Below are 144179 nucleotides of genomic sequence, written 5' to 3' on the forward strand. Positions count from 1 at the left end.
TGATAGATTTTATACATCACAATTAGGGCACACTACTGTACGGCAGACTTAATGGTATTGTTTTTACGGGCATATATTTTTAGGCACTTATAACAAATTAATTCTTCTTCAACAGAGCTGTATAATTATGGAACCAAGTACTTCCTGACGTTAAGCCTGCGGTAAATTACTGATATAAGAAGTGGATTTGTCGACCGCGTGACCTGCGTTGCGTCATGAACTCGTCCTAGACTGATAAAGAAGTGGGTGTGCTAAGCTCAGTAATTGGTGGAATGGTCTGGAATGGTGGGCGGTGGGGCTGAGGCAGAAAATTCTACTCTGTGAAAATGGGTGTCGTAGCTGATTGGTTTGAGTTTAGGGCAAGTTTACTTCAAAATATCCCCAAGACGCCTTGGGGAGGTTAAAAAAAAAAAAAACGGGCGCAGGGAACAAAGAATGGAGTGAGATGAGCTGGATTGTGGTGGGGATAGGGAGGGGCCCCTTTCAAAAAGGGATAGGGAGGGGCCCCTTTGAAAATGGGCACTGTGGGGATAATGGTTGGATTGCTGTTTCAAAGTGTTTTCCATCAGCAACAACAAAAATACGAACAACATAAGCTTGTATTGCTCTCATTAACCTGGCGACGCAGTCAGGTATCACACTGACAGGTATCTGTCGTCAGAACCATAACTTAATAAATTCATGGATCAGTAATGCAAAATTCTTACCCAAATTACCTGTGGAAGTATCGTTATAATAAACTGACTAGGTATTTGCCTTGACTCAGTAAATCCCATCCTGATCAAGAATACTACAACCATAGCGCAGTATTGCAGGGGTGCTTTGCTTGACAGGTTTTTCTATTCTTGAACTTATTTTCAAGTCATTCCTTCTCAAACATTTCCATAATGAGTTTTCTATAAGTTGTGGTTCTTTTTTCGGACTGTAGGTGGAGGCGTTTTTTCTGCGGCCACCCTTTGCGGGATTAGGGCGTCGGGCTATAGATAGATGGATAGATAGGTGGAGGGATAGATGGATGGGTGTGGAAGCCGTCCTGATCTATCACCTATTATTCTTGAACTTAATACACTCAGACTCACATGACTCACTCTGAGCTGAATAAAATCGTCTGGCTTTAGCTTCTGTATTGTACTAGAGTTGTGCCGACGACGAATTGGTTAAGCTATTCCAGTGTCACATCTTATCCTGGAACAAACAGCTTGGCGTGGAGCATTAGCAGTGTCGTGTTGTGCGTCACCTGACACTCTTTTGTTTACCTGCTCCTTCATTCACTTTCTCTTCCGCCTCTCAGACACTTGACAGCGCTCATTTTTCCATTCACTTTGTCTCTTCTTCATCCATTTTCGTTCTTTCTTCACTGTCTCATCTTTTGCCTCCTGCACCACATTTTCCTTCTCCTCCTCCTCCTCCTCCTCCTCCTCCAACACTTACTTCTTCCTTTCCGTCTTTCACTCCACATTTCCTTTATGCCTCCTGGTTTTTCCTTCACTTGCATTGATTTTCCCTCCTTCCCTTTCTTCACTCGTGTCTTCGCTTCCTCCCTTCCTTAGCTTCTTGTTTGCCATCTTTATTTCTTTCTTCCCTCTCTTCAGTCCTTCCTTTACTTCATCCCTTCCTTCATCGCCTCCCACGCCTTTGCCGTCTCTCCTTCCCGTCCTTCTTCCTTCATAGGTTTTTCCACATTTACTTCCCCGTCTTCCTTCCTTCACTCCCTCTCTATCTGCCTTTAACACATAATTTTCACCTGTTCTTCTCTTCCGTCACTTGTTATTGTGCTCATTACCCGTTCTCGCCCCGGAGGGGCTCGGGGACGGGCATTGTTTTCACTCGGTTTGTCTGTCTGTCTGTTAACAACTTTATTCGAAAACTACGGGTGCGGTTTTGACCAAAATCACAGGGATGATGGGCTGTGATCTTCTGATCACCTGATAAAATTTTGGGCAAAAAAAAAAAAAAAAAAAAAAAAAAATCTCTATAACTCCTTTCAAATTCGTCATGTCTACATGAAACCAAAACCTAAAGGTGTATCATTCAAATCTGCATCCTATAATATGCCGCATTACATCAGGGGGGTCATCCTCCAGCTAGCGGTAGAGGTGTCAGGGGTCGGGCCTAAAATTTCAGATGGGCATAAAATCGTCAATTTTCACCCGATTTACTCCAAATTTGGTATGTGACATCTTTGACTAGATATCCTGTTGTGTTTATACGTCGGCACTAAAATGACTGGCGGGGAGGGGTTTGCTGTCCCTTGGCACCGATTCTTGTTTCTGTCTTTATTTTCCTTTATTCATTCCATCCTTCAGCCGTTTCCTTTACTTAGTAACCTTACTTTCCTTCCTTCACTTTCATTTTTTCACTGCCTTCTTCACTCTTTCATTTACTTGCAGCTGTATTCTTTTGCCTTCCCTCGCTTTTTCCTTTCTTTTTCCATATGTCGTTCCATCCTTCCTTCCTTCTTTCCTCCCTTCTCTGCTTGCTTGCTTGCTTCTTTCTCTCCTTCCATCCTTCCTTCTCATCCACTTCCCTGGTCCTTCAGCTCTCCTTCGCTTCCTTCAGTGGCAGCGTTGAGGTGAGTCTATGTAGAGATCATTCAATTAAGTCTCCCTTTGTCCACCCTCCTTCTCTCCCTCCCTTCATCCCTTATCTCCCTCCTCTCCTTCTCCCTCTCCGCTCCTCCATCTTCTCTCTCTCTCTCTCTCTCTCTCTCTCTCTCTCAGATACTTTTACTCTTCTCCCCATCTGTGTTTCCTGTGACTTTTCCTCAATTACCTCCACTCTGATTCCTCCTTACCTCCCTCCCTCCCTCATTATTCTCCTTCCCATCCTCGTATACTTTCCCATTCCCTCCCTCCCATATTTCCCACCTCCTTCCCTCCCTCCCCTCATTTCCCTCCGCATTCCCTCTCTTCCTTCCACAATTCCTTTTGCCTTCCTTCCCTCGTTCCTTCATGTGCCTTCCTCTTGCTTCTTTTCCTTCCTTCAATTTCTATCAATTTTCCTAACTATCTTTCTCCCCTCTCCCCCCTCCCTTTATGTTTTTGCACGCCTTCTCTTCTTTCCCATTCCTCCATTCCCTCCCTTCTCCTCCGCCTCCCTAAATCCCTTCCTTCTATCCGTCCATCTTTCTTCCCTTTCCTGCACTCCATCTTGCCTCCCTTCCTTCTTGCCCTTCTCTTTCCTGCACTCCATCTTCCCTCCCTTCCTTCTTTTCCTTCTTTTTCCTGCACTCCATCTTCCCTCCCTTCCTTCTTTCCCTTCCCTTTCCATCCCCTTCTTCCCTCCCATTCCTTCACTCCCACCTCTCTAATTCCTCGTAATTCACGCCACCATCGCCCTTAAATCCCAGAGGGGAAGAGGGAGGGAAGGAAGGAAGGAAAAAAGGAAGGAGGGAGGGAATGGAAGGGCAGAAGGGAGAGGGAGAGAGCTAGTGAGTTAATGAGGGAGCAGGGACGGGAAGGGAAGAGTGAGTGAGTGAGAGAATGAGGTAGAGAGACGAAATGGAAGAGGGTTAATAGAAGAGAGAGAGGGGGGGAGGGGGTATGAAATAGAGTTAATGGAGAGTGGAGGAGCGAGTGAGCAAGTAAGGGAATGAGGTAGAGGGGCGGAGTGAAATGGAATTAATAATTCGTAGTTCCCTCAATAAATAGACCTCACAGACCATGGCACCTTTTTGTTATATCTAGACGATTTTGTTCATATTAGGAGAAGCTTAATTTAGAAGGTTTTAAAAGCCTTCATTAATTCATTTACTACGAGGGAACTCAGCTGAAGAAAAAAAGGAATAAATAAATAAGCATATAAAGAAATAATTAATGATGTGGTGTTGATAAGAAAGATATAAGAAAATGTCGTCGTACTGAAGAGGTTAATGGAAAACGAACTTCTTCCCAGTGTTAGGCAAGCTTAGTCTTTGAGGGTCATGTTGGGCTAGTCTGTGGGGTTAGGTTAGTAGTTCAGGATCAGGATACATTTATCTTGTACCGTGAGATTAGGTTAACGTAGTAGTGTTAGATTAGGTTAGTCTTTCCGGGTTAGGTCAGGTAAGTTTTTCTGGAGATGCGGTGGCTTGATCGGTAGTGTACTCGTCTTGTGATGCCCTGAGTCTAGGGTGTGAACCCAGTCCACGCTGACATCTAAAATTGGTGCTGGTGTATGCCCTTACATGTGCTTGCCAGTGTTTGCATCCTGTTGGTTCAACCGATGGCATGTACAGACTCGTATGCGCACAATATTATTACTCTTATAGTCATTACAACACTTCAGCTTTCACATGCATCACTCGCCTTACAGACGTCCCTTCCCCATACTTACCTCGCAAGCATAAGGAAGGATTGCTTCTGGATAGCACTCTCCCTCTAAGGAAAAGGTCCAGTCCTGCAGTGGATTTAATTTGAAACATAAACATAAATTAGTTCATCATTTAGGACAGTGGTTCCTTTTTTTTTTTTTTTTTTTTTTTTCGTGCTGTGGCCCCCTACGGATTAAAAAAAAAAAAAAATCCTCCCACCCCCAACTAACGGTAGCCAGTGTGGCCGTCATGTACTGTACATCCTCATTTGAAGTAGCAGACGAAGCAGCAGCATCTGAATAAATATGTTCGGTGTGAGATCATACCAACTCGAGTGATTAGAAAAATAGATGCGATACAAAAGAACTATCAGAAAGTGAACTGAAAACTTAGTGATACGGTTGACATTGTATTTTTTCTACCGAGTGTGGTATCAGTGGCTGAGACACAGGAGATGTCGTCCATGCGGAACCGATTATACGTTTTCAGTATGATGTCTAACAAGTCACAAAAAATACAGAGAAAGATAGACAAGACTAAAATTTACACCCAGACAGTCAGTTTGCTGATACTAGGGTAGTCCCAGTCCTGCCCCGAAGTCCGTCGAGCTCGTCCTTACCAAAGTGTTTATGGCAAATGAGTTGCCTCTGCGTTTGAGGAATTGAGCTTTCATTGCCACTAGGAATGTTCTGCACAAAGTGGTTGACAGAAAAGAAAGTTCCTCACAAATACTACCTGTGGAAAACGATAAAATTCGATCGCCAGCGGTTTCATATACCTAAGATTACCCAATGGCCCCCTTGAGAGTGCACCATGGCCTCCCAGGGAACCATGACCCTCAGTTTGGGAACCACTATTTTAGGGTTGGGTCAAACGAGCTTTTTACTGTTAGGTTAGGTTAATATATTAGGGTTAGGTTGTTAGGCCAGACGGTTAGGGTTACGTTAGTGGGTAAGTTAGTCTCCTAGGGTTAAGTTAGGTTAGTTTGTTAGGGTCACGTTAGGTAGGTTGGGTTGCCAGACTGTGATGTTAGGTCAGTAGGTTAAGTTAGTCTCCTAGGGTTAAGTTAGGTTAGTTTGTTAGGGTCAAGTTAGGTTATCAGCCGGTTAGGGTTAGGTTAGTAGGTTAAGTTATTCTCCCGGGGTTAGATTAGGTTAGTTTGTTATGGTCAAGTTAAGTAGGTTAGGTTGTCAGACTGTTAGGGTTAGGTTAGGTCGGTTAAATTAGAGATGTTAGTTTTAAAAAAAAAAAAAAAAAAAAAAAAAAAAAAAAAAAAAGGGGTGATCATTCTGGAAGAAAATGTGTTGAAATGAGTGGCAGTAGGGAAATACGCGCACCGTCCACACCATCCGGCTGTCAGCAGTGCAGGGAAATGGAGACAAGTGGCAGTAGCACCTCACACCAGTAATATACCGGAGGATTATGAAAGCGATTGAGGAAGTATTGAGTAATAGTAAAGCTTAAATGACTGACCCCGCTTCTTTATTTTGGTTACTTTTGTCAGACGTTAATATAGTAATATGACTGGAATTAATTTTTGCAACAACCAGACGATTAAAATCAGATTAAAAGAGTGACCTTCGTAGTGGAGGGGTTAATATCTTTGATAGTCTAAGCAAAAACAGTTCCATGGGTGAGAATCGCTTGCTTAGAACAAATACTTTTGTTGAGGTAATAACGTAGCTGTGATATACCAGTTGATGACTGGTGGTGGTTAGTGCTGCCACGGTGGTTCACTCGTCACGTGGTGCACTGCACGATTTGTGCTGCCATCAGTCTGGGTTTAATTACACCTGTGATGGCCATTTAAAAAGATTACCAGTAGTATATCAATTCATTATGTTAACATTCTGTAAGTGTGACACACAGGATACAGACTGTGTCTTACATCACCACTGACATCCCTTCCTCATTAATACCTAGCCAGCATGAGGAAACGTAAATTCTGGTCTGGCTGTGACTCACGCTTCTGGGAGGTCTGGCTCTGCAATAGACGTACATACAGACTGCTACTGATACAGATACACAGTTACTGTAGTGTGTTTACTGTATCTGTGGTGGCTCTCTTTCCACTTCATTGTCGATGCTTCGTCCGTTTATCTATGAGTAATTGGTAAATAAATACTTATCTTTGTTCAAATGAAACCTGTGGCCTGTAAGCTTGTGTTCATTGCCTCAGATGGAGGGTAATGGCACCACAGTAATTAAACATCCTGTATCTTTGTTGTTAAAACCTTTTAGAGTTTGACGTATCCAGTAACATTTCATGCGAGCTTTGGTTTCGACAAGAACAAGTCGCGTTGTCCCAGTCTTTACCCATAAACATTGTTACACAGAGGCATTAATTAACTTAGTTGCCCTTTGCTATATTGCTTCCAAATTAGTTCAATAACATCCCGCCGTAACCCTTAACCCCACAAACACATTCTTTGCATTTTACTGCGGCTAACGTCAAACGATTTACAGTGTTCAGAGAAACCCAGGGCACCATAAGCTATCACGATTAACGCTTAGGCCAAGAATAAAGTGCCTCGCATTTGATGCCAGTTTAAGACATATCATTTTATTCAGCTCACATAGATTCACTTCCGTCACATGTTTAAATGGATATTCCAGAACTGTTAGTGCGTCATCATATTACAAGGTGAGGCTGGATAAGAGTTGTAAAGCAGTATTAGGCTATGATGTCCTTGGTATTAAATGTGCGGATTCCTTTTATGACTCCTTGCATCAGTCTGTTTATATATTTGGTTACCTAACTGGACGGTTGTGGAAAATTTTACTCATTCAAGCCTGTGACGTGTTTTTAGATGTGGGAGCATCTCTGGGAGCGGCCCTTTTCGTGTGTCACTAACATAGTTCGTAAAAGATAAAATTTACAAAGCCCTTTATTAATATCCTGAAGCTCCCACATCTTCCTAGTAATTTCTTCTGCCTATATTTTATTCTTGCCGCCACCAGACGATATTACCAACTTATACACACCTCTAGTACTGAAGGGCTTAACTAAGGCTTTAATGCAGCTCCTTCACTTCAGTATAGATTCCAGATTCAAATAAAATTACATGATGGCATCAATAATAGACTATAATACGTCATGGGAGTGCAGTAGTGAACTTAATGAATAATATTACCTTTGAAGAAAGAGAGAGAGAGAGAGGGGGGGGGCTACTGATCAACTTGTCATGCTGGAACCGGAAGTGACGTGGCCGCCATCTTTAATTCCCGACACACTGGCCGATTGTCTTTTGTTTCACGTCCGAGTAAACCTTGGGGGGGGGGGTAATCCTGTTGGCCGAGGGGGTGGGGGATTTAGAGGATTAGGGAAGGAGGGGGAGAAGGGGGGAGTGGTAGATATAAGGGAGGGAGATGGAAAGGGAGGAAGGGGGAGAGGAAAGATGATAAAATAGAAGGGGAAGACAAGAGGAGATGGAAGAGGGAGAAAGGGTGAAGTAAGTGTAGGGAGAGGTTGAAGAAGAGATAAAGGGAAGAGGAGAAAAAGAGGGAAAGAGAAGACGAGGAAACATAGGTAGAAAGAGGGGGAGGAGGAAGAAGATAAGCAAGGGAGAAGGTAGATTAAGGGAGAGGGAAGAGAATAGGAGGTATAACGGGCAGATGAAGGAGGTCAGGAGGAGGGTAAGGATAGTGGAGAGAGAAGGGAAGGACAGGGAGGAGGGGAAAAAAAAAAGTGGGTAAGGGGAGAGTAGGTTAAAGAATAGGTGAGTGAAGGATAGAGAGGAGGGGAGGGGAAGAGGAAGGAGGATAGGGAAAGGGAGAGGGGAAGGGGAGGGATGGATAGAGAAAGAGGGAGGGGAAGGACAGAGAGTAGGGGAGGGGAAAGGGAGAGAAGGATAGAGGAAGAGGGAGGGGAAGGATAGATAAAAATATAAGGAATAGTAGGGAGCTGGGAAGGGAAGGTGGAGGGAAATATTTAGTGTAAGGAAAGGGAGAAGTTGGAGGGAGGGAAAAGTAGACAGGAACGGAGGAGAGAGCGATGGGGATTAGTGGAAGAAAAGGTGGTTTGGGGAGACAGCTGCGGGAGGGACGGACGATGCCAACATGTGGTGAGGAGGGGAAGAAGAATTTAGGAAGACATTAGAAGTAAAGTCTAACAGTATTCTAAATTTAATTTTTTATTGTGATTATATTCCACAGGCTCCAGTGAGGTAGTCCATCCTTAATAGAAAAGCAGATATTGTCAGTGATAAGGAACATCCTGCAGAAGTAAAATGCCAAAAGAATATGTTATAGGAGTGGAGAAAAAAGTATTACTAAAATGAATTTCCTCTTATTAAATCTTTAATTATTTTAAGCAGTTATCTACAGTTCAGGTAAGCCTTTTTTTTGTGGGCTCCAAAAAAAAAAAATAAGTATCACTGTAACTGAGAACGATCAATCCAGCACACGTGGACACCTCTTTGTTTCATAAACTGAAACATACATGACTTAAAAATTTTCGTCTGCACTGAAGCATTAGTCATCTGATAAAAAACGGGTTGAAAGTCGGGAGTCAGACTTGCATATATATGAATCCATGATTAAAATAACTGTTGACATCTGGAGGCCCATTTGTATGCTGTGCTATACGATAACAAAAGAATTGTCTTGTTGTGTCTAGGTTTATTCTGTAACCCATTAATTTCAGTCTATGACTTCTCGTGAAAAGCACCCATGCTAAAAAAAAGAAAATAGTGTTAAGGGTTAAAACCCACCACATTACTCAGTCTTTTGAGGATCTTCAGGCATTCGATTAACTTTTACAAATATCGTCATTGTAACCCAGTTTCCCACCTAAAAGATGAGGTGAGTTGGGACTGAGATGCACAGAGAGGGAAAGTATAAAAGAAGAATCGTCATACAATATACCCAGTGAAACGGACCACACGGTCATCATTCATGCCTTGGAAGGAATCCAGGCTTTACCTCACAAGCAAAATAGTTTGTACATTTTTTTACATTTATTTATAGATGTGTATCGCATATAACTGTAACACAAAAATTCCGTCGTCTGCCAAGTTAAATATGGCCTGCAAAACCCTTACTCTGTGCTTCTCCGAACATGCTTCATCTACTCTTTTCCCACCATGTCAGTTCCTTAGCTTCTTCAGCTTCTGTAGCCTGCTTTCCATACACATCCTATCCATCCACCCACATTCTTCATGGCCTGCCGCGCCTCTTCTTCCTTTCAGTCTCATTCCGGCGGCGTGATCCTTGATGCTGTTCTACCATCCATACTTCGTTGCCTTAATCAGTTAGTCAAACTCACTCATATGTACTCTGCTCATCATCATATCTATATCCAGTCTCCATCGCCATTCGATCTAAGTATATTCTTTTCTATCTTTCTTGAATCTCTGTTTCTCATCCTTTCCAGTCTACAAGTCCCACATACATTTCTGTGTTCCCATTTCCATTGCTACCCATATCTTTCACGTTCATAACATATACTAGCAGTAATTCGTCTCTTTGATGACTCACTGTTCTCTGGATTATTTGCCAGATAGAATTACTTCATAGAAGCATGATATTTTTCTTTCGTTAAAACTGACAGACATATTACTCAGTTGATCACCATAGGAGTGTCTAGGTAATATACATAAAAAGATACCGGTAATCAAAAGAGATTGATCATTTTAGTACTTGAAAAATTTAGCTTTTTTATACGAGAGGTGTATGAATTGAGTTTATATATATATATATATATATATATATATATATATATATATATATATATATATATATATATATGTGTGTGTGTGTGTGTGTGTGTGTGTGTGTGTGTGTGTGTTTATAAAATATAAAAACAGTTTGGATGGCCAGTGCCCTTCTCCGACCTGCTACCACATTGATGATATCGCTAATCAAACATTGATCCCAAAGCTGAATGTCATACTCCAGGTGAGGTTTAGTCTATTATGTAACGGTATCATAATAACTCAATTTTTATAATTATGTGATATTTGATAGGCGTGAAGTTTGTGGGGGAAGATTTGATGTGAAGGGATATTTATAAAGGGAGATGAAGCGGGAGGGGGGAATTAAGGAGAGGAAGAAGAGGGATTGATAAGAAACACAACCGAGTGGACATGAAACGAGAGAGAGAGAGAGAGAGAGAGAGAGAGAGAGAGAGATTTACCCTCTCAACACGGCTTTTTTTTTTTTTAAGTTTATTCTTGCTGTCGCCAAACGATTATATGGTTTGGAGAGCACCGTATTAGTGAAGGGGTTAATGAGAGTATATCAGGTCAATAAATCCCTCCTGAGCTGAAGAAAACCGTCTGGAAGTAGCAAGGGTGAACTTAATACGTTATTGGAGTGAAGGGGTTGAGGTGGAAGGAGAGAAGGTGAGAATAGAGAGGGAGTAAGGAAGAGGAAAGGAGGATGGAGAGTATTTGTGGTAAGGAAGGGAAAAGCAAAGGAGGATGGAGAGTATTTGTGGTAAGGAAGAGGAGTGGAGAAGGAAGGGAAGAAGCGTGGAGGAGAGATGGAAACTTGAGTGGTGGGGGAGGGGTAGTATGGGGAGAAGATGGGGGCGAGGGGGAGAAGAAATTGCAGAGGGAAAGAATACTAAGTTGGGGAGGGAGGAGGGGGTTGGAGGGAAGATAGGGGAAGGAGGGAGAGGAGAGGAGTGGGAGAGGGAGAGGGAAGAATTGTGGAGGGAGGGGAAGACTTAGTGGAGGAGAGGGAGAGAAGATGGATGAAGTGAAGGAGAAGGGAGGAAGGATGGAGCGAGAGGTGAACATAATTAACTGTCCAGGTGACTATAAGAAACAGGTGAAGTCTTAATTAAGGCGCCCGGGACCTGACCCCTCTATCACACACATTCTCTCTCTCTCTCTCTCTCTCTCTCTCTCAGCCGGTCGTGTGTGAGGCTGTGGGTGGTTCACAAGGGTCAGGAAATCGGCCTAATTACCAGGATTTCCGCCTCTGCTGCTCCGGCCTTTAATTACGGCGAGAAAAATACCGGCTGACTCCATTTACATAAGACTCTTGTTGTTGTTGTTGGATTCTGTTATTGGTGCTGTTGAAGCGGATTTTTTTTTTTTTTTTTTTTTTTTATTATTTTAATGGCGTTGATCTTTTGTGTTCTGTGTTGTGTTGTGTGTTTTTGATGCTGATGTTTTTGCTAATGATGTGTTTGCTTAGTTTGTTCTATATAATTGTTTCTTAATGTATGTTTTTTATGTCACTCACCACAAGGCAGAACCTGCCCCCACTGATTCCTGGAAAAAGGACACAACGCAAGTCCAGAGACACAAGTCCCGGGTAGAATTCAACGCCCCATTACCCCTGTTGGATGAGAGTATGTTGGTTGCCGGTGACTACCTGCCTTTGTTGATGATAAATTTGCATGATTGCGAGGGTTGATTGAATTGGCGCAGATGAGAGGAGGTTTGAGACCTCAACTCCCAGCAGCGCTCGACGCCAATAACCCCTGGCAACCCCGGCCATCAGACAGGCACATACAGAGGCTTGGAACACAGCCAGACAGAACTAATCATTGTATAACAAAAATTGTGTCTACCGGTCATCTTACATTGAGAGTTGTGTCAACTAATGTTCACGGTGCCACTCCACTTAGCCATCCCATTAGGCCAGAACACCACTATGCGCCTGTGTCCCCTCAGGCTACATCACAGCCACTACCCCCATCCCTTCGACCAGCCACTTGCCCACTACCCCTATCCCTTCGGCAGCCACACGCCCACTACCCTTTCCCATTTGGACTAATTAGTGCCAATTGTGCCACTACACACGCTGTACCCCTCGGGCCATGTTATGCTCATCATCTCTTCAGGCCACCAAGACACCCACCACTTCATCAGGCAAGCCCAGCCACCAGTCGGAACACCTGCACTCTGTAATAGGGGTCATTATCATGGTCTCTAGTGAAGGAGTGTGGCATCGACCACAACACCATGTTGTACGTTAGTCCAAATACAGAGGTGGAGGAACTGCACCTTAAGGAAGGGCCCGTCACTGAGTTTTTCACTGCAAAGCTATTCTTGTAGTATTAATTGTGTTCTTAAGTTGCTTATATTATTTTTTGCTTTCTTGATGATACTAATGTTTAATTGCGTTACATCATGTTTATGTATATTTGATGTACATATGAACTTTGTGTTGTCAGTTATGTGGATTGTGTTTTGATGTGTACCGGCTACTTGAGTTGATGTTGCTGATGTTGAAACTGTATTTGTAGCTTAACGTATGTTAAGATTTATTAGGAATCTGAAATGGATCTTTATATTGATATCCAATGGGTAGAGATTTATTTTTATTTATTTATACAGGTATATACTTAATTGTGTATTTTACTGTTTTTTTTTTTCTTTTAGGTTTGACAAAGTGATTGTTGATGAAATCAGTTAGATTTTGAAATTACATGAATTAATGTAAAAAAGTATGTATATTGTGACCCTTCATGAATGTTAATAATACTGCTGTGGACACTGTTGTTGTAATTCATATTGCTGTGTGACGTGTTAGGTGTGCCAATACCCGAGCCTGTTAATTAAGAGTGGAATATTGTGACTAATAATCATCACTGAATTTATAGAAAGCTTGGTGTTTATTTTGGTGTATATTAGTTTATGTGTTTGATGAGTATGTATGCATATTTCTTGTGTATTTAATGACTATGTTGATGTATTGATGTGAATATTGATAACGAATATGTTGAGGTTATGCTTGTTTTATGTATTATGTTTACTTTGATAGTAATGTTTACCCATGTGTTTATACACTTTTTGTTATTATATTATTGATGTGTATATTGATTTTGTGTATGTGTGTGTGTGTGTGTGTGTGTGTGTGTGTGTGTGTGTGTGTTCTGATGCCTTTATTGAGTATTCTGATAAAATGGTTGATGTTTATGTCGATGTGGATAGCATTACCGATGTGCTTACTGAATATTTGTTAGTAATGTATATACTGATGTGGACAGCTAAATCGATGTGTTTATTGAGCCATTGTACTGATGTTAATGATGTTTATATTAGCGTATCAGGTATTTGTGGTGCCTGTGCCTGGGGCTGTTAATTAATAATGGGATATTTTGACTAATAATGATGACTGGATTTAGTGAAGCTCATTAGCCCTCCAGCCCATGACCTGTGATTGGCGGGGTGATCTGCCTCGCTGTCTGTCGTAATGTCTGTCTGTTTGTTTATTCCAGTGTTTATTTGCCTGTTACATTGTCTTTTTGTGTCTGTTTCAGTGTTTATATTTGTGTGTATGTTTGTATGTGTACAGTATGTATGTTTGTTGTGTGTGTGTGTGTGTGTGTGTGTGTGTGTGTGTGTGTGTGTGTGTGTGTGGGGGGGGGTACACGTACACTGTAATTAGCACCATTTGTCTCTTTCTATGGTTAATCTCTTTGCCTAATTGGTAACTCAGTCACTGTGTCGGGTTTTTGCCTTATAATCTCATCCCTTCCTTTGCTCTGTCTGTGTGTCTGTCTGTGTGTGTGTGTGTGTGTGTCTGTCTGTCTGTCTGTCTGTCTCTCTCTCTCTCTCTCTCTCTCTCTCTCTCTCTCTCTCTCTCTCTCTCTCTCTCTCTCTCTCTCTCTCCCTCTCTCTCTCTCATCACCACCTTTCCCACATTATCCATATTTCCTTTATCTTCACAACTCCTCCCCCTCTTTCACGAGCATCTCTTTTCCTTCCTTTCTTCCCTCTTCCCACACTCTCCTCAACCTCTCCCTCCTATTCCATCTTCCCACCTCTCGAGTCCCCGCCCCCCTTTTTTCTCCCCTATGTTCCCTCTTCCTCGTCTTTCCCTCCTTCGTCTTCTTCGCCCTTGTTTGCCACATTTTCCTCCCACTCCTTCTTTCCTCTTCTTCCTCTCCTCGTTCCTTACTCTTCTCTCCCTCTTCTCCCTCTTCTTTCTTATCCCCCCCCCCGTCTCTCTCATTTTAGTTGTCATTTCTTTCAGTGCTTCCATCATCCCATTATTCTCCTTCTCCCTCTCTTCCTCTTTCCCTCTCCTCTCCGCCTCTTTCTTCTCCTTTCCCCAATGTCACTATCTTTCCCTCCCTTTCCCCCCTCCCTCCCCCCTGGATTACAACCCGTACCCCCCTCTTCGTTATTAACTCCGGTCAAACACTGGCGACAATTCTCCCTCCCTCCCTCCCTCCTTCCCTCCATTTTTTCCTCCTTTTTTTCCCCCAGTCTTTTTTCCCTGCCTCCCGTCTGCTCACATTTCTCCTCCTTTTTTCCCCTCACTTCTTTTCTCACACCTTTTTTCCTCCCACCTTCCCTCACTTACCCTGATTTTTCCTTACGTTTTTCTTTGACTCCTTCCACCTCATTTCGCTTCATTAATACTCAGGCTTTTATGACTCAGTCGAATAAAATCAACCTGACATTAGTTGGAATAGGGTTATAGAGTTCTTCCGACCACGAGAGGGTTAATGGTGGCGGTATAAGCACGCATGTTCCTTTGACCCACTCTGAATAAAATCGCTGGCCGTCAGGTGGAATGGAATACCTGTACTGGACCTGTGGCGACCATGAGAGGGCTGACTTCCGTTCGTGTATTCTTTCTGCTTCACTTCCCCCCGTCCTTCTAGTTCTTCCTTCCTTTCAAATATGGTTAATAGTAACATTTTTTTCTATTTTATGAACCCAAATTCCAGTGTATCATTTCCCTGCTCACTTCTACATACCTGACTGCCATAATTCCTCTCTGCCAGCCTATCTGTAGGACTCACCTTCCGCCATTCTTACCTGTCTGTTTACTTACCTGCCTATCACTATCCCCTGTTTAAATATTTCTCCATCTCTGGATTTTTTTTTTTTTTTTTAATAACAGAACAGAGGAAGAAAAAACGAATAAAAAATAGTCCCTACACCAGATTACTGGCATCCTCCATTCATAAAATATCTGTAACAGCTGGGCTTGAACAGCTGTAGGTTGAAGTTTGGAGGGAAACAACTCTGTGGAAGCGAGTTCCAGAGAGATGCAGTTCGGGGAATGAAAGAATTCTGATAGGCAGAAGTTCTGCAATATGGCTGAGTGACGTTCCAGTCCCGAACGCTACCAGACGCCCGTGTAGCACGAGGGAAGGCTCCCATCCGTCACTTATCTCTTGTTTTAGCATTTCTCTGTATATGCTTTCCTGTTCGCCTTACCTGTCTACTAACCTACCTGCCTTCCTATCTACCTACCTAACACTTATCTGTTTAAGTATCGTACTTGCTTACTTACCAACATGTTTTCCTACCTGCTTGCCTTTTAACATAATAACCTATTTACCTACTTGACCATCTTGTAACATAATAATCTACGTCTCTGCCTGTCCTCCTGCCTATTAACCAGTCATTTAACTCTAAAACCTACGTACCTGGAACTCTGCGTAAGTAGGCCAAATTCTCGATGTCGATCTGCTTTGATCTTCGGTACCTGTCTACCTAACATCATGTCATTAATTCATACTTGTCACTCATGCTTCTCATGTATTTCCCGTCACTTATTTAGTGTCATGCCTACGTAGATTTCCCAATCTGTCCTTCATTCCACTTATGTATTTCTATGTATATACCTGTCTGTCTGTCACGTATTTCTGCACCTGCACATATCTACCGTGTTTACTTATCATCTTACCTTTCTTTTATTTTACTCGTTTATTTTTATGCCTTGGCCTAGCATACGAGTACGTACGAATCCCGCCTAGAAAAAAAAATTTGCAATATACTCAGTTTTCACAGAGAGAGAGAGAGAGAGAGAGAGAGAGAGAGAGAGAGAGAAACGCTAAATCCCCATTTAACTGAATGTGGCCATATATTATAAGTCTTCCTTTTCGTTTTCTTACATCGTGCCTTCTTTTTTTCTTCTGTATGTTCCTTTTTCCACGTTCTTCAGTTTATTTTTCCTTCCATTTCTTCACCTTTCTTTTCTCCTCCTGCTCTTCATGTTTCATTCATTTTTCGTCGTGTTTTTCAGTTTTCTTTTCCTGCTTTCTTTCCTTCTTTTCCCTCGTTCTTATTTTCTTGTTAAATTCTCGCTTACTTTCCTCCCTCATTTTTATTTCCTTTTACGGCTTACCTTTTCAGTCTTTCATTTTACATTTTCATTCCTCCTTTTCCCTCTTTTTCATTTCTCTGTCCTTTCAGCGAATCCTTTAAGGGCAGTATTATAAAAACTAAACGCCGATATTGCCGAAAGTGAGCGTCTGACGTTCCTGCTTTTCGTACCATAAATAAATTTGCGTTCACGCCAGGCGTTCGTCATCTGGTTAAGGAGTAAAATAGTATTGGAATATAACAGGAGGATAAATGCCACGCGAGAACCCCCTTTCGTGTAATAAACTTTGATATTCATAAGTATGTTAACCGGCTTTTCGATTTATACACAATGAATAATTCAGGAAGAAATTTTTCCTAAGCTGGCTAAAGTTTATGAGAAATAGAAAGCTGTTCATAAAATTTTAAAGACTAAACGTTTCCGTAACGAATACGAGTAAACAAAAACTTCCTTGGTGTGAGGTGGCGACGTGGCATATAATATTGGTGTTAGGATAAAAATTTGTGCTTTCTAGTTGATTTCAGATTACCTGTGTTCTTCCACAATAGATTTTTTAAAAGGCAAGTGTTTGAAAGTTTGAGTTTTAGCCAGCCCAGTGCTGTAGTTACCACATTTGAAGACGAAGACAGTAAGCTTCTGCCTCTAACCAAACAACGTCTTTGTGTGACAATCTTGCCTTTGAAAAATCATTATAAATGACGTATAAGGAGAGTGTATATACATTTTTATATTACATGGCAGAAATTACGCATATCAGAGTTAGGTCAGTGTTGGTAAATTGTTAGTTAGGTTTGTATTTTTCACCAGCTTTAGTGTTATAGACTGTTACAGAAACTGATTTAAAAAAAAAAAATTTTCATTAGCAACAACACATATGTGCAGTCATTTATTTTTGTTGTTGAAATAAGTAACTCGTTTTTGCACCAGAATAAATTAATAAGCTGATTTAGTTAAAAGTTATGTAAATTTGCCAGATATGAGTGAATTGATTAGGATGTTTGGAATATTTACCTACTTCAATCAAGCACTCACATTTGAACATAGGTGTGTTGGCATTAAAGCAAAATTTGTTAGTATAGCAATGCAGATTATTTCATGAGATTTAAAATAAGAAAAAAACAACCTGAGGCATCTTTCTATCCCAGGAGCTTTTCTTACCTGTAAATAGCTACGGGCCTAGGGATATGGCCTGTGCCATGCATATATAATATAACAGTTAACTAGATAGAAATGACAGTTATTGTAATGGAGGAGTAGATGGGTGTAGGAAAGGCAAGGAATATTGGTTAGGGTGGTAGGGTTATACAACAACATGAATGGTGCAGTTAAGCAGTGACTGACAAACAGGAAGTAATGAGAAATATTCAGTGAAGGAGACAAACATCATGCATATGACTAGTTTAGAAGAAAGCTAGGAAAACAGAACATTAAGCAGTCTGAAAATGTATAAAACAGAACTGGATGAAAGTATTGTTGAGGAGGAATGATTTCTGGGAAAAGAGGTAAGCCTTATCTAGCAGAGTGGGATAGACAAAGAAATACTGTACCAAGTAACGTAAGGAATTATAGCATACTGCTTGAAGGGAAAGGTAATAATATAGCATGTGAATACCAGACGAGTAGTTACTAAGTTAACCTGGATATTAACTAGTACTGTAATAACTGAAACTGGGAAGGTGACAGTAGTGTTGAGAAAAAATATTGCTAGATATATAGAAACTGAATTAACAACTGTGACAGTAAACACATCTGATAACCTATATTTTCCAACATGGTCTGCTGGTCATGGCTGGATGGTAGGTGTGGAAAGAAATTGCTGAAAAAGAATGAAGGAGTGTTACTGCATCCCTCTTTTGTTGGTACTGCAGTGAATATCGCCATTCAACCAGCTTTATAAAGGTAAAGCAGTCACTATGCTGAGATCAAACTGCGGCGTCCCATCGACGTTCTTTAACGTCCACACGTTTTGTCACTGCCAATCCCATCGACGTACATAAAAGCGAATCAATTGCAAGGTCCCTAATTTGCACAATTTTCAATTTTCGTGAGTGATTTTTGGTACGTATACACGTGACACCTTCCTCTACAAGATGCCAGGCAGGGACAATGCCTTACCCAGCATGACCTCCTCCCCCCCCTGCATGCCATTGTCTCAGCAATTCACCTGTTATCAGTGACCTGGCCAGTAAAGCCGTCATGCCACGGTACGGATTTCAGGGCCAGAGTGATTCCCCAATCAATGTCAATGTGGAGGACAAACTTTACATAGCATTAGAGGAAGAAACAGTCAGAAATGATGATCAGGTAATGTGGCAAAAAAAGGTCAGGTATGGTGATGAGTTAGTGAGTGAAACAATGCTTATAATGCCTATATTACTGCTTGAAAAGCAATATACTCTCGTACTACAGAAATTCGTACCAAGTAAATAAATAAATACCGTTTATGAGTGGTGTGAAATAGTTATCATCCCATAGAACTCGTTTTCTTTGGTGCCAGCCTGTTAGAAAACCCAGGAAGGTAAGGAGGTACTCCTACCTGTATCGAGTATTTTAAACCTCAGGTGAGCGATTTCTCAATGAATTTTCGATGTTTCTCACCAAAAGCGGAGGTTTGAGCCAAAAAAAAAAAAAAAAAAAAAAAACAAAAATGGTTGGGATTGGGGGGAGTCAGTGGTGGAAAAGTGGTCGGGATGTGGCGGGTTAAATCTGTAATGACTCAGTACTTACACCTTGCAACATAAATTTAGGAACATAGATGTACTGCTACATGAGCAAAGATGCACTTAATCAGGATATTTTTCTGTATAATTCTTGACTTGTGATCTGGCAGAAAATATACCATGGAAATCTATGAAGAATGCAGTAACATATTCAGTTTGCTCGTATGAATTCAAGTCTGGGTAGTCTCAATAATCATTTCATGCAAATAATTGCAAAAGGAGGATATATCATAATTCATCCTTAGCCTAGACGGTACACTGTATCCTGCTTGTAAATGCATCATTATGGTTCTGCCGCCATTTTTCACGAATTGCAGCTCATATATACATATTTCCTAAAAATAATAATAATAATAATAATAATATTAAAACAGTTTAGAATGGATTAGCGAAGTGTCTGGTTTATCAAAGAGGAAATATCCCAAATTCTTGCGCTGTAAGCGCTCATGCAGCGCATTCTCGCCCAATCTAGCGACTCGTGGCATTCAAACGCCTGAACTGGGTTTCGCCGAGACTGACGGTCCAGATTTTATATAGTACGGATGACTACAGATGACTGACGGTCAGGAACGTCAGACGACTGAATGTCGCCGATGAACTGCATGAACTCTTGGTTTTTGTAGTACGACTCTAAGTCCAACCCCCCCCTCTCTCTCTCTCTCTCTCTCTCTCTCTCTCTCTCTGTCTTCATTCCTCTTTTATTTTATTTTTTCGTTCTTTTCGTCCTCCATTTCCATCCTTGTACTTTCTCAGTCATCCTTTCTTTATTCTCTGCTTCCATCCTTCCATTTCTTCTTTCTCATTTTCTTTTCCCTTTCTCCTTTTTCTTCGTTTCTTTTCTCCACCTTCTTTCTCGGTTTAATTTTCTTCCGTTCTTCCCTTTTTCCTTAACCTTGTTTCTCTTCCTCCGTCCTTCCTTCTCTCAGTTTTCTCATTCTTCATTTCCATTTTTGCTTCCTTTTTCTATTCCATCCATCACTTCATTTCCCTCTTTACTTCCTTTCTTCTTCTTTATTATTCATCCGTTTTTCCCTTACTCCTTTCTTCCTCTCTTCCTTCCTCCTTTTTTTCCTCTTCTTGTTCTTTCTTTCTCCTTCCGGTCTTCCCTTCCCCTTTCCTCCCTTCTCCCTCCTATCTTTCTCTCTTCATGTCTTCATTTCTTCTTTCTGTTTTCCACTAGCTGCTGTCTTCTTTCTTCCTTCCGTCTTTCTTCCTCCCGTCATTCTTCTTGTCTCCTTTTCATCTCCTCTATTATCACCCTTCTTCCTCCCTCCCCCTTTCATCCTCTCTCCTTTTCTTCCTCTTTCTCTCCCATTCTCCCTTCTCTTAATTCCGTTCTCTCCTTGTCTCCCCCTCTTCTTCCTGCCTTCCACTCTTGTTCTCTTCTTCCTTCTCTCAGTTCCTTTCCGTTCTCCCTCTCTTCCTCCCTCCTGGCTCTCGCTCACTAATATCACTTAAAGACAATACACTTAATACCACCTAAGTCTTCCCCTCCCTCCAACCCCCACAACCCCCTCTTTCACTGGACCCAGCCCTTCCTTCCTTTCCCCCACCCTCCCTCCCTTCCTTCTTTCCCCCTTCCCTCCCTCCTTTCCTTCCTTTCCCCCTTCCTGCCACCCTCCTTTCTTTTCTTTCTCTTCCCTTCCTCCCTTACTTCCTCCCTCCCTCCCTGCCACCCTCCTCCTCTTTCATCCTCCTCCCTTCCTCCTTTACTTCCTCCCTCCCTTCCTTCCTTCCTTCCCCTCTCCCTCCCGGCCTTCCTTCCTTCCTTCCATGCGCCCTCCCTTTGCTCCTAACACTTTTAAGCATTTTATCTACATCTTTATTTGCAGAAGAAATATAATTCCTGCAGTTTATCCAGTTCCAGGGTTAGGCCTACATGACTATTGATATAATGATTAGTTCCAGTCAATAAACTTACGGTGAATAAAACACCGGGGACAGACAAAATATCGCTAAGTATTATAAAGGAAATGCAGGGCGATATATCAAAACCTTTAGGTGAACTTTTCAACGTATCACTAAAGACGTAAGGTGCTGCACGAATGAGTCCAGCAAACGTAATCCCGATATTTTTAAAGTCGGGAAAGCCCAGCCACACCATCACCACCCATTTAGGCTACATTAATATCAGTGGTTTGGAAATTGTTAGAAACTATTGTCAGAGACAGGTATATCATGCAGTTAGAATTCAGTGATTATTAAATATTCATAACATAATTTTCAGAATAATTGCTCTTGCCGTATGAATCTCTTGGGTTATTTACAGTGTACAGCGAGACATATCAGTTGACGGAGACTATAATTGACATTATATATGTAGATTTTTTTTTTTTTTTTTTTTTTTTTTTTTTTTTTTTGTGTCCGACTCTGGGCCTAGGCTTCACAGCCTGCTCTCAAGGCCCAGTAGTCCTCCTACATACCATACACCTCTCTACATGTCACCAGATATCAGGAGGCAGTCGCTAAAGTTCCCAGCAAGTGACTCCATAAACTAAGGTCACATGGTTTCAGTGGCAGTGTGCTTGGATGGATCGATAATTGACTTAAGGACTTAGAGTTGCAATAAATGGATAAGAATAAGACCGGATAGATGTTACAAGTGGAGTGCTACAAGGTTCAGTGTTTGGTCTATTCTGTTTTTAATATGACTGAGGTATATGTTCTAAGATATCTAAATTTGCCAATGATACAAAAATTGGTAACAGCAGACACATCACTACAAAGGCAGGCACTTCAGAGAAAACTTGATAAACTGTTTAACTGAGCCTAAACATGCCAAATGGCTTTCGGTATTAATAAGTGTAAAGTACCGGTGCTAAACACTGGCAGTATATGTGTAAGAATCAGCTAAACCACAAACATATCACTTGATAATATAAACCATGAAAAAGACTTAGGATTTGTAATGACATATTATGTGAAACCAAGCAAACTGTGTACAGAGTCTATTAAGAAATCCAAAACCCTATTGGATTCATAGGTAGAGCATTTGAATATAAATAGGGAAATGTGTTCACCTTGCAGGTAGCTTCCAAGGACGCCCACACTTAGAGTATTATGTCCAGCTCTGGTCACTTTATTACTGAAAAGATTATCTGGATAAACCTGAGAAAATACAGCAAAGGGTTATATATATATATATATATATATATATATATATATATATATATATATATATATATATATGTGTGTGTGTGTGTACAAAAAATGATGCCTAGATTGTGAAATAACCTTATGATAAACGTCTAAAAGATATTAATCTTTTTACCATAATGTAAACACAGACCTTGAGGGGATTTAATTCAAGTGTGTAGAATCATCAAAGTAGGCCTACATGATGGTATAGCTGTCGATAAAGTCCTCAGTAGATCAATTAAGTTATTTTAGAGGTATTTGTTATAAAATTGATGGCAAGCATTTCCGGTCGCATGAAGCTAAGGACTTGTTCTTCAGTAGAGTTGGAAACGTATGGAACAAGTTGTCTTTCAGTGTGGTAAATGGTGATAAAGAACTAACTTTTAAAAACTGCTTGGATAAGTAGATGTCTTCTGTTCTCTAGCTAAGCATGTTTACTTTTGAATAGTACATTTCTGAATAGTAATGTCTTCGAGTACTGAGCATAAAGGTCATAGCCACAGAACAGTGTCATTATGTACAGCCATGTTCAAAAGTTGGGATACACATCAGCTAATATGTGTTTTAGCGTCTACTGCTGGTGAGATGTAGAACTCTTTCACGTTTTGGTGAAGTTGAAATAGTTCCACATCCACCAGAAGTGGACACAGCATTAGACAACACGGGTAGATATGAAGCCATAATGGTAGGTATCGCAGGTATAACGTACCCTATGACAAACAGCCTTGAACTGACATTGGTCTGTTGCAGATTGCTTTCCATTGTACTCCTTCCTTCCTTCCTTTTTTCGTTCTCTGTCTGTTTGTCTGTCTGTCTCTCTCTCTCTCTCTCCTTGGATTTGGGAGATTAGACGATAAAATGAAGGAAAGAAGGATGGAAGGGGGAGGATGAGGAGGGGGAGGACGGGTGGAAAGAGATAAAGGAAAGAAGAGAGAGGAAAACAGAAACAAAAGGAGGAGGAGGGGAAGGGAGGGATAAGGAAGGGAACATTGAAAGGAGAGAAGAAAGCTGAGGAGGAAGGAGGTGAGAGAGGAAGAGAGGTGATGAGAGGAGAGGAGAGGAAAGGGAAGCAGTAAAAGGGAGAACGGGGGAATTGAGGTGGAGGAAGGAAGGAAGGATAGAGAGGTAAATGGGAAGCAGGGAGAGAAGAGGAAGGAGTTAAAAAAGGATGGGAGAGAAGGGTGAGGGGGTGAGGAAACATGGCAAGAGGGGGGGGGAGAAGGTTATACACAATATCATCATTGTTTTTGGTCATTTTTTCTTTGTCAAGTCAAACAAAGCGGCTTAAAGACACACACACACACACACACACACACACACACACACACACACACACACACACACACACGTTCATGCACAGAAACGATATTGTGAAGTCTTGCCAAACATGAGTAAAAATAGCATTTTAATTACAGTTGGAGGCCAATAACTTTTATATTAAAAGTGAGGAAGCGACTGCCAGAGAGAGAGAGAGAGAGAGGGGAGATGGAAAAGCTGAAGGGTAAAAAGGAAGGGGGATATTCAGCACAAACGAATAGGAAAAGGAGGAAACATGGAAGGAGCAGGGATGCATACCAGTAGTAGGAGAGAGAGTTTAGAGTGACCCGCTTAAAGGCCGCCTTCGGCGGTCTCCGCTTGATGTCACATGGCCAGAAATGTCATAACTCGGGAACCGGTGGCCCGATTGGACTGGAAATTTTTATTCTTCAAGTTAGAGCATTTTAACGGTACTTTGCTCCAACAAAAACTGCGTTACGTTGAGCCGTTATTGGTGTGTTACGGTAACAGACAAACCAACAAACATACAGAAATCAGATTATAATATAGATGCGTACAGTGTTGCTAAATAAGGGACGGGGGTTCCAGCAACACCCTAGACACTATCTCGTAGCTAAAATTAAGTCAGACGAGAAATTTAACCCCTTCAGACCGTGGATGTCAGTTATATTGTATCTTCCCCAGTATTAGACGATTTTATTGATTTTATTATTCAGTTTAGGAGAGACTTTTGGAACTGGAGGGGATTAAACCTTCATTAATCCCTCCACTACTAGAGGTCTCCTCATAGGTTTAATAAAACCGTCTGGAGGTAATAAGAACAAGTTTAAAAAAGATAAGATACTTATTTGCAGGAGCCTCAGGGACCTTCAGTTATGTCTGGTGTTGCTTGGTGCGAGAGTGATTGGATGTGGTGTGGTGTGAGAGGGTGGAATGGTATGGTGTGGTGTGTTGGAGGGTGGCATGGTGTGATGTAATGTGGGAGGGTGGCATGGTGTGATGTAATGTGGGAGGGTGGTATGGTATGATAGGGTGGTATGGTATGGTGTGGTGTGGTGTGGTGTGATACGGTGGTATGGGGATGGTGTGGGAGGGTGGCATGGTGTTGTGTGATGTGGGAGAATTGTATGTTATGATAGGGTGATATGGTATGGTGTGGTGTGGTGTGATAGGGTGGTACAGTATGGTGTGGTGATAGGTTGGTATGATTAACCCCTTCAGCATGAGGACGATAGTTGTATTTCATTCTTCCTACGAGCAGACTATTTTGTTCCAGACTATTTTTTTCAGCCTAGGAGAGACTCAGACTGGAGGGGTTAACTGTGGCCGTCATTAGCTTGTTCAGTAGTATGTGTCTTTCCAGGTTGCATAAAATCATATCCTCGGTAGCAAGTATGAAGACGTGATCGTAGTGAAGGGGCTGAGTGGTTGGGAAAGGAGGAAAGGGAAGGAGTAAGAAGGAAGACATGGAAGAGGAAACTGTAAGGAGAGAGAGAGAGAGAGAGAGAGAGGCAAGGATAAAGATAGAAGGGTAAAAGAAAAAAGGTAGGGGAAAGGAAGGTTGAAGGATGGAAGGAAGAAGAGTACAGTAGGTGTAAACTGAAGGGTGCGAGGATAGGGAGAACGAAGGATATGAAGAATAAATATATGAGACAAGGTAAAAGAGAGAGAGAGAGAGAGAAACCCACAGAGAGGAAATCATTTAGGGTAAGGAGCTAAGGAAAGGGGTTAGAAGGAGAGCATGAAGAGAGAAGGAGTGGATTTTGTAATGATTGTACTGTACCTAAATGTGAGTACATAAAAAAACACAAGTGTTGCTTTAATTGCCGTAAGTGGTTAGATTGCCAGTATAGTTTTCTTTTGTGAATCATTTTCTCTTTTATTCGTCACTTCTTCCCTTCAAGAATCATCTCTTCCATTCTGCATGCCCTTTCCAGTTTCTCCTATTTTCCGTTTCTCGTCTCCCCTCTTTTCCTTCCTTGTGTCTCTCCGCTCTTCTTTCCTTTCCTTTCGTCTCTCCTCTCTTTCTTCCTCCCTCTCTCCTTTCCTCCTACGCAGTAGCCCACTCACGCTGAGTATTGTATTTTTAAAAGTCATTGTTTGTGGGGGATACAAAAGTTACTTTTTTCCCGCCAGACTTTGTAATGAGACTGTAATATAGTGAGTTTTGTAAGGCCACCAGTACGGTACTCTCTCTTTCCATCCTGTTTCCCTCCCTTTCTCCTCCCTTCGCATTCTGTTGGCCACCTTTCCATTCTTGTTCCATCCTTGTGTTTGTAGTTATTGCATATAACGAATACTGTCTCTTTGTTAGCGAGTCAGTCATACGTTCAAGATTTAAGAAATGGAAATGTTGATGCATGAGGAAGTATAATATGCCAAAACCCAAGTCGTAGCCACGCAAAGGTAAACAACAGTTGCGGTAAGTTAGGACAATTATGATGTCATTCTTTAATTAATTGGTAGAACATTCCTTGAAGTAGTAGTTCAGGGCAACTCCAGTGTAATCAAGGGGAAGAGGTAATAACTCGCTGTAATGGACAAAGAACTGTGATGTACCGTAATAATAATGCGGTAATTGCCGTGATGGGTCGCAAGGAACCCTAAGCTTTCGCAGACTCATTAGCGGTGGAAATAGTAGTATGAAATGAAAGCTACACAGGTTTGTTATTGGACATCAGTTTGTCAACAATAGGCGACGAATATTTGAATTTGCTTTGTGACCTTGACCTTCGACCGATTGCTCTAAAAATCGAATACTTTACTCTTGCCTGACTCTTAACCTTTCCGCCAACTTTGGTCTAAATCGAATCAAAGTTGTTTAAGTTTACTTTGTCCTTTGACCTCGATCTTTGACATTTTGCTCTTAAAGTGAAAGTTTTCATCTTTGGCTGACCCTCAGCCCTTCCATCAAGTTTGATTCAAATCAAAACAACTGAGTTATAGGGTCTAACATTTGACTTTGTCCTGTGACTTTTACCTTCTGTGGATCGTTCGTAAAACACAAACCTTTCATCTTTGCTTTACTCTTAACCCTCCCATAAAGTTTAGTCAAAATTGAATCAAAATTGTTTAAGTTGACCTCGCCATGTGATCTTGATCTTTGAACTTTCCCTGTAACTGTAGTAATTAATTGATTGTTTTCAAAATCAAGTTGCTTTATTCTTGACTTACGTTGAACCCTTCCACAAAGTTTGGTCTAAGTCGGATAAAATATGTTTAAGTAGACCTGCCATGTGACCATGACCTTTGACCTATTGTTCTCAAACACTAGGGGTCAACCCCTTGGCTGACCCTCATGCCCAACACCAACTTTGGTGTAAATCAGATCGAAACTGATTTAGTTATTTTGCCCACACACAGACACTTGGGTCAGACTTCGACTTTGCTGAGTGACCTTGAACTTTTGAGTGATTGTTCTCAGAACCGACTCCATTCGTGCTTAATTTCAACTCATCCACCAAGTTTGGTCTAAAACGTATAAAAACTTCAAGTTTACCTTGGTAGGACAAACTTTGATTTATTCCTGTGGCCTTGACCTTTGACTTACCGTAAAAAAAAAAAAAAAAGTAGGTTTACTCCTTGGCTATCCTTTCATTCTTCCACCAAGTGTGGCCAAAACTGGATCAAAACTGTGTGAGCTATTTTGTAAAAGTGGACAGATAGACATTCCAATCTGAACAGTATTCCTTGTTTCGTAAGCGTGGGTGTAATAAAATCCTGTGAAGTGCAGGAGGAAGATACAGTAGCTATGTGGAGACTGCCCCCCAAATTTCTTTCAAGGTTTTCCACGGTGGGTGTGTTACCTGTCTTACTAATTACTGAACTCCCTGAAACTCTGGGGGTGAGGCGTGACTCACATGTACGCTGAGAACTCAGGAAGAGCTTGATTGTCCAAGTGTACACGGTTTACCCGACATGAAGGGCTTGTGTGGATGTGGCTGGTTGTGTGTATGTGGTGTGGGAGTGTGTGGGTAACAGTGCCAATGATATGAGCCAGATGCAGGTTATGATCCAGTTCTCGATGTGCTGTGTTGGAATCTGTCACTGACCTACAGTATAGGTTGCTCAGAAGTGCTTAAGGAGGAGGTAAATGGGGGCCCCTGCATCTATCTGTCTATCAATCTGTATATCTATCTATCTGTATATATATAGTGTTAGTGCTATCTTTAACCTAGGAAGCCATTTAGTACGCTGGGCGGTGATCAGTTAGCCTGGTTAATGGACACGTGATAGTCTGTTGGTTTAAGGCGCTCAAACAAGATGTGCCCAGTAAATTATTAAATCTAAGAAGTTTTTTTTTTTGTGCTCACATAACGCCATTCAGGGAAGAGTGACTGGCCACTTGTAAATTTCAGATACTGAGTCGCCCAGCCCGAATCCTTACGCCCGTAGGGGGACAATAAGGAATAACACAAAAGCAAAAACTTTTAAATTGATGGGAGAAAATGTTTGGTGAAGGAGGTACATAAGGCCATAAGGTTACAGAGAACAGTGATAGTTGTGTGGTGTAGGTTTCATGATACTAGTGTTGAGTGTTACTTTGTTACATTTCTGTAACACCCCATCCCATCCTACTGGTAATTAAGTCAGAGGGGGATCAGGAAGAAAGTCAGAGTGATAGAAGGCACAGGCCAGAGGCGGTTAAATGTTGGTGTTAGTTGGGCCAAGGTAATAAAGGGGTTAGGAGGAGGATAGAACAAGTACAAAGCACAGACAAGGAAAGCGAGGATAGTGGTATCATTTTTTTTTTTTTTTTTTTTTAAGGATAGATTGCAGGAATAGGAGAGGTTTGGCCAAGTAGGTACAAAGGGTGAAGCAGAAAACATTGATACGGCATAGAAATGGAGCAGGTTACGTGATGTTAATGTTGAAGTTAAGTGGTATTTTGTTATTTCTTTCAGTACTCTTGGCATATTAGGTATGTGTGTGTGTGTGTGTGTGTGTGTGTGTGTGTGTTTTTCTTTGGTTACTAACTCCCCCTCTTCCTCTCTGCCCCACAGTGACCTAGACGGCAACAACTTGACAGTGATCCGGCCAGAGGACCTCCCGTCGCTGCCACACCTCCGCACACTGTGAGTACAACCACACTCGCCAGCATCAGTTAATATATCATAGTTTTTATGTTTATTTATATTTATACGTTTTTGGTGGGGTTGTAGTGTGTTTGGAGTATTCTCAGTGACACATGGTTGGTTATGGTGGTTTCATGCATTAGAAAGAACTAGTAGAAACATTTAACAGCATTATTAGCAGAAACCCTGGCGGTATCTTTTTATTGAAGGGATTTTTGAGAGTGGGTTCTGAATATGACGTGTTTTATAAGTAATTGATCAACACACTTGTTTGCCGGACCACATCCTTCCTCACACACACCTCAAGTGTTTTTCTTTTACATTTTTTTTTCTTATGTGACGGAAGTGTTATCAGAATATAAGCTTGGAATGCATCGGATATATAACAATAGAACGTTGTATTAAAAGATGTGAAAATGTGTGTGTGTGTGTGTGTGTGTGTGTGTGTGTTTTATTAGATTAAGCCGCGTGTTTGTGTATAATATGTACATGATGAATATGCTATGGGTGTGCTATGCAGTTATGTCCACCAGCTTTGAAGAACCACCCTTAAAGCGTTCACTCAAAGACCAGCTTGGGGAATTGTGACTAAATACCAATCATAAGACAAGGAGTGTTTTTATAGTCCAAGATTGAAATGTGTCCGGGTGACATCTGTAAGCCAATATTGGAAATGGGTCAGTGAATTAGGGGAGGTCATGACCTTCGACAGTGGTGACCCTACCGGCGGGGGTGGGGGTGGGGGTGGGGGGTAAAGGATACCAGGGCAGTGTTTAATAGCTTCAAGATACAGTATTCCGGGAATACTGTCTGTGATGTCGGGAATACTATTCCCGACATCACAGTCATTGTTAAAAACAACATGTATATGTATGGTGTGTGTTATCTTCAAAGTCCTCCCTGAGTCGTCTTCACTGTGTGATGAACATCGTTGCTGGGTTGCAAGTGTATGGCTGTCTCCTAAATTTCAAAATGAGAACAATATAGGTGACGTTTTTACTCATTAACTGAATGACCATATGTGTAAAATAAATGTGATATATCCCTCATAACAATAATGAATGCATCTTATTTGAGGTCTTTTTATGACCCATGGTGGGTCCTCCTGCTTAATCTATCTCCGTGGGTCTTCATTGTATTTGTGGGGGTCAGACCCCCAAAGCCCCCTGCAGTTCGAACACTGTTGTAAACTTGTTCCAGAAGACGAAGGCAAGAGCCTTGCACGGCTGAGTCAGAACCAGAGTTTTCCGTCTGTCTCTTGGTCCGTTTGTTGGCGCTTTACAGGCAGTAGTTAGGAACCGATCGTTGGCTCTCTACAGGCAGTAGTTATGAATCGATTATTGGCGCTGTACAGGCAGTAGTTATGAACCGATTGTGACGACTGAGGTGTGAGGTGAATGCCATCAGGCTGATGCTGTGCCCTTGGCCCGTATTCTCGTCGCATAAGGAGGCTCCCTAGCACCTCTTACGTGGCGATTTGTTTCTGGATACGTTCGTTTGATATAATTTTGTGCGTTCTATATGCAGAATATGGTGATATTAGAATAATTTCACTAGCGCAGAAGAGGATAACAGGTTGTAATAAATCACTAAAGAAGAGATGTTAGGGAGTTTCCTTAAGCGGCTTTTTTTCTTTGTTGCTGACACGCTCATGTCAATCATAAGGCCACAGTGACACCCTCCCCCCCACAAAAAAAAAAAAAAAAAAAAAAAAAAAAAAATAAACAAGGCAATCTAGCACTTCTTTATTCACGGGAGTATAGCCATAAAAGTGGTATCGCTGGAAAAGGCATTGATAATGCAGTACTTTATGCATCATCGTAATTTTTATACAACCCACTGGACACTGGCAAATTGTAAAAACCTTCAAATGCTTAGTCAGCAGTGCTGTCTCATTAGATGGTGGGGGTAGGTAGGGAGGTAGGTAGTTAGGTAGGGAGACAGGGAGATAGTAGGTAGGCAGGAAGATACGTAGGGAGGTAGGTTGGTAGGTAGATAGGAAGATAGGCAGGTAGGTAGATAAGAAGATAGGTAGGTAGGTAGGTAAGTAGGAAGATAGACAGGGAGGTTGGCAAGCAGGTAGGTATAGGTGAAAAGAAGTGCACCTTAATATCTACCGGTGAAAGGGTCACGTAGTCTAACAGAGCAGTTGCAAAGCATTGAAAAGTAGCAGTTTCATTGCAGTTCGATTTTGAGATGGAGTGAGAAGGTGCGGGAAAAAAAGTATGCTGGAAAGTTGATTGTATACCAGTATACGATTTGGAGATGGAGTGAGAGGATGCGAAAAATAATGAACTATTACTACTACCACTACCACACCACCACCATCACCACCACCACCACCACTAATAATATGATAATAATAATAATAATAATAATAACAATCCGAGTGATAGTTGGTTTCTTCTACATTTTTCCCAAGCTGAGTGTGGCTGCCATTCGGTACAAAAACCAGTCTTAGCGGCGGGATTAAGAGGTGGAGTGAGAGGAGGCGGATGAAAAAAATGTGACTGATAGGTGACTGGCTAATTTGTGTGAGTGAAACACGGTGACGCCCAACAGGGGTGAGTGGAGAAAGCTGTAGAGGTTAATATCCTGCCAGGGATAGACGTGGTGTGGGATTGAGGTGTGAAGGGGTGGTGATGGTGGTGGTGATTTTGGTTTTGAAGGGATGGTAATGATGATGTAAATTTAAGGTTGTTGATGATGGTGTTGATGGGGTGGTTTAAGGTGGTTGATGATGGTGTTGATGGGGTGGTTTAAGGTGGTTGATGATGGTGTTGATGGGGTGGTTGCGATGATGGTAGCCAGGGTGATGGGGTGATGATAGTAGGGATGTTTGTGGTGGTAATAATGGTGGTGATGTGATGATGGTGGTATGGTAGGGTGATAATGGTAAGGATGTGGTGCTGATTATGGTGGTGATAGGATTCTTGTACTGATGGCAGCCAGGATGATGGGATGGGGATGATAAGGATGATGTTTGTGATGGTGATGATGATAGTGATATGATGGTTGTAGTGATAGGAACATGATGCTAGTAGCCAGGATGATTTGTGAGAAGGCTGTGGAGTGATGGTGATGAATATGCGTAATGGTGGTGATGGAGATGATGTGCCTTCATGTAAACTGTGTCCTTCATAGTTTATTCTAGCGGCAACTCCTTCAGTACAACAACACATTATTATTTAGTCTTGCCTTCACCAGACAGTTTATCTCCAAGTGAAAGGCGTAATGGATATCGTTCCCTCACCTGTACCCTTCACTGCAATATGTCTCCTTTGAGCCGAGTAAAAGCGTCTGGCAGCAGCGGCAATAAAATATAAAAGTAGTCATCGTACTGAAGGAGCTAAGCATCCGTACATACACACTTCTCTGTCCATCCATATGTGTATATTCATGTTTTTATCTGGCTTTGTAATTATATTCATACTAGCACCAGACAATTATGTTCAATTAGTCTAGACCTTTCTTACTGGAGCGTTAGGAATAGCGTTCAGTAAGCCGTTCGTTACAGGCTTAATTAAATCGTCGAGAAGTATCAAGAATTAAAAGGACGTCGTTATACTTAGGGTGTCCTTCTGTCAGTCTGTCTAGGTGTATACATCCACACTAGAGATACGTTCAGGTAACTGTATCCATGACCCATCTATCCACATCAGCAGTATATATACAGGGTGGTCCGTATATTGAACCCTTATTGTTGCCCTGCTGGCGAATTATTCTGCGTTGCGGGGACAGCTCGGTCAGTGTTACCAGTGTTTACCCTTCGTAAATTTTGCTTATAATTAGCGTTTTCTTGATGTATAGTATTTTTTTTTTACGTCACTGGATTGTATGTTTGATTTGTATTTCCATTAGGCAGGATAGACACTGGTAACGTTGACAGCCTTTTCCGGAACGCTTTCGATTTCTACAGTAAAGTGGGAGAACGTGGAGTTGACCCATTCAGCCTGATGAGATATTGTTTATTTTTCTTGCCACCTTCAGACGATTTTTATTGACATTGGATAGATTCTTCGAGCTGGATGGATTTAATACAGTCTCCATCAACCCCTTCACCATAGAAGCTCCTTTCTTGGTTGAATAAAATGATCTGGTAACAGCAGGAATAATATATGAAATATGTGCGTCCTCGGGTTGAACGTGTTAAAGTGGGTCTCATCATCTCATCCATCACGTGTGCTTCTGTTTTACTCTCAACCGGTTACTTATCACTCACTCTAACCCCCCCCCCCTTACCCTTCCTCTCCACCAAACCGTCTTCACCTCCTCTTCTCTTTCCTTCATTTCTACCTCCTCTCCTTCCCCCTTCTTTCCCCTCCATCTCACCCTTTCTTCCTCTTCGTCTTTATCCCCCCTTCGTCCGTAATTCCTCCCTTCCTCTTCACCTCCCCAGTCCCATGCTATCCTTGTTTCTCCCCTTCCCCATCCGTATCCCTTCCCTTCCCCTTCACCTCCCCCTCCCCATTTCTTCCTCCTTCCCTCCTCATTCTGTCATCTTCCCCATTCCATCCTTCTCCCCTCCTCCTCTTCATTGCATCTTTCTCCCCTCCTCCTCCTCCTCCTCCTTATTTGATCCTTCTCTGGTCTTCCTACCAGTTCAGTCCTCTTACCATCCCACTTCCCATCCAGTTCATCTCCTCCCCTTTCCCATTCCCATTTCCTTCTCCCTCTCCATCCCATTCTCGTCCCCTCTTCCTCCCTTCCGTCCCCATGATCCTCTCTTCCCTTTCCTCATTTTTCTTCCTTTTTCCTTCCTCGTCCCCCACTTTCCCCCCCTCCCACCCCCGCCACTTTCATTCCTTCTACCTCTTCCCTTCGTCCTACTTCCTTCCTTCCCCCTCCAGTCCACTTCCCTCACCCTGCTATTTTTTTCTTACCATGCTTCCTCCCTTTACCCTTCTCCGTGCTGCCACACCCTTTCCCCATCTCTCCCCCATTCCCAGTCTTTGCTCCTCTTCGTATTCCGTCTCTCACTCACCTACAATACTTTTCTTTCCTGCTTTCATTCTCCTCATTTCCTTTCTCAGTCTTTGGGTAAACCGTTTCCTCATCTTCCCTACATTGGTTCTCTCTCTCTCTCTTTCTCTCTCTGTCACACACACACACACACACACACACACACACACACACACACACACACACACACACACACACACACACACACACACACACACACACACACACACACACACACACACACACCTGTTCTCCTTCTCCCAGTCAGCCAATCAGAAGACAGGTAAGTTTCAGCCAGTTACCGGTCTTGATTAAGTCCGTGAGGGCAATTAGGCCGACACGAATCACCCATCACACATAATTCCAGTTTTTTTGTATAATTCTCTCTCTCTCTCTCTCTCTCTCTCTCTCTCTCTCTCTCTCTCTCTCTCTCTCTCATCACATGGAATGCAGTAAGGGTGGCGGGTGGACAGGAGTAGCCAATCAGAGTAAAAATTGAAAAAATGCTTAATAATGTGACCCTAAGTGGAAATGAAACCTTTGGAAATTTCTTGTGTATGTGTGTGTGTGTGTGTGTGTGTGTGTGTGTGTGTATTTGGACTGTGTATTGGAACTCTTCAAATATTTTCCACATTTCTGTGTACTTGTGTTTTTATAGATAGTTGTTGAATCTAATGGTGAGTCGATCAGCTGTTTTCCATTACCAGCTGAAGATTCCTACAGTGATTTCATGTCCTACTTATTTTTTTCTTACTCGAATCTTTAGTTTATAATACAGTGAAGCCTCTTCACTAGTAATGTACGCAGTGAAGCCTCATCACTAGTATTGTACACAGTAAAACCTCATCACTAGTAATCTACACAGTAAAACCTCATCACTAGTAATCTACACAGTAAAGCCTCATCACTAATAATCTACACCGTAAATCCTCATCACTAGTAATGTACACAGTAAAACCTCATCACTAATAATCTACACAGGAAAGTCTCATCACTAATAATCTACACAGTAAAGCCTCATCGCTGGTAATCTTGTTGATAGTCATTGTTGTCATTAATTCATAGGTAAATAACGTAGAAATTCCGATAACAGTTCCTTTCCTGTCTAAAAAGATGATTTACTATAATAATTTTACTTTGACTTGGCCTAAAATTTCCATCTCTCCATCTCCCTAGGTGGGTTACAACAACGGTTTAACACTAAGAAATGGTGCTGATTACGAAGAAGTGCTATGGTAAGGATGTCTTTCTCTGCCGCTGAGCTGTGTGAAATAAGCTGCAAAAGGAAAGAAAAATCTTGGCCAAGTTAAAATGAAAAGAATATTATTTGTACATTTTACAACCTGTGGATATATTATTGATAAAAACCATCCTTGACTTATAGCAAAAGGTGGGATCCTCAGACAAATTTACGATCTATTTGCCTTCAGTAACACAGAAGACTCCAGACCGTAATATATGAACCAACTTATTTATAGAGCACGGCTTTTTAATCTCTTGTGGAATGGACAATAAGAAATTAGAGAAGAAAATTTAAAATTCCAGAGACCTTCCCTTCCCCAGTTTCCTCATACGTGACGATGATGAGGCTGCCTGCACCACACATGCTTGGCGGCGGGAATGCCACACGCTAACGTCCTTACAAGAATGGCGGAGGGAGAGAGATTTGCGGTCACCCACCATATTTGCTTTGAACCCCATTTAGCCGGAGTACGTCATTTGTATTTCAATCTCTGCTGCAAGGCGATTGTATTCAGCTTGGGAGAGCACCCTTGTATTAGAGGGGTTAATGAAGGCATTATCTAACTCCTCCAGTTAATAGAGAGTCTCTTAACCCCTTAACCGCGGGGCGTCACTTTCGTGACGCTCGGCTACAATGGATCATACCGCGGGGCGTCACTTTTGTGATTCTGTGTTATTTTGAATTATCCCGGGCTCTCAAGTGGTGGCTTGTATCATATATCAGTACTGCCAATGTCCAACACTAGTCAGCACTCCAAATCTCATCTGTACTCCCATCCATTGTTGACATTTTAGCTATTTTACCCCCTTCCTGACTCCCCTCCCTACCTGCCCTCCATTACCCTCTCCTCTCACCTCCCACACCGCGCTGCGCTACGGAAATTTCCCCCTTCTCTTTCCACAGATTTCATCCATTGAAATAAGCCCTATGCCCTATATTTTTACCCAATAATATATACCAAAAAAAAAAGGTAAGTGATAGTGTTATACTCCAGAAATTGCCTAATTATCACCTGACAACACCTCACGTGCATTCATTCGCTACATTACCACGGTAATTTCCCCTTTGATTTATGCCTTGTAATCGATGTCTGTAATAAAGATATATATCAGAAAGGAAGGGAGAATCCTATTTGACATTTACATTCACCTGGAACTACCTATTTCTTTATTTATTGCCGAGATTTTCTACCTATAAAAAATTAGCATGTAAGTTAGCAGCAGTCAGCCTAAAGTGTCATTGTCAACCCTTCCCTTCTCAGATAATTTACCCCCTTCGTGACTCCCCTCCCTACCTGCCCTCCATTACCCTCTCCTCTCACCTCCCACGCCGCGCTGTGCTACGGAAATTTCCCCCTTCTTTTTCCACAGATTTCATCCATTGAAATAAGCCCTATGCCCAATATTTTTACCCAATAATATATACCAAAAAAAAAAACAGGTAAGTGATAGTGTTATACTCCAGAAATTGCCTAATTATCGCCTGACAAAACCTCACGTGCATTCATTCGCTACATTACCACGGTAATTTCCCCTTTGATTTATGCCTTGTAATCAATGTCTGTAATAAAAATATATATCAGAAAGGAAGGGAGAATCCTAATTGACATTTACATTCACCTGGAACTACCTATTTCTTTATTTATTGCCGAGATTTTCTACCTATAAAAAATTAGCCTGTAAGTTAGCAGCAGTCAGCCTAAAGTGTCATTGTCAACCCATCCTTTCTCAGATAAGCCGCGGCATTTAGTTTCTTGTCCTCCACTGCAGAGACAACATGTCGCACTCGCGCCCGCCATTCCTGCCGCTTCTGCGCCCATTGCAAAGGGCCCCGTGACCTCTACCCCCAAGAAAAGTGTTGAGGCAAGCAGGAAAGGCCTCAGTGACTCTGCAGTGGCACGAGAACTTGCTGAATTGTCGATGATAATAATGGACAGCGATTTTGACGATTCCGGTGAATCGTGTGATGAGCCGGGTGAAGTTATCGCGCCAGAAACAGTGACAACAAGTGCTCCTACCAGTGAATCTGTGTCTAGCTCCAAGGGAAAGGAGCCTTTAGTGCAGGAAGGAAAAGAATTTGGGAGGGGAGTGAAAAGGCGGTGTGTTAGCCCCAGAACAATGCCCCCACGTGACCCAGCCCGCCATGAGTCACGAGAGCATTCACCTCCCCGTTCCCCAAGCCCCGCTTTACTCATCTCGTCATCATCGTCGGCTGAGTTATCTCCTGAGTCTTCGTCGTCGGAGTCACCACCAGCATCAACAGTGAAGGCCGGCCGTAGAGGTAGAGGTAGATCTAAGAGAGTGAGAAGTAGTGTAGCTAGTAGGGTAAGGGCTGCTAGTGCTGTACGGCAACCTAGGGACAGTGCGAGTGACCTTGACCGAGATAAGCCTCCCTCTCAGCCAACCTCCACTACCACCACCACCACCATCCCTCCACCGCCACGCCAGGGAATCCTGGACGCCTTCGCATGGACGGAAGGGTCAGATTTTGTCCCCGAAAACCTGGTTTTCGATGAGAGCTCGTCAGGAGTTCAGCCTGCCTTCACTATGGACAAAAATGCTGAGTGTGTCGACTACCTTTTGGCCTTCCTAGATGACGAAGTCATGCAGCACATATGTGATGAGACCAACAGGTTCGAATCACAACGTGCTGCTAGTGGTACAGGTGCAGCCAAGATGCAACAGTGGACCATGCTGGGAGTGCAGGAGCTGTATGTGTTCTTTGCCCTCATGCTTCTTATGCCACACCCCAAGAAGCATGAGTTGGAAGAATACTGGTCCATGGACCCCTTACTACCCTCACCGACCTTCAACAAGTACATGGCCAGAGATCACTTCTGGAACATCATGGGAAACCTGCACTTTGCCGATAATGATGTACCTTCCTAAACCGACCCACTCTGGAAGATCCGGGAGATTCTGAACAGAATGAAGGATAAGTTCATGTCATTCTTCCACCCATTTCAGAAGGTTGTCATTGATGAGTCCTTGGTTCTGTTCAGAGGACGTCTTCGGTTTGTCCAGTACATTCCAAGCAAACGCCATCGCTTTGGAATTAAGTTCTTTGTACTGTGCGACTGTAAGACGGGGTATATCCTTGACTTCGTCATATATTCAGCCAGCACTGTCGATCTCGATAAAACACACCCCCTTGGCTTCTCAGGCTGTGTAGTGAAAGTGCTCCTAGAAAAGTATTTTGGTGGGAATCATGTGCTGTATACAGACAACTACTATACAGCACCGAAACTTGCCAAATACCTTTCTGAGCACGGCATTGGCTCCTGCGGCACTGTGAAAAGTAATCGTGCCAACTTCCCCAAATTCCCAGAGGCGGGAAACTTGCAGCGAGGAGACGTGCACCTACGCAAGTCTGAGAAGATGCTGGCAATACGGTGGCATGACAAGAGAGTCGTGCACATGCTCACCACCGTACATAAGGGGGAGATGAGAGACAGTGGGAAGGTCGACCGTAGGACAGGCGAACCTGTGATGAAACCTGATGCTGTGTTGGACTATAATATAAACATGCGGCTGGTGGACAAGTCCGACATGATGATTGGTGAGATCGACTGCCTCAGGAAGAATACTAGGTGGTACAGGAAAGTTTTTCTGCATCTCATAGATATGACGATGCTGAACGCCTTCATCCTGTACAAGATGAAGGTAAAGCCACCCAAGTCCTTCTCCCTGAGGTTGTTCGCCAGGACTTGTGTCCAGCAGCTGCTGGAAAAATATGGTAAGGTGCAAGCAGCAACTCCAAGGCGCCATCCAGTTACACTTCCCGACCGACTTGAGCAGAGGGCGTATATGGATCGGCACAGACTTGAGCTAATGCCTGCCACAGGGAAAAGGAAGGCTGCGATTCGCAGGTGTCAGGTATGTGCGCATACCACACGCCGCACACCTGAGCATAAACGCACCTCTTGGCAGTGCGCTGAATGCCAGGTTCCCCTCTGTGTAACCTGCTTCTTCGATTATCACAGCCAGAAGCAGTTCTAACAGTGCAAGTGTGGAAGCAGAATTATTTGGAAATAATGTGTAAATAGCAGGTGAAAGCAATGGATGTTCAGTTCATATGATTGAACAGTGTATTATAGTTTCATCTTACTGAAAGTGACAGTGAATAACATATTGTAAGTAAAATAGAAGGGTAAATATTGAAAATAGAATAGAAAATGTAAATAGTAATGTAAGTAATTAGTAATATAAGAATATGAGTACAAATAATTTATGTTATAACAGTGAGAGTGAATCCGTGGCTCTCTACGTATTTTACTGACTGAAAAATAGAATGACTTCAGTGACAATAAAATAATACGACTGAAGGAAACTTATGGAGAAAGACTCCAGATATATATAAGTGTGATATAGTAATAGAAATATAAAGTGTGAGGGGTTTTATGAATAATAAATGACAGAGTGCCTAGAGCGAACTAGGGCAAGTGCGGCGATCAGACGCGCTCGTAATTTCCATTGCTTTCACACTGTTTTTTTTTAGTATGGATCCCAAACTACTTGAAAATGGTAGAATAGTGTTTATAGTGTTTGTATCTGGCTGTGGTAATCATATAACGGGTTGTCGGGAAGTGTAAAGTGGAGACTTAGTTACCCTACTTCAGAGGTCTCCACAAGTCCTACGGAAACTGACGAAGGCTCAACAATCATTCCAGGAGAAAGCTGAAGGTATGTGCTATAAGCATATATAATTTTATTATTCTAGGACTAATAACTGATTTTTAGCAAATATTTTTTGAGTCTGTCGGAGCCCAAATAACCCCGCGGGACACGCAAGTAATTGGTAAACAAGCCCGCGGTGTAGGGGTTAAGATGAACAAGTCAGGTGTAGTCCGGAAAACAAAATAAAATAAAGATTACGTCCGAGGGGTTAATTGCCTTTTACGACAGGTAGGGAAAACGTGAGTAGAGTTGTATTTTCCCTCCCTTGGAAAAAAAAATAATGGATAGAGAAATTGCATCAGAGACACAAAATACACTAAAGCTAAAACATTTATTGGGTAACAGTTAGAAACCCCTAAATATTGCTGGGCCTGGCACTGGCGGTTAATTTCGAACTGACATATACTTTCCAAATGGTAGATGGACCAGATACTACTACACTGTACTCCACTTACAGGTGCTAAGTAAACCAGTTGCAACCCAGATGACGCTATGTATCTGTCTATCGATTACTAGACACCTTAATCCCGGGAGGGGTGGCCACAAACAAATCGCCTCCGTGTCGCCCTGTCCCCCGCCATTTCACTGCCCTCCCCCAGCCCACACACCCCTCTCTCATATACCTCTATTGGGGGCACGGTAGCTCAGTGGTAGAGCATCAAGCTCATAATCGGGGGATTGCGAGTTCGAGCCTCGCCCGGGACTGCCGTGTCGGGAGTGGTAGCGCGCTCCTGTAGCCTAGCGGGGCTATATGATCCAATACAGGGTCTTGTTCGGGGGAATGCCATTTCTCCCAGTTTTCATATACCTCTCCACCCCATCATTCCATCTCATCCTCGGCCTTCCCCTCCCTCTCCCCTGCTCCACCTCACTCACATACACTCTCCTTGTTACTCTCTCGTTCTCTATCCTCTTCACATGACCAAACCACCTCAGTGTATTTCTCCTAATGCTTTCGGTCATCCACATCCACAGCACAACGTTCTTTCACTTCCTCATATGTCAGTCTGTCTCCATGTAACTCTACATGCTCCTTTCAAATAACTCATTTCCACTTCCCTCACTCTTTGACTTGTGTCCTTCCAACAAAAGGCCCAAGCTTCGCCTCCATACGCTAGAGTTGGTATAACAATACTGTCATGCAGCGACTTTTTTACATCCATGTTCACTTCCCTATTTCTTATCACTGCTTTCAAAGAAGCAGCAACCCTTCTTCCCTGTTGTACTAGAACGGGTCATAACCATTTTGAATAATCGTTTGCAGATATATGGGTAATACAACCCACGAGAAAGTAGAAACGACGTTGAGCAATTTATTACACGTAGCAGTTAGAATACATAAAATATATAAAATTCTGAGTAAAAAAAACAGTACATTCCCATTGTATAAGCAGTCTGTTATTTTTTGTATTTGATGCACGTTCTCCCATTTCTATGTAAATTCGTCACTAATACAGATTTTTAAGCTGATTCTAAAATTAAACTTGTTTTGGAGGGATAAATTATTTTTTAAAAAGTTAGGTTAGGTTAGTTATAACAATAATTACGGTAGGTTATATAATAATAACATAATATTTATGTATAACGTTCATCTCTTGCTCCATGCATAAATACAACTATGGTGGATATCGGAAGCATGCCACCCTCAAACCGCTTTTCTTTCCTGACAAATCCACTCGCTACAGCCGAGTTTAGAGCAGCGCCACTGAGCAGATCCACGACGAATGCTTATGTTCATCGATTGCTTACCGTGGCATAACTTAGATTTTGGATCTTTTGTGTGTAGACTTAAATATAACTTGTTATTACTATTAACTAGCCAAATTATTAACTAACGTAACTCTGTAAAAAGTTTACCCCTAAAAGTAAGTTCAAATTTGAAATAAGCGCAAAAAATTATTGGTGACGAACTTTACTTAAAAATGGTAGAATGTGCTCCAAACACTAAAGATCCGAAATCTGTTACCTGTCCTGGGTTGAAGGTTGGAGGTTAGGTTAGGTTAGGTCATGCAGTAGTGCCCAAATGAAGGATATCTTGTCGCGGAAGTAACAGTATGTTGGCGCCCAAATGAAATGCGTCCAGGTCCACACACCACCACGCACATACAGGCCCACACTATCACTACCACCCACCTACAGACCCACACCACCACCACCACCACCACCACCACCCACCTACAGACCTACACCACCACCACCACCACCACCCACCTACAGGCCCACACCACCACCACCACCACCACCACCCACCTACAGACCCACACCACCACCACCACCACCCACCTACAGACCCACACCACCACCACCACCCACCTACAGGCCCACACCACCATCACCCACCTACAGACCCACACCACCACCACCCACCTACAGACCCACACCACCACCACCCACCTACAGACACACACCACCACCACCACCACCACTCACCTACAGGCCCACACCATCACCACCCACCTACAGACCCACACCACCACCCACTCACTGGCCCACACCATCACCACCCACCTACAGGCCCACACCACCACCACCCACCTACAGGCCCACACCACCACCACCCACCTACAGGCCTACACCACCACCACCCACCTACAGGCCCACACCACCATCACCCACCTACAGACCCACACCACCACCACCCACCTACAGACCCACACCACCACCACCCACCTACAGACCCACACCACCACCACCCACCTACAGGCCCACACCACCACCACCACCACCCACCTACAGACCCACACCATCACCACCCACCTACAGGTCCACACCACCATCACCCACCTACAGACACACACCACCACGACCACCACCACCACCACCACTCACCTACAGGCCCACACCATCACCACCCACCTACAGGCCCACACCACCACCACTCACCTACAGGCCCACACCATCACCACCCACCTACAGGCCCACACCATCACCACCCACCTACAGGCCCACACCATCACCACCCACCTACAGGCCCACACCATCACCACCCACCTACAGGCCCACACCATCACCACCCACCTACAGGCCCACACCATCACCACCCACCTACAGGCCCACACCATCACCACCCACCTACAGGCCCTCACCATCACCACCCACCTACAGGCCCACACCATCACCACCCACCTACAGGCCCACACCATCACCACCCACCTACAGGCCCACACCATCACCACCCACCTACAGGCCCTCACCATCACCACCCACCTACAGGCCCACACCATCACCACCCATCTACAGGCCCACACCATCACCACCCATCTACAGGCCCACACCATCACCTCCACCCACCTACAGGCCCACACCATCACCACCCACCTACAGGCCCACACAATCACCACCCATCTACAGGCCCACACCATCACCTCCACCCACCTACAGGCCCACCATCACCACCCACCTACAGGCCCACACCATCACCACTCACCTACAGGCCCATACCATCACCACTCACCTACAGGCCCACACCATCACCACCCACCTACAGGCCCACACCATCACCACCCACCTACAGGCCCACACCATCACCACCCACCTACAGGCCCACACCATCACCACTCACCTACAGGCCCACACCACCACCATCCATCTTCAGGCCCACACCACCACCACCCATCTTCAGGCCACACCATCACCACCACCACCACCATCACCATCATCACCACCCTCCTACAGACCCACACCATCACCACCCACCTACAGGCCTACACCATCACCATCATTACCACCCACCTACAGACCCACACCCATCACACACCCACCTATATACCCTCACCATCATCGCCCACATATACCTCCACACAAACACCACCACCACCTCCATCCACCCACCTACAAACTCACACCACCGCCATCACCATCCACCTACAGACTTACTCCATCACCACCCATTTACACCCGCCTGTAGACCCACTCCACCACCACCCACCTACACCACCACCACCACCCACCCACACCACCACCACCAACCCCACCACCACCACCCACCTACAAACTCACACCACCAGCACCACTCACCTACAAACTTACTCCATCACCACCCATTTACGCCCTCCTACAGACCCACATCAACACCGCCACCCATAAACCAATATATTCCCACAGCCATCACCACCCGCCTACACACCACCATCACCACCTTCTTTAGTGCAAATTTCTGCACAGTTTCCTCCAACAAGTGTCTTAGACAAGGAGAGGCGCCAAAATCGGTTTTCCTAATCTCCACTGTGGAATTGATCATCCTGGGCTATTCCTTTTACCCATCCACCCTGACCACTCACGTCCACCCACACTCACCCACCCTGGCTGCCCATCCGACCTGTCTTCCCACCTGCCTGCCCACCCGACCTGTCTTCCCACCTGCCTGCCCATCTGACCTGTCTTCCCACCTGGCCACCAAGCTCCACCATGTTGACGATGTAGATTCCTAAGTTGTAATATTAATAGGGTTGTAGGAAGAAGTTAAAAACTCTACAGTAATTGGCCACCAAGCTCCACCGTATTGACCTAATTAGTTCTACTTTTAGTCATCATGGGCACCACTTTACCAACTTTAAACCACACAGTTAACGTTCTCGTAAAAAAATTACCTCTTGGAATTTCTAAAGCGGACAAACTGAGGCATAGACAGACAGACACGCTTCTTAAAAATATTTATTAGATTCATGAAAGAATATAGATATATATATATATATATATATATATATATATATATATATATATATTGTGGTAACAAGGTATTGCACAAAAATGAACATAAAATCACTGAGATAGGAGAAAAAAACAGAGAACAGAAAACTGAGTTTCAAAAAAGACATGGCAGGGCACTTAGCTCGTCAGAAGAGAGAGAGAAAGATACCGAGAAAATGGAAAAATGTGTCGTTCAAAAATGCGTGGCAAGGCACTTAGATCATGAGAGGAGGGAAAAAACAATCAGAGGAAGGGATAGAGGGGCCATCAGAGCGCCAGGCCAATCACAGAGGGAGATCAGGTGTGTGAGAGAAGGGAGGGGAGGAGGGGAGTGGGGAGGGAAGGGGTTACACAATCCCTCGTAAATGGTAGGTGGGAGGAGGGGGAGATATGCAGGTAGATAGGTAGGTAGGTGGAGAGGCAGACACACAGGCAAACACAAAGTTTGACAGACAGGCATGCATACTGATAGACGAGTAGATATATAAATAGATAGGTTAGTTGGTAGACAGATTTGCAGTTAGATAGAAGATTAGACATAAATAGGCAGACGAATAGTCACATAGGCAGAAAGAGAAATAGATAGATAGCTAGATATACTCGCAAATACGTTGGTCGGTGGATAGGCTGGCAAAGAAATAGATAAATGATTGATATGTAGATGTATGCGGTAGTTTGATGGGTATAGACAAATAAATAGGTTGGCAGGCAAGTTGGACAACAGACTGATGGATAGGTAGAGAGACGGGTTGACAGATAGGTGATATTAACATGAACTGACATACGTTAATGATATGGTTAAATACAGATGTGTGGAAAGAGATTTAAGAACAGAGGAACAAAATACAGTAGATGTATTGAGAAATTGCGAAGTGGCAAGGTCAGTGTTTTGAGGTAGGTATAATTATAGACATGTGAAGTAGACTGAGACAAACAATAATTGCAGATCAAGAGATAGATAAATAAGTGTTTATTGACAGGTTGATGGGTAGATAAGTAGTAATAACATATCTACATGACCAGAGGGATATAGTGATAATATGATACATGGCTACATAAAGGTAGGCTTCTTCATAGACAAAATTTAATGTATAGTGAGAGGGGAGATGAGTAAATAAAATGACTGAGTCTTGGAATATTAAATTTTTTTTTTCAGCCGCCGATTAAACTATAATGACTAAAATAGATCTAATTTGTGTTTGAGTCAGTGTGTATTGTCATTGTGTTTGGGTTAGTGTGTACCGTATTGTCGTTGTGTTTTCAGTGTTTATTATGTTACTGTGTTTGGGTCATTCCATATGCCATTGTGTTTGTCAGCCTGTATTATGTCATTAGGTTTGTGTCAGTCTACATGTCATTGTGTTTGAGTCAGTCTGTGTCGTTGTGTTTGTGTCAGTGTGTATGTCATTGTGTTTGTGTCAGTGTGTATTATGTTATTGTGTTTGGGTCATTCCATATGTCATTGTGTTTGAGTCAGCCTGCATTCTGTCATTATGTTTGTCAGTATATATGTCATTGTGTTTATGTCAGCCTGTATTATGTCATTATGTTTGTGTCAGTATATATGTCATTGTGTTTATGTCAGCCTGTATTATGTCATTATGTTTGTGTCAGTGTACATGTCATTGTGTTTGAATCAGCCTGAATTATGTCATTATGTTTGTGTTAGTGTACATGTCATTGTGTTTGTGTCAGCCTGTATTATGTCATTATGTTTGCGTCAGTCTATATGTCATTGTGTTTGAGTCAGCCTAAATTATGTCATTATGTTTGTGTCAGTCTGTATGTCTTTGTGTTTGAGTCAGCCTGTATATTACATCATTATGTTTGTGTCAGTATTATAATAACGGTATAAAAGGACACGCCACCTGCACCCTCTCTAAATACCCGCCGCGGCAAACCCTAGACTTGAGGCCCCAACAGACCGGGCAACGATCGTGCCGCCATTGAGCCACCGTGACCCCTGACTGGACATACCCGGAACTGAATAGCCCTGAACTGCCCCTCACTGACCTGACTGAGCCTGAGGGATGAAGGTGGCCTGAATGCACGTGAAGTGACCTGAATGGTCGTAATTTGACCTGCCTGAACCGAACTGTCTCCGAATTGCCTTAAAATGACCTGACGAGGCTGCACTGAGTATACAGCGTCTTTGATAAACGTGATTGGACTAAACTGATCCTGAACTGAGTGAGAAGACTAAGTGGACCAGTCCAGAATTGACCTGAATGGACCTGATTTGATGTGACTGGACCGGGTTCGATGTGAAGGGCCTGAATGAGCATTAAGTGGCCCGAATGTATCTTAATTGGACCCATATAACTCCAGGCTTATCTTAATGGACCTGGTGACCTGAATTAACTGAAATTGACCTGGATTTCTCTATCTGGGTCTGACGGTTGCTGAAGTGGCCGAAAAGAAGAGTTGTAACGATACCAGAAGCGGCGTGAATTTGACCACTGAACTAATTTTCCCCTCATTTATTGTCGTAGGCAAATCATTGGTCATACCGAATGTTGCCAGTCCGTTACTTGTATCGGCCAAGTATCGGCAAGACCTAAGTACAGTACGCAGTCGACAAATGTTCCATTTTCTTTGTTCTCAGTATTGTCAGACCTTTTTCGCAAGTTTAGGGTAGACTGTTTCTCGTGAAAGTATTGAAAGTCATATTAATTTATTGAGTACCGTGACGTCTTTCACCTGCGTCTTAAGCCAGGTGTATGAGCCCGTCGCGTGCTTACCCTCTTGTTCTGCTTGGAGAAACCATTGAAGTAAATTATTCCCCCGCCATACCAGCCAGCCTAGATCACCATCTTCACTCGATATTCCACCCCCGCCCCACCCCACCGCCGACCACCTGCCCAGCCCGTCCCACTCACTCCTTTCCTCCCATCCCACACTTTTTATACCTCTTCTCCCCCCCCCCCAATGAGAGTAGATATTGCTAGTACCATCAGACGAATTTGTTTTGCTTAGCGGGGAAATATGTTGTATTGAAGTTACGCAAGTGAAGCATCTACACTGACACCCTAGTATGTAACACATGCACAATTTTTTTTTATTCACTGTGGATGGACTAAGTAGCATTTTATTACGAGGGAAATAATTGTAAGGTAGCACTCCTTGCCTATGGTTCATAACCCTGAGCCTCATATATCCAAAATTTAGGGTCCCCCCCTTTCCTAATTAACTTTTCAGATCGCCGCTAAGTTGTACTATTCCTGCCATAGGTGGTAAATGGGAAAGCTGATTGAGATCGTGTGACAGGAAAAGGAGGTGGATAAGAAAAGACGTCTTTGTCTTGAGGGGCTTAAAGGAGAATTTATAAGCTCTTCACTATGAGAGGCTTGAGCTAAGTTGAGTAAAAGCGTTTGGTGTCAGCGGAGATTACACTAAAGACCATCGTAGTGAGTGTAATGAGGTTTGTTGGGGTTTTAATACGTCTGTCCTGATAAGTTAAATGTATGTGATATCCCTTCCCCTCTCAGTGTGTGTGTGTGTGTGTGTGTGTGTGTGTGTGTGTGTGTGTGTGTGTGTGTGTGTGTGTGTGTGTGTGTGTGTGTGTGTGTGTGTGTGTTCGGTGTGGTGTGGTGCCGTGTTTATGTATGTCTATGTATGTGGTGTTATATATATATTTTTTATATAATAAGGCCATTGCGCTCACGCCATTGCGTCATTACTGGATATCAACAAAGTAAACAGTACTTAATGGGGTGTTATTCGCTGCTGACCCCTTACCGGGCCACCGCCCAAATTACCTTTACCATTTCATTTTATCATTGCTAGCTTCAGAGGATTTTATTCAGCTTATGGGAGATATCAGTTGCGAGGTTTGGGTATTGAATATATTAACATTTTATTAATACCTGCCCTTCCGAAGTTAGTAAAGTCGTGTGGTGGCAGCCTGATTACAATTAAAAGGTACGTCATTGGGTACATGCGTTAATTAGGTCAAGTACTGTAGGCAAGGGAAGGTTTTAATTAGTTTTACCGGCGCAATGCAAGGTATATGAGAGCAGCGGGTACTTTTATCCTTGCTCTTGCGTTTCTTCTTGGAGAAAACTTTGACTAAACCCTTTCAGTTCGATGACAGTATTTCATTCTTGCTTCCTCCAGATCATTTTATATAGTTTGAGAGACACTGAACTAGGCGGGTTAGATACAGGCTTCAGTGTCTCCTTCACTATAAAAGGTCTCCCCTAACGTTAGTAACATTGTCTGGATGTAGCAGTAGCAAACGAACTGAACACTGTACCTGATTCAGAGGGAGACATCTTCACCTCGCCCTTACCGCCCAACTTTGTAACATATCACAGCACACTCACCCCATCTTGGTCCACCACCCACCACCCTCCCAGCCCGTCCCGCCCACTCCTCTCCGTCCACCCCATTCATTTCTTGTCCTGCCCTGCCTGCCACCACATCACCCTGCCCACCCTGCCCACCCTAATTCATCGCACCTCACCATAACACCGTTCATAACACACTTAGCCTCTTGAATTAGGTGATCTGTTTTATTAATCTATTTTTGCCACCCACAGATGATTTTATTTATCTTAGTGGAAGCCAGTGAAGATTATATTTAATCCCTTATTTCGAAAATCTTGCCCTCAGTTGAATAAAATCGTCTCGAGGTACCAAGAATAATATAAAGAATGCGTCAGTGGATTGTAGATGTCACATCCCTACGCCATGAAAGGTCTTCAGTTGGCTGAATAAAACGTTGTCCGTAGAGAGAAAAAAAAATACTAATAAGACGTCACCGCCTAGTGCCAAAAGGGTCAGTTCAATGTGTTTAACTCCTGCGTGTCAAGAGTTGGACCGTACGTTGAATAAACTCGTCTGTCGAACATATGAATGTTACAAGTCGTCATTTTACATTCAGTACTGCAACTTACTTCCCAAATCAAACAACACTTTCCTAACTTTGTTGTAACCCTTCTAACCGAACTTACGTAACCTCCATAATATTACAGTCCAGATCTTATAAACTTCCTCCACCTCCTCTGCCCCAGCCAAAATAAACGTAATTTTACCTATGTTTCCACAGCAACAGCAACATGTTTCCTTCTCTGACTTCCCCATCTTATCAACCTTCCTTCTCTAACTTACATAAACCTTACTTCCTAACCTTCCTGTAGCTAGCTAACCTAACTCTACCATCGTGCTCTACCTCGCCATTCGAGCTCACACCCCGTACCCCACTCATTTGTGTTTATGTTCCAAACTTGGGACATATAATGGACATTCCGTTCCCTAAGGAGTAACTCATCTATTACGGGCAACAGATGGCGTCACGTACCTTCCCTTCACATGTCACTGCTTGGCAGTTAGTGTGGTTTGGAGCATGGTAAGGTTGGGAAGATATTTAGGTTAGGGAGCTGGTGTGATTTATGTGGCAAAGCTAGGCTAATTTTAAGGTTAGCAAAGTGATTTTATTTAGGCGGTAAAGTGAAGGAAGTTTTAAGCGTATGTAGGTGTGTGGTATGAATAGTTAATTGTGTGTTTTGCCACACCAACACTGGCGGCCAATTCCAGCGTGTCACTGTGTCACTCATTCATTCACGCACTAACTTTTTAAAAGATGAAATCTGTAAAGTTGCAACTTCAGAGTTGTATGAACGCCACATATTTGAGGGGGAGGTGTTGAGGAGTGGTGGCATTGATGGTGTGTCTGGTGTGCGTCTGGGGCGTGTTTACAGTGTCTGAGGTGCTTGTGATGTGCATCTGGGTTATGTCTGAGAGGTGTTTGGAAAGAAAGAACACTCTGTGGGATATGTTGGTGTGGTGGACATGGTTTGGCCGGGTGCAGCTATCAAAGGTGTCCATTGTCGTGCTGTTTTATAAGAAATTTATGTATTTCTTAACAGAATTATTAGGAATATTTTCTAGAACTGTATGCTCACTGTGTGTGACACGCAAACTAGCCAACGGTGCTCCCTCACGCAGTCATTCACTCACTCACCTCCACATGACAACCATCACTCACGTTAGGGGCGGGAATTGATTAACATCTTCCATCCAATGACATTTTTTTTACACCCACACACACGTAGTACGGTGAGTGTAATGTTTTATTGTGTGTGTGTGTGTGTGTGTGTGTGTGTGTGTGTGTGTGTTAGCAATATAACTAAAACAATTTTGATCCAATTTTAACCAAACATGGTGGAGGGGTTGAGGGTCAGCCCTAGGATTCACCTGTTGCCCTTAAGAACAATAGGTCATGTGGCAAGATCAACTTACACAGTTTTCATCCGATTGAGACCAAACTTACTGGAAGGCTTCAGGGTTAGGCAAGGATGAACCGGTTCGATTTTGAGAACATCTGGTCATATAGCAGGGTCGTACGGTAAAGTCAAAGGTCAAGATAACATGGCAAGGTCAGCTTACACAGTTTTGTTCTGATGTAGACCAACTTAAGTGGATTTTTTTTTTTTTTTTTTTTTAACAAGGATATAATGTGAACGATGGCACCGGCTTCAAGTGTTTACATAGGATATTGGGTCAGTTTGGCTTCTTTTTGGTCGAATAAAGCTTAACGGACAAGTAAAGTGGGTGTTGACATACTCTGTGTTTTTACTTGTCGGAACTGGGTCACTCACGCGTCTTGAATTCAAAGTCGTGTTTACATGAAATTCAATGAGCTATAGTTAGAGGGAAGAATAAGTCTCCCTGGTTACTAGTCAAATTATCCCTCGAGTATGCTTACGCTTGGCCACCAGCTGAGCTGCAGGGGGTTAGGAGTGTTCGTCAGGTTAGGAAATATGCGATGTAGTGACTTGTGTCATATAAGGGTCTGTATCACGCTGTTGGTATATAGCGATGACGAACAGGATGCGACACACGAACAGAACCGATATAATAGTTTCACTTAAATTACTCTCAGTACAGACACGTCTTGGCCACCTTGAAGAAGGGTAGCCTAAGGTCCTCTGAGGAGACGGTCTGCACTGGACCTCGTATGGACTAATATATACACAAATACACATACAAAAGGAGCGCCAAGACGCTGAACTCTTTGATATGAATAAAGTCAGTTAGCTTTAACTGGATTAACACAGAAAGCTCTTAATTGTTCACCCAAATACCAGTCGCGATGATTTGCCTGTCTGCTCCTGTGGGTGTCTCAGAGCCAAGCAAAATCGTCTGATGTTAACAGGAAAAATTACGTAGTATTTCGGGGCGACAGTTAAAGGCATCAACGGCGATTTCATCTGTATTTATATAACATCAGCAGCGAGAACCATTTGTTGGGGGTGTCAGTAGTATGGTTACCAAATAAATATAAAAATAAATAAAAAATAGATATTATTAACACGCGGTACGGTTCACTCTCAGCTGAATAAAATCGTCTGGGGTTATGTAGAGTAATATTTTAAGAGTTGCTCCGGCCCGTATTCTCTTCGGTTGAGGAAGCTCCCTAATGTCTTTTCTGAAGCGATTTATTTTGCTTACAGCACCTTACTCTCCTTTTCTGTATCATAAATCCGTCCAGTATCATCACACACTACACACGTAACGCACAAAACGATAGCCGTATATAAAAATAAATCGCTCAGGAAGAGGTGTTAGGAAGCTTCTTTAACCGAGGAGAATGCAAGCCCCAGATTCTTACGCGTCACTTTCAGATGTATAAAATCGTCTGGGCTGAGCTGTAATAAAATACCAGAACAGAGGGTAAAGGGAACACAGGCATACGTGAGTGAGCAGCGGCAGGAGATTCTGTATATGTTAAATTTAAGATGTGTGTTAGTGGAATGTGTTAGGATCTGTTAAATAATGTGTTAAAATTAAAATGTTTGTTAATACTACTTGAGGATCGGTGAAAATGTTATATATATGTTAAAGCTGAAATCGATGTGTTGGTGGAATGATAGGTGAGCAGCGGTGAAAATGTTGTGTATGTTAGAGTTAAAATAAGTGTGTTGGTAGAATAATGTGTTTTGGTATAAGCAGCGTCATCCATCTTACCAGCCACTCACATAGACACACACACATCACACGCAAGATTGAGTGAGCGCCCTCGTGAGTGTGAGTGACAGTGAAGAAGAGGGGAGGAGGGGGAACTAGAGTTCGCACGTATGGTTATTGTGTGTGTGTGTGTGTGTGTGTGTGTGTGTGTGTGTGTGTGTGTGTGTGTGTGTGTGTGTGGACGTGAATAACTAGAACTGTCCCACTCCCCATCCCCTCCCCTATCCCTTCTGCTCTCCCCTCTGTTCCCCTCCATGTCACTCTATCGTCGTCTCCTCCCAATGTCCCCTCTTCCTTCTCCTTCCCGCCCTCTGCCCCTCCTCTCTTCCTATCGCCTCTCCTTCCATCTTTCCCCTTCCCCCCCTTCAGTCACTCCCAAAACTTACCTCCCCCCACCCCTTCCTCTCCCCCTCCCCCACTTTCACCAATGACTAAATATTGTTGTGGCGCCTCCCAGCATACCCAACCACATGCACGCACACACACTAACCAACACACACACACACACACACACACACACACACACACACACACACACATTTTGAGTGTATATATATATATATATATATATATATATATATATATATATACGTATGCACAGTGCGTGTGTGTGTTTCACATATTGTATATGTACCATATACTGTATATTTACTGTGAATATTTTATGTATATAAATGTGTATGTATGTATGTAGCCTATGTATATTTATACAACCATACACATATACGTACATAGTTAGGCCTACTTACATGCATACACATTCACACACATCCATACACATTCATTCTAGTACACTTAAGCACTGATGCAGACATACCTACAGAAATGCGTATCCACACACATACAAACCCATGCAGACATAAATAGACACGCACACTAATATACGGACACATACCAGAATGCTGTATGCATCCCTCACTCCCCTTGTCATACTTAGCCTACACCCCCTGTACACACACACACACACACACACACACACACACACACACACACACACACACACACACACAAGGTCATCCTCAATTACACATGCAACCCCCAGACCCGCAGACTCCCGCACGCAACAACACACACACACACACACACACACACACACACACACACACACACACACACACACACACACACACAAACACACACAATCACACGCCAGACACACGGAAAATATTTAACACACGAGGATATTTTTGCTTTTACCAAGTTTCTTATAGTTCTTTCGCCTTTTTACATGATATTTCATGTTCCTGGATGTTATCCCATATTTACGTGAGAAAAGTCAAGATGATGGTGATGATTTGTATACAGCTTGCCAAATAGAACCATTAATAATTATGGTCGTCATCATCGTCGTCGTCGTCGTCATAACCTTTACTCCCACCTATAGGATGAGGTGAGGTAAACCCGAAAACAAAGAATTGAGGCGCAAAATTAGGAATATTATCAAACAGCACGCCCAGTGAAATGGTCCCAGCAATTACACACACACATACATCCTCATCATGAAAGCCCTCGGAATCCTGCCTCCACCTCACACGCAACACCGTCTACACATAATTTATGTTTTTCGTCGGACATACGCTTACTGTCAACACCAACACATGATTTCTATTTTTCTTCGCACTTATGGTTACTACCAACACCGTCTGACATAATTTCCTTCTATTTTTCATCGCAAATTCGCTTCATGAAAAGTCTTGTGTCCTTCTTATAAACAGTTCTTCACCCATCCATATCGGACCTTCGTCCATTCTATCTTTAATATTTCACACCTTGCTTCCTGACACTCACCTTGTCCATCCACCTTCTTGGACTGTCATGCTTCTTCCTTCATTCAGCCATGCTTTTTCACCATCCTGTCTGTATCTGTATCTGTCTGTATCTATATCCATTCACTCCCAAGGTCCTTACTAATACATACTTTGTTTTACCATTTTATCAAGAGATTTCCATACTCCCCATATTGCATGATTTTTTGTTCTTATTCACTTCACACACACACACACACACACACACACACACACACACACACACACACACACACACACACACACACACACACACACACACACACACATTCCTCAACTCACATTTCCACTGCTCTCTCTCTCTCTCTCTCTCTCTCTCTCTCTCTCTCTCTCTCTCTCTCAAGTCCTCCTCCAGCCTCCACACCCAGTCCTCTGTTTCGTATCAAAGGCTTCATAACACTGACCTCTTTTCTACCCTGACCTGCTTGTTTTTTTCATTTCCTTGGCGTGGTTTACTCTTCTGCTGCATCAAGGTGCTTTACTACTACTTCTACTACCACCACTACTACTACTACTACCGCTCATCATCATCATCATCATCATCACAAGTAAGATTGTATGTTTGAGGGCAGTGTTTAGAGAAAAGACTGAAATGTAATGTACTTTATAAGTAGTGTTATAGGTAAGCAGAGTCTTGATATATTGGGAAATTCACGTTGAGAATGAAAAAAACAACGGTCTTTATTAAGGACAATCTGATTCTCAAAGTAAGAGATTACTGGTAGTCCTAACATGAAAGTGCAGTGGAGAAGAAGACTGACATAAAAGTGATCCCTAAAACTGTAGAAAACGGGGCATAAGACAAGCTCTCTGGTTCTAATGATTAAATAGAGGTGTCAAATAACTCCATTACTACGATTACTTCTTTTCTAATCTACACCTGATTTATTTCATCTTAACACCAGACGATTTTATTTAGCTTAGGGAGGGCTTTTCGTGGGTATTAGACAACAACCTCCATTAATTCCATCACCACAGAGAACGAGCTTTGTTTTAGCCTTCCTGCTGCCAGACGATTTTATCATTATTGAAGGGCTTAAAGAAAATGAGGCCCTTAATACCTTCAGCCCCAGGATATGTTTTTAATACATTGTGTTGCTATCCAGACGGTTTCAGTTAGCTAATATTTTGTATTTTTTGTAGAATGGTTAGATACAGCATTAACTCCTTCCCAACCAGGTGATTGTCCAAGGCTGAGTAGAATCGTCTGTACGAAGCAATCTGTAAATAAAAGGATGACGTACTTGGATCAAATGAAGTAAAACAGTGTGGCTAAAATTTTGAACTTTGTGGAATACTTTCGTAAAAGTGGAGGAAATTTACTGTTAATATGAGAAGATTTGGGAGCCTGGAGATTTGTAACTTTTATTCACATTTGCTTCCGCTTGTATGTTGAGTCAATGTTTAAGCCATGTAAATAAGCAGGAAAGCGTGTTACAGAGAGAGAGAGAGAGAGAGAGAGAGAGAGAGAGAGAGAGAGTGAAACCTATCCATCTGGCCACATTCTGAGCAAATGGGTAGATTCACGCGTGTATCCTGTCTTTTGATGGCGGATGATGGTTTGCCGGACGGTGACTGCAACTGTGTGGTGTCCGGGTGGTGCAGGGGTGTGGTGGTGTGGTGCTGGGGTCGGGTACAAAGTTGTAGTGTTATTGTGCAGGGGTGTGGAACAAAGGTGTGGTGGTGTGGGGCAGGGGCGTGGAACAGGAGTGTGGTGGTGTGATGCAGGGTCGCGGAACGGGTGTGGTGGTGTGGTGTGGTGCAAGGGATGGGATGCAGGGGTCGGGTACAAAGTTATGATGTTGTTTTGCAGGGGCGTGGAACAAGGGTGTGGTGGTGTGGCGGAGGGGTGTGGTGGTTTGGTTCAGGGTGTGGTATAGGAGTGTTGTGTTGTGGTGCACAGTATGCTACAAGGGTGTTGTGGTATGTAATGGTATGGTGTAAGTAACAGTGGTGTCACACGATCCATTTTTCTAGCATTTTTCTCTCTGTAACTCTCTCTTCGTGACATTTTCTGGGTAACTTTCAGATAAATATTGTCACAAGGGTCTTTGCAGTCGCAGTCGTCGAGAAAAGTCGCCAGCAGCCACGATAAAGTCTCAGCCAAGATGGAGTTACCTTGAAAAAATAAAAATGTCAGAAAAACAGCTCATCTGACACCGTCATAGTTGCGACGGGTCATTGTGTTGCTAGGCCATGGTCATCATCATCATCGTCGTCATCTTAAGCATATTTCTCATCGTAAGTGACGTGGATGGGATGAAGAAAACGATAAAGAAATATACAAACGTAGGAAACGTATCATAGGAGTACCCAGTCAAACGGGACGCCTGGTACAGTTGTGGATAAATGTTCACCTAATGTTTCACTTCATCTGCCTCACACATTCCTCTGCTGAGTAATTTCCTTAACCTGAGAGAGGCTTGGTATATTTCTCTGCCCTTTGATATAATGCGTGCTAAGTATAAAATAGACGCACAGACAGGCGAAGTTTTGTCCCTGAAGGTGCGGTCGTTCATCGTTGTTTTTGATATTCTCGCCTCCACTCAACAAGCGTAGCTGTCTGTAGTGGCTTTAACTTAGCAGCATGCAATCGTAATACCTGTGAGGTAGTGTCATTTTGTGGAGGGCCTGATGACTAAACTGGTGCAGCTCCTGTCATGTGCGTTTCCGTACCTGTTTTATCCATTTATTTCTCTACATCATTAGTTTTTTATCCTTTGCTTCCATATCTCACTTAGTCACGCTTTCACGTGGTGGTGTACCATATCAAGCTACCCTCTTACTCTTCCGCATAGGCTAATAAAGTTTAGTTTCACTACCTCTGTTTGACCGTTTCACCTAAAAACGTTTCTTTTATATTTTCATATTTTTTTACAAATCTATTTTTTTTTGGCCTGTTCTGTGCAACCCACATATATTTCTCAACTGACTTATTTCCATTCCCCTTACACAAGATTTTTCATACTCATGCCGTTTACTGTCTCACACTCATTCGGTAATGTGGGTACACTGACTCACCCACTTGCAGTCCTCGTACAGCTTATGCACTTTTTATTTTTATTTTATTTTTCCTTTATTTCCATATCAAGATCTTTTATAGCCCTCTGTCACTTTGTCGTCCACTTCCATTTCACACTTTCTTATCTCTCTTATCACTAACTAAGGCCTGTTGTCAAGTGTTCAGGTGGTGGGTCGAAGCTTTGCTTGTTTACACGACGAATATTTGTCGTCGGTACGTATTCTTGCCGTGTGGAAAATTTGACAAATACTGACAACAGGTATTCGTTCATTGTAATACCCTGGCCACGTAAAGCCTTCTGCCGGGGGGGGGGGGGTAGGGGGAGAGGGTGAACAGAAACAGTCACTCACAGTTGTACTTAAAGCCTTATGTACCCATTTACCTTAACTTGGCCAGGATTTTCGTCCTTTTGCAGTGTATTTGGTGTAAATGAGTGGCAGAATTAGTCAGTGCTATAGCTGTACATAAAATATAGCAATTCTGCGTGACGAGCATCATATTTTGGTGTTAATCTGTCGTTACAACTAAGCATGCAGTGTGGAGAGATGGCAGTGTTAGATCGTCGGAGTAAGAATGGTATGCCAGTTCAACCATTGTTCATTCAGAACATCATATTACGAATCGCTTTCCTCAATATCCATCGCTTTGCTCTTATCCACGTTCACTTTCAGACTTCGCCTCTCAGAAAGGTGCCATTCATACTTGGCAATAATCACATCATCATCATTCATCATTCTTCACTATCTTCCCTCCAGTAACTCCCACTGTTCTCCTTATTTTTCTCATAATCCCATACATATATACAGCTAACCACCATTAGGGACATCACACTGTTGTGTGTACACACCCATCGTCTTTATATATACGTGGAGTAATGTGTGTGTGTGTGTGTGTGTGTGTGTGGTGAAATGGAAAGATGAAGTGGTCGAATAGTGCAAAAAAAAAAAAAAAAATGGGCCTGGTGCAAAACAGAGGGTGGTGTTGTAGTGCATATATGGTACAGCATTGTGCAGATTATTGGTGTAAGGCGGTTGTGAAATGGTGCTGTGGTGTGGTAATTACATGGTGCAGTATTGTGGTGTGGTGTGATGTGGTGAGTGCTTTAGTGTGGTGCAGTCAAATAGCGTGGTGTGGTGTGGTAATGACGTGGTGCAGTATAATGGTGTGTTGTGGTGTGGTGCAGTCTAATAGCGTGGTGTGGTGTGGTGTGGTAATGACATGGTGCAGTATAGAGGTGTGGTGTGATGTGTGGTGGGATGTGGTGTGGTGTAGTGTGGTGTGGAGTGTGCTTTGGTGTGGTGCAGCATAGTTGTGTGGAATGGTGTGGTTTGGCGTGATGCAGTTTAGTGGTGTGGCGCAGTATAGTTGTGTGGTATGGTGTGGTGTGGTGCAGTAGAGTAGTGGTTGTGTTGTGGTGTGATATGGTGTGGGGTGGTGTTGGTAGTGGTGCAGTGTAGTATAGTGGTGTGGTGTGGTGTGGTGTTGGTAGTGGTGCAGTGTAGTATAGTGGTGTGGTGTGGTGTTGGTAGTGGTGCAGTGTAGTATAGTGGTGTGGTGTGGTGTGGTGTGGTGTTGGTAGTGGTACAAGGTCTGGGTTTAATAGGAAGCAACTGAGTTTGTTATTGGGTTCGAAGGGAGAAGAAGGGGAGGGGGAGGGAAGAGGGGAGAAGATAGAGGGAGGGAGAGGGGAGGAGGGAAGGGGAGGAGAGGGGAGGAGGGAAGGGGAGGGGAGGGTATTCTAGACATTGGATTACTGGGGGAGCAGGAAGGGTGAGGGAGGGGAAAATGAAAAGGTCAGTAAAAAGACAACATGTAAAGTGAGGGGGACACGAGAGAGAGAGAGAGAGAGAGAGAGAGAGAGAGAGAAAGTAAAAAGAATTAAAAAACTGAGAAAGATATATACGAGAGAGAGAGAGAGAGAGAGAGAGAGAGAAAGTAAAAAGAATTAAAAAACTGAGAAAGATATATACGAGAGAGAGAGAGAGAGAGAGAGAGAGAGAGAGAGAGAAGTAAAAAAAATTAATAAACTGAGAAAGATGTATACGAGAGAGAGAGAGAGAGAGAGAGAGAGAGAGAGAGAGAGAGAGAGAGAGAGAGAGAGAGAAGTAAAAAAAATTAATAAACTGAGAAAGATGTATACAGAGAGAGAGAGAGAGAGAGAGAGAAAAGTAAAAAGAATGAATAAACTGAGAAAGATGTATAAAGTGCCAAGTGGAAAATTGGGGAGGGATGGAGGGGGAGAAAAAAAGAGATAGTGAAGGAGAGGGAAGGAGGAGAGAACAGAGGATAGGGAAGGGAAGGGAAGGGAAGGGAAGGGAAGGGAGAGGAAGAGTTGGAGGAAAGGATTGGAGGAGAGAGAGAGAAAGGGAAGGAGAGGGAGAGGGAGAGTTAGAGGAAAGGATAGGAGGAGAGAGAGCGTGAGAGGTGGGCGAGGGCAACAGAGAGTGGGTACAAAAATAGATAAGGGAATAGAACAGAGGACAGGAGGAGGGAGAACCGAAAAAAAAAAAAAAGTGAAGCAAAGCAAGATGAAGAAGAAGACAAGGAGAAGCAGTAGGTTGAAGTGCTAATGTGAAAGAAAAAAGCTGACATAAGTAAAGGCGTACAAATAAAGCATATCACAGGACATTACCTTCGTCCTCAGTGGGCGGGAAAGGAGAGAAAAATTAATTACTTGATATTTGAAGAATGCAACCTTGACCTTTGCCCCGCTGACTTTGTAATATTGCGTGAATATTAAGTGACTCTTAATTGAACTGGATACCTTGATTAAACTGTTGGTTCGTCTGTATATATTGAGTTATATTACGGGAGATACGATATAAATGTGATTTTCGTCCTCAAAATAAACATGAAAATTACAAAATAAAAATTAAGTGAAGAAGACGATGACGACGACGACAGTGACAGGGAATTCGAAGAAGAATAAAGAAAAAAAAAAGAGAACAAGCAGAAATCTTTATGAATAGAGAGAGAGAGAGAGGGAGAGAGAGAAAGAGAGAAAATGTTAAGTACGAAGAAGTCATAAAATTGTCAGCAGTGTCACTGATGCGCAAAGTGTCCAATTTTATGCTCCCCTGTGGAATCGTGCCGGCAATATCGACCGTGCAAGCAAGCAGGCGTGTTGGACAAGCAGTGAATATTAAGTGTTTGGTGCAGTGCATGGCAGAGGGCAGGATGGGAACAGCCAGTGGGAAAATGATGAAGGGTTAGATATATGCCTATCGACTGCACGAGTAAGTAAAACAGACATTTGTTATTAAGTCCGAGTCTTAGCCTAGAATGCAACACCCAGTAATGGATTTGACATCCAGGTGTGCAGTTGTACTGGTGGTGAAGGGCGACAAGGGGGACATGAAGAGCAGAGAGGACGGCCACACCAGAATAACTTGCAGTTGCCATCACACAAAAACAGACTCATTGCAGGCTACTGCTTTGCAAGTCTTGTTTTTAATGCAAAAAAAAAAAAAAAAGAGCTCAAGGCTGAACGTCAACAAATATGGTCCAGTCCAATGAAAACTGAAGCAGCAGCAAGCTCTATTCACCATTCGTTAGATCGAGATGCCATACCACATCGCGGTCATAGGCCCTAGGCGGTGGGAAAGGCAGAATGAGGGAGACAGTTCCTGAGTTTACCGGTCGTGTACATACAGACACACAAGTATCTCCGAGTTTGATGAATATATAGCGGAAAAATCGAACCATGTGAAGCACGCATTGCTAGTGTGTTCATCGTATTGCGACTGCTGTAAATTTTTCTTCATTCGGAAGTAGGATGATTGTTGTTTATTTGACGGTACATGAAAGATTGAGAATAGCGGTTCGGTGGAGCATCAGAGTTGGACAGAAAAAGAGTGATAGTGTGTCGCTGCGGACCCTCCATAATGAGAAGAAACGCAGGCAAAAGGTGACCCGAATAGTGTAGATAGGTGAGAGATGCAACACTGCAGCAGAGAGAGAGAGAGAGAGAGAGAGAGAGAGTCAGTCAGTCAGTGAGGTAAGGCGAAGACGAAAAGCATTGACCTAGCCCTGTTCAAAAGTGCCGTATGTGGTGACCTCCCCCCCCCCTCCGCTACATACATACTTGAAAGGTATACTCCGCAGAGATGCAAATAACAACCCTGTACAAAAATAACATGTTGAAGAGGGACTGTCACGGGGTTTTTAAAATAACACGGTGTTTTTAAAATATCTGCTAAGTATTATTTAATTGATAATAATGTTCAACAATATTGAAGAGCAGAGACAATGATTGTCTTGCTAAATCAAGCAACGATTCTCTAAGAACGAGAATTTATAAACTTTCTCAACAGTACACAGCAGAGACTAATTACTCACAAATGCTGAATTAGTACTGTTAGCCTCTGGAGAAAGTTACTTCACCCCTGACAATAAATAACTAATACTAATAATAATATCAGGTCCTTGCTGATGCTTAACACCTATCTGGCACAACGGATTTTAAGTTAATACAACAAGACTGGTCTAAGTACCAGTTATGAATAGTAAAACGTCTATGCAAGCTAGGAGCTATGTGGGAAATAAGCTAAATTATGGAGAAATGAAACAAGAGTTTACTTTACATTAAGCTCAAGAAAAAGAACTGTTAAATTTATTGATTACAACAAATAAATTTAACGTTACATTTCAAATCAAATCAATGAGACCGCACTCACTCACTCACACAAAAGCTAAATACTTACGCCTAGGAAAAAACACCTTAACTAAACTCTTAAGACTACAAAATACAAAAAGGAAATACTATAGTCGATGAATGCTTTGTATCACCCGAAGCTGAACTAAGGATGGAAGTACTGGATAACTGTCTCAGTGGAGTCTGGGTGCTAGCGACCTCTTCTCTCACACTTCTGGAGCACAGGACCTCTCTCCGTCAAAGCAACAACTAGACTGCCCAAGTCGTGGGAAAGAAAAGCGGAGCACTAGGCCGCATTTTCTAACGGTCGAGTGAGCGAAACGTGCCCAAAACAATCGCTCGACGGTAGGCTAATGTCTCACACAGAGACGATCACGTATGACAATGAAAAATTGATTTGACAAAGCTTCCGTCCGAATGAGCGGTTAACTGAACGACAAACAGTGAGTTTTCGACTAATAGTTCGTGGCTTCTCACAAAAGGGTAATGTCGCGAATTTGATTCGTGACATTACGCCCCTACAAAATTAAATTTTTTCCTTATGGGAAAAAATTTGTGGATATATATATATATATATATATGTACACATCCTAAGTCATTCACACAAGATTCACACTGTGGTGTGTGTGCTATCCTGCTACAGGAGAAAGTCGCAGTCGCCAGTGAGTGAAAAAACCTCATATTTACGTTAATAGAAGCAAGCTTGAGGGAAAAACTCCGTGATGACGGTGAAAATCCTGTACTCAGGTCAAACTGAGCGAGAAGTCGCTACATTTACACTGACAACTAATTGTTGTGTAGTGTGATGTATGTAATACACGGTGTAGGTGTAACAGTTGTAGTGTGACTGTACCTATGTGTAAAATGACACAATAATAATAATATGACGACGACGAAGGCAGAGGAGAAGAGGCGGCAGCGTGCGGCAGACGATCAGCTGGGCCGCACAGCAAAACTGCTACACCCATTGCTGTACCTGCAAAACCAATTAAGGTGGAGCATCAAAAGTGTCAGTGAGACAAAATTCTTATTAAGTTACAATTACTCTCTCTGCCTAGCAATCAGTACATGCTACGAAAAATACGCTCTGGCCGAAAAAATACAAGTGACAGCCTAAGCTTCGTACATTCGAGGTCGCCATTAATTATAGCACACGATTAGTGTCGGCAAGTTGAGAATCCTTGTGCAAACTCGGGTCTTCCATAGCCTCGAACCGCACACGGGTCCTCAACCTGTGCCTTAACCTACAGTACTTATATTAGTATCGGAGAGCTGAGAATCCTTGTGCAAACTTGGGTCTTCCATAGCCTCAAGTCGCCTCTGCAGAGTTCTCACTTCCCCCTTAACCTACAGTACTTATATTAGTATCGGGGAGCTGAGAATCCTTGTGCAAACTTGGGTCTTCCATAGCCTCAAGTCGCCTTTGCGGAGTTCTCACTTCCCCCTTAACCTACAGTACTTATATTAGTATCGGGGAGCTGAGAATCCTTGTGCAAACTTGGGTCTTCCATAGCCTCAAGTCGCCTCTGCGGAGTTCTCTCTCGAACTTCCCCCTTAACCTACAGTACTTATATTAGTATCGGGGAGCTGAGAATCCTTGTGCAAACTTGGGTCTTCCATAGCCTCAAGTCGCCTCTGTGGAGTTCTCTCTCGAACTTCCCCCTTAACCTACAGTACTTATATTAGTATCGGGGAGCTGAGAATCCTTGTGCAAACTTGGGTCTTCCATAGCCTCAAGTCGCCTCTGTGGAGTTCTCTCTCGAACTTCCCCCTTAACCTACAGTACTTATATTAGTATCGGGGAGCTGAGAATCCTTGTGCAAACTTGGGTCTTCCATAGCCTCAAGTCGCCTCTGCGGAATTCTCACTTCCCCCTTAACCTACAGTACACGTGTATGTACAGGCCCTGGACATACTGTGTCCTGTGGGGCCAACAAGTGAGACGTCAGGTCTACTCTTTCGACTGGGAACCAGGCTGGTCCTTGGATTACTCAAATCTCTGAGGATGCCTATCACGGAACCCAGCATACAACAACTGCCCATGTTAGTCAGCAGTTAGTAGGCGAGACATCAGGTCTGCACCTACGTTATCACTTCCCTTGATGTATCTCACAACAAGGTTAAACTGCTGTAAATACAGTGTCCAGCATGTCAATCTTGCATTAGCCGTCTTGGTCGTGCTAAGACTAGTGAGTGGCATATGGTCAGTTTCCAGAACAAATGATGCCCCAAATAAATAATAATAATATTTTTTAACACCATCAACCACAGCCAAGAGTTCCTTCTCAACAGTACTATAATTCCTCTCGGCGGGTTTTAGCCTACGGCTGTGGTATGCCACTGGGAAGATTCCACCTTCCGATTCCTGCATCAATACGGCACCTACTCCATCTTGTGAAGCATCAGTGCGCAGTATGAAAGGTTTGCTGGAATCAGGCAACTGCAAGATAGGCTCCTTGCACAACATATTCTTGAGGGTGGCAAAAGATCTCTCTTGCGCTTCTCCCCATTCAATGGTGTTTGGAGCATATTTCCGTAGCACTTCGTACAACGGTTGGGCAGTGAGAGCAAAGTTGGGGATAAAACTCCTATAATACCCCACTACGCCAAGAAATGCCCTAACCTGTTTCTTGGTCACGGGTCTCGGGGCTTCTTTAACCTTCCTGATCTTGTCACCCTGACATCTGCAATGGTTGTTGCCAACAATATGACCGAGGAACTCCACCTCACTGTGAGCAATCTTGCATTTGCTAGGCTTCACAGTCATGTTGAAACTCTGGAGTCTACTGAAGACAATTTCCAAGAGTCTGAGGTGCTCCTCCAATGTGGCGGAATGAACGAGGACATCGTCAACGAACATCTCTACTCCTACAATACCATGGAGCACTTGTCTCATGGCACGATTGAATACTGCTGGGGAATTGGTAAGTCCAAATGGGAGGACTTTATACTGGTACAACCCCCTAGGAGTAGCAAAGGCAGTGAACTGACGACTCTCAGGATGAAGGGGAATCTGGAAGAATCCCTTCACTAGGTCGAGCTTCGTGAAATATCGTGACCCTGCCAGCTTGGAGAAGATGGCAATATGGTCACCCATTGGCTCAGCATCCACTTTGGTGATTGCATTGAGCCTTCTGTAGTCGCCACAAATCCTGACTCCACCATCTTTCTTGCGGACTACTACCATCGGACTACAGTAAGGAGATGAGGACTTTCGATAATGCCTGCAGTCTCCATGTCAGCAATTTCCTTATCTACTGCACCCCTGTAGTCGCATGGGAATCGGATATGGCTTAACCTTTATAGGAGCATTGCTGGTCAACTCAATTTTATGACACGCAACCTTTGCAAGTCTAGGTTGGTCTGAGAAGACATCAGCATACTGACAGAGCAGTGACCATAAGGCATTTTGGTCCCCTACTGCTAAGTCAGGGTTAAGTAAAACATCTCCGACAGTCTCTTCCTGATGGGACTGAGCAGTTAAGGGCTCGTCATCATGGTCATCAGCTGGGATCACCGCAGCTGCCCCGGTTTCTTCCAGTGGCTGGTCACTATCATCAGCTACTCGTAGGCCAGTCTCCTCGGGGTCTGACTCATGATAAGCCTTCAACATGTTAATGTGGAACCTTTTACGAAGATTCCCCATCTGTATTATGTAGTTGAGGTCTGAAATGCGCTCTACTACATCGAATGGACCCTTCCACTGTGCCAACAACTTGTTCTGGGCAGTGGGGAGTAATACCAAGCATTTATCGCCTGGACTAAACTTCCGAAGCTTTGCCTTCTTATCGTAATAAGCCTTTTGAACGTCACGCGCCTTGATCAGTTCTTCCTTAGCTAACTCGCATGTCGACTGGAGGAGGTCAGCCAAATCAAGGACGTAGGTGTAGGTGGTCTTGACTTCAGGGTCGGGTTCTTCATCGTCCCATAACTCACGAAGGACTTGAAGTGGGCCCCGGACCGACCTCCCATACACCAGTTCAAAGGGTGAGAATTTCAATGAATGCTGTGGGGCTTCTCGATAAGCAAATAGAAGAGGAGCAATGAACCGCGGCCATTCCTTTGGCTGTTCGGCGGTCATGCGCCTCAACATCTTCTTGAGAGTTCCATTGAACCTCTCACACAACCCGTTACACATGGGATGATACGGCGTAGTTCGTAAGCCTCGGATGGACAGCAACCTGAACGTTTCGTTCATCATTGCCGAAGTGAACTGCGAACCCCGGTCGCTTAAGACCTCCTTAGGGATACCTACACGACAGAACACTTCAATTAATGCCTCAGCAACAGTGACGGCCTCGATATTCTTAAGGGCCACGGCTTCAGGCCACCGTGTGCTGAAATCAGCTATAGTGAGGATATACTTTGATCCATCACTAGCCCTAGGAGAGATTGGCCCAACTATGTCAACTGCTACTCTCTCGAACGGTTCAGAGATTATGGGCATTGGCTTCAATGGCGCAGGACGGACACGTCCCCGGTTAGTGGTACGCTGACACACATCACAGGAACGTACGAGCCTCGTTATTTCCCATCCCATTCCTGGCCAGAAAAAGTCAGCATGGATGCGGTCAGAGGTCTTCTTTTGACCCATGTGACCTCCCAACGCTGAACAGTGACCTAATTCAAACACTGCTCGGCGATACTTTGCAGGGACGACAAACTGCAGTCGAACCTCACCCTGGGGTGTCTGTGACTCACGGTACAGCCGTCCTCGCTTACGAAGGAACCTGGCTTGTCCTCCCCGTGAATACTTGATCACTTTACCCTCCAGCTTCTTGCGCACTGAGGCAAGTGTCGAGTCAGTCTGTTGCTCTTGGACAACTTCTTGACTACGAATCAGATCTTGCGGCGTTGCGACGGTCAACGGAGTGACGCGATTTGGAGCCTTGGCCATGGCTCGTGTTATCGCAGCAGCCAAAGTCTGAGTAGCAACATCTATGACACAACTATTTTTGATGCCAGGTATGTTGCCTAATATGAGTTCAAATAGAGGTTCTGGCATGACAACTGCAAGTGTCGTACCAGTATAAAATGGAGATGCCACCTGGATACGTGCCTCAGGGAACAATCTCACTGATCCATCAATAAGTCTAACTTGGATCTGTCGACCTGTATACTCATCAGGCCGAACTAAACTCTGCCTAACAGAGCAACCTGAGGAACCATTGTCCCTCAGGACATTTACAGAAACACCTCCCACAGACCCTGGCTGAACAAGAAAGGCAGTGTTGCTGGTGGAAGGGTCTGAGGAGGTAGCAGCCAGTCATTCATGAGACTGCGGAACAACCGATGCAGCAAACGTGGCGCCCTGGGAACTAGGTGTCTGAGGAGAGTTCATGGTCGGAGGGGAACTTGTGAACTGTTGGGAATTAACTGTACTGGTAGAGATGGCACCACCGGGTACTTGTGGAATGAAGGCTGCATTTGCCTCCTGCCTCCGATACACTAATTGACCTGACTGAGGGTTACGTGGCTTGTCCTTGTATTGCTGCTGCTGCTGGTTGGGGTGCTTGTTGTACCGCTTCCAAGCAGGCTGCTGTGTATTTTGCCCCTGGTCCTTCTGTGGTTTTGGACTTTGGCCATTACTCTGAGAACGGCCTTGGTGCTGGGATTCAGTCTGAGACGGCTTCCCAGACTTGGCAGTATCTTTTCTGCTCCAGGTGTTTTGCTTACGAGCTTGATACCCGTATGCTGTAAAGAATGCGTCAGCCTTCTCTGCCATTTGGCTGGCATCTTTCACCTGGCAGATCTCAAGCTGTGCTATGAGCTCAGCAGGCCACGATCTCTCTAGCTGTGTACGCAGCATAAGGTCAATTATCCCCTCACGCGTGGAAGGAGTTTCATCTTTCTCCATCCACTAATTTAAGTAAGCTGTGAGACGATCAAGGAACTGAACAGCTGTCTCCTTGTCTTGGAGACGAGCTCGCATGAACTGAATTTTGGCGTCGTCTACTGTGAGACCATACGCCTTAATGAGTGCAGCTTTCATCATCTCATATGTGAGATTGTCTCCACGAATTCTGTGGAGAATATCGAGGGCAGGGCCCTCAAATAAACTAAGGAATTGGATCCGCTTAGCTGCCTCATCCAGTTGATACATGTCTGCCATGTCCTCAAAACGAGCTATGTAAGGCTCGATTCGCTCGCTTTCCTTGTATGAAGGAAGCTTGATGCGTGGGGTCGCCAGGACATGTGCAGGGAGAACGCTCGTGGAGTTTGGACCAACTGCACCAGACGTGTCTGAAGCCAAGGAATCTCGCTTGAGCTTCAGCACTTCAAGTTCATGTTTTTCGCGTGCTTCTCGCTCGGCACGTTCGTGTTCTCGTTCTCTCTCTCGTTCCTCACGCTGTTCTCGCTCGTGTTCCAAGTCGAGTTCGCGCTGTTTTTGCTCGTGTTCACGCTGTTTTTCGCGTTCCTCACGCTGTTCTCGCTCGTATTCGCGCTGTTCTCGCTCGTACTCGCGCTGAATCCTACGCTCTTCACGAACATCTTTCTCACGTTCTTGCTCGTAATTGAACCGTGAGAGAACGTAACTCTGTATTTTCTTTGGGTCTGTGAGACCCATATCTTTGGCTTCCTGTACATAAGCACTGGCTGCCATGATGCTAGCTCAATTTACTAAGTAACCGAAACTGAGTACTGACTGCTTAGCGAACAAATGCTAATGACACAAGTAAAGAGTACAGACACAAGCTAGTGGTGACCAGTCTTATCTAGTTAACTGGCAAAGAATAAATAAAAAATGTAAATGACTGGGAAGACTCAATAATAATCACAATGGGTACGGCGACTTCCCAGGAGCGAATAAAATCGTCTGGCGTTACCAAAAATAAACTAGAGTTAAGTACTCTATGGATTGATAAAGCAAAATTCACTTGCTAAATTAACGGTAAACACCAGTAAACTTGTGTCTATAAACTTTAATGATAAATACCTAAATATGAATGAGTGAGCACTATCTCGTGAATAGCTTTAGGGCTAGGAGTTAATATCCTGGAATGAGGTTGCCAATTGTCACGGGGTTTTTAAAATAACACGGTGTTTTTAAAATATCTGCTAAGTTTTTTTTTTTATTTGATAATAATGTTCAACAATATTGAAGAGCAGAGACAATGATTGTCTTGCTAAATCAAGCAACGATTCTCTAAGAACGAGAATTTATAAACTTTCTCAAGAAGTACACAGCAGAGACTAATTACTCACAAATGCTGAATTAGTACTGTTAGCCTCTGGAGAAAGTTACTTCACCCCTGACAATAAATAACTAATACTAATAATAATATCAGGTCCTTGCTGATGCTTAACTCCTATCTGGCACAACAGATTTTAAGTTAATACAACAAGACTGGTCTAAGTACCAGTTATGAATAGTAAAACGTCTATGCAAGCTAGGAGCTATGTGGGAAATAAGCTAAATTATGGAGAAATGAAACAAGAGTTTACTTTACATTAAGCTCAAGAAAAAGAACTGTTAAATTTATTGATTACAAAAAATAAATTTAACGTTACATTTCAAATCAAATCAATGAGACCGCACTCACTCACTCACACAAAAGCTAAATACTTACGCCTAGGAAAAAACACCTTAACTAAACTCTTAAGACTACAAAATACAAAAAGGAAATACTATAGTCGATGAATGCTTTGTATCACCCGAAGCTGAACTAAGGATGGAAGTACTGGATAACTGTCTCAGTGGAGTCTGGGTGCTAGCGACCTCTTCTCTCGCACTTCTGGAGCACAGGACCTCTCTCCGTCAAAGCAACAACTAGACTGCCCAAGTCGTGGGAAAGAAAAGCGGAGCACTAGGCCGCATTTTCTAACGGTCGAGTGAGCAAAACGCGCCCAAAACAATCGCTCAACGGAAGGCTAATGTCTCACACAGAGACGATCACGTATGAGAATGAAAAATTGATTTGACAAAGCTTCCGTCCGAATGAGCGGTTAACTGAACGATAAACAGTGCGTTTTCCACTAATAGTTCGTGGCTTCTCACAAAAGGGTAATGTCGCGAATTTGATTCGTGACAGGGACGACGGGTAAATAACGTCCCTATACAAAAAATCAGGTGCTGGAGCGTGACGGCTTTACACATTGGTAAACCAGGCGGCTCCACTGCCTGGTTATATGAACGTCCCTGGCTCCCTTTCCACCAAGGAGGATGGAGGACTACACAAGGACACCTTCAGTCTGCAGTCCGATGAGTCTGGAGTCATTACAACGAGATTATGTAGCTGACAACCGAGTTTGGTGAAAGCAGACTGAATCGGTTTAGCACATCTTATTTTTGCGAAATTGTTTTTGCAAGACAAGTAATCAGATCGGCAAGCAGAGACGCAGCTGATAATTGTCATTCTCCCCTAACCTCTCCCTCTCCGTATCCCTATCCCTCCCCCTCCCCCTTCCCCACCCTATGCCTCTCCCTATTCCTATCCCTATCTCTCCCCATGCCTCTTTCCCTCTCCCTCTCTATCCCCCCCCCCAGCAACGCAGAGGAGGAGTTAATAGAAATTTGCAGTGCATGTTACTTGATAGGAAGGCAATATGTTGTACGAGAAGCGATAAGAGCAGCAACACTGATAACACGCGTAAATAAACAAGTATTATTTATATTGGGCCAACGGTTCAGTATTATCGAGAGAGAGAGAGAGAGAAAGAGAGAGAGAGAGAGTATGAGGGAGTGATGATGATGACTGCAGGTACAGGCAAATGGACAACACAGGTAAACACAACACTAAAGATAACCTATGGTCATCCTGCCTGTTCTGAGTCACCGGTGGCCTTGTGGATAGAGGAGTGAGCTGGCGGCTGCATTGTCCTGAGTTCATATCCCTGCAGCTGTCATTGCTACGGTTGTCACTGCCGTACATATGGGTTCACTGGCACGTCATTAGAGTCTTCACTAATGCCACTGCACCAGTCTTGAATGAGATATCCCGAGCCTGTCACAGTATATGGACGGTGGGGAGTAGTGGCCGGGGGGTGGCGTGTAGTGTCATTTTTTTTTTTTTTTTTCAGTCTGTTCCCGTGCTCAAGTAGTCCACCAACAACACACCAACAGAGGTCTGATCCACAGCAGCCCTCACAGTGCAAATGACACTGTGTACTTAAGCCCGCCATGTGTATTGTGATACTCTAAGGATACCACATTCAGCGCTGGTGTTGTGGTATCTGTGGGGATATGTTAATGTGTCATTGGCGTCATATGTAACAACAGTGAACACAGTGATATCAGATTCGGATTCACAAACTGTTCCCTGCAATAGCCGGAATGGAATCTGGGAACCATATTCCGCTTCAGTACTAAGAAACTTTCTAGCCAAAATGTAATCACACACACACACACACACACACACACACACACACACACACACACACACACAATGAGAATATGATACTGTTAATCAGCCACCAGCCGTGCAGACTGTGATGGAGAGTTGTGTGGGGTTGGTGTAAGACTGAAGACCCGTGGCTGTGTGACATGTTTTGGTCAGCTGAGGTCACAAGAACCAACCACCAGTCCACTGCGTCAGCATTGTCCTGCACTGACTGTACCTGCATTTAGAGGCTTTCACAACCACCCCTATCACTGACACTTAAGTTGCAAGTCCCACCAGTTCGCCATTCACCGTTGATAGTGTCTGTTAACGGGACACTAACTACCCATCCTTGCCTGTGCCAGATGACCTTGTATCCGCATCAGCACGATGGCGTATTATATAGTTTACTCTGCATGTCACCAGATTTTATTCGTCTTATAGGAGACTTGTCATATAAAGAAAGAGAGAAAGGTTACTGGAGTTTGCTGCTATAATCTTATCACATCCAGACGTCTCCAGTAATCATCTGGTGGTTGCTAGAATAAAACTAAAATTTCGTCACCGGGGTTAGCAATGGCCTCTTGTTGTGGGTGTCATGTTTGTTGGCGGCCAGACATCCACACAGACACTAACCCAGCCCCCTCACTCACCTTAAGATAGCTCCAGTGGTGAACCGCCCCCCCCCCCCTTTTTTTTGTTTCTTTCTATTTCTTTGGCCGTCTGTTGGAACCAGAGATATCACTGAGGTGGAAAAGAGTGTCACAGAATTAGGTCCTGAATATCCTGAAGCCCGCCCGTCACCACACAACTCCACGCCCTGTCACCCTACCCGCCTTTATTACCCTTTCATTTGCCAAATTTACTTGTCTGAGGGACAGTGTTAACAGTCAGAGAATGAGGAAAGAAAATTGCTAAACCTTTCTTGGGTGTGGAGGCAGTGAGGCACATATTCTGCTTAACGCCAGACTTATTTAACTAGGGTGATGTTTTATTTACGTGATGGTGATGCTTAGCAGTGGCTGGCTTACAATACACAGACACACGCTGACTTGGATGAACATGTTGGCTGCAATGTTTACTGTTACGGCTACACACACTATCCCCATTATCACCTTCGCTTATCTCCTACTCTTGTTTACTGCTGTTCGTATTTTTTCTTACCACTTCACTCCGATAATATAGTTTTTAATTATGCTTGACACCATTATAGCCTAGGATTAACTGCAGACTGAAGGGGTTGGATACTGCCGTCATTAACCCATTCACTACAAGAGGTACCTAAATCAAGTTGTCTAGATGTAGCAAGAATAAGGCTTAAGAGAGGTCATCGCAGTGAACAGCCTAGTATGATAGAAGGGACCGACGCCATTTGTCCCACACACCAAATGAGTTCCACCCACGGCACCAGAACAAGGACTGCTAAATTCAGGGTGCGCTCAGTTCAACATGTCACAACACTTCCTACTATCCATTTCAGAGGCGGAGTTGCGCTGTTTTTCGCAAATATCTCCTAAGCGAATCGTTGGATCAGTATGATATTTCAACACAGTACTTTTGACATCCGGGCCTAATTTATGACCCTTAAACCATACTGCTACATATGTTACATTAGGAGTTTACTGAAGGATATTAAGCCTAATCCAGTCATCAAATCTAAGGTGTTATACAAAATCGGACGAGTGCGACTGTGTGGGGTAGCTCCTCCACTAACACCCTGAACAACCCTCTGACCATTCCTTCCCCCCAACTACATAACATTCTTACATTATAATACAGTGCTGGGATAATGAGGGAGGGACACAAGAGTGATGAAGGAGGCGAGGAGCTCGGGGAGAATAGGAGGGATAACGAGGACGAGAAGGGGGAGAAGTAGGGGTAGTTTAGGAATAGTTTGGGAGGGTGTTGGGGGGGCAACACTTTCCTTCGAATGCGTCAACATGACTAGTCGACTTTCTGTTATTTTTCACAAGTAAACTCCTCACATAACATAAATAGCAATACGGTTTAAGGGTCATAAATTAGGCCCGGATGTCAAAAGTAGTGTGTTGAAATACCATACTGATCCAACGATTCGTTTAGGAGATATTTGCGATAAACAGCGCAACTCCGCCTCTGAAATGGATAGTAGTTGATGTATGTCTGTGTTGTTGTTGTTGTTAGTGGTGGTGGTGGTGGTTGTGTGTGTGTGTGTGTGTGTGTGTGTGTGTGTGTGTGTGTGTGTGTGTGTGCTTTATTTGTGATGGTGATGGCGGTTATTATTATTATTATTATTATTATTTTATTATTATTATTATTATTTTATTATTATTATTATTATTATTTTATTATTATTATTATTATTTTATTATTATTATTATTGTTGTTTTTGTTGTTGATGTTACCAGCCGCGATAGCGAGGCTGGTCTTGTTTTCAGTTTGTCTGTCTGTCTGAGTGTCTGTTAGCATGATAACTTTCCAGCCGCTCAAGATATCATTACAAAATCTTACAGGTGTGTAGTAGGGAAAAAAATCGATCACGAGTTCGAAATTGGTGAAATTAGGTCAAGGTGTGTGTGTCTGTTACCACGATAACTTTACAACCGCTCAAGATATCATCACAGAATTTTACAGGTATGTAGTAGAGATGAAAATTTACGAGCTCGAAATTGGTGAAAGTAGGTCAAGGTCAGGGTTATATTCTGAGCGGCGTTAGATATGTATCGGCTCGCGGTTGGTGTGATTACCCCCTGGGGGGGCTCTAGTTATTATTGTTGTTGTTTTTTAGTGATGGTATTATTGTTGTTGTTATTTGTAGTGGTGATAGTACAGTAGTGTTGTCCTTGTTCATATTGGTGGTGGTGTTGATAATGTTGTTGTTTCTTGTTGAGGTTATTTGTGCTGTGGCCATAATTAAGTTTGTAGTTCTTGTGGTTGTTGTTGTTTTGTTGTTGTTGTTGGGGGCGGTACCTAGTGTAGTAATTGCTGTTGTTGATTTGCTCCTGGTGGTGGTGGATACTGTTGTTTTTGTCTTTGTTATTGTTTCTGGTTCTGTTTATGTGCTTGCCGCTGCTGTTAGGTTGTTGTTGTTGTCGTTTGTTCTTGTTATTGTTGATGTTATTGGTGGTGGTGTTTATGATGCTGCAGGTGCTGTTGATGTGGTTGTAGCCACGTGTAATATTCCTAAGGGATTTGATTCATTGTTCAGTTATCATCTCCAGCACGATACCGACACGGAATATTAGCAGAGAATGGAGGTGGAAGGGACTGATTGAGAGAGAGAGAGAGAGAGAGAGAGAGAGAGAGAGAGAGTCAACAGTGTGGTGAGGCCTCTCACCCCCGACCCCCGAGTCTCACTTGTCCTCCCTGATACCACACGCTGCTTTATGAGGCAGGACAGGCAGGGAAGGGGAGGCAGGCAGGCAGGCAGAGAAGGGGAGGCAGGCAGGCAGGGAAGGGAAGGCAGGGAAGGTGAGGCAGGCAGGCAGGAAAGGGGAGGCAGGCAGGCAAGGAAGGGGAGGCAGGCAGGCAGCGAAGGGAAGGCAGGCAGGGGAAGAGGAGGCGGGCAAGCAGGCATGGGAGGATGCAGGAGGGAAGGCAGACAGACAGGCAGGGAGATGGGACAGACAAGCAGTTGGAGAGGGACAGACAAGGAGCAGGCAGGCAGGCAAGCAGAGAGAGAGAGAGAGAGAGAGAGAGAGAGGAAGCAAAGCACGTAAGCAAAGACATGAGGAGAGAGACAAGGTGAGAGGGGATGAGAGGGAGACCGGGGAACGGGGGGGGGGGTGAGAATGTGGATGAAAGAGAGATAGGGAAGGGGGAGGAGAAAGAGGAGGCAGGCAAGCAAATAGATGGAAAGAGTGAGTGAGAAACTATGAGAGAGAGAATGAGAAAGGGGAGAGAGAGGGAGGAGGAGGGGGGAGGAAGCAGAGAAGCAAAGAGGTGCAGAAAGGGAGAGAATGAAAGGAGGAGACAAGTAAACAAAACAGGAGGAATAGAAGGCAAGGAAACAGGTAGGATGAGTGGAAGACGGAGAATCTGAGAAAAAGAGAGAACAAGGAAATATTGGGAAGAGACAGGTAAGCAAGGAGAGAAAAGTTGAGAGGGAGAGAGGGAAGGGGTGAGAGAGAAGGAGGGAGAGACAGGGAGGAGGAAGGCAAGGAAAGAGGTGAAGAGAGAGTGGAAGAGAGGGGGACAGGGAAAGTTTGAGAAATTAAGAAATAGAGAAAAGAAGTGAGAGAGACATCTGCAGGTCACTTGAAATTTACTGTAGCGACAAGGTGTTGTAGACATAACACCCACAGCGACTAACCGTACTCGTATATCGTAGGCCTAGTGTGTGTGTGTGTGTGTGTGTGTGTGTGTGAGAGAGAGAGAGAGAGAGAGAGAGGAATGTAGGATTGCGAGGATGGAAAAAGGAGGAAGGTAGGGAGACGAGAAAGAGGGAGAGGAACAGAATGGAGATAAAGAGGGGGACTTAGAGGAATGGGGGAAGCGAGACCGGGATGGATGTACGGGTGGATGGAGGTAGGGAGGGGGAGAGAGCGGGGGGGGGGAGGAAGGAGGGGACAGAAAAGGAGATAAAGAAGATTTTAGAGAAATGGAGGGAGAGAGACGTGGGTGGATAGATGGAGGGAGAGAGGCTTGGAGGGAGGTAAGACGGATGGAGGGAGGGAGGGAATAGTGTGTTTTTCGTGGTGCCATTGCGTGTCCAAAGTATATAATGAGGGAAAGGAAAGGAGGTTGAGCCTGAAAAATGTGAGGAGGGAAAACACAGTATATTTGACATGGATGAATTGTGTGGATGGGATAGGTAGGCTTGAAGGGAGGAAGGAGGGAGGGAAAGGAAGGAAGGAGGGAGAAGGGGGAGAAAGGAGAGGAGAGGGAGAGGGGGGAAAAGGGCGAAGGAAGGGGAGAAAAGGTGGAAAGAAGGAGAAGAAAGGGGAAGAGGGGAAAAGAGGGACTAGGAGGGAGAGAAAGGGAGGATAGACCGAGGAGGAAGAGAAAGTAAGGGAAGAGGAAGGAGGCAAAGAAAGGAAAGAAAGGAGGAGTGATAGAGAGGGAGGTAAGGAGGGGAAAGAGAGAGAAATGGGAAGGAGGGAAGGAGAAAGAGGGATTGAGAGGGAAGGAGAAAGAGGGAGTGAGAGGGAAGAGAGAGTTTATAGGAGGACGACCTCCGAGTGGTAGGAAAGAGTGATAGGCTGGGTAAACGGGAAGTGAGACCTGAGAGAGAGAGAGAGAGAGAGAGAGAGCGAGTACATTCCTTACGATGCCAGCCAGGTGGTCTGGCCTTGATAATTACGAAAAGCAGACACAGCTCATAGATACCAAGAGAACAACAAGGACCTTGTGAAGCTGAAAATGCCTTGAAGAGAATTTTAGAATGAAATTATATATATATATATATATATATATATATATATATATATATATATATATATATATATATATATATATACCAGCAGGGTTACGCAGCGTTGCCCGGGCCAAAACGGCAAACACTTAATCCTATTTTTTCTAGTTCAGTCTTTCTACCCCAGAAAGACCATGCACAGTACCTATTATACTTTTGAAGAGGGCTTATAAGAGGTCCTGGAGCTTTCTATTTCAGTTTCCACGGACTAACTCACAGTATTTGTGCGCACTAGTTTATTATTACCAGTGACCTCAAATGACCTCCGACCGGTGACCTCCAGTGACCTCGGAGGTCAACCTCATATAGCCTACGTCCGAACTGGAGGCCATATGAGTCACCATGCCAGAAATTGTGCTGCTGGGTCCAGTCGTTCGAGCGTGTATTACCGGTAACCTCAAATGACCTCCGACCAGTGACCTCAAATGACCTCCGAGGTCAACCTCACATAGCCTGTGTCCGAACTGGAGGTAATGTGAGTCTCTGTGCCAAGACTTGGGCTGCAGGGGTACCCGGCGTTGCCCGGGCCAAAATGATGAACACTCAACTGGTGACCTCAGATGACCCAGATCTGAATTTTGACCCTCCTAAAACCATCCTTGGGTCACCCTGATTCAGAATATATGTGGGTCTGGAGGTCTCTGGCCATGGTTTGGGCGTGACTGAAGGACAAACAAACAAACAACGCGGCCCTTTTAAATGTGTAGACATATATAAGGATAACAGATCAAACCCAGCTTGAACCCTCTCTAATACTGTCACATCTCCATGTAATGTTACAGTTATAGCCTGTGTGATATGCAGCAGGGAATATTTGATGGAACGTAATATCAGTGATTCTCCAAACAGTAAAATATAATCACTAAGTCAATACTCTGACTTGTGTCCGATGAAAGGTGAGTAAAAACAAAAGTAAAGTAATTGTTTACATCAACCCGCAACCATTCGCCTTAAAATTTGTCACACTAAAATAAATTTGAAATGTGGTTCTCGTGCATGTAGTTCATGAAATTATTAGTTATTGGTGAACAGAATGATCCTATCCATTGATATTACACCCAGTTAGGATCACCGTTACAAGTGACCAAGTTCATTCATAGGATTCTGTGCTTTACTAGGTGAGGTTGGCAGGTATCGGCAAGCAGCCACATGACGCATAGGAGGTTGCTACGAGTAGGTCCGCGGCTGTACCTGCAGTGGGTAGGTGGGCAGAGGCGGCACAAGTCCCATGCACCGAGTCATTAGGATTATAATTTTTCTTTTTACCCTGGAGTTTCACATATCGACAGGCCGATGACATACTGTACATGACTAATCTCTGTCCACATTAACTTGAAATTGCCGTCTCTTACCTTCAATGCCGGGATGGAACAAGAGATTAACGCAGGAATATGATGTTGGTCTCGAAGAAGAATGTACCGGAGAGCCATGGTTTTGTCATATTTTGCCACTGGGTCACAGAAAGTAAACTGCAGAAGGACGAAAATCTCCTTCATGTTAAGGATGACAGACCGTAACAGCAAGTTTGGCGAGAATCTGTCCAGTCACATGAAATCCCTGCTATTTAGTGTAGCTGGAGCGATGGCAGGCAGGACTAGCCCCAGCGGACGGTGAGGGGCGCAAACCTTGTGATAATAATGACACTTACTCATTCCTGCGGTTGATAAAATGACGTGAGTAGGCAGGGAGATTAACCTTGTCAACACACTCCCTTTTCTCTCTCTCTCTCTCTCTCTCTCTCTCTCTCTCTCTCTCTCTCTCTTTTCTTTTCTTTTTTTCCCTTTGTCTCTGTAGATGACTTCATCTTACACGAGATGTCTTTTTTGAAGGGGATGAGGAAGGCCGTATTATACCTCCAGCTTGAAAACACTCCTAAACCTGAAAAAAAAAAAAAATTATCTGTTGCTATCAAGAATAACCAGTAAAATAAGTCATCAGATGTAGTGGGTTAAGAGAGACAGGAGAGACGGAAGGAGGGGGAGGAAAGAAGGACGGGATGCAGAATGAGACGTAAAGAAAATCCTGAGAGAGGGAAGTGGCACGGAGAGACAGAGGGAGGAGGCCAATAAGGAAAGAAGAGATGCAGGGAGATGAAAGGAAAGGGTGTGGAGAGGAGAGGGAAGGAAGGAAAAGGGTAGAAATTAAGTAAAGCAGGGAGGTAGAAGTAAAACAAGTTAGGGAGGAAGAATGGAAGAGGTGTATAGATAGGAAGGGAGAAAAGGAGGGAAGGAGAAGAGATGGAGGGAGGAATGTAGAAATAAGAGAGCAAAGTCTAGCAAGTACTGTGAGGGAGGAGTAATGGAAGGGAGAAAGAGGAGAGGAGAAAGGTACGAAGGGGTAGAGAAAGGGAGGGAGAGAGGAGTGTGCTATTGAGAGAGAGAGAGAGAGAGAGAGAGAGAGAGAGAGAGAGAGAGAGAGAGCCACAAGGGAGGCTTTTATATGGGATGTATTTGCACTCTGTGACTAACACTATCCTACCATTCTCTGTCACATTCCTGTCCTTCATCTCTCTCTCTCTCTCTCTCTCACACACACACACACACACACACACACACACACACACACACACACAATGAGGCTGTGTGTGTGCTTGTCGGTGGTGTTGTCCTTGCCAGTCAGTCTGTACACTGTTTGTCCTCATCTTAACAAGCCTTCACTCCTTGTTAACAGTACCCCTACGCACAGACTGCCTTTTAAGTTTCCTGCTTGTGTTCTCATTTCTTTCCTTTTTTTTTTTTTTTTTTTTTTTTTTTTTTTTTCATATATCTGACGCGACTTCTTTTTTACTCCTTAAGTACCAAGACATTTTTAAACATTGTTCTTTTCTGCTGCCAAACTATTTTATGCAGCCTTGAAAATACCCTTTATTAGGAAAATTTTAATCTAGAAAGTGTGTGTGTGTGTGTGTGTGTGTGTGTGTGTGTGTGTAACTTTCGTCAGACATAGTCCTCCCTCAGTTGAATAAAATCATTGCAGAATAAAATTATGTAAATGGTCCCTGGACCTAAGTAGGAGATAGGCAGAACTGGTAGGTACAAGAAACGCTTAGGTTGTGGGGGGGGGGTACTTTATTGTTTGAGCAGGAGAAGTGAGCGGAGACAATATTAAACAGAAAACAGAGTGTGGACGAGCGAAGACAGTGTTAGACAGGCAACAGTGTGGACGAGCGAAGACAGTATTAGACAGACAGCAGAGTGTGGAGACAGGCAGCAGAGTGTGGATGGGCAAAGACAGTATTAGACAGGCAGCAGAGTGTGGACGAGCGAAGACAGTATTAGACAGGCAGCAGAGTGTGGATGGGCAAAGACAGTATTAGAGGCAACAGTGTGGACGAACGAATACAGTATTAGACAGGCAGCAGAATGTGGACGAGCAAAGACAATATTAGACAGGCAGCAGAGTATGGACGAGCAAAGACAATATTAGACAGGCAGCAGAATGTGGACGAGCAAAGACAATATTTGACAGGCAGCAGAATGTGGACGAGCAAAGACAATATTAGACAGGCAACAGTGTGGACGCCTACTGTACATTGCGCACTGCACCAAGACTCTTATTTCGGAGACCATTAATGCTTAGCGGATCTACACACATCGTTGGAAAGCTTGTGGCAAAATAATCGGTGTTGATTAAGTTCCTTTAAAATTTGCTGTCTTATGGTAGGAGAAAAGAATGCTCCAAAGCGCCACATTAAAGATACGGCGGACTAACAGACAACGATGGTAAACCTGTGGAAGTGTACTGTGTTATTTATGTGGCACTTCTCAGAATTCGCCAGCATACTTTTGAGAGAGAGGGGGAGAGAGAGAGAGAGAACGTCAAATTAGATACAGAAAAAGTTAAGTGTGTGACCCGCCGTGTTTTGGCATGCAGGTCCCAAGCCCATGAATTGATAGTATGAACATTGGGAAATAAGGCAGATCATTTCAGTTTGTGCATTATTATCAGGCAAGGGGGATGGCAGGCTTCTTCTTTTAGTTAATATAACAACATTAGAAAGCCTGCTGACTGGAAAGTGTGGCCACCAATAACTTAACTGAGGTGTGTGTGAGAAATTGTAGGTAAGTGACACTAGTTTACAAGTTGATCTCTGGACCTAGGAAGAAGAAAGGCAGGGATTTCTGGACCCAGGAAGGAGATAGGCAGGGCTAGTTCATATAAGAAAATCGTAGGTGGGACGGTGGAGGAGGGGGGGGGTCTTAAGTGAGGTGTGTGTGGGTAATCCGGATAAGCACTGACACTAATTTACCCAGTTATCTAAATACTGTCCCTCAACGACACTGACACCTTACATACTGGGTTACCTTAAGCGCCATCACACTCCTTCACTACTTCACACCTTCCATACTGGGTTACCTTAAGCGCCATCACACTCCTTCACTACTTCACACCTTTCATACTGGGTTATCTTAAGCGCCCTCACACTACTTCACTTCTTCACACCTTTCATACTGGGTTATCTTAAGCGCCATCACACTCCTTCAAACCTTCCATACTGAGTTACCTTAAGCGCCATCACACTCCTTCACACCTTCCATACTGAGTTACCTTAAAGACCATCACACTCCTTCACACCTTCCATACTGGGTTACCTTAAGCGCCATCACACTCCTTCACTACTTCATTAGTCTCGCCAGAAGTTACGTCACCCAACCAATAAAACCTTAGCTAAATTTACGTCCCTAGAGAACACTTGGAGTTGCTGATCTTGCTGGAGAGTACTGAAGGGCCAGAGAGTGATGTGCAGGAGTAAACTGAACAGTGTAATTAGTCCTCGTTGTAATTAGGGATGTGATCTAAAATATCATACAGTTGTACGTATAATGGGTACTTTTAATTGGGAGGGGGAAGAAGTGGAAAATCAGTTTTATATATAGGAATGATTAGTTTTTGTCAGTTATAATTGATGCATGCCCATCGACTGCACGTGTGGTGTAATTTGAGGGAAGTTGTGCGACCTCCTTCACTCACTGCAATGGAATGTTAAGAGACCAATTAATTAATCTGTTGTGGACTTGGTAGCGAAAGGCAATGTTACAAGTGCAAAGATATTAGATGCAGGAGCTTCAGAGCCCACCATTTAATACCTCTAATGTGGTGTGTGTGTGTGTGTGTGTGTGTGTGTGTGTGTGTGTGTGTGTGTGTGTGTGTGTGTGTGTGTGTGTGTGCTCGTAGCTTGTGTGGTAGGGTGATTTCACCTACGAAGGGGAAGCGCCTCGTTTCCGAAAATCGTTAGTGAGAAACAGATGGACACGGCCGCTTATAGATATGTTCCCGCATGTAAAAAAAATAAATAAATAAAAATAGAAATAATGAAAATTAGGCAAAACTTGGTGTATATGCAGGTAGGCGGGGTGAGATGGGATGAAAGTCTGGCTGGGTGAGGTTGAAGGGACTAGGCAAGAAGGTGGAGGGGGACGAAACATGGACTGTAGGCTGGTTGTCTGAGGGTAAGGTTGACGGGTGTGTGTAAGAGGCTGAGTGGGATGCAGTGGACGGTAGGTGCTTAATGACTTACATGTCTTTCTCGCCGTCTCTGCACAATTTTATTTATTAACTCCTGCATCACGAGGTGGTCTTTTCTGTTTTATTCTTGCTGTCGCCAGACGATTTTCTGCTTCATAATTGAGATCTGTAACAGTGGGGAGGGTAACAAAGGCTGTTGGGGGGTTAACAAAGGCTCAGTCTAATCCCGCCAGTTCGAAAAAATCTGCCAACTGAATAAAACCGTCCGGTGAAAGAAGGAATAATGTATAAAATACGTCATTGGATGGAAGGGGTAAGAGATTATTGGAAGTGGGGTTATTAAATACAGCCTTCACTGATCCCTTCACAAGAGGTTTCAGTTGAACTCCAATCAATTCGTCTAACAGCAGTAAAATAATGTAAAAAAAAAAAATGTCACCTAATAGAAGAGGTTTTAGAGTATAATTGCAGGAAGGTCGAGTTGGCTGGAACAAAAGAAGGGAGGAAAGGAGTGAGGGGCTAGGGTGGAAGGATGAAGAGAGGGAGGGAAAAGGTGGAAGAGTGATGGGAGATTTAGGGATGTGCACAAAAGAATTCGTATAGTGTGAGGATTGTACAGCATGGAGGAATGAAATAGAATCAAAGGGTTATAAATGAAATTAAAGGTTGAGCGGTGTATACGGGAAGGCAGAGGGGGGCAGAATTAAGGCAGTTGGTATGTTAGATAAAGGTTCAGAGGTATACGCAAGACGCGGAGTGGTGTATATATATACTGTATATGTTGTTGTTTTTGTTTTTACTTGACCCCGGTCCTGCCTGATAAAGCAGACCCGTCGACCGCAGGTTAGCAACTTCCCCTGTGACGTCGTTCCATAGAATCCATACACTGATGTGTGTGCGCCTTAGTGTGGCATGTGTTGTGCAGTGCTTCATAATGTGGGTAATGTGTGAGTCTATTCCTTAAGCGGGACACGTGTCATTTATGATACACACAACCCAAATCTAAGGTAGTAACTGAGGAGGGCTGGGTGATGTCCTGCTTCTAAGCCTACCTAGTTGAACTCGACCAGCTCTATAATAATGATACCTCCGATGGGTGGATGGCAGTGGGGGGGGGGGGGGCTTGTTGTACAGTGTTCCGATCGAGGTGTTGTGTTGAGTTCTGCGCGGGAAATGGGTATAGGTGTGTCTCCATTGCTACAGTAGTGTTGGAGTGTACAAAGGGTTGATGTTGTTGAAGAGGGTCTGGTAATGCTTTTGTCGTGCTTGTTTTATGTGTTGTGGGTTGGCGTACACTGCCACCTACAGTAGAATTGCCTGCCTCTCTGGTCAAGATATTTTCTGATGGGAAGAAGTTTGGTTTCAGAGTGTATGTTGGCAAAATAAGAGGGACTAATGGATTGGTTTACAACTGATCCGGAATAAAGGTGAACGGTGGTCAGGTGGTTTGAGAAGTGGTCGGCTGTCAGAAAGGACGCATGTTCGATTCCAGGCTACGTCAGGGAACACTGTAATAATTTACATTTCACAAAATCTAACTTTGCTGATCACTGACAAGATCCATCGACATGATTTAAAAAAACACCATCAATAATACCATTGTAACACCAGTCATGAACTAGACAATCCCAGCATGTACTCAGTATTAACATTGGGTATTGGTGCAGAAGTGGTGACATGTCAAGATATTGACGCACAGGACTGCTGGGCCTCAGGAAGCTGACTCTTAGTAAGTCATAGATCTTGACTGAGTTTATACCCAGAGTCGGAAAGAAGAAGTAAAAGAAAAGGGAAGTAGGTACAGTGGATAAAAAGACAGAATAAAGCTGATCATATTTATGTTGACACAGCGGGTTGGCTGATGGACTGGACTGCAGGTGAACTAAGCCTGTGGCATGAGTGGCTTGGCATGAGGGACGGCAGGTGTATCAGGACATACCTTTGCTGGTGTGTTATTATAGTGGCCAGTGTAACTATAATTATCAAGTGTCGGGCTAGGGTGTCAGGGTGTAGATAACTATAATTATACTAGAGCGTCAGGGTCAGAGGTTAGGGTGTATCAGGACATACCTTTGCTGGTGTGGTATTATAGTGGCCAGTGTAACTATAATTATCAAGTGTCGGGCTAGGGTGTCAGGGTGTAGATAACTATAATTATACTAGAGCGTCAGGGTCAGAGGTTAGGGTGAGACAGGCACGCGTATCGGTGGAGGTGAAGCGTATCGAATGTGAGGCGTGGTGGAGAAGGTGTTATTGTAGTGCTGGTGAGAGTCTGCAGGCCTGGCTTTGTAACCCTAGGAAATTTAACAGCATTGCTACTGCCTTGTTATGCCGCAGGTCATACATACACCATCACCATAAACATCACCCTCATCACCATAAACACCCACCATCATCACCATAAACACCCACCATCATCACCATAAACACCCACCATCATCACCATAAACACCCACCATCATCACCATAAACACCCACCATCATCACCATAAACACCCACCATCATCACCATAAACACCCACCATCATCACCATAAACACCCACCATCATCACCATAAACACCCACCATCATCACCATAAACACCCACCATCATCACCATAAACACTCACCCTCATCACCATAAACATCACCCTCATCACCATAAACACCCACCATCATCACCATAAACACCCACCATCATCACCATAAACACCCACCATCATCACCATAAACACCCACCACCATCACCATAAACACCCACCATCATTACCATAAACACCCACCACCATCACCATAAGCACCACCATCATCACCATAAACACCCACCATCATTACCATATACACCCACCATCATCACCATAAACACCCACCATCATCACCATAAACACCCACCATCATCACCATAAACACCCACCATCATCACCATAAACACCCACCATCATCACCATAAACACCCACCATCATCACCATAAACACCCACCATCATCACCATAAACACCCACCATCACCACCATAAACACCCACCATCATCACCATAAACACCCACCATCATCACCATAAACACCCACCATCACCACCATAAACACCCACCATCATCACCATAAACATCCACCATCATCACCATAAACACCCACCACCATCACCTTAAACACCCATCATCATCACCATAAACACCCACCATCATCACCATAAACACCCACCATCATCATCATAAACACCCACCATCATCACCATAAACACCCCCCATCATCACCATAAACACCCACCATCATCACCATAAACACCCACCATCATCACCGTAAACACCCCCCATCACCACCATAAACACCCCCCATCACCACCATAAACACCCACCATCACCACCATAAACACCCACCACCATCACCATAAACACCCACCATCATCACCATATACACCCACCATCATCACCATAAACACCACCATCACCACCGTCACCATAAATGTCACCATCATTCATTCTCTGCCACAAACGTCAGACCCAACTCACTTACTTGGCTTTATTAACTTGTTGGCCATTTTCTTTTTGTGTTTTTGTTTGGCGGTTCTAAATTTAGGCAAAGGACCTGTTTGAGAAGTCTAGCACACACACACACACACACACACACACACACACACACACACACACACACACACACACACACACACACACACACACAGAGTCAACGCTTGTGCACCCAAAACTGCGGTAATCACTCATCTCCCTCAGAACACCCATCCCTTAAGTGGTAGTCAAGGTCCACCAGTCAGCCCTACAGTGGCACTCAGTGGGCAGGGGGTAGGTGGGGGGGCCGGGGGGGGAAGGGGGTGGAGTCCTGATAGGGATGGAGGAGAAATGTGGGAGAGATGAGGGAAAGGAGGGGAGGGAAAGGTCTTGCTGGGGGTGGGGGAGGTGTGACAGAGGTGAGGGAAGGGTCCTGGTGGGGGGAGAAGGTGTGCCAGATGTAAAGGGAGAGAGGGGGAGGGGAGAAGAGGGTGCTGGTGGGGGTAGGGAGGGAGGTGTGGCAGCGATGAGGGAAGGGAGGGGGAGGGAAGGGTCATGTTGGGGGAAGGGGGTAGAAGTGAAAGGAGAGTGGGAGAGGGGAGGGTTCTGGTGGGGGGTGGGGAGGAGTGGGAGGGGGGAGGGGAGGGAAAGGGAGGGGGGGATCCTTGAGGGGATGGGGGAAGGCGTGGCAGAGGTAAGGGAAGGGATGAAGGTGAGGGGGACAGTTAGGGAAGGGGAGGGGAGGGGAAGGAAGGGGGGGATCCCCGTGGGAAAGGGGGAAGGCGTGGCAGAGGTAAGGGAAGGAATGAAGGTGAGGGGGACAGTTAGTGTAGGGTAGAAAAAATAAGATTGTCCAGAAAAATGTTAATGGAAATAATTTTTACCCCCGAACCTGTATTGCAATATTGGATTTTAGTTGCATTCTCCATGATCTGTGCAGGAGAAAAACAGGAAGACAAAGTAAAGTTCTCTGTTATCCACCCGTGACCATATTTAGCCTAGAGTTTGAAGCAGGTTACCTGTACAGGTGACAGCCCCTTCAATCCAGTGACTTTTATTAGGTCATTAACAGGCCTTTTTTATTTTTTTTAAGCTTCTGGGAGATCTCTTGTGATGAAGTGCATTATTGGATACTGTATGTAATCCTTGTCGTTCAGTAAGTGCTGCCTAAAATGAAGAAAAATCGTTTGAGAATAATGGGGAAATGAAAACTATGTTATTGGATTGAACAGGTTAGAATTTAGTGTTTCCTCACAGTCTATCTCGTCACAGAGTAGCTTGGTGCATAATGTTTGTAACCCTCCAGGCATATTCCTCAGTCTAGGCATCATAGTCGTCTCCCTTCGCAGTATTGCCTCCAGATTTCTGTGTTTTTTTGTAATAGGGTCAATAGGACTGCATTCATTCTCAAAGTGTGGGGGTGGTATCCACGTTGCTATTTTTTTTTTCTAATCATATACTCTGCCTGTGGAATTAAGTGATTTATTGGGTATTTTACTACGTTTGTTGGGCCACTCACAGGTTAAGTCTTGATTGCGTGAAAATCGAAAAATTTATGAGGCAGGAATGAGTTGCCTCTGATACTAGTTAACCCGACCCTCCAGTCTGACTATGCTTTATATTTAGCTAACTTGATAGGGATTACGAATTTTCATCAAATTAGCAAAAAATAATAAAGTATAAAAAAGCGCATTGTAGTTTGGATTTTTAGTATTATAAATCCAGTTGCCATATTTGGCCACGGCCAGATAATTTATCAAGATACCTGAATCGGCTGTCCTTGTAAATGTGTTTTCTTTTAATAACCAGTTTTTGTCTTCAACAGATTTGGATATTTTTGAGCACTAACCTTTATTGATATAATTTTATGTATAGAACGAAAATTGAGTAGTGTCCAGCACTCAGCCTTGTGGCAGTAGTGATGTTTATTGAGCGTGATGCTTTACCATGTGGCAGTAGTGATGTTTATCGAGTGTGATGCTTTACCTTGTGGCAGTAGTGATGTTTATTGAGCGTGATGCTTTACCTTGTGGCAGTAGTGATGTTTGTCGAGTGTGATGCTGTACCTTGTGGCAGTAGTGATGTTTATTGAGCGTGATGCTGTACCTTATGGCAGTAGTGATGTTTATTGAGCGTGATGCTGTACCTTGTGGCAGTAGTGATGTTTATTGAGCGTGATGCTGTACCTTGTGGCAGTTATGGTGTTTATTGAGTCTGATGCTTGACCTTGTGGCAGTAGTGATGTTTATTGAGTCTGATGCTTTACCTTGCGGCAGTAGTGATGTTTATCGAGTCTGATGTTTTACTTTGTGACAGAAGTGATGTTTATCGAGTGTGATGCTGTACCTTGTGGCAGTTGTGATGTTTGTCGAGTGTGATGCTTTACCTTGTGGCAGTTGTGATGTTTGTCGAGTGTGATGCTTTACCTTGTGGCAGTTGTGATGTTTATCGAGTGTGGTGCTTTACCTTGTGGCAGTTGTGATGTTTGTCCAGTCTGATGCGTTTCCCCTTGCTGAAAACTTTTCTTTGCGATACGTAAGCCTGTCATCGATCCATGTAGGAGAAGGGAAAGGGGAGGAGGATGGGAAGGGAAGAGAAGGGGGTTGATTAAGCGAATGGTTGAAGGTGAAAAAGAGAAGGTGAGTAGAGTGGGAGAGGTCAGGAAGGTGGTGGAGAGAGAGAGGGGGGGTTCAGGGCGTAAGTGGTCAGAGGGGGTAAAGATGAAGAAGAATATTGATAAGTGGAGGGTAAAGAGGTTAAAAGTGTGTGTGTGTGTGTGTGTGTGTGTGTGAGAGAGAGAGAGAGAGAGAGAGAGAGAGAGAGAGGGTGAATATGTAAAGAAAGTGAATGAGAGTAGGTGCATTAATCCGGGAATATTTTGGAAAATTCAAGGACAGTAAGAGGAAGAGAATGAGGAAGTATTAAAATGTAGGAAAGAAAAGAAAAGGTGGGAAAAGAAACTGAAATTAGGGAAGATTGATCAAGAGTAAAGAAAGAGAGAGTGGGAAAAGAGAATAAGGAAGAAGGAAGGAAGAAAAGCTAAGACGAAAAAGATGAAGGAATGGAAGGATGCTTAAAATGAATCAGTGAAAAGGAGATGGGTAAGAAGGTGGAAAGATTTATTGGAGGAAAACCAGAGTAGGGAAAAAGAGCTTGCTGGAGGAGAGGGGTGGAGGAATATGACAAATGGGGATTAGTAGGGGAGAGCTGAGAATTGAGGGTGAGGGAAGGGAGAAGATAAAAACAGAGGAGAAAGCAGGAAGAGAAGTGGAGAGAGCAGGAAAAGAGGAAGAATAGAGAAGAGCAGGAAAAGAGGAAGAAAAGAGAGGAGAGAGCAGGAATTGAGGAAGAAAAGAGAGGAGAGAGCAGGAAAAGAGGAAGAAAAGAGAGAGGAGAGAACACGAAAAGGGAAACAGAAGGACAGGAAAGAACGAAATTAAATAAAAATTGCATAGAACAACGCCAGCGACAAAGAATTACCTGACGTGTATTTATAAAAGATCTTAAACATTTCTAACAGTAATCAGTTCTGCATGTCAGTGGTATATTAAGGGAAGTAATTTTGTTTAGCCTTCCTTTTAACATTATTACTGACTTTAGTTTGTCTTTGAATGGATTGATGGCTTTATTGAGTCATGATTGAAACGTAAAATAAAGGTATTATTGGCACCGTAAGCTCAGTAAATTTTATCAGTACAGCCCCTGATATAATAAAGATGGAAAATAATTAAAGGATAGTGAACACAGGGAAGAATTCAAGGGAATGAGTAGGTGGGTATGAAACTAGAGGGGGGGGAGGGGAATGTGAGTGAGGGACAGTGGTGGGAGGGAGATGGAAGTGGAGGAATGGAGAGAAAGAAGATTGAGTGAAGGGAGACGGGAGGGAAAGGAAGGAGGGGAGAGAAAATGGGGAGACTGAGGATGAAGGGGGATACTTGGAATAAAGAGTGGTGTGAATGGCAGAGGGGAAAAAGAATACAGAAAAAAATAGGTACAGAGGGAGAGGGGAGATATAAAGGAGGAATAATGTGTGTGTGTGTGTGTGTGTGAGAGAGAGAGAGAGAGAGAGAGAGAGGGAGTGCCACCTACTATTACTGCCACTTGTACCAACGTTTTTTCTCCCTCTTCTTGGTGTCACGGGGAGGGAGACAAGGAAGGAGGGAGGGAGAAAACAGGAAGGGAAGAAGGGTGAAGGGAGAGAGGAGAGGAGAAAAGGAAGGTGGTAGAGTGAAGGCAGGAAAGGAAGGGGGAATGGACCTAAAGAAGGAAGGCAGTAGATGAGATTTGGAAGGAAAGGAAGGAAGGAGGAAAGAAGCTGAAGAAGGAAGTTAATAGAAGAGAAATGGAAGGAAAAGAAGGAGAGAGTGGGTGAAGAGAGAGAAGGCAGGAAAAGAGGGTGAAGGGAGGGAGGGAGGGAAGGAGAGAGATGGTGGAATGGAGAGGGAGAGGGTACATAATGAAGAGAGAGAGAGAGAGAAGGTGGAAGATTGGAGGGTTTGAGTGAGGGTGGAAGGGTGAAAAGAGAGGGAGAAAAGAAAGGTAAGAGGGAAGAGAAAAAAGGACGACGGGAGTAAAGAGAGAGAAGGGAAGAAAGGAAGAGAGAGGAAAAGGGAGTGGGTGGAAGGATGAGAGGAAGGAGGTTTGAGAAGGAGAGATAAACGTAGAGGAGCCAAAGGGAAGTATGTAAGATGAAGGAGGACTAGGGAGTGAGGGGGGGAGAGGTAGGTTGAAGAAGGAAAGGAAGAGAGCGACGTATGTAAATGTGTAAATGGAGACAAGGAGAGTGGAAGGAGAAGATTGAGAGAGAGAGAAACTGGAAGAAGAGTGCTGGTAGGAAGGGAAGGAGAGGGAGGAGATTATTATAGGTACAGAAATGGATGAAGTAGAGTGATGACAGGTAAAGGAAGGAGGATGAATGGTAGAAGTGGTGGTGGTGGTGGTGGTGGTTTTAGGTATGTTGTTATTTTGTTATTTTATCGTAGCTTGGGATGGGGCTGATAATTTAGTGTAAATTGTAAGAGAAGGAAACATACTGCAAAAACTAGGTGGCAGAAAATGAGTCGTGGTAGTGATGGTGGTAGCGGTGGGAGTGGTGGTGGTGGTGGTGGTGGTGGTGGTGGTAAGTGAGTAGTAAATGTGGTTGTCTTGGTGATAACACTTAGAGTAGTAGTAGTAGTAGTAGTGGTGGCGGTCGTGATGGTAGTAGTAGTAGCAACTGTGATGGTAGTATTGGTAGTTGTGTTAATGCTAAATGAAGTACGGTAGTTCAGGTAGTAATGATGGTAGCTGTGGTTAGTAGTTGTAGTGGCTGTTGTAAAAAGTAATTGTTTGTTTGTTTTTTTCAGTGACACCCACAGAAGATTTGCTAAATATATTTGATGTACTGTACCTTTAGTAGTTGTGGTTACAGTGGTTGTAGTAGCTGTAATAGTAGTGGTAGTTGCAGTAATGATAGTTACAGTAATGGTTGTAGTAATAGTGGTAGTTGCTGTAGGAATGGTGTTAGTTGCCGTAATACTTTACAGTAGTGGTTGTGGTAGCATTTTATTGTGGTAGTGGTAGTAATGGTGGTTATTATACCGTAGTAGTAGTAATAATTTATGCTTGTGTTGCAAGACGAAAAACTAAGGTGAGCAACGTGAGCTTGTCTTGCTCTTACTGTTCTTGTTGGCGACTACTTGAAATAAACCTTTACTGCACTCAAAACAACATTCAGTTTCACAGGGTGTACTTTCACAGGGTATACTTTCACAGTATACTTTGGCAGGGTATACTTTCACAGCATGCTTTGGCAGGGTATACTTTCACAGTATGATTTGGCAGGGTATACTTCCACAGTATGATTTGGCAGGGTATACTTCCACAGTATGCTTTGGCAGGGTATACTTTCACTAGGTATACTTTCATGACCTCCCTCAACAACCAACACAGTTCAGACTCATTCCTTCCATTTCTTTTTTCCTCCCACACCTTTTTCGTTTTCCCCCACACCCATTTCTCTATCCCTCTGACACTTTTATCTGAAGAACAGTTTTGTATTAGTCTTCACTACATTTAAACCATTAATTTTACAACACCCGTTTTCACAGGGTATACTTTCCTGCCCCAGCTTCACGGATTATCAGATATCCAGTCCATCTCACCCAGTCCAATGTTTTTCATTCTTGTTTCTTTACACCACCTCCCCCCCTCCCTTTTGACAATTTCATGACGACGCAGATCACATGGTTGACGAACTCGCTTGTGCTTTTGCTAGTAGTTGTAGCAGTAGTAGTTGCGGTAGTAATTGTCGTCGTTGTAGTGGCTGTTGTTGTGATAGTGATGGTGCTTGTGGCTGTGGCCGTAGTAGTTGTTGTAGTAGTAGGGGAATTGTGGTAGAATGGCTACTGAGGAAGTAGTAGGGGTAGCTGTGATTGTATCAGAGGTAGTTGTAGTGGTAATAGTCTTAGTTCTGGTAATCAGAGGCAGTTGTAGTGGTAAGCCTTGGTTGTGGTAATAGTTGTCGTGATAGTTATGGTAGTGGCTGTGGTAGTTGTGGTAATAGTAGTGGTATTTGTTGTAGTAGCGATGGTTTATGTGGTGGTAGTAACGGTAGTGGCAGTGGTAGTTGTGGTAGGAGAGGAGAGGTAAGGGGCCAGGCTAGAGGATCGCGTGACCCCCACATTTTTACCACAGTAAATTATTCCATCACCGCTGTAAAGGTGTGTGTGTGTGTGTGTACACATGCGCTTTAGTAGTTGTGTGTATTTATGTGGTTGTTAACAGCTACATGCGTTTGTCTTTACTGTATGTGTATGTGGATTTTGTTTGGATACGTCCTTGTAAATTGTGTTTTTTAGTACAGGTTGTGTGTGTGTGTGTGTGTGTGTGTGTGTGTGTGTGTGTGTGTGTGTGTGTGTGTGTGTGCATTTTGCATAAATCTGAGCGTGTGACATGTGCGTAGTTGTGTATGTAGGTACCGGTATATTATGTGTGCATGTGTAAAATCCTTTGGTGTATTTATATGTGCGTGTGGGGCTTACATGTGCGTGCGTAAGTGTAGGAATAGTGGTGTGTTTACTCTTGACTGTATTAAGTACACATGCGTACTCCAGACGCACACACACACGCACACAGGTAAGTATGATTGTACCTGTTGCTTCTTATGGAGAGAGAGAGAGAGAGAGAGAGAGAGAGAGAGAGAGAGAGATGATGATGTTGATATAAATATTTGAATGAGAGTGTAATTAGTGTATGAGTATATTACTGAATGAGTGAGTGAGTGCGAACCTGCGCGTTGTCGACCACGTGACCTGCGTCGCTACACGAAACCGTCAAAACGAAGGGTAAGAAAATAATGGTGAGCTAAGGAATAGGCAGGATGGGCTGGAATTTTGTCGGGCGGTGGGGCTGGGACAGGAACGTATACAGTAGGCCTTGAAAACTGGTGTGGTAGGTGTAGTGGTTTGAGTGTAGTGAAGATGTATGTCAAAGTAGCCTCTAAGAATCAAAGTGTCAAAGGGGTAAAGAAGTAGCCGCGGGGACAAAGAAATGGATGGGGTGAGCTGGAGCTGTGGTGGGGAGTGTGGGCCGTGTGAGTATACCCTGTGAAATGGATGGGGTGAGCTGGAGCTGTGGCGGGGAGTGGGGGCCGTGTGAGTATACCTTGTGAAATGGTTGGGGTGAGCTGGAGCTGTGGCGGGGAGTAATGGCCGTGTGAGTATACCCTGTGAAATGGATGGGGTGAGCTGGAGCTGTTGTGGGGAGTGAGGGCCGTGTGAGTATACCCTGTGAAATGGATGCTGTTTTAGATCTATGTGTTCTCTGACAGCAGTAAGGGAAAGGACTGGATAGTTTGCTTTGCCCTGATCGACAGTATTGTTGTCTTGCGATGTAGGTTAAAAATGGAAAAGAGAGGACGGAGGAGTAAGGGAGAGAGGAAGATAACGAAGAGAGAGAGAGAGGTGTAGTGAGTGAGACATTAAGAAAGTGAGTGAGAGAGTGATCGATGTAGTGAGAGAGGGTGTGGCCACTACTACATTATGTATTACCCCCTTAACCTCTCTCTCACATCAGTCCCCTCTCTCTCTCTCTCTCTCTCTCACACACACACACACACACACACACACACACACACACACACACACACACACACACACACACACACACACACACACACACACACACACACACACACACACACACACACACACTTCTACCGGTAACCTCTCTCCTGCCACTCACCTCCTGCTACCCACTCACCCCTCACACCTCCCTTGCTATCCCCTCACACCACTCACCCTCACTTGATACTTGTAATTCTCTTTCATACAACACGTCTGCCACGCAACCCATCCTACCACACACTCATACATACCACTTCTCGCTCACTCAGTCACTCAGATTCTAATACATATCTATCTGTCTGTCTGTGTCTATCTTTATCTGTGTATCTATATATCTCTGTCTGTCTGTCTTTGTTGACTACGCCCCATCTTGCAAGGTGTTGCGTCGATTAAGGATTTCATGTGTTTGTCCCAGTGCAGGAACGACCTCTTTTTTTTCCCTCTACCTTGTTCTCGGTCTGTCTGTCCCCCCACACCACCCCTCCCTCATATTCATTCCTTGTCTCGCCCACTCCATTCCCGGCATTTACCCAAACTGCTTCAGTGTATATCTTTTCTTTTTTGTTTTATTTTTACCACCATCTCAGCCGCCACACCTTACTGTTTACGACTTACTTAATTTGTACATGTGTGCCTGCGTGTCACTCCACAGGCACTTCTGAGGTGTACTGCTCGTGTCAACAGCTGTCCCTCTCGCCTCCTGCCCCTTTAGCACGACCCACGCCTCCCCGCTGTGTATCATTGTTGATTGTTGTTATATTGTCTTGAGGTGCATTGTTTTTTACTCATGCATACTTTTTATTTTCTTTCTTTTTCCCATTTTTCCTTTTTACTACTCTCAGTACCCCTGTCACTCTCCTTCTTTCTGCACATTTTCTTCAGTTCATCTTATTTATTTTTTGCCACACTTGCTAAATACCTAAAACATCCTCACATTCACCGTTTCTCTACTGCTTTACCACAACCTATTATTTTTTCTCATGCCCTTTTCAGACACCGTCAATTTGTGTTGCCAACATTTTCTAACTCTTATACTGGTTTCACACACAACACTAGTTTATGTGCCTGACTAACTTCTCTTCCTCACGTTCATTTGCATAGAGAAGTTTCCTGCCATTGTCTCCGGAGAGTGAAGTGGGATGAGTGGTGTGTGTGTGTGTGTGTGTGTGTGTGTGTGTGTGTGTGTGTGTGTGTCAGAGAGAGAGAGAGAGAGATTGGGGGGGGGAGATTGAAGGTAAGTGATGTGAGTGAGTTGTTAGAACGGTGAGTGATGTAAGTGTGTCTTGAAAGGTGGATGATGTAAAAAAAAAAAAAAAAAAAAAAAAAAGTGATGGAGAGAAGTAGAGTCAAGAGTGAATGTCAGGGTGGAAGAAATATTAAGTTGAAGGTGAAGTGCTTAGGGTGGAGTTGTAGGGCATGATGAAAGAAAGGTCAGAGAGAGAGTTACAAGGAGGGTAGGTAGGTAGGTTGTAGAATTTGTTGACGTGGAGGAAATGTAGAAAGATAAAACAAGTTCCCGTGACTCACTCTCAGCTGAATGAAGTAGCGTGGCGTTGGCTTGAGTAGAGCGCGAGTTGTCCCGACCATGCGAGGGTTAAAGAGACGGTAAAGTGTGGGGTTTGTAAGATGTGGTGGTGTGGTGGTGGATTGTAACAGCTTGGTGGAATGAGGAAGTGAGAGGAATGGATGCGAAAAACGAAGCATCCTTGGAATGAGGATAATTATGAGAGAGAGAGAGAGAGAGAGAGAGAGGAAAATATAAGTAAGAGGGAGGAAGTCGAAAAATATATAAAGGAATATCGAAAAGGGAATAGACGAGGCGTTTAGGAGGCAGCTAGTAAGAGGAATATTAATAGTAGGTTTGGAAAATAAGTTATAAATGCTGGAGGTGGAAGTGGGGCAGCAGAGTCCTGAAGGGTGGTGTTTGTGGAAGGGAGTGTGATGCCAGAGATGGAGAGAATATTTCAGTAAGTTGGGAATATATAGTGAATGCAAGGAGTACTGTGATAGAAGACCTAGTAAATGCTAGACGGCTTGAAGGAAGAGAGATGGTGAAGAGAATCAGGAAAGTATGTTGGTAGTGAAAAAGCACAGGACATGAAAGGCGACAGGAATGGGTGGTATGGAAGGAGAAGTATTGTGGGGAGGGATGGTGGTAGTAAACAGGGCCTGATAACCTTCTCTAGTAGTATGTATGCAGAGAAGAGTGGTTAAGGATTGGAAAGAACATGTATTAGTACCTCTTTATAAAGCAGTGGGTTCAGTGGAGAGAAGGCTGAAATGTCGGGATGTCTGGTCTTTGAGTGTACGGAATGTAGAATATTGACTGAGGTGATGAAGGCAGTTACATGAAAGAGTGCTTGAATTACAGGTCGGTTTTAGGGGATGCATTGAGCTGCTATTTGTATCAAGATATTTAGCAGAGAAGTTTCTGGAAGTGGAGAGAAGACTGACTGTAGCAATGGTGGATCTGACAAGGCATTTCATAGAGTTGATCGACTGGCATTGTTTTGTTTCCTGGCAAAGATGGCCGTCTCAAGTTTTACCTGATTGACTATAATATCTTGTGTGAAATTGATGTTGCAGATCCTTATTCCAGTCGCAGTGCATTATATTCTGCATTTTACTTAATAATTTTACCGAATTCTATAATCCTACGATTCAAGGAAATGAGGGACTGCAGATGCTGATGGAGATAGTACGAGGAAAAAAAAATGCTTTGTATGAATAAACTTGTACGCCAGTGTTCATCTAGTCATGACTCTGCAGTCACGTTGGGGTTGTGATCCTGTTTGGCCAAGTTAAAATAAACATACTAGAGGAGTATTTAAAGTGATACATAGATTCCCAGACACGTGCATAGTGTACATGGTGAAGGAATAGTGGCGGTGAGGGCGGATGTAATGCAATGACTGAGGGAGTTTTGCTTGAATGCTGAGTGAAGTAAGACTGTCATGTTATCTTTGAGATATTAATGTTATGAAGTAACACACACACACACACACACACACACACACACACACACACACACACACACACACACACTTTCCCTGTCCCCCTTACACATTGCTTTTTATACCAGTTATACCGTCTATACCACTTGAATACCAAAGAGAGAGAGGGAGAGAGAGAGAGAGAGAGAGAGAGAGAGAGAGAGAGAGAGGAGAAAGGACAGAAGTGGAGCAGAGGAGTGGAGAGACGGATAGAGGGAGAAGAGTAGAGAAAGAAGGAAAAAGGAATTAGAGAATGGAAGAATGAGGAATAGTGGAAGACTGAGAGTAGACAGGGTAGAGAGGGATTGACATGGAGGGATAAAACAGAAGGAAGGGGGAAAGAGAAAGGGATAGTGGAAAGGAGAGAGGGAAAGGAGGAAGTGAGGAAGGAAAGAGAGGAAGAGAAAGAAGGAGGGAGTGAGAAAAGGAAGGAGGCTGGGAGAATAAGTAGGAGGAAGAGAGAGAAGGAAGGAGAGAGGGAGGGAGAGAAGGAAAAAGAGTGGAAAAGGAAGGAAGAAAGGAGGAAGGGAGAGAGGGAAGGAGGGAGAGAAGTTATCTCCATGAGGCCCAATTTACCTCCCTGTAGTCCACTTCTCTCCCACTGAGAGATAACAACCTCCTTCCTTCCCTCCCTCCCTTATATTTTCCTTCTCTTCCCCTGCATTCCTTCCTTCCACCCCTTCCCTTTCCTCCCATTCCTTCCTTCCTTTCCTCTGTCCCGTCCTCTCCTTCCTCCCTCCCTTCCTTCGTTTCTTATCCCTTCCCAAACTTCTCTTTTTCGTTCTTCTCTTAGATTCCTGTGTCTTCTCCATTTTCTGTCTTCCTTCCAGCCTTCATTCTCTTTTCCATCCTGCCATTCCTTCCCTTTCGCTCTTCCTTCCTTCCTCTCTTTTTTTCTTTCGTTTTTCCAAGTATATCTTCCTTTTCGTTTTTCCTTTCTTCCTTCCATGTTTTTAGTCAGTCTCGTATCTTTCTCTTTACCTTGTTTGCTTGCTTGCTTGCTTGTTTGCATGCATGCATGCGTGCTTGCTTGCTTGCTTGCTTCCTTCCTTCCTTCCTTCCTTCCGTCCTTCCTTCCTTCCTTCCCAGTACCGTATCTCTTTATCCTTTGCTTTCCGTCCATTTCTTCTTTCTTTGCATTTCTCCTCCTTCCTTTCTCTCGTCCATACATTTTTGTCTACTTCCTTCCTTCCTTCCTTCCTTCGTTCTTTCCGTTCTTGCTTCCTTCCTCCCCTTCACCCCAGAATCTTATTTGATTTCATTCACATTCTTTTTCATTCGTTTTCGTTTTCCCCCTTTTTTTTCCTTGCCTTTTTCTGTTTTCTCTCCACCTTCCTGTTCTTTCTTTCCTACCTGCTTCTTTCCTCCTTCCTGTCTCTCCATCCCTCGCAACGACATTTTTCATTCCTTCACATTTTACCTCCATTTCTTCTTTGTCTGAGTGTTATTCCTGTTTGCCTTCTCCTTCCTATTTCTCCTTCTATATTCTCTTCTTTGTTTTTATTTCCCATGTTCCTTTCTTCTTTCCTACCATATCCTTTCCTTTACTCTCCTTTCTTCATTCGTTCTTTTACTCATACTCTTATTCGCCTTCCTCATTATTTCTTTCTTTCTCCCTTCCTTCATGTAATTCTCTCTCTCTCTCTCTCTCTCTCTCTCTCTCTCTCTCTCTCTCTCTCTTTCTCTCCGTCACTTTCTTTCTCCCTTTTTTTCCCTTCCTCTCCTCTGTCCGTTTTCCATCTTCCTTCCCTCCCCCCCCTCCTCCCTCCCCTTCATTTTCCCTCCAGCCTCCCTTTCCCACACACGTCACTCACACTTCTCTCGTTGTCCCTCTCCCTCCTTCATTGCTTTCTTTGTTTCCTTCACCCTCTTCATTCCTCACTCCTCCATTCTCTTTCCCTGTACATTCCTCCTTTTCTCACCTCTCCCATTATTCCCCACTCCTTCCTCTCTTCTTATCCCCTCTTCTCCATTGACTCCCCTTTTTTTCCTTTTACGCCTTCTCCCACTTCCGCTTTTCTCCTTTCTCTTCTCACGTTCTCTTGCCTTCTTTCTTTTCCCATTGTGGCCATAGCCAAGGACACACACACACACACACACACACACACACACACACACACACACACACACACACACACACACACTCACACTAACGCTCATATACACGCGTCATTAACTTTAAGATGACAAACTATAAGCCACACTCTCTCTCTCTCTCTCGTACCAAGTTACGGCCCTAAGTATGTGAGTAATTATGAGCTTGTTTAAGAATTTCCTCCGCGATGCTGCCAGTGACATTTGAGGACCTGGTTAGTCCAATTATCTCTCACTCACTCACTCTCACACACCCTCCTCCCCTTCCCCTCTCTCACACACCCTCCCTCCCCTCTCTCTCACACACCCTCCCTCCCCCTCTCTTCTTTCTTCCACTAACCCATTTATTTACTTTTTACATTCTTTTCTCTCAGCGTCTTGTCCTCCTTCCTGATATCACAAGGAACATCTCAGAATTTGTCACCATTATTCAACCCCTTAAGTAGGATGACAGTTTTTTTATTAGTATGTTCTTGTTGTCGCCTAAAATTTTATTCTTATTAATGGAGACCCACCCACTGTGAAGGGTTTAGAAACAGTCTCACGTTCCTCTTTAATAGATTGCTTTTTTGTTTTCTCTTTCTTCCTTCTTTTCTTTTTTCAGCCGCCAAAAAGTTATATTCAGATTAAGGGGGACTTCTCGTTCTGTAAAATTCAAGCTTACTGTCGTATCACAAATCGATGAATGTTTTGATCAGACTCAGGGTAGGTATATTGTGGTGGGATTCTCATTTCGCAGCACGAGTAACACTTCTTGCAATCTTATGTTTATCTTGGTGTTCCTCGGCGCTACGAATCAGCTGTCCTTCAGGGAGTATAATACACGAACCTGTGTAGTAGCGCCGCCCGACCAAGACAGGCGTGTGCAGGCCGTCCACTGCAATGCACACACACATAGGTTACTGTGGTGCTAGGGCGTTTGTAGTGGGGGTTCAGTGGACGGTGGTTGTAAAGTGAGAGAGAGAGAGAGAGAGAGAGGCAATATACTGTTTCTTCAATACTCTGCTATGTTGCTTTGTTGGTGAAGCTGAGGCAGATTGTTTTACCACACGTCACTCATACAGTGAAGGGTGTTGTTTGTGAGGCAGCCACCGTGACCACATACTGAAGCAACCACACACTGGGAACCAACACCACTTGTCCTACCTCCCTCCCCCCTTCCTCTCTCCTTCTCTCCCTGTCTTTCTCCCTTCTCCTTCTCCCTCTATTCCCTCATTGTCTCCCCTGTCGTTTAACTTCGCCATTTTTTCTTCTGTCTTTTCATCCTCTCTCCCCCCACCACCCTTCTTCCCTTCTCGCTGTCTGTCTACCTTTCACCTCTTTTGTTAAATCTCTCTTCTCCGTTTCACTTCAGTATTTTTTCTCCCTCTTACTCCTTCCCGTTTTTCTTCACCCCCCCTTCATTCTTCTTCTGGTTTCCTTCCCCACATTCTCATCCTTTCTCCCTCTCTCTCCTCTTTGCTTCTTTCTTCCTCTTTTTCCCACACCCTCCTTCCTCTCCATCCCCACTCTTACACATGCCTACAGGAAAGAGGATCACCACTGGGTTCCACGTACTGGTCCCCCCCCCCCTCTCTCTCTCTCTCACCCTGACCCCAGGTTGAAATTCTACCCCTGTCAACCCAAGTGGAAGAGCAGATACAGAGAGAGAGAGAGAGAGAGAGAGAGAGAGAGGAAAATCCCTTAACCTGATGTGTACAAGCTATTTTCCTAAACAGAATAAAATAACGTGGCGGCAGCAAGAGTAATATAAAAATAAATATCTTACTCCAACAGTTGCCCTCATAAACTGCAACCTCCGTGGCCTGCTTGGGTCTGGAGCTGTAATTTAGGGGTCATAGGACGCTCCCTGGCACCTCATTCTTGGCGATAAATTTTGCGTATCACACCTTCATCCTTACGTTTATATTGATTTATGTCATCTTAATACTACCATAGTTTAGCATCAGTGACACTCGGGAGCTATTGAGTCGCGATGGATACATAATAAATCGCCAAGGAAAAGGTACTAGGGCATTTCCAAAAGCCACTAAGAATATGACCCTAAGGCCGATCATTTTACTGTGCCATGATATCTTAACGTTTCACTGATTGTTGAAAAAATAATAATAATAATTCATTCCTGCCTCAGCCATTTTACTAAGTTGGGTCTGAAGAGGATCAAAATTGCCTAAGTCATCCTTGACTTTTGTTGTATTCTAAATCCAAAATAACTCCTAAGTCATCCTTGACTTTTGTTGTATTCTAAAGCTAGAATAACTCCTTGACTGACCTTTAACCCTTCCACCAAGTTTGATCCTAATTGAATAAAAACTAATCAAGTTAAAGGGCAGAACCTTTGCTTTGCCCTCTGATCTTTACCTCTGACCCATTGTTATCGTTATTAAATCACTTTATCCTTTCCAGACCCTCAACCCTTCCCACAGTTTTGATCTTACCCGAATAAAAATGGCATTAGTTGACCTTGCCCTTGACTTATGACCTTTTTCGGGTCAAATTAAATCACCTTTTCCTTCAGTGGTCCTCAGTCATTATTCAGAATTTGGTGTTACTTCATTCAGCTGATTTTCGATATTCATACTAATAGACAGACAGGCAGAGAAGGACAAACAAGGACATACAGACAAACAAACCAATCGACGCCAACACATAATCGGGTGTAATAAGGGGCTCATGGAGATTCCTTGGAACCTCTGCTCGGTGAGGGTTCTCTGAGATGAATAAAGTGGTCTGACGGAAGCTACAATAGATAAAATTGCATCATCATAGTGAGAGTTAGATAGATAGATAGATAGATAGACAGATAGATAGATGATGGATAGATATAAAGAAAAAGAAGCCAGCCAGAGAGAGAGAGAGAGAGAGAGAGAGAGAGAGAGAGAGAGAACGCATAAATCCTCAAGAGTTCCCAGAAGGCAGTATTGGTAATGGAAGAAGCTTAACCCACTAAATAAAAAAATGAAAGTGATAAAAATAGACTAATATTTCTGTGAAGGCGACAAAGAGAGGATAATCACAGGCAACGGTAAAACGGGATTATAGAGGTGTAAACGGATTAACAGAGGCGGGGGATTAACAGGGAGGGAGGGGGAACGGGGGGAGTAGGAGTTCATCATCATTATTATTATTATTATTATTATTATTATTATTATTATAGTTGTTGTTGTTGTTGATGATGATGATGATATTATTATTATTATTATTATTATTATTATTTTTATTATTATTATCATCATCATCATCATCATCATCATCATCATCATTATTATTATTATTATTGGTTTGTTGCTACTACGTCGGGTATATGGTTGGAGTTCAGACACCAGGACAGGGAAAAAAAAAAAAAAAAAAGGAAATAACAGGTAAGGAAGAGGGAAAGAAAACTGGAGGAATTGACGGAAGTGGTTTAATGGATGAAATTAAAAGGAAAGAGTGCTGTTATCGGAGGCGAGGAATTAACAGGGAGAGAGGAGGGGAAGAAAAGCTGATTAAGAGGAAGTAACGGTAGAAGAGACGGAGGTGGAGGGAGGAGAGAAAGAATTAGAGGAATTAACCGAAGGGAGTTAACAGTGGGGCAGTTAACAGGGAGGTAGGGAGGATAGACAGTGATAGAGAAGCGTAACAGGTGATAATAACAGGGAGGTAGGAGAAATAGGAGTGGGATTAACGGAAGAGGAAAGTTCAGTGAAAGGATTGAACAGAGGTAAAGTTAATAAAGACGAAGGCTTAACAGGCAGTGTTAAAGGGAATTAACAATAGGGATTAAGTGGGAGGAAGGGTAAAAAGGGCTTAACAGCAGGGCTTAACAGGGAGGGAGGGTTAGAAGAGGAAGTCCAGTGGGGATTAATTGGGAGAAAGAGTTGAACAGGGATTAGCAGTAGGTACTAATAGGAGCGAGGGTGGACTAATTTACAAAGATCTCTCCTAAGCTGAACAAATTATTTAAGGGATAATGGTAATGAAGTTAACCCTTTATCCCCGGGGTACACCTTACCTGTGTTGCTATGGCTACGACACACGAGTTATCACGCCTCTTGGATACCTACCGAGGGAGTTGATTAAAAGGATGTCTTGGGGTAAACTACTGATTTGAAGGAGGCATTGATAAGCATAAGATGTTAAGCTATTCAGTCCGATTATTTTGTATTTCGTTCTTGCTCATTTCAGACGGTTTTATTCCGCTTATGTCATATATCTTGTAGTGAAGGGATGAATGAAGGCAGTACCTAACCCGTCCAGTTGGAAAAGTTTGTCCTGTAATAATCATCTGAAGTTTGCAGTAATGTAAGACACGTCACCGCTTTGATGGAGTTAGCCTCGTCAGGTGTTAGTTTGAGATGCCATGTAATGTAGGAGTTACTGCAAGTTACATGTAACCCTTCCATATCGAAAAGCCTATCCATATGAAAATATAATCGTCTGGACATAGCAAGAGTACCATATAAAGACTGTTCCGAAGGGGATAACTGGAGGGAACTGAAAAGACGTTCAGCGCAACTCATATCGTATTTAATTTTTCGCTATCCATATTTTGTGGTCTATAAATACGCCTGTGTCCTGATGCTGTGATGTATGCTCGTAGTTGTGGAGAGGAATAGCACCCTATTTTTTTTAGTTGCATAATTGTGAAACTTTTGTATAGTATTCTGAGAAGTTTGTTGGGAAAGATAGCATCACTGGGTTTTGAACATTGACTTTCCAAACCCAGTGATGTCATCTTTCCCATCAAACTTTCCTCTTCGCTCCTTCCTTTCTTTCTGTCCTTTCTTCCTTCCGTGCCCTCAGTTCATTCTTCCATCTCTTCCCCCCCCCTCCTCACTTTCTCAGTCTTTCCTTCTCTTCCTTCGGCCCCTTCTCTCAGTCCTTCACTCCTTCTTCTTTCTTCTCTCATTCCATGCATCTGGCCAATTTAGCAGGGCGACGGGGGGAGGAGGATGGAAGCAGGGAACTGGGTAGGGGGTAGGAGGCAGGGCAGTGGAGGGGGAGGGGGAGGTAAGGAATGGCAGGGAGGGGGGTAGAGGGGGAGGTACTGGATCCAAGACCCTCTTCAAACTTGGCCTCCTCAAACTTTTCCTCCTCCACACCTTCTCTCGTTTTGATTTTATCTCTTTTATTTCCTCCCTTTTTGCTTCTCTTCCACCATCCGTTTTCTGCCCTATTTTCCACTACCCATTTTTTCTTTGCTGTTTGTTATTACGAATTGTGAGTCCAAACAGTGGAACATAGTTTTTTAAAAGTGGCAGAAAACTAAAAATCTGCTTTAAGAACTTTTTACACTAACTTCATCATAGAAATAAATCTGTGTAGTGACTATTATTTTGTGAGCTTTGTTAGCCCCTTATATCCAGGTTACGTAGTTTTTAGTTTACTCCAGCTACTACCAGACGATTTTGTTTAATTTAAGTAAGACCTTTCGTACTGAAACGGCTTATTAAGGATTTTCTCAGCATCCTTTGTTCAAAGAGCCCATCCTAAGCTGAATTAAATAGTCAATAGGTGGCGAGATAAAATTGAAAAAGACATCCGCGGGCTCACTGGACTTGAGGAAAATGTTCACACCGACAACAGATACGTGAGAGAGGTTTTGAAAACATAAGTCGCAAAAATACTAGTTAATTATCCAAAATGCTACGTGTATTTACCAGACTATACTGCATAACTCATACAGTACGTGTATGCAGCAGGTGTTAACTTCGTTAATTGATCTTAAGTTATACATTTTTTTTTAAATATACGAAGATGTTTAAGAAAAAAGAAAGAATCCAAGACAGAGCCTGCAAAACTTCTGAGGAAATATTGAAAAAATAATCCAAATCCGTTATATGTTTAAGACTGGAGGTCATAGGGTGTGGGAAAGACAAGCAGTGAAAGAAAATTCAGAGTTAACCATTTACTTGTTCGAAAGACCTAAAGTACAAGTTAACTCTTGCAGTAGAGAATTGGACAGAAAAGGGATTACAATGTGTAGCTGGAGGCTGCTGCTTACCCTCCCTATGTACAGTCAGCGAGTAAAAAAAAAAAAAGTGACCAGAAATTAACAACAACAGAAGAGATACAACAGTTCTGCACCTGCGGAGAGAGAGAGAGAGGAGACGAGAAGCCTTTAATTCTTCCCTGTATATAAGTGGTGTATGTGGTGATCCTGGCCACACATTTGAGCTGCACACCACACAGCGGCAAATAAGATCGCTGCTCAAAGTCAGCAGCTGAGTGAGGTTAAAGGATATACACGGAGTTGGTGCAGCACACCTAACGTTTGTGAAACTGGTCTTGCAGAAGTTATGTGATCTTTCCAATAAAGAACATCACTGACACCAAAGATATTATGAGATAATGAGTTGCCGTACTTTGCGGTATATGGTAAGGGGGATAGTCAAGTTTATGATTATGTTCTGTTGAAAGATGAAGGAATTGAGTTTTGGAGGCATTATATTATTTATTCATTCATTATTATTATTATTATTATTATTATTATTATTATTATTACTACTACTACTACTATTATTATTGTTATTATTATTATTATTATTATTATTATTATTATTATTGCCTTAGAAATCAGGCAGATTAGAGGACAGGTTTGCCAAATACAAATCCCGTAATTGTTGCAACAAGTGCTGTCTTGGGTGCTGTAAAAAGGGGGGAGGGGATGCTGGAGAAAATGAAAGGTAGACTCGTCAGCATAAGACGCATAAACCACAGCTGATAGTTTTAGAAGAACAGTTAGCAATGTACAGCCGCAGATACAGAACGACCGGAGAGATGAAGAGGGATAGAAGCCATAGGATAGCACACTGAAAATGTAAGATTTGTGTCAGAATCTGTAGTAGACCTTTGAGATGTTTAACACAATAGTTGTAACCAAATCCCGAAAAGAGGAAGACCAGGAATCTGACAGAAATGTAAGAAGCTAGCCAGTGGAGCGTCCCTGATGGAACCCTTACTGGCGGTCAAAAAGAATTTGAAAGGAAAAGTTAAAGTCTGTGAAAGATTATGTGCAAACATTTTTGTGTAAAGGTGTACCACGACACAGACAATGCTTTATTGTCATTTACATTATTGTGTCGGGATCATATTGCCGCGAATAAATGTAAGCGTGCACACATTTGAATTCTTTCTCTTTACTTCCAAATCGTGCACCTTTATGTTACTAAATTAACAGTCACATTTCATTGAAGTGTCTGTATAGTACTTGTGGTGTTGTATGTCTGAATATTGTTCTAAGTTTGTAGAATGTGACGATATACTGAGGACCTGTCTGTGCAAACTGAGCACATCAATTAGTGATCTGCTGATGGAGCGTTGATGTATCCTAATTTAGTGTCACATTTTATGGCGCAGTGCTAAAGTGAAGAACACTGTTTAATAATTATGAAAACCTGTCTCAGTCTTGTGCAAAAAGAGGTACAACCATTCCTCCTCCTCCTCCTCCTCCTCCTCCTCTGCTTATTCCCTTTTCCATTTTTTCTCTTCTTCACAACCTCTCCCTCGACTTCTTTCTCCTCGTTCGCCTTTCGTCCTCTTTTCCTCCACTTCCCTTCCTTCAGCCACCTCGTTGCCCTTCCTCCACTCTCGCCATCTCTCTTTCTCCTCGACCTCCTCCCTCCCTTCTCCAGCTCAGTTCTGGACCCAAATCTTATTAGAGAGAGAGAGAGAGAGAGAGAGAGAGAGAGAGGAGGTAGGCAGGCGAGCAGAATAAAACGTAGCGTCCATAAATATGTGCAGAATGTTCAGTGTACTCCAAAACTGACCATAACGATTGCCATTGGAGAAAATCAGGGTAGCAGAAGAAATTGGTAGGATATGTGATAGAAAAAATATAATACTGGCCTTTGGAATGTCTTGTGGAGTAAGTTATTATATAAGATTATGACTGTGAGGATAAAATATTGTCTGTTAAGTAAATCCTGTAAGCAAAATTTATAGGGGATAAACTTAATTCTCTAAAACAATATCGCTTATAAGCACGGGGGTGCATTCACACACACACACACACACACACACACACACACACACACACACACACACACACAAAAGGCTGCTTCCAGTCTTTTTTTTTTTTTTTTCAATTGAGAGAACCGGTGGTGCATTGGGAACAACGATCACCTAGCAACTTGAAGACTCCGTATTCGAATGCCGAACCGGTTAAACTCTCGGAAACAAAACATTCCCTTTCTTCCCGTTCACCCAGCTGTACATATGGGGACCTGGATGTAAATTTGATTGTTACATGATGTATTGTGAAAGATTGTGACTGTCTGCCGTAATAATCCTCGTATCATCGATAGGCATTAACCTGTCCTAAGCCTTCATCTCCTTCGGTTCCTCGTATCATCGATAGGCATTAACCTAAGCCTTCTTCTTCTGCTTGGGTGTACCATGTTTAGCTGTGTTACGCTGCCAGGCCAACAAATGGAGTGTGCCAGCCACCCATAGTTAACTGAACTTTTAAAAGGAAAATTGTCCAGAGTTGAACTACTTGTGCTTAAGCTTCATTTACTCTCCATTACAAGTTCGAGCCAGTAAGATAAATCACCACCACCACCTCGTCCCGGGCTGCCCCGCTCCGACGTAATAAAGCACGGATGCCTTAGTACAGATGCGGGGCGACGAATGTTGAGGGACGAGATGTAAATAAGCCATGTTGATTGTAACCGTAACCTCTTCAACCCGAGTTCGTTTCTTCATTCCTTTTTTTTTTTTTTTTTTTTTCCCTTGCACCCTCTTTCCTTTCCCATGTCCTTTTTATCCCCCTTGTACCCATCCCTCCTCCGCCTCCTTCCCCTTGTACCTCTCCTTCTCCTCCCCTTACCTCCTCCTCTCCTCCCTCTGAAGTTTCCTCCTCCTTCCTTCTCTTTCCCTTTTTCTCTGCATCTTTTCCGTTCCTCCTTTCCTCCTCCCCATGTCTCCTTTCTTTTCCTTTTTCCCACCTCCCCTTCATGCCTGTCCTTCTCCTCCCTCCCTTCCTTCTCTTTTCTTCGTCATCTCTCCTATCTGACCACCTTCCTTCTCCATTTCCCTTCCTCATGTTCTCTTCATTTTCTGTATCTCCTTCACTTATCTCATCCTCGTCTCTCATTTTTCTTTTTCACTCCTAGTTTTTCCCCCTCTCCTTTTCTCTTGCTCCCCTTCTTCCTCCTCCCCCTCCTCCTCCTCCATAAATTCCGCCACTGGTGCTCCCGGCTCACACTTAAATTAGGTTTGGGATCAACACTTTTTGTACCTACCAACTTTTTCCCCACACCCCAATATTCTCACCACGCACGCACGCACGCACACGCACACACACACACACACACACACACACACACTCATTTCCATACTTCTGTTTTCTACTTTTGATTTTCCAGTCCCTTTCTCTATGCAACTTACGATCGGAGACAAAAGTTCGCCAAATATTGTAACTCGTCACTCTCCTCTTTTGGATAATATAAGTAATGTGAGAGAGACTTGGTATGGTTCCCTGCCCATCGGTGACTCTTTGATATGATGCGTCAGGGAGGAAAGTGACGGATATTCCCTAAGCGAACTTTTGTCCTTAACGGTACCGTGCTCGCTTTACTGCTTGTAACAATGTTTTTGTTTTTTTTCTTCTTCTTTACCTTGGCATAAATTTGCTGTCTGTTCATCTTCAATGCTGAGTTGTGATAAAAGATTAGCACTAGAATATGATGCAAGTCACGAGGAGGTGGTATAGAGAAAATGTAGAGCCGTAGCATTGTGTTATGCCAAAGAGTTACATGAAATAAGCTGCAAAAGAACGAAAATCCCGTCCAGGTTAGTGTAAAAAGAGATTGTGAAAGAGAGCTAGGAGGTGATATGGGATAATAATTTCGTGATGAACTATGACCCACCTGCCGGCGGCCCACCACACCTGCATCCCGGCGGGCAACTTCGCGGGTATGTGATCCAGACGTGTGGGGCGGAGGGCGGGAGGCGATGTGCTGCAGGCAAGAGCGAGGGAAGGAAGAGAGACTTGGGCAAAAATAAGTTTGATAAGAGGGAGAATGGAGGGAGGAGGATAGAGGAAAAAAGAGAAAAAAAACTAGGGGCAGAGAAAGAGAAGAGTCATGTGGACCACCAGAGTCACCGCCACACAGCCTTGTCCATCGCCATCAGAATTCTCTCTCCGTCTTGCCAGCACACTCGCCTTGCCGCTTCCTCACAATCATTCATTCCCAAGACTCCGGAATTTCAGCCTCTTTGATTTTCACCATGAGTGGTGATCATTTAAAGGATAATGCATTTTCTAATTACCTGTCAGTCATATTGGAATGGTTCACATGTCCTCCAACAAAAGAATCGCACCTTATTAGTGGCAGTTCTGTCTACTTATCACTGAGGCAGAAAGCATGACTGTCTGTTGTGCCAGGTGGAGGTAACAGCTAATCTCATAATACCGCCTGCTATGTGTAGGGAGCTAATTAAGGGCAGGTGACCAGCATACATCCCTGGTGCCATTAGATTATTGATCAAAACACCTCCAGCTTCAGCTCATTAAGGGTATGTGACCAGCATACATCCCTGGTGCCATTAGATTATTGACCAAAACACCTCCAGCTTCAGCTCATTAAGGGTATGTGACCAGCACATATCCCTGGTGCCATTAGATTATTGACCAAAACACCTCCAGCTTCAGCTCATTAAAGGCAGGTGACCAGCGTACATCCCTGGTGTCATTAGGTTATTGATCTAAACACCCCCTGCTTCCGGATGCAGAAACGAACCTGCGCATTGCACATGACCGCAACCACAACAGGACCAACGCTTTAGACCACAAGACCAGCAATTGAGAACAGAACAGAGAAAATCTGTATCAGCCACATAGCCAACTACCCCAGCCTCAAGACACAATGGCAGCCTACGCCAGAATAAAATGACGAAGCTCCATCCTTCATGTGAACACAACTATGATAGTAAACTCCAGCAGGAAACTGACACACTGAGCAGTAACTCTATAAAATTATTCTTGTGTCTCGTCGTTGATTTTAAGGTGTGAATAATTTACCCCATCAATACGATGACACCTTTTGCATATTATTATTTCTACTACCAGACGATTTTGCTTAGTTTAAGAGACATCGAATTGCAGTGATTAACTGCTTTCATTAGTTCTTTCTGTGAAAGTTTTTCTAACCAGCATGAAATCGTGTGGAGGTAGCTAAATAAGAAAAAAGTCATCATACTGAAAGTGATTTCAGAGTCGTTGAGCAACTTCAGCCTGTGTGGCTGAGCAGATCTATCAACCATAGGCAAGCAGCTGCCTCTGTAGGGTCGTTCCGAGTGAACCGTTGTTCGCTTGCGATAGGCAGCGCCTCTCCGAGGCGCGAGGAAGTGTGTGGAGGTTTAGTTCCCGGATGGACTCCTTATTTGCGTCTCTCCACCCAGTTAGGCTAACACGGACACCAGAGTAGGCTGCACATCACCCTGTTAGTTGGTGTTGTAAATGGGTACCTGGGTTACAGGAAACCATAGGCTTGTTACTCAGTGGAGAGACGCCTGAAGTGAAAAGAAGAATACAAAGTAACATGGAGGAAGGGAAAAATAACAAAGAGAGGAGGGACGACACAGAGGAAAGAATGATAAAGGTGAAGGAGGAAGTAGGCAACACTACATCAAGTGAATGGATGATCGTCGTCACCACCTAATAAAAGTAAAAATGAATACTTTGAAGTGTCCTAGTGTTGGACTGCGTGATTGATCGCCTTTCGCTGTCTGATTCTGAACATGTACTAGGAAACCTGTTTCCAATGTCCAGCAGTTCATCCCGTCGCCAACAGATGGCTCCACACTCCATCATATGTCACCGGTTTGACACTGATATCTACTATCTACATTGAGAGAGAGAGAGAGAGAGAGAGAGAAAGCACTACAAGTTACATATCGATCAGGACTGATGTATAGGTATTAGTGGGGATGTTTGTTTGGCAGTTGAGAGTGTTTTATGGATATGTGGTGAATGATGTAGCAAAATTCCTATCGTGCCCTGCGATAACTTACAGTATATTCCATGTCGCAGTCTACAGTAGATATTACATGCAGTCTTTTGACCACTGGGATACACACATATTTTCTTATATATACTCAGCACGTGAATGTACTCTCTCTCTCTCTCTCTCTCAACAGATATAATACTGTACACTTGCTCATAACAACCTCGACCACTGCGTCTCTTGGTATTTGCTTCACAACTTTCTTATTATTTATTTATTTATTTATATTCGGTGTACAGATGGACATAAGTTTTCATCCCAAAGTTTAATGAATACATTGGGAGAAAAATTTAACCATCTGAAACACGTACTATACTTGTTTTACTTTTAAGTTGGCCCAGATTTTCGTCCCTTTGCAGCTTTTTTCACATTGGTCTATGGCAGAAAAAGACAATACTGCAGCTCTTCATGCTTCATAACACTTCTTCATGACTAGCACCATAGTCTAGTGTCAATCTGTTGTTACAGCTCAGCATTCAAGATGGAGAGGTGGCAATTTTAGGCCAGGTTAAACACAGTATAGTAGAGACAGGATTTTCATTGTATCTCACCAGTTGTAAATGTTCTTAATTTGGAAGTGGAAAGATAGTTGTTTGTAGTTTAATATATATATATATATATATATATATATATATATATATATATACTGTGATCGTGTTTAGCAGTAGCCGGGCACAATTCAATACCCATGTTACTCTGACGTGTATTAAAATTGACAACTCTCCAACTTAACTGCTGAGGTGTAACAAGAAAATAACACTAGAGTATGATGCTAGTCATGAGAAAGTGCTGTGGAAAGGATGTATGGCCATAGTAGTCTGTCACCGATTCGTGAAATCGGCTGGAAAAGGACGAAAATTTGAGCCAAGTTAGAGTAAGAGGAGTATAGTAACAGTTTGATGTCTCTCGAACCTCTTCAGTACGGTGATGATTCTTTTATGTCAATGTGGCTACCGTCAGACGATTTTATTCAGCTTAAGAAAGACCCTCTTGTCTTAAAGGGGTTAGAAATCAAGACCATTCAGAATATTATTCGTTGATCCTTTCCTAAAGATGGCGAATTTGTGTATTGTTGTGGCTGCCATAGGACGATTTCTTTCAGCTTAGCTTCATGTAGTGAAGGAACAAGGCATTATCTACAGTAAGGTAACTTTGGGTAAAGTGGTGATTATTATCGATTAACGGCTGCTGTGGGAACCCACATTAATAAGCACACAAGTATTGCATATATTGTTGCACACACACACACACACACACACACACACACACACACACACACACACACACACACACACACACACACACACACACACACACACACACACACACACACACACATTCATTCATTCATTCATTCATTCACAGACACCGTGACAGAACTCAAACGTATATTCACTCCCTGTGTCACACCGACGCCCACTCCCTCTCTCACATTACCAGCGTGTGTTAAGACGTGTTGCTCTAAGGGTTCATATATCATCACTTAATTGTATAATGAGAGAGAGAGAGAGAGAGAGAGAGAGTAGAGTTCAACCCCTTGGCAACGATTATTAGAATACTCCTGATACCTCCAGACGATGTTATTCAACTCGTACTGAAGGGTTGATGAAAGCTGCATCAAACCCCACCATTTCGAAAAAAAAAATGATGAGCTGAATAAAATCGTCAGAGAATAGGAAGAATAGAACAAAAATAATATATTGGGATTGAACGGACTGATAAGAATGGATGGAAAGGAGAGTGGATTCGGTAAATTAGGATAGATGGAAAAGAGAGTGGGTAGATGAAAAGGGAAGTGAATGGAGTAAACAAGAATGGATAAAACGGCGTGTGGTTAGAGTAACTAAGAGTCGATGGAAAGGGGAGTGGATAGTGTAAATAAGAATGGGTAGATAGAAAGGAGAGTGGATGGAGTAAACAGGAATGGGGGAGATGGAAAGGAGAGTGGATAGAATAAATAAGAATGGGTAGATAGAAAGGAGAGTGGTAAAAGTAAACAGAAATGGATAGATGGAAAGGAGAGTCGTAAAAGTAAACAGAAATGGATAGATGGAAAGGAGAGTCGTAAAAGTAAACAGGAATGGATAGATGGAAAGGAGAGTGGATAGAATAAATATGAATGGATAGATGGAAAGGACAGTGCACATAAAAGAAGAATGGGTGAATAGGGGAATGGATAGAGTAAACAAGAATGGATGGAAGGAAAGGAGAATGGATGGAGCATTGTGAGTTGAAAGCAAAAACACTTGGTAGGAGAGTGGCTATGAAGACAGAAGATAAGGAGTGGGAATTGTCAGCACTTCTTTTTACACGTGATGCTGTGTTGATAAGAGACGAGCAGGGAAATTACTTAGCCCGGTAGAGGAGCTGGATAATGTGTGTGAAAAAAACTAAAAAATAAATGCAGGTTGCTGGAAAGTGATGGAGATTGAAAAAAGGCACAGAGGTGAATTTTAAAGTGAGGCGAAGTAGTAAAAAAATTTTAGGCGTGGGGAATTATAGGTGTTAAAATGTTAGGCAGTATTTTGGTTTGATATATATGGCAGGGAGGAGGAGGAAGTAAAGGAAGAACAATGGCAGCGGTGTTGAGAGCTGTGACAAAAATAGAAAAGGGGAGTATTTGGGGGAGAGTGGTGTGTCGTGGGAAGAGATATCGTTACTGAGTAGGCAGAGGAATGATGGAATATCCTGTTGCAAAGACAACCTCTCCCTGGATGATCGCCAGGCAGTAAGTAGATAGCAAGGAGAGAGAGAGAGAGAGAGTGGAAGGATTTTAAGATGGAGGCCATACTGAGCAATTCATCGTAAAGGTAATGAAGTGGAACTGATAGACTCTCTCTCTCTCTCTCTCTCTCTCTCTCTCTCTCTCTCTCATCATATTATTTACCGGTATCATTTGCTATTTTTTTATATTTTTCCTTCCCCTTTTTGTTCCCCTCCGTGTCTTCTCTCTTCAGCTAAAACAAATCCTACTAATCACAAACAGGGGATTTTTATATATGCCAACACCAGACAATTTTGTTCAGTCGAGGTGAATCCCATCAGTTAGTTGATTGAAAGTAGCCTAACAGTGGATTTAACTCACTCACTTTAATTATCTGTTGTGTTCTCTTTCTTCTTACACCAGACGGTTTTATTTATCCATGAGGGGGAGATTTGTCGAGCCGGAGGGGTTGGATTTAGCCATCATCAATCCCCCCATTTGTATATGTCCTTCCCAAACTGAATAAAATCGTCTGGCGGTAGCAAGATTTAATAAAGAAAAAGTCACGGGATTCCAGGGGCCAACCTCGAAAAGTTCCATGGCCATAAGGTTATAGGAAATGGGTTGGGACAGGATAACAAGTGAGGGGAATAAGTAAGCCAGCGTTATTGTTGGTACTGTTTCGGTCGGGGGTTTCAAGAATAACGTAGACAGGCCTAAGACTGGACAGAGCTGGGGATCAAACTCGTCCTTAAATCATTCACGACAAAATTATTATGATTTTCCTTTTTTCGTTTCCTCCTCTCCTATAAAATTCCCATGGCAGTTTTTCTACCTTGCTTGTTGTACTGTATCTTCTCAGTGTTTTCCCGCCAGTTTGGGTTGGAGGATTTTCATGGCGGAGAAAAGCTTTCTGTGCTATCCTTGTCCTATTGTTTTCGTAGTGTAGCCATACTCTGTGATAATTAATGACTGATGTGAACCATACGGCCTACTGCAGTTATTTTCACTTTTTCTGATAATATTGTGTCTGATGGCTACCATTTCTGCCTATGGTTTGTCTCCATGGAAAACAGAATTCTGGAGAGAGAGAGAGAGAGAGAGAGAGAGACAGACAGACAGACAGACATAAGAGGAAGACACAGAGCGACAGACATGAAACAGAGAAACTGAAGGAGTATGGATCAATAAGTGTCATACTAGAGAAAGCTGTTAACTGCATTGGATAGGAAACAGAGAGAGAGAGGGGGGGGGGGAGAAAGTGAGCGAGGGTGAAGGTGGGTGGAGACAAAGTAGCTTGAAGAGATAGCGGGAAGGAGAGATGGAGGAGGGATGGAGGAAGGAGGGGACCAGATGGAGGGAGGGAGAAGGTGAAGAAAAGGAGGAAAGGAAGGAAGGAGGAGTAGGCGGGGGAAGGGTAGTATATAGTGAATAAAGGAAGTAGGAAGGAACATTAGAAAATGTTACGCTCATGAAGTTAGAGAGAGAGAGAGAGAGAGAGAGAGATTGGAAGGGTGAGAGTGAGTGAGAAAGAAGTGAACAGGTGAAACTAAGGTAATGAAAGGAGGAGAGGGATATTGAGGGAGTGCAGAGGATAGGGAGGGAGGGGAAGGGAAAGGGAGTAAACCTGTAATGCTGGGTGGAGATACGCACACGTGGGCGGAGGGAGGAGGGGAGGGGAGAGCATGGTGGAGGGGAGAACAAGGGAGCGTTGTGAGTGTGAAGGGAGAGGGAAGGGAGAAGAAAGGAAGATAAGGAAGGGTTACATTTGTGGCCATCGATAGCGTGTGGGTCATTATGGCAGAAAATCAGTTAATGCATAAGTACAAATCTTTCCCTCGAATTCAACCCGCAACAGTCGAATTTACCTCCAGGTCCCTAATTGTACTGGTGAGTGAACAGGGACAGAGGAGGAACAAACTTTATCCAACAGTGTGACCATCTGCAGAATCGAACCCTGATCATTGCAGTTCCGACCTGGGTGTGCTAACCAGTGCATCACCGAATCCCCCTGAGAGAAGGGAATTATAGAAGTGAAAGGAGGAGAGAGTTTTTGGGAAAGTTTTTTTTTTTTTTTTTTTTGGGGGGGGGGAGGGGGGAAGTGGGGGGTCTTTGGGGAAATGGAGAAGTCTTTGGCGAAGTAGGGGGGGGAACTTTGGGGGAGTGAAGAGGTCTTTGGGGGAAGCGGGGAGGGGGGGGGTCTTTGGGGAAGTGGAGAGGTCTGTGGGGAAGGGTGGTCTGTGGAGAACGGCGGGGTCTTTGGGGAGGGGCGGGGAGGAAATGAAGGCGGTGTGGTTAGCCTAAATAGAAGCAGAAGTCGTACAAAACAATACAGAAGAAAACAAACAGTAGCGACCGATTCATTAGTAAACACAACAGGTTCTTTCTAGGAGATTTCGTAGAGGAAAAAATTGTAACCCTCATAATCCATCCTATAATTTAAGACAAGGGTAATAAGGCAAGATGTCTTGTGTCACCCACCAGTCCTTCCAACTGATGCCGGCAGGGAAAAATGAGGATCACTGTGCAATTTAGAAAGAAATTATCACGGTAATATTGCGTGGAGGGATGACTGGGTGATATTTTCTACATTATCTGAACCTATAGGGAAAATACGGTAGCATGAAGATTACTGGATGGTGCTTTGGCTATCTCTTTGCTAATCTAGGCTGAAAAACAAATATGGCAAATATTTGTACTGTTTCACCGAGCTAGAGATTAGATGCTAAAACCGTATCCAAGCAACATTTAAGTGTCAGTGTTGTATCAGAGACTGCCACACTAAAGCACTCTGTTACATATATTCATGTTATTGTATCACCACCACCACCACCACCATCATCATCATCATCATCATCATCATCATCGACATCATCATCATCATCATCATCATCATCATCATCATCATCATCATCATCACTATTTTATTTTGCTTTATTGAACAGGAAACGTTTGCTAATAATTTCACAGCTATTACTTGTGGTGTACTTTGAGAGGTGTATGATGAAGTATTCATCAACCGGTAGAGTATAATTATCATGTCCATTAAAAGTGTGGTACACGTGGGTCTGCCTCCCTGGTAACCTGCACATCGTGATCGTAAACACATTAACCTCTTCACCCAAGGGACATACTGTTATCGTTTACAAATTATATATATTAGTCACAAGTTTGTCTGAAGGCTGCCGCATATCTGACACCAGTAATTCGAAAAGTATATTCTGAGGCGAATAGAATCGTTTAGAGATAGCAGGAATAAACACACGCATCATCGGGCTGAAGTATTTCATGTGTCCAAAACGCATCATTTTGGGGTTGATCTTTCGGCTTTTCACTATGATGATCTCCTTTTGAGTTTTATCCTTGTTGCTGATACTTTTTTCTCTCTCAAGAGGAACGTTTGGAATTGTAGGGATTAAATATAGCCTTTCATTAACTCCTACACTGCCAGGGTGCTCTTCTAAGGTGAATGTAATGGCGAGCAAGAATAAAGGAGAAATGGCGTACTCGAGCTGAAGGGGTTGATGTAGGTACAGTGCTCATTTCGGTATCATGTGCTCTTTCTTCTTATCTTTTGTAAATAAATGAGCACAGTTGAGCACAGTCTTAGTGTGGGCCTACGGAGGAATTATCTGTGGTGAGAATGAAAGCTTCTGATCTGAATCGAAGTGCTTTGTGAATCAAGAATTTGTATTTATTTATTTATTTTTTTCATTCTTTACTGCCACTGCACTGTTCATTGTTGTTGAACTAATTTGTTACTGTCCCTAATTTTCTTGGTTTAAATTTCCAGACTGAACATCCACGGTACAGCTAACGTTTTCATTTGTATGGCCAATATTTAGTATTTTTCTCTTCCTTATATTAAAAATCATTTATCATATTCGGGCCCAGTCGAACAGTTTATCCAGGTGTCTGCCAACCGTCCGAATAAAGCTGTGCCTGATGTGTTAAGTTTGTGTATCATCAGCATTTTTGGATTTGGTTAGCACTTCGTCTTGGTAAATTTTCTTTAACAAACTTATAAGAGGAACCAACATTGGACTTTTTGGTAGTCCATGTGTAATATTTATCCAGTGTAATTTTCCATTAATTACGAGCGAGGGGTTGAAAGAAAAGAATCAGTGAGTAAAAGGGAAAGCAAACAGGGGAGGCGATATATGTGTTCAATGGGACAAAGACAAGGATTGCATAGCAGGAAAGTAGGACAGGGAGAGAGAGAGAGAGAGGAGGGGGGGTGAGGGCAATGTTAGGCAAGGAACAGAAGCTGAGGACAAAGGGAAAAGGAAAGGATGTGAGGAGAAAGGGTTGGGATGTGGGTGCGAAGGGAGAGAGAAGAGAGGATGTGGGTTTGGAGGGAGAGAGATGAGAGAAAATGTGGGTGCGAAGGGAGAGAGAAGAGAGGAGATGTGGGTGTGGAGGGAAAGAGAAGAGGGGGTGTGAGTGTGGAGGGAGAAAGAAGAGAATGGATGTGGGTGTGGAGGGAGAGAGAAGAGAGGAGGCGTGGGTGTGGAGGGAGAGAGAGAAGAGAGTGGATGTGGGCGTAAGGACAGAGAAGAGAGATTTGCATGTGAAAAGGGAGAAAGATGAGACGGTGTGGATGTGAAGGGAGAGAAGTGACTGTGTGTGTGTGTGTGTGTGTGTGTGTGTGTGTGTGTGTGTGTGAGATAGGAGCCTGGGGGTGGATATAAGTGTGGAGAGTGAGATGGGCATGTGTGGGAGTCAGGAAAAATGAAGCAGGTGTGAGGTAAGGGAGAGGACGGAGGGGTGTGACGCGGACGAAAGAGAGAGAGAAATAGGAGGAGGTGAGAGGGTGATTGAAACAGTCAGAGACGGAGAAGGATGTGGTGTGGGTGTGAGAGGAAAGGGAGGAGGAAGAATAAGGATGTGAGGGGATGGGATAGGACAGGTGAGAGGAGAGTGTTGAGATGAGAGAGAGGGTGTGTGAGTGTTGGGGAGAGGGAAGGAGTGTGGGTGTGGGGAGAGAGGGAGGGAGTTTTGGTGTGTCGGAAGAGGAAGGTAGTTTGGGTGTGGGTGTGGATGTGATGAGACAGGGAGGGAGCTTCGGTGTGGGCGTGGGTGTGGAGGGACAGGGAAGGAATTTGGGTGTGGGTGCGGTGTGATGAAAAAGAGGGAGTTTGGGTGCGAATGTGGGTGTGAGGGAAGAGTGATAGGTGCGGAATGGGAAACAGTGAAAAAATTGGGGAGGGGAAAAAGGAAAGAGAGGATGTGAATGGAGGGGGAGAGAGAGGGAAGAGAGGGGTATGAGGGGAGATGGTAGGGATGGAGTTGCGAAACGAGAGGTAGACGGTATGAATGTGAGGGCAGGGGGAAAGAAGGGGGATATGAGAGGAGAGGGGAGAAGAAAGTGTATTAGGGGACGGGAAGAGATTGTGGGTATGATAGACTTACAGGGAAAAGGAAGGAGGAGTGAGGGATGGAGGAAGGAGGAAGAGAGAAGCATGTGCTAAACGGGGAGAGAGAGAGAAGGGGCTGAGATAGACAGGGAGAGAAGGGGATGTGGGGAGAAGTGTGGATGGGTTGAAAAGGGAGATGAGAGATTGGACATGAAAATGACGAATATTATGAGGTGGGAAATAGAGGTAAAAATATGGAAGAAGGGAAGGTGCTTTGGGGAGGGAGGGGGAGAAAGACAAATAGAGGAGCTTGATAGGGGAGGGAAGGAGGAAGGGAGTAGGTGTGGAGGGTAAACGGGGAAAAGTTAAATGTGGGATGGGAGAAAGTGGAAGAGAAGGCGGAAAGGGGAAGGCGAGGAGGGGAAATAGGTAAAAGGTAAGAGGTAGGAAAGGAAAAGGGGATGGTGTGGGTATGGAAGGGAAGTGTGATGAGAGTGGTGGGATGAGTTAGGGAGGGATATAGCAGTGGTGTGGGAGGAGTAGGGGAGTGGGTGGATGTAGGCGGAGGAGGGGAGTTGTGGGAAGTGGGATGAGTGAAAGAGATATGGGATGGGTATGGGAGGGCAGTGGGGTGTGGGAGGAAATAAAGAAGGAGGAGGGAGAACAGAAAGGACATACATTGTGAGAGTGGAGACTAAGTAAGAGAGGAAAATTAAGAGATAGAAAACAGGGGGGGGAGGGTTGTAGGGAATGTGAATGGATCAGCCCCAGACCAGATGTAAGAGAAGGATAGGGAGGAGGAATGGAGGGGCGTTGCAGGCATAGGGAGCAGAACAGGTGTTCGGGGGAAGGGAGGGGGAGAGGGACAATGGGTGGAGGAAGGGGAGAATATCAGGAGAGAAGGGGACGTGGAGAAAGAGGAGGAGGAGGGGAGGAGAAAAGGACGAGCAAGGTAAGGTTGTGAAGGAAGGATAAGGGAGGAAAGAAAGAAAGGGAGGAAAACAAACAGCAGCTGACTGACTGATCCATTTGAGGTCGCTTGTAATGACTAAGTATCTAATCTATGAGTCAGACCAGGAAGGCTCCTCTCACTCACCAGTTCCTTCAGTCGAAGCCCGGAAGAAATAATGCTATACTCGTACAGGGCAGAAAAATTGCCATGAATATGGCAATGTGTGGGAGTGTGGGAGTCAATGGGGGTAGGGGGGCTTTCAAGAATACTCCCCCAGTATCCCTGCTTGTCGTAAAAGGCGACTAAAAGGGTTGGCGGAGGGTTAGTGCCCCTCCCCGGAAAACAACTAACTAAAAAAACAAACAAGAAGCCTCGGACAAGGACTGACCAAACGATGACGACCCAGGACCGGACAAAGGACTTGGTAATGGCAACTTGGAATGTAAGAGGAGCGAACGATGAGGTGAAAGAAAGAGAGATTGTCCAGGTGCTTGAGGGTGCGAAAGTGGATGTATGTGGAATAACTGAAACAAAATGGAGAGGAGAAAGTGTGAGAGAATGGGAGTATGGATGGGGTATATGTGCAGGAGTAGATGAGAATGAGAGGGCAAAGGAAGGAGTGTGTATAGTTGTGAGTAAAAGATGGAAGAGGAGCATAAGACAGTATGGATCAGTTGGGTCAAGGATTGTGTGGGTAAAGTTGAAAGTTGGAATACAAATGTGGGCGATTGTGTGTGTGTATGCGCCAACGCAAGATCGTGCTAGAAGAGTGAGAGAAGAGTTTTGGACAAATGTGGAAGTGTGCATGGAAAAGTTTGGAAGGAATGAGAGAGTGTTTTTGATTGGTGATATGAATGGTAAAGTTGGTAATGTGAAGGTGGATGGAATAGTTGGTGAGTGGGGTGTGCCTGCCGAGATAGATGAGAATGGGAGTGCGTTAGTGGACATTTGTGCTGGGAGGGGGTTGGTGATAGCCAATACCCTCTTCAGGCATAAAATGATCCACAGGTATACATGGCGAGTGATGAGAAGGGTGGGTGGTGAACTGAATGAAAGGAAGGCAATGATTGATTATGTGTGTGTGGATGAAAGGATGCGAAGATGTGTAAAGGATGCAAGAGTGTATAGAGGTTGGGGGAGTGGACTTTCTGACCACTACTTGGTGGTGGCCAGACTTAGGATGCAAGTGAGATGGAGGAATAGAAGAAGGGAAAGACGAGAGGAAGGAGTTGTTGCAAGGAGAGTGGAAAGGTTACAAGAGGATGAGAAAAAGGCAGAGTATAAGAGAGAAGTGGAGGAACGATTGGGCAAATATGAATTGGAGCAGATGGGAGACGTGGAAGGTGTGTGTAAGATATTTACAGAAGAAATATGTGCAGCATGTGATGTGGTGTGTGGAAGGAAGAGAAGGCGGAGGGAGGTGCAAGGAACAGCGTGGTGGACTGAAGAGGTGAAACAGGCTGTGGCACAAAAGAAGAAAGCATACAATGAATGGGTGAGAAATAGGGGCGTGGAAGAAGTTGAGAGGCGGAAGAGGGAGTTATATGTGGAAAGGAAGAGAGAGGTGAAAAGATTAGTAAGAGAGAGTAAGAAGAGAGTGGATGAGGAATTTGGAAGGAATTTGAGTGTAAAGTGGAGGGACTGTAAGAAAATGTTCTGGAGAGAAGTGAAAAGAGTAAGACAAGGTGGAAGTGAAGTTACCAGGGGAGTGAAAGATAAAAATGGTAGATTACTAGTGGAGAAGGGAGAAAAAGTGAACAGATGGAGAGAACACTTTAAGGAATTGTTGAACATAGAGGATGGAAGTAATGCGAGTATAAGTGGCTGGGGAATGGCTGGGAGAAGGAGGGAGGTGAGAAGACAGGAAGAAATCAGTTGGATAGAAGTTGTGGAAGCAATGAAGAAAGTTAAATCGGGGAAAGCCCCAGGAATTGATGGAGTGTGTGGTGAAATGCTGAAGCATGGGGGAGAGATAGTAGTAGAATGGATGTGGAAGATGTGCAGATTGGCCTGGGAGGAAGGTAGAGTCCCGGAGGATTGGAAGTCAGGTATAATTATTCCCTTGTACAAAGGAAAAGGGGAAAAAGAAGTGTGTGGTAATCATAGGGGCATTTGTCTTCTTAGTATAATAGGAAAAGTGTATGGTAGGATACTTATAGATAGAGTTAGAGAAAGAACAGAGAAATTAGTTGGAGAAGAGCAGGGGCTTTAGGAAGGGAAGAGGTTGTGTAGATCAGATATTCATTCTTAGATCTTTAGTGGAAAAGTTTCTAGAGAAGGGAAAGAAGTTGTATGCGGCTTTCATGGATTTGGAGAAAGCATATGACAGGGTGGATAGACAAGGATTGTGGAAAGTGTTAAGAATATATGGAGTAGATGGGAAGTTGTTGAATGCTGTGAAGAGTATGTACGATGGTGCGAAGGCTGCAGTGCGTGTGGATGGTGAACTAAGTGAATTTTTCTCTTTGAAAGTTGGGTTGAAACAGGGATGTGTCATGTCTCCATGGTTGTTCAATCTGTACATGGATGGGGTAATAAAAGAGGTACAAGGTAGGGTAGTGGATGTTGGAGTGGCCCTGGTGAGAGAGGATAGTGTTTGGAAACTCCCTGTACTGTTGTTTGCAGATGATACTGTGTTGTTGAGTGAAGACGAAGGGGAGCTGCAAGGCTTGGTGGATGAGTTTGAGAGAGTGTGTAAGAAACGGAACCTAAAGGTGAATGTAGGGAAGAGTAAAGTGATGGTCTTTGAGAGAGGTGAAGTTAGTGAATGTACAGCGAGGTTAGATGGTGAGGAATTGGAAAATGTGAGTACGTTTAAGTATTTGGGTAGTGTGATGAGTAAGGATGGAGGTTTGGAGGGTGAAGTGCTTGAAAGGGTACAGCAGGGAAGAAAGGTTGCTGGTTCCTTGAAAGCAGTGATAAGAAACAGGGAAGTGAGCATGGAAGTGAAAAAGTTACTACATGACAGTATTGTGATACCAACTCTAACGTACGGAAGTGAAGCTTGGACATTGTTGGAAGGACACAAGTCAAGAGTGAGAGCAGTGGAAATGAGTTATTTAAGAGGAGCCTGTGGAGTCACGTGGAGAGACAGGCTGACGAATGAGGATATAAAGGAGCGTTGTGGTGTGGATGTGGATGTGATAGGAAGCGTTATGAGGAACACACTGAGGTGGTTTGGCCATGTGGAGAGGATGGAGGGTGAAAGACTGACGAAGAGAGTGTATGTGAGTGAGGTGGAGGGGGGAAGAGGGAGGGGGAGGCCGAGGATGAGATGGAAGGATGGGGTGGAGAGGTATATGAGAGAGGGGGGTGTGAGTTGGGAGCAGGGCAGTGAAATGGCGGGGGACAGGGCGACTTGGAGGCGATTTGTTTGTGGCCACCCCAAACGGGATTGAGGCGTCTGGCAATAGATAGATAGATAGATATTCCACAATATACTGTGATAACCCATAAGGAAAATTAACATCAGGTCTGCATGAGGAACCAGCATTGTTATTGTGCAGTTGTATCCTCCTTATTCTGAATTTTAGAATGGTAATATTGACCATGTTTGAAATTGTATTATTCAAGTGGGAACATATTCAGCTGTGGATTAGGAACCAAACCATAAAGCAAGTTTTCGTTATTAAACCTGTATCGCAGTCTGCCACATAAAAAAAGGAGCAGAGGGATGTGAACGAAGATGGGGGGGGGGGGAAGAGATACAAGTGGCGGATATGGGGATATGGAGGAGTTAGGGAGGGAAGAGGAGCAGGTGTAGGAAGGGAACTGTGATGGGGGAGAGGGAGTTATGTGGGGTAGGGGGAGAAAATGGGAATGAGAAGGTGGGAGGGGAAAGTGATTAGAGCTGAGGGAGGAGGACGAAGAAAGTGGTGGAGAAAGAACATAAGAACATAAGAAGAGAGGACAACTGCAGTAGGCCGGTTGGCCCATGCTAGGCAGCTCCTAGAAGAGTAACTGAACTACTAGAATGAGATAAGGACAGCAAAGAAGAAGGCTCTCCCCCGCCCTCCAAACCCTCCAGCCGAAGCCGGCAGGAAAAAGTCAGAAAGAACACCACGCCGTATAGAAAAACTGGCGTGGACATTTTACAGGAAAGTGTGAAAGGAGAATAGAGACTATCATAGTGTAACCTGAAAAGAAATTTTTTTTGAATTAGTATTGGTTATAAGATTTTCTTTATTCTATATCCACCCCTTATTTGTCATATGCTTATCTAGCCTATGCTTGAAACTCTCAATGGAAGAGGCAGCAACTACTTTACTAGGTAGCTTATTCCATTCGTCTACTACTCTATTACCAAACCAATTTCTACCGATTTCCTTACTGAAACGGAATTTTTCTAGTTTGAAACCATTATTTCTAGTTCTATCCTGTATGCTCACTTTAAGTACCTTGCTAATATCTCCCTTATTTATACCATTCATCCACTTAAACACCTCAATTAAGTCTCCCCTTACTCTACGCCTCTCTAGCGAATGCAGACTTAGTCTTTTCAGTCTGTCTTCATATGACAGGTTCCGGACGTCATGTATCATTTTAGTCATTCTTCTCTGTACATTTTCTAACGAATTAATATCCATTCTATAGTAAGGACACCAGAATTGTACTGCGTAGTCTAAATGTGGCCTTACTAATGCTAGATAAAGTTTTAGTATTACTTTAGATGATCTATTGCTCACGCTTCTCGAAATAAATCCTAGGACCCTATTTGCTTTATTTCTCGCATTAATACACTGTTGCCTAGGTTTAAGGTCGTTACTAATCATAACTCCTAGATCTCTCTCGCATTCCGATTTGCTAATTTCTTTGTTATCTAAGCTGTATTTAGTATCTCCAATGGTCTTGCCTACGTTAAGTACTTTACATTTTTCAACGTTAAATTCCATTTGCCAAGTTTTAGACCATTTGGACAATGTATCGAGGTCTTTCTGTAAGTTATGGCAATCGTCAGTCGAGTTAATGATACGCCCTATTTTTGTATCGTCGGCAAATTTGCTGATGCTACTATTGACTCCTAAGTCTAGATCATTTATATATATGATAAATAATAAGGGACCGAGTACTGAACCCTGTGGTACACCGCTAGTTACTAATCCCCAGTCCGACTTAGTTCCATTTATTAATACTCTCTGCTTTCGTCCTTTCAGCCAGGATTCTATCCATTTTAAGATATCGCCGTCTATACCGTGTGCTCGAACCTTTCTAACTAACCTTTCGTGTGGGACCCTATCAAAAGCTTTACTAAAGTCCAGATAAATAACATCGTAAGCTTTATCGCTCTCTACTGCCTCATAGACCTCCGAGTAGAATGACAACAAATTTGTGAGGCAGGATCGTCCTTGCCTGAATCCGTGCTGACTTTCGTTTATAAGATTAAATCTTTCTAAGTGTTCTCTAATCTTATTTGCCAAAATTGACTCTAACATTTTTCCTACTATTGACGTTAGACTTATCGGACGATAATTCGACGCAGCTGATTTATCACCCTTTTTAAAGATGGGCACTACGTTTGCGGTTTTCCACGCCTCTGGAACTTCTCCTGAACTTAAAGAGTCATTAAATAACGTTAAAAGTGGCTGACATAATTCTTCTTTGGTTTCTTTTATAATTTTTGCATATATATCGTCCGGACCTGGCGATTTTTGAGGTTTTAACTTATTAATTTCTTTCAATACGTCCTCCTTACTAATGGTTATTTTACTAAGAATATTTTCCGTATTCTCATGGTAAATATTTGCTGCTTGAGGGACCAGGCTTAGATTTTCCTTGGTGAATACTGATATGAAATAATTATTTAGGATGGAGCACATTTCTTTATCTTCACTGGTAATGTCACCTGATTCTGTTCTGAGTGGTCCTATCCTGTCTTTATTTTTCGTTCGGTACATTTGATAAAAACCCTTGGGGTTTTCTTTTGATTCACTGGCAACCTTAATTTCATAACTTCTCTTTGCTTTTCTTATCTTCCTCTTTACTTCTCTATTTAAAATTGTGTACCGGTTACGTAAGTGTTCCTCTCCACGTTTTATTTTTCTATATATTCCTTTCCTTTGGCCTATGAGAGATTTTAATCTGTTGTTTAACCATCTAGGTTCCGAATTATTAGTTCTAAACGGCTTTGAAGGAATATATCTATCTTGGCCTCCGTGAATTATATTTATTAACTCGTTATACTTCTCACTGGTTGAACGTCTGCTTGGTACTGTAGCTGAGTTAATTTCCGTCACCTGGACTACATTCCTATCTACCACCTCCTCCCTCACAGACACCTGACGGACATCCCCAGGTGTTTCCTGCGCCTGACCTATGACCTGGGATTCCACACTGACCTGGCATTCCCTCAAATAGCTAATCTCCCTGTGGAATACCGTTCGAAAATAAGCTCTTAAGCCATCGAAATCTCCTAGACGAAAATTAGGAACGGTGGAGGTATTTTCAGTGGAACAGACATCCCAAATAAATTTGAACTTAATTTCTTCATGATCGCTATTACCAAGTCGTCCACCAACCTCTATATCGCTAATGATATTTTCTTTATTAGCTAAAACCAAATCTAGTATATTATTACCTCTGGTGGGCTCCCTTATATACTGATAAAGGAAATTATCCTGTACTACCTCTAGAAATTCCTCTGACTCTGCATCTCCTGTCTGAATTCTCCAATCTATCCTTGGCAGATTTAGGTCCCCTACAATTATTACTAAGCTGGACTGTGATGCTTTCCTCATTTCCTCCCAGAGGTATTTACTATCAGCTCTACTTAATTTAGGAGATCTGTAAATTGCTCCTAAGACTAATTTCTCCCTATTGTTACTAATTTCAACCCAGACACTTTCTGTGTCTCTGTTTACTTTAATGTCTTCTTTATTATAACAGATTAATGAATCCTTTACATAAATAGCTACCCCTCCCCCCTTTCTTCCCTGACGGTTTGACACAAAAATATTATAGCCTTTTATCTGATATTCTGCTAAAAATTCTCGAGTGTCTGTATTCATCCAAGTTTCACTAATAACGGCAATGTCTATTTTCTCCGTACAAATTAAAGCCCTCAGTTCATCCATTTTATTACGTAAACTCCGGCTGTTTGTGTAGTACACTTTCAGATTATTACTAGTGGTTATGCCTCTACCTTGGCATTTGCTGTTATTTATTTTATTACTAACTGGGAAACTCTTTACTTTACTAATATAACAATTTTTTGTACTATCGCTTATCGCCCTTCTATCATCGCTTGTTCTATCATCTATCATCGCCTGCTCAATTTGAGGTGCCTGAGTGGATGTATCTACACTATTGGTTGAACTTTTGTTCTTAATTTTGCAATTATCGATGCATCTATCCAAACATGGTAATAATGATTTCTGAGTGTAGTTGCTGCATCTTCCTGTACACCTACTTCTCAATCTCGAAAAAATCCCTCCAACTCCCTATCTATCATTCCAGCTAAAACAGTAACTCCCTGCCTGCTAAGATGAGTCCCATCCCAACTATACAAGGCACTCCGTCCATAAAACCGGTCCCAGCTGTCTATGAAAGGTATTGCATTATCTTTGCAATACCTTTCAAGGCGGCAATTAAACCCTATTGCCCTGCTCAACCATTCCCTTCCAACCCGCCACCTTGGTAAAACACCAAGCACTACAGGGGTTCCTTCCCTCTCCCTAACCTTTTCTAACATCAACTTGTACCTTTCCCACAGTACCTCACTCTTACGGCTACTAATATCATTGCCTCCTACACTGAGGCACACAGTGGGTTTGTCACCACTTTCCTTTACGATATTTGAAATTTTTTCTACCACATTAGCCACCCTGGCCCCTGGAAGACACACATGTTTAGCGAGTGGAGTATACATGGCCCTGTTCAGATATCTCACCTGGGAGTCTCCAACAACAACAACATTTTTCTTACCTTTCTTGTTCTGTTTATACTTACCTGTACTGGAAGTTCTCTCACCGTCCTTCTCCTCTACTTCCCTCTCTGCCTTCCCTTCACATTCGTCCCGTAGTGCGTCGAATGTATTAGTTGTCTTAATTTCCGTTTGCTTTTTAAGGGTGAACTTCGTTGCACCCTTGTTAACTAGTGTCCAACCTTCAGCCTTTTTCTCTTTCTCCTCCAACATCTCCTCCAACAATTCCCTCATCTGTGCCTTCTCCTGCCTGAGAATTTGTACCTCCCGCTTCAGTTCGAGAAGTTGCTCCTTTAATTCAAGGTAGTCCTTTTCAGTACCTGCAGTGGGGACACAGCTCTCTGCCGAGGAAGCCATTACGCACTAGTTCACACAAGGTAGCACACACTATCACGGGTCACTACGGGTCACCACAACACACACTCTCACGGATCACTAGCACAGCACTATCGCTGATCACTACAACACACTAACACAACCACTATCACAGATCACTAAAGCACACTAGCACAACACTACCACAGGTCTCAGGCACGTCTGAGCTGACTGGCCACACGAGAGCGACTGACTGGCCACACGAGAGCTGGGAGGGGAATAAGGAGAGAGATGACAGTGGTGAATGAAGACAGTGATGAAATGGATGAGAGAGAGAGAGAGAAAGAGAGAGAGAGAGAGAGTGGAGGGGAGGACTTGAATGAACCAAACAGATGATACAAAGTAGGGGGTTGGGGTGGTGAAGGGGGGGAGACGAAGTGAGGAGAGGGGAGGGGGAGGTTTTTCCTATTTCGTGTGATGGGCGGGGGTCATTTTGAAGGGGGGAGGGGGAGAGGGACATAGGTGAACTTGGGCGTGGGGGCTGATTCTGTATGGTGGGGGAGGGGAGGGGAGGGGAGAGGGAGTGTAAGAGATGAGGTGAGAGGGCAGGGACGGTGTGGGAGAAGAGCGAGAGGACGGGGAGAGTAGAGGGGGTCTTGAGTGGGAGAGGAGGCTGGGGAAAGTGGAAGGGGAGAGGGGAGGGAAATGGAGGGGTGAGAGTAGGGGAATCCTCTGTGGTTGAGGAGCGGATTGAGGAGGGGAAGGGGAAGAGAGGGGAGGGGAAGATGGAAGGGAAAGAGATGGGAGTGGAAAATGGAAGGGGAGAATGGGAGGAAATAAGTGTGTGTGTGTGTGTGTGTGTGTGTGTGTGTGTGTGTGTGTGTGTGTGTGAGAGAGAGAGAGGGATTGTCCTTTATGGCTGGGGAAGAGTAGAGGAGGAGAATAAGGAGATTAAAGAGGCGAGTGGGTGATAGTAAGAGTTGGAGTGAATTGCTGTGGTGTAGGAGTGACTTGCTGTGGTGTGCTTGAGGAGGGAGGTGAGAGAAGAGAGTATTCTCTGTCATTATTTTCTGCCTCACCCACCGTAGCTTCTTGATCAAACATCTCTTCCTGCTACTCACCAGATGAAAGAAAAAAAAGTAAAAAATAAGAGGGTGGAGAGGGAGGATGTAGTGAGATAGGAGGTAGGGGAGGTGATATGCGTGGACTGGGAAGGTTAGGGGAAGGGGAGATTAAGATGTTTACTGATGTAGTTACGGATATACAGTTCATACACAAATACACTCTCGAAAAGGATGGGAGTACACAGGCAGTCTTTACCCTGAGGCAGACTTATAACCACTTGAATAAGACAGTTTGTGGTAAGATATTATATATACTGTTTATGTATAACTACACATCCTGCTGAGGTTGGTGGGTGTGTAAAAAAGGGTCACCTCTACTATGTATTAGTATGAGTTATTCTTCCAGCCTTTAAGCGGTTTAATTAAATCTGTCGTACTGAAGGGCTTAATGAAGGATCCAACTAACCCCTCCAGTTCCAAAAGTCTCTAATAAGCTGAATCAAATCGTATGACGGTAGCAGGAATAAAACGGAAGTAACGTCCTTGAGCTGAAGGGGTTGATATCTTCATAGTGGAGAAGGAGGGGATGAGGGAAAGGGTCAGGTGAGTGTGGGTAAGGAGGGGGGGGGGGATGAATCCAAAGACGAGATGGGGGTAGGCACCTCTATGGGGGTAGGAGTAAGGGTGGGTAGGCAGGGGTGGTGGAGAGAGTTGGAAGGGGGGGGGAGGTTGAGAGCAGTGATGGAGGGTAAGGGGAAGGATTATCACTCCTCTTCTTGCCTTCTCCTCTCTTCACTTCCATCTCCTCCCATCGCTTCTTCTTCCCCTTCCTCACATTTTTCTTTCTCCTCTCGTTACACTTTTTTTTTTCCTTCCCATTTCTGTACTTTCTCTCTCTCTCTCTCTCTCTCTCTTTTTTTTTTTTTTTTTTTTTTTTTTTTTTTTTACTCTCATTTTTCGCCTCCCGTTATCTGCTCACTTTTCTGCCCTCTTCCCTTCCCAGTCACTTCTCCATTCCTTCTATCCAATTTCTTTTTTCTCTCTTCACTCCCCACCCGACCCCTTCTCTTCCCTTCCCTTCCCATTTTTTTTTTTTTCGCCTCTTACCCCCGTCATTTTCCCCTCTTCTCCACCTTTCCTCTTCTCTTTTCTCCCTTTTCTTCCTTTCTTCGTCGCTCTTCTGTGTCTCCATTTCCCTTTCTACTTTTCTCTCTCTTCCCTTTTCTTCCTGTCCCTTCCTCCTCCCCCTCTCACCCACTCTCTTCTTTCATACTTATTACATTTTCTTTCCCTGTCTTCATCATCCTCCATTTTTCTCTCTAACTCGTGTCATTTCCCCTCCTTAAGTTTCTCTTCTCACTTCTCCGTCCCCTTTTCCTTTCCTCTAACTTGTCAGTATGTTTTTCTTATTTTCCTCTCTCTCTCTCTCTCTCTCTCTCTCTCTCTCTCTCTCTCTCTCTCTCTCCTTTCTCTTTCCTTCTCTCTTGCCTTCACTCACTCCCTCCTCTCTCCCCCTCCCTCTTTCCCTCCCTCCTCCTCTCTCCCCTCCATCGTCAAGTGTTTTGCCCGGTGGACCACTTTTGCCTCGCCATTAATTTTTCTGATCCACGTCCTTCTCCCTCGTGTTATTGAGGCACGAGGGCTGGTGGGGAGAGAGAGAGAGAGAGAGAGAGAGAGAGAGAGAGATGAGGATGATGATGATGGTGAAAAATATATAAAAAAAAATAAGGATATAAGTAAAAATATCAGACTTAATAAAGCGTGAAATTGTCTATAAAATTATGGGTGAAAAATATTGTTGAATGAGAGGGAGGAGGATTGTGGATGAGAAGATGAGTGAAAGTGGGAGGCTGTGAGAGTGAGTAGAGTATGGGAAAGAGTGAAAGTGACGAGGATCAGGTAAAAGTAAGCAGTGTGTGAAAGTGAGAAAGTGAATGGATTGAGAGAACTAGTGATTGAGTAAGCTGTGAAAAAGAATGACACTGAGTGGGTTGTGAGGATAAAAGACAAAATAGGTTGTGAGAGTGTTTGGTTGTAAGAGAATGAGTGGACTGTGAAGGAATGAATGAAGGTGGGTTGTGAGACAGTGAATAAAAGTGGGTTGTGACAGGGTGAGTGAGCTGGTTGTGTTGGGGTGAGAGATTGTGTGGGTTGTGAGAATGACACTGAATTGGTTGTGAGGGAACAAGGAGTTGGTTCGCTTCGCTTCGTTTATAAAGACTCCATCAGGTTTGTATGCTTCGGCCTTGCTAACTTAATGGTGGCTTCCCTCGCTGCTCGATCTCTAGTAGCTTTTTGTTCAGTCTCCTATCCTTCAGGTCTTTTTCGGTCTGACTGTGAGCATAAGTGAGTGAGTGAACTGCAACAGAATGGGTGAGTGAATAGGGTTGTGCAAGTGAGTATGTTGTGAAAGAATGAGTGGCTTGTGTAAGTGCGTGTGTTGTGGAAGTGTGTGGGATTGTGAGAGAAAGAGTGAAAGTGGTTTGAGAGAAAATAAAAGTGAAAAACGTTTCAGGAAAAGGGTGAAACTGAGGAATAACATACATGACTGTAATTGCCACAGCTGGATGACTTGAACGACCAGGTAAAGCTTAAGTAGACGTTTTGAGAGTAAGTACAAAGTAAGTACTTAATTCAGAGAGAGAGAGAGAGAGAACAGGATTTTTGAGAAATCAGAGCGTAGAGACATCCATGTGTGTATATGGATGTATGTATGTGTGTGTAGATAGATAGATAGATAGACAGATGAATGGATAAATAGATGGCTGGATAGATCGGTAGATAGATTGATAGATAGATGAACAGATAAACAGATAGTAACGGAGCAATAAGCAACCTTGTGATGACTATAGATAAATAGATAGTAACGGAGCAATAAGCAACCTTGTGATGACTATAGATAAATAGATAGTAACGGAGCAATAAGCAACCTTGTGATGACTATAGATAAATAGATAGTAACGGAGCAATAAGCAACCTTGTGATGACTATAGATAAATAGATAGTAACGGAGCAATAAGCAACCTTGTGATGACTATAGATAAATAGATAGTAACGGAGCAATAAGCAACCTTGTGATGACTATAGATAAATAGATAGTAACGGAGCAATAAGCAACCTTGTGATGACTATAGATAAACAGATAGTAACGGAGCAATAAGCAACCTTGTGATGACTATAGATAAACAGATAGTAACGGAGCAATAAGCAACCTTGTGATGACTATAGATAAATAGATAGTAACGGAGCAATAAGCAACCTTGTGATGACTATAGATAAATAGATAGTAACGGAGCAATAAGCAACCTTGTGATGACTATAGATAAATAGATAGTAACGGAGCAATAAGCAACCTTGTGATGACTATAGATAAATAGATAGTAACGGAGCAATAAGCAACCTTGTGATGACTATAGATAAATAGATAGTAACGGAGCAATAAGCAACCTTGTGATAACTATTCCACTGTTATCTGACGCTACAGTAAAGTCACCAACGTACAATACTTTTTTAATACAGCACTGTCGTTAATTTTTATTATATATTTAATATCAATTGCTTGAACGTCTATTGTACATATTCATTACTGTCATATATCACCAGTGATGATAAGCATCATAATTATGATGTGTACATAGAATAAGCAAATGACATCACCGCAGCACACTAGGGTAAATATGACCTGCAACAGAATGAGATAAGTTGGCAGTATTGTCATATTATGTATGTTATATACAGTGATACAGGATTACTGTATGGTGGTGTAGCGTTCCTTGATAATACACAAAACGTACTGCACAAAAGCTGGCAAAACGGTATTGTTGTACTAACAGCATTATAGTACTTCATTTAGTAGCCCCCTCAAAAAAAAAAAAAAAAAAAAAAAAAAGGTGCTGAAGAGCAGCCTACAAGTGGTGGCGCTGTGATCCTGCGGGGAGCAACTGCGTCGTCCACCCGGGGACCAAACCTCTTCAAATTTCTTTGCACCTCGCAGTTGGAAGGACCCTGGTCCGACCCTGGGAAGGAACTGTCGACCACAGGGGAAGGCCGGTTCCCTGCACAGTGTACGTCCTGTGCTGTACCTGTAGGATGGCCCATAGAAACAACTGCTAACCTGTGGTTGATGGGTCTGCTCGGCCAGACAGACAAGCGTTGAGCAACGACATCAACAACAGTATTTAATGTTACACAGAATTTAGTACTTCAGTATACAGTAATAGTATTGCAGTAGTGGATGATGCGTCAGTACAGTTGTGGTGGTTGTTACTACATACATACCCTGTTGTTATGGGCCAGTGATTCGCAAACTATGGGTCCTTTGGGTCTCGAGAGGAATTTTGATGGGTCGCAGGGACATAGAATAGGCCTGATGCTTCAGTGCATTTTATTTACTGAATTGAAATTGTTATTATCCTTATTTCCCTATTAGCATATTCATAATAACAACGATAGGCTATATACCGGTTACTCTCTCTGTCTCTGTCTGTCTGTCTGTCTGTCTGTCTCTCTCTCTCTCTCTGTCTGTCTGTCTGTCTGTCTCTCTCTCTCTCTCTCTCTCTCTCTCTCTCTCTCTTGTACCCTGTGGGTCGCGAAGTCTTGAAATATTCCAAATAGGGTCACACACTAAAAAGTATGAGAACCGCTGTTATAGACTTTTGTAAGTCATTTTACATAGTTCTTGTTAACGTGTGTGTGTGTGTGTGTGTGTGTGTGTGTGTGTGTGTGTGTGTGCTTTACCCCACCCCCACAGGAAGTTCACCCAAACCAGTTCTCTCATGTGGACGTGGGAATAAGTGAAGATGAGGCTGTGTCTGACCCAGTCCAGGGTTCCCACGGCAGGACAGGCTCGCCGCGGGACAGGTGGGGTGGAGGCACGGCAGGTTAGGTAGGGTAAGGTAGGGTAGGGTAGTTTAGGATTGGTTAGAGCAAGGAGGGGCAGGGAAGGGCAGGGTATGTGGAATTTTAGAAAAGCAGGGCGGGTGGTGTTAAGGCAGAATGGGTGGTGGCAGGACTGGGCAAGGCAGGACAGGAAGGCAAGGCTGAGCAAGGCAGCTTAGGGCAGGGTGCAATAGGACAGATGTGGTGGGTGGCGCAGGGTAAGATTGATTGGTGGCATGGCAGGACAGTTTAAGGTGATGTACAGTACGCTTGGGTAAAGTAGGACAGGGCAGGGTGGGGAAAGGTAAGTAAGGGCAGGGCAGGGTAGGGTAGGGTTGGGAAGAATAAGGTAGGGTAGGGCAGGTTAGTAGCAAGGTGTGTAGAGGAGGATTGGGGTGGGATTGATGGTGGTAGCTAAGAATGTACCTTTGTCTATAATCAACGGCTTTGGATAGAGTCTTGCACGGTGTAACTAGTGTTAAATAGTGTGTCTGTAACGTATGATTGTGTAATCTGTAGGATTGGGTACATCCTGCCCTTGTTCCATTCTGTCCCCAACTGTACCTCACTCCCAAGTATAATTTCTTCTCGATCTGTATTGTTCTTCTTCGTAGATGGCTATTGTTCTTTTGTAAAAATCAGAAATGTGGTAGGCTATTTCTTCGAGTTATCTTTCACCGACTTCCCCTTTAGGAATCAGAGAACATCAAAGGTATCCCTACTTTTGTGTCGTCATAAGTTGGTACAGCCAAAGACATTTTAATATAATATGTTTCAGCAACTTCTTGTTTATGCATTTATCTGCGATTTCAATTAATCCATCTTAAAATGGAACTGTATACAACATTATGCCATCTACCGTACATTCAGAGATATTTGCCTTAATGATATATGGGCGATTATCAACAGAGCTCTTTGTGAAACCATCTGTTACCAAGATCAGGATGTTTTTAAAGGCATTTTTACGTCTGTTTCTCCATCCAGTGTCGATGATTCCATTCCTCACTCCACCCTCTCAGTAGCGTCCACTCAACAGTCGCTCTCCTAACTTATTATTCCTCTCTGATATCAGACCATAGAGCTTACATTATCTGTTTATTTGTGCATGATATACTCTGTTGTTAGGATACGTCTAATCGCCTCAGTCTTTCCCATGTATCCACCCACACCCAACTCAACCCCATCACTTATGCCTCACATTACTTCTCTTGCTATATCGGTATATCAGTTCCTAAGAGGCTGGGTGTGTTAAACCGACCCACAGCTGCTGGCTATACAGGGGCCCATTTCACGCTGTATGAACTACGCCTCTTATGTATGGGGATCTGCACTTAGTTCTCAGCAGGGTGGAATCATTGGAGTTGCATATCTCTCTCTCTCTCTCTCTCTCTCTCTCTCTCTCTCTCTCAGTAGGCAGACAAATAAGGAATAATGGTGTAGGTAGGCGTGTAGATGGACAGACTCTGAGGGAGGTAGACATGTTAATAGGTAAGAATATATGTTTGGATGTTGTATGTAGGCAGGTCAGCTGTAAGTAGGTAATGAATTGGGAAAACTAGTTGGTAAGTAGGTAGCTGGGTAAGTAGGTAGCTGGGCAAGAAGCAGAGTTGGAATGGTTATAATCAGGGGGTTTTATTCAACCTTTTTCAGTCGAATATATCCGTATAAAAAGTTGGTGTTTATAATCAATATTAATTTTTACATTATATTTGGTGGATAAAGAATTAAAATAATTTTCCATATACTCACACGAACAACAGTTGTTTGTTAAAGTTTTAATTCCGGTACATTGTAATAAAATGTTTTTTCCTATCCGTGTCTTCACCAAAGCTGATTTAAGCTGGCGTATCACAAAATAGGCTAATATTATATACTGGCTGGCTGTTCAAGCTTGGCAGTTACCTTTCAAATCTGTTTATAACTGGGCTTTTATATTCAAGTTGGTTAAAATTTTTGCATAGTATTTACTCTTATTACAAGATATTTTTAACATATTTGAAGTTTTATTTACAACTTAATCAGGCTTTTCATCTTGTCCTTGACCCTATATATGAGCAGAAAACAAAGAGTGTAGTTGGGCAAGAATACACGTTAGTTCATTCTTGTATTGTAACAAAATAGTGACTATTGTTGAACTGCAAGTCACAGAAAAAGAAGCTTAGTTTGTTGTACACTCGTCAGTAACCAGGAGTAGCGGGGGGGGGGGGGGATCACCTTCATCTATATATTTTAACCAGTGGAAAAAATTTGTTGATTAATGAAAACAATTTCAGTGATAAAATTCGAGTTTGTTTTTAATCTCACCTTTTTCCAACCCTGGCAAGAAGGGAAGTAGGCAGGTGTGTTAAGCCGATAGCTCTACTGTATATCACATACCTGGTAAATACAGTACATATACAAAAGAGTAATCAAACAAAATCAGACAAATCAGTATGTTGTAAATGGATCTGTAGGTAAAGCAGGCAGGCAGAACAGGTTGGTAAGAAGCCCCAGGGGACGAGGCTAGGCTGGGTTAGGCTAGAGAGTCCCGTGGCTACCTGTTCCCACGCTACCTGTCCACTCCTAGCCTGGGGGTGGGGGGGGAGGGGGTGTTAAGATAGAGTAGAAAGAATTAGAGAGAGGAAGAGTGAGGAAGTGCTGGGAGGGGATGAGTGTGAGACAGGAAAAAAGAAGGGGAAGAGGTAGGAGTGAGAGAGGGAGTAATGGAGACGGAAAGAGGGAAGACAAGAGGTAGAAGAAGAGGGAAAAAGAGGAAGAAGTACTGGAGAGAGAGAGAGGGGGGGGGGAGGGTTGCGTGTTACTAAGGAGGGGTATAGACAGACAAGAGAAAATATAGAGGAGGTGATTAGGGGTAGGAGGGTGTGTTGAGTCGAAAATAAGGCATACCAGTCCCCACGAATTACATATAACATTAAGAAGGTAATCAGTGTGTGTAAGAGGTAGAATACAGGAAGGCTGTCCCTCGCCCACCACACCTTCCGGGAAAGTATGTTGGCGGGACTTTAAAAATTCCATGATTGGTGAAAAGACCAAACATGGACATTTTTACTGGAAAGACTGGAAGAGAATTATCGTACCCTAAGTGGTTTCTCATATACAGTTCTGAGAGAGAGAGAGAGAGAGAGAGCAGTATCAGAATGTTCTCGAGATAAATGGATCTCCTCAGTAATTTGCATGTATGTCAGCTTCACAATAAATTGCATCAGTTAGTTGTGACCTATAGTTTCGAAAAATTTATCTGTCTGAAGATTAAATGAATAATAGTGTTTGTACTAACGACTGTTACTGGTAACTTATTTGGTGTTCCTTTGTGCGAATATTAAAGAAAATTTCCCTTATATTATTGTTGCACCTCTTAACCTTCGAGCTTCATCCCATTATTTCTTATACCATTTTGTATTTCGAACCTATTTTCCTAATTATTGTTAAACATATAGCCATACACCTTTATTAGGGTAGTAGGAGGGTAGGTGGAAAACATGAGAAGGAGAGATTCTGTATATAGGAAATGACCCTTTAATCCTGATGACGTAATTTTCGTTTTAATCAAGCACCCACCTGACGATTTTCTTAGCTAAGGAAGTCTCGTTGTTGTTTTTTTGGCCCCAGGCTCATCTGGGCGTGAACCCGGTGGACTGCTGGCTGAAGTGAAAGGAGGTTAGTGAAGGCTGTATCCAAGTCTTCTAATTCGAATACTCCTCCATAAATTAAGTAAAATCATATGAAAGTGACAAGAATAAATTATAAATACGTGCAGCGGCTGAAGTGGTTGAGAGGAGGTAGATGAGGGAGGGAGGAGGAGGGTGGAGCAAGGGTGACAGTAGGTTAGGGAGAGAAAAACTGGGTCTGAGGGAGGACAGGGAGGATTTGGGAGAGGGAGAGATAACGGAGAGGTAGGTGAGGGTAGAGCCTGTGTAAGCTGGGATAAGAGGGGAAATTTGGGTGATAAGAAGTTGGGGAGAGAAGGATAGAATCAGAGAGATAGAGAGAGGAGAGGGGGATATCTTGGGTGGCAGGAGAGTTAGGGGTTAGTAGGGTGTAGGTGAGGAGAGGGGGAGGAGGAGGAGAAAGGTAAGGGATCACAGAAGGGTGAGGAGAGATATATATATGAGAATGGGGGAGGAGGATTTGGGGTGAGGAGAGTGAGGAATGGTAGTGGGTGTAGATGGGGAGAGGAGGAGTGGAGGAAAAGGTAGGTGATGAGAGAAGCTTGGATGAGGAGAGAAGAGTTTTGTGGGTGGGTAGGGAGAATCTGAGAGTGAGAAGAATAAGATGTGATGAGGAGAAGTTTGGGAGAAGAGGGAGGACAATAATAGGTGCTGAGAGAGGGAGTGAGGAAAGAAGAACAGTGAGTAGGAGTGGAGGCTGTGAATGCTGGGAGAGATAGGGGATAGTAAAGGTATGTGGGGAGAGGTGGAGGTGGAGTGTGGGAGAGAGAATGGGTAGTAAGAGTAGGTGGGGAGAGGTGGAGGTCGAGTGAAACAGGGCATGAGAGAGTAAGGATGATAGGGGATGAGGAGAGGACAGGAGTGTGGGGAGAGGAGAGAAGATGCGAGATAATAAAAAGTTGAAGAGAGAGAGAGGGGGGGGGAGGGAGAGCAAAAGCAGAGAATGAGTGAGGGAGTTGAGGTGATAAGAAGCTGGGGATATAATGATTGAAGAATGAGACAGCAGGGGAAGGATCTTAGAGCGAGGGGAAATAATTACCGTATAGAAGAACAAGAGATGGATGAGGGGGACAGGTAGTGGGTGAGTGAGGGCTGGTTGAGTGGGGTAGCTGAGGGATACAAAATTAAATACAGGGCTTGTTTTTATCAGGGATCAACCAGCGTGCAGCATAAACAAGTCTCCCTGGCAGTTTTCTGTTTCTTTTGTTTTCTTTACTTTTTTAATCTTTGATATTCAACCCAGTTTGTTTCAGAAGTGTATGATAAGTGCATGTGAGAAAAAATTGCCAACATGCAATTATATACCCAGACTCAAGATGGTTTTTAAATATGGCGCCTTGTAGGAAATCTGGCGGGAGAGAGAGAGAGAGAGAATAATAATTAACTGGAAGGGAGAAAATAGTTAAAGGTTAGAGAAGTAATTGCTGCAGGCTGGATAATAATAATAATAGGGAGCAGAAAGGTAGGATGGATAGATGATGATGGATGACCACAGGTGGGAAAAAATAGCAGATGAAGGGATAGAAGCCTAATTATTAGGTGGGTGAAATGGATAGGTGGGCAGTGGTGGTGGTGATAGTGGCACTAGTGGTGTTGAGAGGAAGGGATGTGGAAGAGGTGATGATGGCGGTAGTAGTTGTAGTAGTAGTAGTGATGGTGGTGGTGGTGGTAGTAGTAATAACGTTGGTTGTGGTGATGACAGTGGTGTAGGTGGTTGAGATGATGGTAGAGTTAAGAGCTAAGCAGTTTGGTTGGTGATAATGTCGCTTTGATCGCAAGAACGCTGTTGGTGGTGCTTATAATAATCATGGTAATGATGAACATGATGATAGTTGTGGTGATGGTGGTGGCGTTGGATACTATAGTAGGGGTTGATGAGAGGAAGAGATTTGAATGTGTTGATGGTAAAGCTGGTGATGTCCATGTAGGATGATGTTTGTGGAGGATGATAATGGTTTGATAATGGTTGGTGATGATGGAGGAAGGTGATGGTGGTGATCATTATGTAAGATGATGATGGAGATTATTGTAGTTGTTGTTGCCCCAGGCCCATCTAAACGTAAACCGGTGGACTGCAGGCTGGGGCTGCCCATTACCATTTCGAGGGATAATGTTGAGGGACGTTATAAACTGGGCAGCCGATCCGTCCTGTTATAACGGTGCCACTGTGTGTAGTCCCTCTCCAACACCAGTGGCAGTGGTGACGGTGAAGGACGATGTGATAGTGAAAGGTAATGTGATGATGGTGGTGGTGATGGTTGTGGAAAGAAGAAAACCCACTGTGAATAACATCCAACTCGAGATTGAAAACTAGATAAAATGTAGAAACTATAATGACAAATTATTTAAAACCGAGCCAGAGGTGCATAGATTCTGACGGTAAAATTGAGTGACGTGTTTAAATGTCCGCTAGTAGTAATGTGTATGTATTGTTAAATTGTGTTTGAATAGAATCGGTTATATCCAGTTAACGGGCTTCATTTTCTTAAACTAGGCTCATAACAGTACGTGGAATTTATTCACGAGACGCTGATGAAAACAGCCATTGGGAATGCCGTGAACCCAAATAATGGTCACTATACTCTTTTCACCCTAACTTGGCCCAGCTTCTCGTCCTTTATCTGCCTGTTTGGTGTAGCCCAGTGGCAGAGTCAGACTATTATAGCTCTACACTCTTTCCCCATAACACTACATCCTGACTAGCACCATTTCCTAGTGCCATTCTATCGTTCCAACTCAGTATTCACCGTGGGGAAGTGGCAGTTTTAGGTCGTTACAGCAAAAAGAGTATAGTCGCCTCTTTCCCACCTTACTTTACCCCCCCCCCCACACACACACACACACACACACACGAACATATTGCGTCAGTATACTTCACACCACTTCACAGACAGAATCTATCATTGTGAAGTGATGTCCATACTTTATTATGAACTGTTTGAATTTTACTAAACCGAACTAAGATATACACGGCATTGTGGAAAAATAGAACCATTATAGTGCTGATCATAAAACCAGAGCTTATATAGACCTGAGCCATTATTTTCTGTTCCCTGGCTACTCTTCCCCTTGTGTGGAGGGAAGTCGTCGCCAGGGTTTCACACCGAACAAAGCCGTGTTGTCGGTGCTTCGAAGCTTTCCCAGACATTATGAGTAACAGTGTCGTCATGAACTCTTCCTCGTGCCGCCTACCAAAGCTTCGAACTGCTCTATCATGGCGTCGAACTGCCACCTTAACACTGAACATCAGGTCCTCTTTGGTGTCAAACTCTGCCAACGACGGTACAGCCTTTGGGTTAATCACGTAAATACTGATTCTTGCTTTATAATGAACCATTCTTTAACATGTACTAATTCCAGTAATTAGGAAGCAGGTCCAAACTAATATTATTTCTTTCCTTTACTTTCAGGTGAGTAGTAACCAACCGAGGAAGGTGGTAAACCCGTAACTCAGCAAACCGTGAGTAACAGTGTTTCTTATTTCATAAGATTTGTCCAGTGCTTTACTTACGGTCAGTTAAGGACATTAGTTTTCCTCCTTGACGTCTCTTTCGTTGCTGGGTTTATAGACGCTTCAGTATGACGTAGTGGACAAAGGTGCAATTTATCACCCACATACGTGTGAATGACGGTGTGCACGTCATTCCACTGACGTCACATTCAGGCGTTTATGAATCCAGTGGTGAAAATAGGAGCAGGAGAGGCGAATGGACTTTTATATTTGATTGTACTTGTGTGATTTAACGGCCACCGAGGGGAAACTAGGAAGGTGGAGATAGAAAATTTTCTGCCTAGATATGGATGCTGATGTGATGATGGTGGTGCTGGTGATGATGGTGGAATGTGATGGCAGGTTTGGTGGTATTGGTGAATGATGACGATGGTAGTGGTGGTGGTACTAATAGTGCAAGATAATAATGATCGTGATTATCCTGAAATATAATAGTGATAGTGGTTTGGTCCGTGATACATGCGGAAGATAATATTACATGGCGGTGATAATGATGGTAGAAAATCTAGAGATGTTAGTGGAAACTGTTGATGATGATGGTTGTGATGGTTAGAGCACTGGAAGTTGATGATGATACTTGGTTAGGTATACCGTAAGGCATGTAACTCAGAAGTGGCATAGGAATGTTCAGTGATGCAAAATGATGCACTGTGTTGCAGCGAGGGTTAATTTATAGTAGCTCTTGGACAAGGCTTCCCAGGGTTTGAAATTGGCTCAGTTGACGTCATACAGGTGACTTAGGGTTTTGAATGTGAGTTGTTATGTATTATTTTTTTTTAATCTGGGTGGCTGAAGAAGAAAACACTTATTTTTTTCCTGGAACGAAGACAGAAAGTGAATAACAATATTTGATCCTACGTGGAAACCAAGATTTTGTCTTTAGTTCCGTAATTGACCTTTAATATATGATTTTGACTTTGGTTTATTAGGGTGTCTTCTGATATCTTTGTCGTAAATGCTTCGTTTACTGCTTACTTAAGACTAACACAATACAGTTCGCCGTCATCCACTGTTCCTACACTCCAGTGCACCTCTCCCCCCCTTCCCACAACAACACACCTCGTGCACCACACTGTCACAACATACACACTCCTTCAACATAACCACAGCAAAAGAGCCCTGGGATTAACGGGTAAAGTGGCCAGTGTCCTGTGTCCACTGGGCTGGCGTTGAGATGGCCTGGAGTTGCAACAACAACAACATGGCTTAAGTATTTAATAAAGAGGAGTGAGGGGAAGCCACCCGCTCTTGGCTTCACCCGTTATCTTATCTGCATTAACTTACCCAACCTAACCTAAGTTTAATGTAGAGGTGATAACGTACGGAGCTAGGACCTGGAGACTCACCCCACCCCCCCTCCCTCGTCCATATTTACAAAGTATTAAATGAATTATTTGAGACGGAAAAGTGATGAACATTCTCCCCACCCCCAATTTGGTCATTGTAAAATAAATAAATAAACAAGTTGAGTGAACACGCTTTTTGCGAATTTATGGACTGAAATTAATTGACTAACAATAACGGTAACTGATGATTATATTGGTGGTGATGTAGATGTGGTAGACATAGTGAAAGAAGATGGTGATGATGGTGGTGACAGTGGTGAAGATGATCAGAAAGCCTTTGGAGAATGATGTTGGTGATGATAGTGGAGAGAGGAAAACAAGACAGTGATGAAGACAAATTGAATGCGTAGATGATGATGCTTATGATGAGAACAGTGGAAGGTGAGGGTCTTAGTGATGATAGTGATACTGGGTGCAGGTGATGATTATGATAGTGATGCTGGTAATGCTGATTTTCCTTACGAGTTAATAATGAGAAACTCTAGGGATGGATAAAGTGTAAAGAGAATGAACATTTATGTATTGGTGATGGTGTCAGAGTGAAAAACAATTACTGCTGGAAATGGTGATGATGAATATGGTGATAGTAATGATGTTCACAGTGACGGTGTATGTGATGGTGAGTCAAGGTGTTGGTAGTGATGGTTGAAAGTGGTGGTGGTGTTGGTGACATGTGCAGGTGATGATGGTGGCGATAAAGACAGTGACAGTGATGATGTTAGAGATGATGAGTGAGATGATAACGAATGTGGTGGTGGTAATAATGGTGGAAGTGGCGAGGTGGTGGTTTTAGTTGATGATGATAACGAAAGTATTGATAATGAATGATGCAAGTGATAATTTTAGTGGTAGTGAGTGCTGGTGATGATTGTGTTGATAGCACTGATGAGAGTGATGATGTCAGTGACGATGACGCAGGAGGAGGATGAAGAAGTTGAAAAGTGGTGGTGAAAGTGAAGATGATAGTGAAATAAGGTGATGGTGATGATGATGGTGAGGAAGATGGTGAAAAAATCTTGAAATTGTGATGAAGGTGAGAATGATTGTAATAAAGATGATCATATCTAGTAGCCCAAGAATGGTGGTAAAAGTGATGATAGTGATGGTTGATTGAGGTGATGTTGAAGGTCTCCATAAAGATTATGGTGACAGTAACGAGAAAGATGGTAAGAATGATGATTACAGAATAAGTGGTGACTGTGGCAGTGAAAGTGATGGTGATAGTTACGGTGGGTGATAATGATAGTAAAAGCGAAAGATATAGTGATGATGTGGATGCTTATAAATGTTGGTGTGATGATGATGGTGGTGCTGATGGCGGGGATGGCAGTCAATGGCAGTGGAGTGATATAGAGTGAAAGTGATGGCAACGGTGGTGAAATTGATGATGATAGTGGGTTAGTGAAATGATGATGATGATGAAAATGTGGATAATGGTAAAGTTCTGCAAATTACAAATAATGGTAATGTTGATGGTAAAAGAGAGTGAGAACGTTGGTGAAATGAGGATGCTAGTGAGGTAAACTGTAGGTGATTGTAATATTAGAGGTGTGGTAGTGATATTATTTAAATATAATGACAGTGATGATGATGGTGATGAAGAAAGTGAAGATGGCAGTGGTGAAAGTGAAACGCTAGTGAGGCAGGTGATGGTGAGGGTGGATGAGTGTGCTGGCTCGTCTGGCAGTAGCCACACCCTCTTTTATGGTACTTGCCCCTCACACACACACACACACACACACACCGCTCGCTGGCGCAGTGGTAACGTTCTCGCTTGCCAACTGGTGGACGGGAGTTCGCGCCTCGCTCAGGTCGCGAAAAGTTTCACTGACGAAGTGGGTGGTTACTGTCCCCCTTGAGCAAGGGGACGGGTGTGTGGGTGTGTGAAGGTCACAGCCTTGCCCTTAGATCGGACTATATGAGCTCTCAGCTCCCTTCCGGGAGGGTAAAAGCTGACGATCACGACCATCAAGTGATCCTGACCGACCCGGTGAATTACACACACACACACACACACACACACACACACACACACACACACTGCCTTATATTATCCACCTACCTTCTACA

This window comes from Coenobita brevimanus, chromosome 110 (genome assembly GCF_032717465.1).
Source record: "Coenobita brevimanus isolate Jiangsu-jjx chromosome 110, ASM3271746v2, whole genome shotgun sequence".
Taxonomy (NCBI): domain Eukaryota; kingdom Metazoa; phylum Arthropoda; class Malacostraca; order Decapoda; family Coenobitidae; genus Coenobita; species Coenobita brevimanus.